Raw genomic sequence first — 127,117 nt, 5'->3', positions numbered from 1 at the left:
AATATCATTTTACTTATCAATAAGCTGTTGAGAATTCCTCATCCGGGCATAAAAACTGGCTTATATTTTAATTGCTCTTTGATATGCCTTTGAACAATCTATTACTCTACTGATTGACGTTTAGATTATTTCTAATTTTTGAAATATAAGCAATGCTGCAATGCACAGCTACCTTATTACCTATTTAGTTGAGAAAATTATATTCTAATGTTGTTTTACTAATTTAAACTCACATCAACATACATTCTGTATTCCTAAATACTCAAAACACAATAATTATTGTTATTTTTGGCAATCATGAATATAAAATGCTATCTCATTATTACTTGCTTTGAGGCTTCCTTTTCCCCAATAAGTAGGGAAATGTTATCTGCAATTTGGATTTTTCTATATATACAAACAATTCTCTTTGCCCATTATTAAAAATTTCTTATATTTATCTTTTACTTATTGACTTTTTTTTTGTTTGTTTTTGTTTTTCGGGCCACACCCGTTTGATGCTCAAGGGTTACTCCTGGCCAAGCGCTCAGAAATTGCCCCTGGCTTGGTGGGGACCATATGGGACGCCGGGGGATCGAACCGCGGTCCTTTCCTTGGCTAGCGCTTGCAAGGCAGACACCTTACCTCTAGTGCCACCTCGCCGGCCCCTTCTTATTGACTTTTTATTCTATATATTGTATATGTTCTAAATGTGAATAAAAGATGTTTTATTCTATATATTATGTATCTATTCTGAATACTTTTACTTATTGAGTTGTTTTTGTTCTATATATGTTCTAGTATTCAAAACACTGGATATGAACAAATTCATAGAATAAAATTGTTCTATTATCACATTTACCAGCCTCTTCCTTTTCTTCTATTAATTAGGATTTTTCCCATGAGAGAAGCTCTTACAAAACCCACAAACCAGTAACACCCAGCATAATTTTGGAACATATTTCAAATAGAATTCTATGACTCTCCCTAGATCTGCTGAATTGGAATGTAATTGGTGGGGGGCATGTGGTGGCAAGGTTAGGGACACACCCATCATGCTCATGGCTTATTTCTGGCTCTTTGCTCAGGGATCACTTCTTGCAGAGCTTGGTGGATCATATGCCATGCTATGGATTGAACTGGGGTCAGTCGTATGCAATGCAAGTGCTTTAACTCCTACCCTATCTCTCTGGCCATATCAATTAGAATCTAAAAGTTTAACAAAACCATTGAATTATTTCTGTGCAAGTTAAAGATGTTTTTAAAAAAAACTTGATAAATAAGTGCAAATTTTGTTTCCTGAAATAATAACTCAGTAATGCCCATCTGCTGTCTGTCTCTTCTTTCTAAATAAAATCTATTGGCCTTGGATGGACCTGTGCATTTTTTCAAAGTTCTAAAAATCAAGGAATCCATTAGAATCTGGTTTTGAAATGATGGTATTTGGGAATTTTATATGGAGTTTTGAAAGTGGAAAAAGTACCAGTTTATCTGATTCTAAATAGAAACAAATAGTCATTGAAGTGCAACTCAAAATGCAAACCTTGGAAGTTTTGCTGTTAAGAAAGAAACTGCTTCAGTTATGAAGCACACTACATCGAATGTCTTCCTTGTTCATACATGACTCTATTTTCAGTTGATATAAAATGTTCCAAAATAACAGAATAACAATTAAAATTAATGAGGGGATTGTCAAGAGCTGTACATGTTGTCAGATATGTGCTGACTAATCAGAATGATTTCCTGGGAAGTGTATGAGTGTTTGGCAATGTATGAGGCAGGCACTGAAAAAAAATACATGATTACAACTGAGAGTCATAAAATGATACCCGAGAGGGAACAGAGTGAGTAATATTATGGAGGGCAATGAAAGCACTTGTCTTGTATGTGGCCAATCTGAGATGAATCTACAACATTCCAATATAGTCCCTCAAATTTTCCAGAAGTGATCTCTGATTGCAGAGCCAGGAGCAAGCCCTGAGCACTGCTGGGTGTGAGCTAAATCCTAATCCCCCAAAAATGATACTTCAAAGCTCTCTCTGCCTCCCCACATATGAAGCTGGTGACTCCATAGTCTAAAACTATTTAACTATGGGTATCAGGCAAATGTATTTACTATCGTTTGAATGTCCCTTGGAACTCCTAGATATTCAACCTCCCTACGCTACACACAGAACATTGGATCTGGCCAGTGGTTTGCAGGTAGGATAACTGAAACCTCCCACCTGAAACATTTAATGTCCTGCCCTTCTTTCTTTGGCCCTGCAAAAGAGGTCAATAGTAGCATAACATGTAGCTTCAAGATAGAGGAACCTTTCTTAGTAGCCTGGACACCTAAGGGACCAGGTGGACTAGATTCCCCCTAATAACCTCCGTTGAACATGTAGGATGAATGGAAGGGACTTTGAGTAAAGCCACAGTGTTGTTTGTATTGCAACATAGCCTGCACTGTGCTATCACTGTGAGCATAACCAAGTCTACCATATCTACCAGTGACTAAAGCCATTGAATGTTACTCTATTCCAGGCACCAGGTAGTAAGTTTGACATTCTTAATTATATCTCACAAAATGTTTTGATAGACATCAATTATGTTACATATTTAATATATGATATATTAATGCAATATAACATTACAGTATAATAAATTAGGATGCAACAAACAATATACTATAATTAATATATTATATCAACATATTATATTAATATTTTATATAGTATAAATATTGATATAGATATTTTAATTAAAATATAATACTATTTTGTAAAATAATATATGCATGCATCAGATGCATATATACATATACTAATAGCATATTGATATTATTTATACATGACTATATCTAGTATATGTAATATATATGTTTCTTATAGTTTATTATAAAGGTGGGTTTCTTCCTTTCTTCATATATTAGAAGCATTATCTCTCTTTAGGTAAGTCCTTCTAAGTGATGGGGGTCCTCATCTCTTCCTTCCTTACATTATTATTATTTCTTCATTCTCTTAAATATGGTTTCCCCACCTTTTCTTCAGCTTGCTTCATCTCCTCAATTCTATCCAAGTTTTGCCAAAGTGTTCCATCTACATCTTACTACTCCAATGATCTCTCCTCCCCTACTGTCTCTAAAGTGTTTGATTCTTTCTACTAGTTTTCCCTATTGACTAACCATTCAAATGTTGCTTTATCCACCATCACTCTAACAGATCTTTGCTGCACCACTAAGGATTCCTGCATTATTAAGTGAATTTTGAAGTTTTTGCTTTATCTCATTGCTCAACATCATGTGACACAATTGAGCACATCCTCCCATTGAAACACTTTTGTAGACTCTCCCTGTCTGGTCACTTTCTCCTTTGCAGGTTTATCATATGTGTGGGACTATTAAATGTTGGATTTAGTCATAGTTCCCAACATCAAAATGTGCATTTAAAGAAATGTACTTTTTAAGTTTTTAATATTTTGAGTTTTGAGTCACACTGTGAAGTTCTCAGGGCATGCTTCTTACTCTGTGCTCAGAGATCATTCCTGGCAGTGCTCTGGGGACCATATGTGGTGTTGAGGATAAAATCTTGGTAAACCACTACGGTCAAAATAAAAATTATATTAAAATAAATAAATAAATAAATCTTGGGCAAATTCATGCAAGCAAGCACACTACCCACTGTACTATTACCCTGGTTCTAATTTTATTGGGTTTTTTTTTTTGGGGGGGGTGGTAAACCCAGTGATGCTCAGAGGCTACTCCTGGCTCTGCACTAAAGAATTTCTTCTGGTGTTACTTAGGGGACCATATTGGATGCCAGGGATTGAACTGGGCTGGCCACATGTAAGACAAGTTCACTAACTAATGTATTATTTCCCCAGCCTTTAAATATACTAAATAAAACCAATAATAACATTGTATAACTAAAATCTTTACAATTCAGATTTACTCTTACAACTGTTATGTTATTAAGAAGACTGAAATCTTTTGCTTTAGGTTCCCTTATTTGCTGCTTCTAAAGTTATTTCATAGTGCTACACTCCATAGGAGTCAGTTGATTCTGATAACATACTTTTACATGCTGACTCTTTTCTAGAGTTATTGTACTGTATTCCAAGCCAGTGGGACTGTCTCAATTGCTGCAAAGGTTTCTGAAACCTTCTCTTTGCTCTAATTAATGCTCCACAAAGCAATAAGGCAGAATTAATTCAAGAAACACATAGCTGTTCCTAATACTCTTGTCTAAAACCTTCCATTGCTCTGGGGTTTTGTAAAATCACAAATCCTGAATCTTTCTATTTTGCTAGGATCACAGAGTAACCTCTTTAAACTCTTGAAGAAGAGTCAAGCTACCAGGGAGCTTGTGCATATTTGCTTCTGAGTTAGGCTCTCCTGCCATACACTTCCAGCTTCTTCAGTTCTTAGATTGAATGTTCTCAAATAAGTGTTTCTTAACCTCTTACATCAGTCATTGCTCCTTGACCTTATTCAGAACCCCCACATTACTAAGTAAATGATTATTAGTATATTAACTAATCTCTCCTTTGTACAAAATTAGTAATATGCTCTAGTGCACACAGGAATTCAGGGATCCTGGAATTCAGTTTTGTCTGATTCTAGAGCCCATGATCACAGCAACAATATGCTCCTAAATCTACTATTCTTAGAAAGTGACATTTTGCCTTTGTTTTATATTAGTCCATTTATGAGCATAAGAAATAAGGTTGGACTGTAGGAAAAACATTTCTGAGAGAATTCAGGAGCAGTTATGTTCTTACGTTAGTAAAAAAAAAATCTTCTGTGATGTTTCTATCAGTATCGAATCTTTCACCCGAGTCTTCATCCTCTATGAAATGACACAGCTGGGCAGGGGCATTGAGAGTATTGACTGGACTAGCTAAACTAGACCTCAGCTATCCCATTGTGTACCCTCTACACCCATAAATGGGATTGTAAGCCACTACAGAGTGCTATAATGGGATTCTATCTCCACATAATATGTCTATAATATATAGTATGAATATTATATCTATACAAATATCTCTATATTATAGATATGTTTACCAAGATATCAAACCATATCATTTTATTATAATAGCAATCATGCAATTATACATTAGTTTCATAATTAATCATTGTATTAATACCATAATTAATATTGTGCTGTCACATTTATTATAATTAATAACATATTATAATCAATGTTAGTGTTATTAAGAATACTATTAGTTATTAGCTATATAATTAACATTATATAAATTACATACATTTATGTGTGAGATAATTAAAATATTATTATATAATTTAATCATACAATATTATTTTAATTAATTATATTAGTGGTATTTTAATATAGAAACAGATAGTTATATGTTAATATATTATATATAAGAATTCATATTGTGGGGCCAGAACCGTGGCACAAATGGTAGGGCGTTTGCCTTGCATGCACCAACCTAGGACAGAATGCAATTCATTCCCTCAGCATTCTATATGGTCCCCCAAGCCAGGAACGATTTCTGAGCGCATGGCCAGGAGTAACCCTTGAGCGTCACAGGGTATGGCCCAAGAAGAAAATAAAAAGTGGAGGTAGGGAAATAAATTATTGTGGAGGGGCTGGAGCGATAGCTCAGCGGTATTGCATTTGACTTGCATGCAGCTGACCCAGGATGAACCTCGATTCGATCCCCGGCATCCCGTATGGTCCCCCAAGCCAGGAGCCATTTCTGAGTGCATAGCCAGGAGTAACCCCTGAGCGTCACCTGGTGTAGCCCAAAACAAACAAAAAAGAAGTCATATTGTTTTAAAATACTAGTATTATTTTCTATATACTCGATTGTGATATGCCCTGGAATGCCCTATGTTATAAATAGATGGCCACCATGACTAGTTTTATAGTTGTGTCGACGTTTGCTTGCGTCACACTCATTTGACTGAAAGCATGTGACTTTTGTGCTGCGATCAGGGTCGCCAACGGTCCAATACTTTGAACTTTGTGCAGTGCCTGCCCCTTCCCTCCTGAACGCCAGAGGGCACGCGCTCCCAGAGCGCCGCATTTGGCTCTGCGCCTGCGCCACGTCACTCACACAAAATGCCCGCCTCCCCCCTCCGTCTGCGCACGTGCCGCCCCGCCCCCCACCGAACGCCCCGCCTCCGTTGCCCTTAGCGTCTATTTGTTGACTTCCGGAACGCCGTGTTCGTGCGTTCCAGGAGGGTCGCTCATGGGGGTCCTTTGGGTTTGCGCTACCGGCTTCCGGGCCAAGGCTCTGCCTTAGGCCCTCGGCAGCCACCAAAGGGTCAGCCCTGGCGCAGGCCCAGATTACCAGTATGCCCCTCGGCATGGGGGACCACGATGAATTGGTGCCCGGTGAGTCGCGGCTGCAAGCGGCGGCGGGCCGGGGGAGGTTCCAGGGCGCGCGGCTGGCCAGGCCCCGCCTCCGGGCCGCCTAGTCTGGGGGACCGCTGGGGCCTCGGCGGCTTTCTTGGGGCCTTGACTTTCGCCGTGGTCCTGCGAATGGTTTCAGGGAAAGGGAAGGTGGCGCTTTAGGACGAGAGGGGACACCCTAGACCTTTTCAAATAAACTTTCTCTGGGTTTCTCGAAAACTGTCTGTTAACCTTTTTGCAAACTTCTTGAGATTGACGGGCTAGAATTGGGGTAAAAAAGGAAAGAAGGCAACTCGTATGAAAGGGCTGAGGAAGGGACCCCTTGATTACAATTTTAAGGACGTTTTCCCGCCGGACTCCAGTAACACGTGGCATTGTGACCCGGTTCCTTGTTCGGACTCTTCAAAAATAATAAACTTGTCGCGGGGCAGCACTTGAATCACGTGGGACCCCTCCACATTTGTTCAGGGATATATAAAATGGTGATTATTCCCTCAATTGACTTTTCTGACTGCTGCAGGAGTGAGGACATCCAACCCATATGGCCCACAAAATAATTTTGTGTAAGCCTGCCTAGACTGCAGCATAAGAATTAAGGTTTGAGCAAGTATAGCAGGGTAATTGTTTAAGTTGATAGTTTAACTGAGCCCCAGCTTAATGTGCAAGTGTTCAAATATCCCTTGGCAGCAAACAAAGGTAAAGTTGCCCACCCCAACATCTTCACCGAAATTTATTTTGTGCCTTCTACCTTGTATGATTTTAAATCAAGGTGATTAGAGTCCTGCCCAGATTGATTTCACAGCTTATAGAGGAGGCAGGAAATGGCAATACCACTTTACTATATAGGCAGACGTCAGAGTTGGGCCTGTATATGACTGTTGTGCTAAAGTATAAAGTAAATATTCATGGAAAACCAGAGCAGCACAGAAAGTCATAATTCTACAAGAAGACAGACAGTCCTCAAACCTGTCCCTATCCAGTGTCAATTATCACTTTGAGCTGTGATGCCTTACAGTTGTTCTCTAAAGGATTATCATAAATACAAGGGTTTTTCCACATTAGTAGTGACATGACCATGTGTTTTGGTACCCATTAGTTTTTTGTGCTATTTCCTTTTAGAATCTGCAGCCTGCAATCAGTTTAATTGTGTGTTTTCCGGCACACATGTGAGTGTTTCTGTGTTTAAAATGGTTCTTAAAATTCAGGAAATTTTAGTGTTACTACAAAATGGTACTTTATATCTATGCATCCTCAAGATACTTGTCACTTGCATGGTATAATTGGTTATTGAGAACTTGTTGGTGCCTTGGTTTCTGTAAAAATGGTACTGTACCAAACTTTTTGTGACTGCTACTGAGAATCAATAAGGATTTTAGTCTTTATTCCAAATGATACTTTATTGTGTGATTATCCACCAGATTTCTTTAAAAAGCTAGGTTCAGCCTGTGTTTATGTGTATGTATGTGTATTTATTGGATTTTAACAAGCAGTATGGAATTTTTGGTGTATTAAAAATTATATTAGACCAAAAGTTTTGTGAATGTATCTGGGGCTTTTTTAAAAATGTTGCTTTAGGATGGATTATCCTCAAGATTTTTGGAAAGGGTTAATCTGACCTTTGTGTGTATGTGTGTGTTTGAGTTTTTAAAATTGTTATCAACATTCATTAGCACTTTTGGTTTTCTCAAAATGATAACCTCATGTGTAAGCACCCTTGAGATACCAGCTATGTGTGTGCAAAAGATTTTAAAAACAAGAAGGGGAATTATTGCTTGTGTCTTTAAAATGGTTCTGTATCCATAAGTTTGTGACTAATGTTAAGGATTTTTTTTCAGTGTCAGGATTTTTTTAAATGGTACTTTATGTGTCTGTGTGTTTAAATGCTTATTGAAAACAGTAAGGGTTTTTTATCTCTTCAACATGATAACTGGATCCAGAGTTTTGTGAATGCTACTCAGAGTTCTTTCCAAGTGGTGCTTTATGTATGGTTATTCTCAAGATTTCCTTAAAAGCTTTACCTCTCCTGTATGTGGATTAGTCTATGTGTGTGAATGTTGGTATGTTTAAAGTGATTAATAAAAATCAGTAGGGGTTATGGGTCTGTTTATTCCAAATGATACTTTATTGTGTGATTATCCAACAGATTTCTTTACAAGCTAGGTTCAGCATGTATGTGGGTGTATGTATGTATGTGTTTTTAATGGTTTTTAACAAGCAGTAGGAATTTTGGTGTCTTCCAAATGATCTTGAATCCAAAAGTTTTGTGAATGCTTCCTGGGGCTTTTTTCAAAATGTTGCTTTAGGATGGATTATTCTCAAGACTTTTGGAAAGAGTAAATCTGACCTTTGTGTGTGTAAGTGTGTGTTTAGAAATGGTTCTCAACGATCTTTAGCGCTTTTGGTTTTCTCAAAATGATAACCGCATATAAGCATCCTTGAGATACCAGCTAAGTTTGTATAAACGATTTTGAAATCAAGAGAGGAATTATTGCTTGTCTCTTTAAAATGGTTCTGTACCCAAAAGTTTGTGTCAAATGTTCAGGATATTTTTCAGTGTCAGGATTTATTTAAATGGTACTTTACATGCTTGTGTGTTTAAATGCTTATTGAACACAGTAAGGATTTTTATCTCTTCAAAATAACTGGATCCAGAGATTTGTGAATGCTACTCAGAGTTCTTTCAAAGTGATGCTTTATGTATGGTTATTCTCAAGATTTTCTTAAAAGCTTACGTCACCTGTCTGTGGATTAGTCTTTATGTGAATGTTGGTGTGTTTAAAATGATTAATAAAAATCAGTAGGGGTTATGGGTCCTTTAATTTCAAATAATACTTTATTGTGTGATTATCCACCAGATTTCTTTAAAAACTAGGTCCAAACTTTGTGTATGTGTATGTATGTGTATTTCATTGTTTTTAACAAGTAGTAGGAATTTTGGTGTCTACAAAAGGATATTGCATCCAAAAGTTTTGTGAATGCTTCCTGGTGCTTTTTTTTTTAAATGTTGCTTTAGGATGGATTATCCTCAGTATTTTTGGAAAGGGTTAATCTGACCTGTGTGTCTGTATGTGTGTGTGTGTGTTTAGAAACGATTTTCAAAAATCTTTAATGCTTTTGGTTTTCTCAAAATGATAACCTCATACATATAAACGATATGGAAAACAAGAGGTGGAATTGATTATCTCTTTAAAATAATTCTGTACCCAAAATTTTGTGTCAAATTTTCAGGATATTTTTCAGTATCAGGATTTTTTAAATGGTACTTTATATGTTGATATGTTTAAATGCTTATTGAACACAGTAAGGGTTTTTATCGCTTCAAAATGATAACTAGACCCAGAATTTGTGAATGCTACTCAGGGTTCTTTCAGAGTGGTGCTTTATGTATGATTACTCATAACATTTCCTTAACAGCTATACCTCGCCTGTATGTGGATTAATTAGTCTGTGTGTCAATGTTAGTGTTTAAAATGATTAATAAAAATAAGTAGGGTTTATGAGTCCTTTTATTCCAAAAAAATACTTTATTGTGTGATTATCCATCAGATTTCTTTAAAAACTAGGTCCAACCTGTGTGTATGTGTATTTAATGGTTTTTAAGAAGCAGTAGGGAATTTTGGTGTCTTCAGAGGATATTGGATCCAAAAGCTTTGTGAATGCTTCCTGGGGCTTTTTTTAAAATGTTGCTTTAGGATGGATTATCCTCAAGATTTTTGGAAAGGATTAATATGATGTGTGTGTGTGTGCATGCGTGTGTGTGTGTGTTTTTTTTTTAAAAAAAACAGTTTTCAACAATCTCTAGCACTTTTGGTTTTTCAAAATGATAACCTCATTTGTAAGCATCCTTGAGATACCAGTTAGGTGTGTATAAATGATTTTGAAAACAAGAGGGGGAATAATTGCTTGTCTCTTTAAAATCGTTCTATACCCAAATGTTTGTGTCAAATGTTCGGGATATTTTTCAGTGTCAGGATTTTTTAAATGGTACTTTGTGTGCTGGTGTGGTTCAATGCTTATTGAACACAGTAAGGGTTGTTATCTCTTCAACATGATAACTGGATCCAGAAGTTTGTGAATGCTACTCAGGTTCTTTCAGTGTGGTGCTTTATATGGTTATCCTCAAGATTTCCTTAAAAGCTTTACCTCTCCTGTATGTGGATTAGCCTATGTGTGTGAATGTTGGTGTGTTTAAAATGATAAATAAAAATCAGTAGGGGTTATGGGTCTCTTTATTCCAAGTGATACTTTATTGTGTGATTATCCAACAGATTTCTTTACAAGCTAGGTTCAGTGTGTGTGTGTGTGTGTGTGTGTGTGTATGTGTGTGTGTATGTGTGTGTGTATGTGTGTGTGTATTTAATGGTTTTTAACAAGCAGTAGGAATTTTGGTGTCTTCAAAATGATATTGAATCCAAAAGTTTTGTGAATGCTTCCTGGGGCTTTTTTCAAAACGTTGCTTTAGGATGGATTATTCTTAAGATTTTTGGAAAGAGTAAATCTGACCTGTGTGTGTGTGTGTGTATGTGTGTGTGTGTGTATTTAATGGTTTTTAACAAGCAGTAGGAATTTTGGTGTCTTCAAAATGATATTGAATCCAAAAGTTTTGTGAATGCTTCCTGGGGCTTTTTTCAAAACGTTGCTTTAGGATGGATTATTCTCAAGATTTTTGGAAAGAGTAAATCTGACCTGTGTGTGTGTGTGTGTGTGTGTATGTATGTGTGTGTGTATTTAATGGTTTTTAACAAGCAGTAGGAATTTTGGTGTCTTCAAAATGATATTGAATCCAAAAGTTTTGTGAATGCTTCCTGGGGCTTTTTTCAAAACGTTGCTTTAGGATGGATTATTCTCAAGATTTTTGGAAAGAGTAAATCTGACCTTTGTGTGTGTATGTGTGTGTGTTTAGAAATGGTTTTCAACGATCTTTAGCGCTTTCGGTTTTCTCAAAATGATAACTTCATATGTAAACATCCTTGAGATACCAGCTACGTGTGTTTTGAAAACAAGAGGGGGAATTATTGCTTGTCTCTTTAAATTGGTTTTGTACCCTAAAATTTGTGACTAATGCTCAGCATTTTTTTTCAGTGTCAGGATTTATTTAAATGGTACTTTACATGTTTGTGCATTTAAATGCTTATTGAAAGCAGTAAGGTTTTTATCTTTTCAAAATGATCAATGGATCCAGAAATTTGTGAATGCTAATCGAGGTTCTTTCAAGGTGGTGCTTTATGTATGATTATTCGTAAAATTTCCTTAAAAGTTATGCCCCGTCTGTCTGTGGATTAGTCTATGTGTTTAAAATGATTAATAAAAATCAGTAGGGCTTATGGGTGTCTTTATTCCACGTGGTACTTTATTGTATGATTATCCAGCAGAGATCTTTAAAAGCTAGATCCAACCTGTGTGTATGTGTATTTATGTGTATTTAATGGTTATGAACAAGCAGTAGGGAATTTGGTGTCTTCAAAATAATATTGTATCCAAAAGTTTTGTGAATGCTTAGGGGGCACAGCTGGAGATGCTCAGGGGTTACTCCTGGCTATGTGTTCAGAAATCGCTCCTGGCTCTGGGGACCATATGGGATGCCAGGGAATCGAACCATGGTCTGTCCTAGGCTAGCACTTGCAAAGCAGATACCTTACCTCTAGTGCCACTGCTCTGGCCCCTACCTGAGCTTTTTAAAAAATGTTACTTTATGATGGGTTATCCTCAAGATTTTTGGAAAGGGTTAATCTGACCTCTGTGTTTGTGTGTGTTTGTGTATGTGTGTGTGTTTTAAAACGGTTATCAACGATCATTAGCACTAACCTCATGTGTAAGCATCCTTGAGATACCAGCTATGTGTGTAAAAGATTTTAAAAACAAGAGGGGGAATTATTGCTTGTCTCTTTAAAATGGTTCTGTAATCAGAAGTTTGTGACTAATGTTCAAGATTTTTATTCAGTGTCAGGATTTTTTTAAATGGTACTTTATGTGTTGATTTGTTTAAATGCTTATTGAAAACAGTAAGGGTTTTTTATTTCTTCAACATGATAACTGGATCCAGAAGTTTGTGAATGCTACTCAGGGTTCTTTCAAGGTGGTGCTTTATGTATGATTATTCATAAAATTTCCTTAAAAGCTATACCTCACCTGTATGTGGATTAGTCTGTGTGACTGTTGGTGTGTTTAAAATGATTAGTAAAAATCAGTAGGGGTTATGGGTCTCTTTATTCCAAATGATACTTTATTGTGTGATTATCCAGCAGAGATCTTTAAAAGTTAGATTCAACCTGTGTGTATATGTATTTATGTGTATTTAATTGTTATTAATATGCAGTAGGGAATTTTGATCACTTCAAAATGATAAAGGATCTAAAAGTTTTGTGAATGCTATGTGGACATTTTTAAAAATGTTGCTTTAGGATGGTTTATTCTCAAGATTTTTTTGAAAGGGTAAATCTGACCTCTATATGTGTATGTGCGTGTTTTTTTTAAAATGGTCATCAACACTCATTGGTGCTTTAGGTTTTCTCAAAATGATAACCTCATGTGTAGGCATACTTGAGATACCAGCTATATGTGTGTAAACGATTTAAAAAACAAGATGGGGAATTGTCTCTTTAAAATGGTTCTGTAATCAGGAGCTTGTCACTAATGTTCAGGATTTTTATTTAGTGTCAGGATTTTTTAAATGGTACTTTATGTGTTTATGTGTTTAAATGTTTATTGAAAAAAGTGTTCTTGTCTCTTCAAAATGATAACTGCATCCAGAAGTCTGTGAATGCTACTCAGTGTTCTTTCAAAGTGGTGCTTGATGTGTGATTATTCTCAATATTTCCTTAACAACTCTACCTTGTATGTATGTGGATTAGTCTATATGTATGAATGTTGTTGTGTTTAAAATGATTAATAAAAATCAGGGGTTCTGGGTCTCTTCAAAATGGTACATTATAAGTGAGCATCCTTGAGTATCTGGCATGTGTGTCTATGGCTATTGAAAACCGGTGGAGTGGGGAGGATTTTAATATCTTCAAAATGGTACTTTTACTAATAAGTTTTGAGTACTACTCAGGTCTCTCTTCCAAAATTTACTTAATACATGTTTATCCTCCAGATTTACTCAAATGCTACATTGGACTTCCCCCCCCCCCAATATGTGTGTGTAAATATTTATTGGGAACAAAGGGGTTTTGGTTCTCTTCAAAATGTTGCTAGATCTAAAATTTTGTGAATAGTATAAGTGATAGTTAATGTACTATACTTAATTAAACATATGCAATGATTTGAGAATTAAATGTTGGGGCCAGAATGATAGTACCTTGAGTAGGGCATTTATTTTGCAAGTGGCTGACCAGGGTTTGATACTTGGCATTCCATATGGTCTCCTAAGCCTACCAGGAGTAATTTCTGAGCACAAAGCCAGGAGTAACCCCTGAGTGTCACTGGATGTGGACCAGAAAACTAAAACAAACAAAAAACAAGCTTTGGGAGAAAATAATTAAATCATGAAGATGCTCTGCATTTTTATGATATGAATGCTGAAATAATACTTTTTTTTTCTACATGTGGAAATGAGCCTTCAGTAAGGACTCAAAATCATTAACTTAGTGTTAATCAACCTCAATAAATCGCCAATTGTATTAGCTTGTCCAAGGCAATAGATATCTACCTGATACTGTTGTGGAGTTTTTATTTTGTAGTGTGACTCTATGCACCAATAAGTAAATAATATATTATTCATTAATATATTACCTAATAAAACTATAATGAACTCTCAGGAGTAGAATTGAGTGAAGTTGGTAGAAGAAAAGTATAAAAATAGTATTGAAGTGGAGTGAATCTATGGAGATAAATTAATGGAAACTATTTTACTAACTGGCAGCATAGTAAAAGTTGTAAAATAAGTACTTTCCTATTTGCAGATTCGGGTGCAATTTTCACATTTGGAAAGACTAGATTTGCAGAAAATATTCCAAGCAAATTTTGGTTTAAAAATGACATACCTGTATTTATTTCATGTGGAGATGAACATACTGCGATTATTACAGGTTAGTATTGAAGTTCTAAATGAAGCTTGCACTATTTAGAGGATATTAAATATTATGGAATGTGCAATCTTAACAACATGTTGGAAGTTTGTAGAAAGTGTTATTTTTGTTCTGTTTGCTTTACCAGAGAATTCTTGATATTGACTCATCAAGAGAATCTTTGTCTTAAGTTCCCTTATTTAAATAGGATTTCCTTTAGAAACGTTCATATATAGTCTAGAAATTCTATATCTAACAGAATCTACTATACAAAGATGGACAGGATAACATATTTCAGATAAATAATGATGACTCCTTTCAAATATAGCTTTTTTAAGCATTGTTTTGAGATGTATTTATCTTACATTACATTATGATGAAATGTTCTTATTTATTTCTTTTTCCTTCCTACCAGGAAATAATAAACTTTACGTGTTTGGCAGTAACAACTGGGGCCAATTAGGATTAGGATCCAAGTCAACCATAACCAAGCCAACATGTGTCAAAGGTTTGGGGTCTTGTCCTTCTACTCGTTTTAAGTACAAACAAGTTATCTGAAGTACTTTTATATTGATGTGTGGTTCTTTAATTTCATATGACAAACGATTAAGCCTTTATTCCCTTATTTTACAATATTTACTTGAATGTTTTGGCATTTTATTTTGTATTTGTTATTCATAAGCATCTTACAATTTAGGATCTTCAAATACATTGATACAAACTCAGTGCTCACTAAGGAATTAATTATTCTACAGGGTTTTATTTTTTTGTTTGTTTGCTTGCTTGTTTGGGGGCTATATCCAGCGATACTCACAGGTGACTCCTGGCTCTTCATTCAGGAATCATTCCTGGTGGTGCTCACGGGACATGTGGGCTGCCAGAAATCAAACCCGAATTGGCCTTCTGCAAGACTATCACCTTATCAGCCTTTGGTCCCTTAAGCAATTTTTGTTTGCTTTCTGTACACATCCAGAAATCTTCAGGGCTTGTTTCTTCCTGGCTCTGTGTTCAAGGATCAATCCTAGTAGATTTATAGAACATATGTGGTGCTAGATTTTGAATCTGAGTTGACCATGTACAAGACAGGAGCCTCACCTGCTGTACTATCACTCTCGCCCAAAGCCTATTTTTTTCTGGTGTTTTGGTTTTGGTGCCATACCCAGCTATGGTTAGGGATTATTCCTGGCTATGTATTCAGGAATCACTCCTGGTGGTGCTCAGGAAACCGTATGGAGTGCCAAAGATCTAACCAGGGTTGGACAAGTGCAAGGTAAGTGCCCTACCTGATTGTACCTTCTAATTCTACAATCTTTAACCTTCTACAATTCTTAACCTTCAATACTACAATTTTACACTGATCACCTTTTTTGTTTTTTTAACCTGCTTATACACCTGCTTAAAATATCACTGCTATTATTTATATAGATAGTGTAATATGGCATAATTTTGAGTTTTGTCTTGTTAAGGCTGTGAACTTCATAGTGGTGTTATATAGTTGTTAGTTTTCTAAAACACTTTGCTCTATTTATGGATAGATACTTAAAACTTTGGGATTGACAGGCTTGATTAGCTCTTATGTTCTTATAAAAACAATGGAACAACATTTTTAAATCAATCCCATAAAATATGGCCTATATCTTTATAAAGCTTGCTCATTATTATGTATATAATACTTCTTTTTTATTATAATTCATGAGCATCAGTTAAAGTCAAAGGGAGATTGAGATATGATTAGCAATATTCTTTATCATCTTTGTTAGAATTATTTAGCTCAAAATTTTATTGTGATTTATCAAATCCATACTATTTATAGGTATTGTAGAACTTTTAAAATTACTTTACTTAGTTTAAAAGTCTTTATTGGACATTCTGTGAAATACTTATATATGATATGTTTCTGGTTATTTTGCTGCTTACGCTCACATGCCTCATAAACTAACTAGTTTGCCTAGATAATTGTTTTCCAAAGTGGGAGATAATGCCTCCTGGAGACAGGGGGCTGAGTAGTATCTTGGGTGCAATTGGGGATACTTTCTATTTATTTAAAGAAAGTTTATTTCCAGGGATCATAACTAATTTTTCCTGAGAGGGACCAAATACATTTGGGAAATAAGTAGGCCAAATCAATTTGAAGGGACACTCTGTTCTAGAGTGTGAGAACTTTGAGACTGAGTACTTTGATTTAGTTATCTTTGTACTCTCTATAATTATACGGGGTTTTCTCTTTAAATGTTTTAGCAGGCATAGATTTTGCCTATGAGTATTAGTCTTTGTTTTAATGAATGAGGTAGAAGGCAGGCTTGCTAGTGATGACCATTTAGGTAATAGGTCAAGTTGGTGAGAAGACAGCAGAACTAAGTTCAATGTATCACAACACAGTAAATATTTGTGAAGTTTTTAAAAAAAATATAGAGGTTCTGTGTTTTACATTAGAATTCAGCTTCTCCAGGGGTAGGGCTGATTGATATACAATTCTGAAGGAAGTCCATTGGTTTTATAGTTGAAAATATCAACTATAGTCAGGCAGAACTGGGTTATTTAACATTTTTGTAACCATAAACTATTTTGTCATATTTTTATATTTTAGCTTTAAAATCTGAAAAAGTGATATTTGTTGCCTGTGGAAGGAACCACACTCTAATTTCAACAGGTACAGTGTTCAAAATGTATGTCTTCCTATCCTATTTGAGGACCAAGCTTTCATTTTAGTAAAGTGAATCAAAACAGCACTTTGATAATAGAGGATTAGATTTTTCTTTTTGGTTTTTGGGCCACACCTGGCAGCGTTCAGAGGTTACTCCTGGTCTGCACTCAGAAATCGCTCCTGGAAGACTTGGGGCAACTATGGGATGCTTGGAATCAAACCCGAGTTTGTCCTGGATCGGCCACATGCAAGGCAAATGCCCTACCACTGTGCTATAGCCTTAAGAATTAGATTTTTAATGTAAATATTTAGTATACTTGCTTTTATTTTGACATGTGCTAAGTCTTAAATGTTTGAAGAAAAGTGTTTTTCCTTGGATTATATTAAAGTATAGAATCTCTGTATCTATGTTCACATCTCTGGGGCTAGTTTTTTAAACCTTGGTTTTCCTTCTTTCCTGAGGGTAAGTGAAAAACTCCCCCCAAAGACTATGTAATTCCAATCAAAATCATAACATTAAGATAAGGCAAAGAACCCAGACTTGCCTAAAGAATTTCAGAAAGAGCAGATGAGTACTATTTGATTTCAAGACCTTCTGAAAATCCCAGCAATCAGGACAATGTGCTAAAAGATAGACAAAGAATAATGGGGTATAATGGAGTGCAGAATATACCAAGACCATTCACTGGAGAAAAGGTAGACTTTTCAACAGCTACAGGCCCTGCCATCCTATTATGCTTTTTTTTTTATACTTTTCCCATACTAGAAAAAGTCCTTTCTCATATTCAGATTCTTGTCTTTTAAAATTCAGTATGCCCTTGATTTTTATGACCTTTCAACTGTTTTACTTGCCTAGTTATTCTTTTAAGTATTGCACCAAATATGCTTGTACTACATATACTGATTATGCATTTCAATACTATGTTGTCTTGCATCACCCATTGAAGCTATTTTTTCCTTAGCTGTGCTTCACATTTCTATAATAATATCTTATTTAAAACTTTTTATGATTTCTTCCTTTAATTCACCATTTAATTTAGTGAGAATAACTTCATGTGCATTTTTAATGTTTTAAAACTATTAAGATCTTATTGGTCTATATTATCTAGTGCTTATGTGAGCCAGCTGCTGTCCTAATAATTTTCTGAATGTTACCTAATTTAATCTTCATTATAGCTCTATGAAGTAGGCCCTATTGTTATCCCTGCTTTATAGATAAGGAAAATGAGAACTGGAGAGGTTTTATTCAGCTTATCCATTCAGCTATTAGGTTTCAAGGCAGAATCTGAACCCAGGAAATCTGTTTCTAGAGTTCTGTCTCTTAAACAGAATGCCATACTTCATTCCTGTTTAACTAACTTTTAAAAAAAAATTTACAGAATCTTCATTGCTTCTAATGCTACGTTTTTTTAGTTTTTCTTTGATATTTTATTTTTATAATTTTTAATTAAATTACTATCAGATACATATTTACAAAGTTGTTGTTGATTGAGTTTCAGTCATACAATATACAGTACCAGTGCACATTTCCTGCTACCAATGTCCTTAGTTTTCCTCCCACCCTACTCTGTGCCCTCTCCTCTGCCTGCCTTGTGGCAGGCCTCCTCTTCTTGATCCTACTACTCCTCTTCTTCCTCTTTCCTTCTTCTTCCTTCTTCATTCTTCTTCCACCCAATCATTGTCCAGAGTAATCAGTTCCAACTATTGTTGTCACAGTTGTACCTCCTCTGCCCTAATTGCACTCCCCTGCAATTTGTGGCAAACTTTCTACCATGGACTGGCCCTTCCTGACCCTCATCTCTATTGTCTCTGGATATCAATACCACACTATTTTTTATCCCACAAATGAGTGATCATTCTGTCCTTCCCTCACCCTCAAACTCATTTTGCTTAGCAAAGTACTTTCCATATCTATTAAGTATAAGCAAATTTCTACCAATATTTTTGGATTTGTTTAAATTTATTTGTTAACTGTTATATCTTCATTTTAACGAATATCTAAATTAAAATTAATGAATCATATATCTTTAAAATATTATGATTTGGAATATAAATTAATTTGGATATTAGTTTCATCTCCTTTTTGCTCGGAATTCATGAATTTCTGCATTAGCAAGAAAATACATTGCACACATTCTATGCATTTCAATTGCTACTTAAATTCCATAATGATTTCTAGAATGAAATTTCACACATAATTGTATAATCTTGTTTGGATTTTTTGAAACAAATGGAAATTTATCATCAATTTATAGGACCATCCTGCTTTTCAATTTTCTTCACTGTTAATAGAGAAAATTTCTGGTACGTATACTAGCCTGTCTCATAAGGATAGTAACTATAGCTTACTGATGTTTCCTTTTCCATGTCTAGAAAATGGCCATGTATATTCAGCTGGAGGAAATAATGAAGGGCAATTAGGTCTTGGTGACACTGAAGACAGGAACTCTTTCCAACTAATTAGCTTTTTCACATCCCGGTCTAAGATCAAACAACTTGCTGCTGGATCTAACACTTCTGCCGCACTAACAGGTAAGACTTTAACACTGGAGACATCATTTTATAGAGAGGCTTTACCTAATCAGTAATTGAAGGCAGCTTGATTTAATTTTCTTTTATTCACTGTGTTTTTAGAAGACATTTAAAATAGAACTCTATATCATGACGTGTTTTTAAATGTTTCATTTAGAATTAAGTCTGAAAATATACTCAGAAGGTGACATTCTAAACTTTACTCTCATTTCTCTTTGGAAGTTCTCAAATGTCATTTTCACTGTGAGTTGTGAAAGTTACTTGGAACTTTGATGAAGTTGCTTTCAGAAATACCTTAGAAATCTGCTGGACATGTGGAGGTGATAAGATGGTACGAAAATGACATTACACTTCTCTGTCCTCCCTAAAAAGACCATGTGCAAAATTTCTTTAAAATTTATAACCAAGGACTGGAGAGACAGTACAGTGAGCAGGGTTCTTGCCTTGCATATTGGCAGTTATTATCCCCAGAGCACATCGTAGTTATCTTTGAACACAAAGCCAGGAGAAGACCTAAGCACCATCCCAAATGAAAACATAAATTTTAAAATATCTAGTGCCAAAATAAACATGGGTTCACTAAAGAAGAGGTATGTTTGCTGCTTTGTTCCGGTCAGAGGACTATATAACTGGAGTTTCTGTGGCCTCAGAAGAGACAGGGTCAGACTTTTAACCCCACTCCTATTCTGTTTGTCCTAAAGCTAGTATTTTGAAACCCTCCTGTGGGTTCTTCCTAAAAGCTTTTCATTTTCTTGCAGCATTATTAAATATTTCAGTGGCAAAAAGTTAGATAAGATAAGAAATAAAAGTAAATCATTTCTTTTTAACATATTTTTTCTAGTTCAACTTTTTCTTACATAGAAAGTCTTATCAGAATGAACACAAGTTAACATGTTTCTGAGATGTTATTTATGTATATATATATATTGTATTACTACAGCAAGAGTATGTTTTCAGGAGTACACTGCCAAAAATAAAAGTTGGTGAAGTTTGCATCATCATGTCTATATGCTCTCAAGAATAGGCCTTTATTGGGGTCTAAAATGTGCCCAGAACTTGTTGAGTATGACTTGTGCAGTCAGTCAATGACAGGTAGACTGTAAGGAGGAAAACATTGTCTAGACATTAGAATAAGAATATATTTTAGGGGCCGGGTAGGTGGCGCTGGAGGTAAGGTGTCTGCCTTGCAAGCGCTAGCCAAGGAAGGACCGCGGTTCGATCCCCTGGCGTCCCATATGGTCCCCCCAAGCCGGGCGATTTCTGAGCGCATAGCCAGGAGTAACCCCTGAGCGTCAAATGGGTGTGGCCCAAAAACCAAAAAAAAAAAAAAAAAAAAAAAAAGAATATATTTTAGAAAAGGACATTCTGTTTTTGCTGCTGAGATAATGCATCAAGGGATTTGCATCAAGCTATTCACTGTTCTTTATTACATAAGCATTTTGTAAAAGAAATTGAACTCCCAAGTATCTAACTGGTATATATGCCAGTAATAATTTTTCTTTCAAAACAATGTTTTGAAATAAATGGTTTTATTTATTGGTTTTAATGGTTTTAAATAAATGGTTTTATTTAAATAATCTGTTAGCCCTGCTACTTCTAAAATTTTTTTTCCTAATTTTCACTTTATAGAGGATGGAAAACTTTTTATGTGGGGTGACAATGCTGAAGGACAAATTGGTTTAGAAGATTTGACTAATGTGTGTGTTCCTCATCAAGTGACCGTTGGGAAACCCATCTCATGGATCTCCTGTGGCTATTATCATTCTGCTTTTGTAACAAGTAAGACAGAACATTTTGGTTTAATTGTGTTAACTCCTATTGCTAAGTTATTATTGAATTGACAAAAGGATGTAATTACTCATTGCCATAGAATAATATCATAGTGGTCCATGTAATGAAGTAATTTTAATCCTAGGTCATGGTATTTCTCCATTTAATAGATAACAATTTCAAACTTTCTGAGAAGTTAACTTATTAATTGAATATTAGATCTATCTAAAAGTAAAATGTATATATTAGAAACTTTTTTGAATTTGGTTCTTTTACTTCTTGGATTCTGGATTCAGAATTTTTATTCTGTACTTGAACCAACTTTTTTATCCTAAGAATTTGAATTTATTGTTTCAGTAAATGAGTTCTAGGCTTTCTTTACATGAACAAGGATGAAGATTAGATAGAAAAGGAAGACATCAAGTATGGTATATGATTTCCTTTGGATAGACTTTTCTCAGCATTCACGGCATCCTCCTTTCCCAGACCCACTGTCAACTTCTTTTAACTTAGTTCTAATATTTGAAATGATATTCTGTATTATAGTCTGCTGGATCTACAGTAGCAAATTTAGAAGTATGGTTATGAATTTCTTATCGATTTTTTTCTTCTACTTATTATCTGGAGAATTTGCTTTTATTGTTTCAATAAATGAGTTCTAGACTTTCATTGTAGGAGCATGGATGAAGACTAGATGGGAAAAGAAGATAGTAAGTATGGTATATGATTTCCTTTGGTTGGTCTATACTCAGCATTCACAGCATCTCCATTTTCAGGGCTTATTGGCAACCTCTTCCTTATTTGTTAAAACATGTGAAATATTAACCTGTATTGTAGTCTGCATCTATACTATCAAAAATCGAAGTATGCTTATGAATTTATGTCTTAATGATTTTTCTGATTTTTTTTTACTATCTTACTGAATTTTCTTCTAAGACAGTGCATAGAGGAAATAACTGTAGAAATTTTTTATGTATTTATTCCTTATTTAATGTACTAGCGAGTCAGGTTTAGAAAGTACCAATTGTATGCTGTTACTTAAAGAAAAACATTTCAGCTCAATTAATACTGTTCACTACTATACCCCTGATGTCTTGAACAAATTTATAATAAAGAATATACATCAAGGCCAGAGAGATAGCACAGCGGTAGGACATTTGCCTTGCACGCAGCTGATCCAGAATGGATGGTGGTTCGAATCCCGGAATCCCATATGGTCCCTCGTGCCTGGCAGGAAAAATTTCTAGCTCAGAGCCAGGAGTAACCCCTGAGCACCACCGGGTGCGACCCAAAAACCAAAAACAATTGACATATAAGTAGTGAATGAAAGAGTTAGTGACAATTGATTCTATTCATTGGTACAATACCTCCTACCAACTTATTGGGCACTTAGGGATCTAGAATTGTTGTAGTCTATGCTCACTTGTTATAGAGTAAAAACACATTGCAGAAAACACACCCAAAATTGAGAACAAAATTGAGAGCTTTATATTTGTTTTTTTTTTTTTTTAAAAAAAAAACAAATATAACTAGCTGTTTCCAAAGCTAGTTTTATGGCTTAAACTAGCTAAATATAAAGTATGGAAACACATAGGATTGCTCATCTTAAGCAGAAGATATTGCACTGAGATTTTCTTCTTTTGTTTTAACACCTTTAAAAACAGCTTCATTGAGCCATATCTCATATATTATATAATTCACCCATGATATGGTATGAGGAACACAGACATGTTATAGCCAGAAGTGGAAAGACACGCTTCTGGACTTAGTAGCTCATATCATGTGGGACACAAAAGGTTTAAAGGAAAGGAAGATACTGACTTACTGAACAGCTTTTCTGTGTCCATCAGAATTTGGTAAATGTTCTATGGAAAACTGATTCAGAAAACTTCATTTTCTACACAGATCAATACAGAAAAATAGATACTTGCACTTACAGCATTGGCCTAGTTTTAAGCACTGTATACCATATGTGCTATCTTACATGACTTCTCATACATTTGATTTGCTAGGGCTCATGAGCATCAAATAAATAGCAGACTGTACTTAATGGTTGAGATTTATTACAGCAAAGATTCAAGGAAAAGAGCAACAGGAAAATGTGTCTTCTCCTGAGGTTCAGCATTGGCTTCCTGATCCTGTCTTATTTGAGGTCCCAAAGGACACCCTTCTTGGTGACAGTGAGCTGCAGGGATGTGTGTATAATATCTGCCTAGCGAAGATCGTTATTGTCTCAGGGCCCGCTTGAAGCTTTTGTGTGTATAGAGTGTTGGGGTTTGAATGTAGGTACATCTGCAGCCAGCTAGACACAGCAATTGAAAAGTGGATCCCTCAGCAATGATTCTCCACTGCTGTCTCTCATTCTCTCAACTGTATATCATCAATGTTGATCATTTCTTCCAAAAAAAATCTAATAGATCCAGCATGTGTAATTCATCTTTCCAGGTGTATATAAAATCAGTCACCAACATAAGGTAAAACACTGAGACCCATAATCCCAGGGATTGGTCAGTAGTCAGTATCAGTTCTCTTTTTTTTTATAATAATTGTTATTTTAACCAAAGTGGTTTACATATCTTTCACAGTAATATTTTAAGTACATATTGATATTGAATCAGGGGAATTCCCACCACCAAAGTTGTCCTCCCACCACCTCCAATTTTTGCATGTAAAGCAAGCTCTTGTTGACAATAATATTTTAGGTACATGTTAACTTAATATCAGGGGGATTCCCATCACCGAATTGTTCTCCCTACACCTCCGTTCCCATCCTACCTCCCGTATCTTCCTCCCTCACCCCCGGGACTGCAAGAATACATGGTCTCCTCTGTACCTAACTTGCTACTTAGTGGTCTTCCACCTTTTTGGTCTTGGTAGCTCCCTTATTTCCTCTTGTAACTGGGGGGCAGGACTAGATAGATGAAGTTACATGGTTTTATTTGAAGAAGAGAAAAGTAATAAACTGGGGTAAAAATCAAATACGCCAGAAATGGGTGGAGTCCAGGCTCTCATCATCGGTTTGAGAGATGAAGGGGAAAAAGGTGAATCACCCCAACAGTTCTCTAAGAGAAGAATTCTGTGTTAATTCTTTACTCAAATAATGTTGATAAATGTTTTGTGTTAATTGTCAGTCATACTGTAATATTTAAAATGTTAAAAAACATTCTCGTTCGATAGGACTCACTTCAATTCTTGAAACTGTGTTTTTTTTTGTGTGTGTGGTTTTTGGGTCACACCCGGCAGTGCTCAGGGGTTATTCCTGGCTCCATGCTCAGAAATTGCTCCTGGCAGGCACGGGGGACCATATGGGATGCCAGGATTCGAACCGCTGACCTTCTGCATGAAAGGCAAACACCTTACCTCCATGCTATCTCTCCGGCCCCGAAACTGTGTTTTTTAATTCTTGCTTTAAAGTTACACTTAGTCATAATATAGTGCAATAAATATGCTAAATGTAGTAACAGGTCAATAGTTAATATGAACAAGGTAGTGATTAAATGTCAGTTTCTTAACAGTTCTCTGAAAGAAGTATCATGTAATTGAGTATAATATGCTATCTTAAGACTGATTCAGCATGTTTATAGAGAAATAGTTTTCTGAAATAAGTTTTGTGAAAAACATTCAACAGCTATTAGAAGCTTGATATACTACACAAACTATAGGCTGTAGTGAGCAAAACTAAATTCATGTCCTTATTAATAGTCTGTGAAAAAGCTAAAATAATTTTCTAGTTAATTAGTCATGAAGTCTTGCTCAAGTAGATTTATGGGTTAGAATACTCAAGGGGAGGAGATAGAGACACAGGAGATGTTGTGCTTGCCTTGATATCAGCCACCCCAAGTTTGATCTCCAGCACCACATGTGGTTTCATAAGCCTCACTAGGATTGATACTTGAGCTTGAATCCAGGAGTAAACCCTAAGTTCAGCTGGTTGTGGCCCCAAAACAAAATCATCATCAAGGGGAAAGGAATACCAACTTTATTTCCAGGGAAAACACAGCCTGTGAAAGGCAAAGTTAGTTGACATTTTTAATATTTTTATTGAATGTCTACCCAAAAGATAGTATTTTGTTAATCTTTTGTCATTGATCCCTCTTCTTCCCCTTCAAAAGCTGAAGGAGAGTTATTCACATTTGGAGAAACCGACTCAGGAAAGTTAGGTCTTCCTAAGGAACTGCTGGACAATCACAAAATACCCCAGAAAGTCTTTGGAATTTCTGAGAAGGTGATTCAAGTAGCCTGTGGTGGAGCACACACGGTGGTTCTCACAGGTATGTGTGAAGCAGAATGCTGCTTCTTCCTTATACTCTATTGTGATGATAAAAAAACTACTTTATTATGTATGTGTTAAGAAAACTTAACAACTACCCTCTTAAGAGATTTTAAGGGTATATGCAGAATTGTTAATGTGAGGTACAGTGTATCTTTAGATAGTAGCATGCTTTTATTTATACTTGTTTATTAGTAGCTTCAATATACCATGCTCTCAGCCCCTATAACCATCATTCTAGTCCTTCTCTAGGAGCTTAACCATTTCATATACATCAACTAAGTTGACATGGCATCATTTCCATTAAAATTTTACCCTTGAGAGGAGGAGTAGGAAAATGAGAACATTGGTGGCAGGAAAGTTGCAGTGGTGAAAGGGGTTGTGTATTTTATGGCTGAAAACCAATTACAAACATGTTTGTAACCATGGTGCTTAAATAAATTTTACATAAAAATAAAAAGCGTAGACAATTGTTTTGAATAAATTTAGCCTTTTATAAAAAATTACCTTTTATTCTTTTTAAGTTACGCACATTTTGATCTATTAAGTAAAAAATTTTGCTAAAATAATCACTATTTTTATGATCTACTTTTCAAATTTTATTTTCCAATACTTATTTTGGCACCATGATTTTAAATACTGTTAATAATAGAGATTTAGCAAACAAGTGTTCCAACTTAAAACCCACTACACGACCAGCATCACCATCCCTCCACCAATGTTTAAGGTTTCTTTCTGTCCCCACCCTGCTTCCTTAGCAAATTTGTTTTTTGGAATGTAGTATAGTTTGGGTGATATGTTTTCATTAGTGTTGATTTTTACAGTTGTGCTGTACAGAGTTGTCTATCTCTACAGCATCAAAATGTCCAAACATTTCTTATGGTGCCTCCAGTTACCTCATCATTCCTGCCTCTCATTGCTTTGCATTCTCATTTCTGTAATTCAAGGCTATGAATAGTCTCTGATAAATAGAATACAAAATACCTTGTAGAGCCAAATCCGTTTTGAGAAATAGAAAAATGGAAAGTATTGCATTTCCTTACTTAGAACTATATTTTAATACTTTAGTAATAAAAACAGCCTGGTACTTATAGTAAGGATAGACTGTCAAAGAAATGGATTATAACTGAATGCGCAATAGTAAACCCCTAGATATATGGTCATTTAATTTATGGCAAAGAAGCAAGGTCCAATGAAGTGCAGTACGGATAGCCTCTTCAACAAATTGGTATTGGGAAAACTGAACAGCTATAGATCCCTAACAGTTGTTTAAAATCTGTTTGTGTATAAATCATTAAGAACTCTAAATGATGAGAACCTCTAGAAGGACTCTGCCCACTTTTGGAGTATTAGACTTTTACCCCAGTTTACTACTTTTCTCTTCTTCAGACCAAACCACGCAAACTTAATTAGCTAGGCCTACCTCCCAGTTAGAGGGGGAAATTAGGGAGACACCTAGACCAATCAGATGCAAGACTACTAGGTGGTAGGATAGGTACATAGGGGACCACATATTCTAGCAGCCCTGGGGGTGAAGGAAGTGGATATGGGAGATACAACATAAACAGAGGTGAAGGGAAGACAATATGGTGATGGGAATCCCCCCTGATGTCATGTAAATATTTAACTAAAATATTATTGTCAACATATGAGGATTTTTGAAAAAATTCTCTGATCTATGACAAAAATTTTTATTAGAAGAATAGAACACTCAGACTTGTGGGCAGATAGGAAGATGCAGACTCCTTTGTTCAAGTTTATAGATCCATATTTGTATGTGATACTGATACAGTGAGAGAGCAAGGGTGGCTGATGATGGAAGATAATAGCAGTAGAGATGGTAGAGAATAGCTTGGTATAGTAGAAGCCTATCTCAATGGACTCTATTAAATACACAGTTTTATGAAGAGAAAACTGCTTTATATTAAAATTGTGAAAATGTGAAAAAAAAAGAACTCTAAATGAGTACACTGCTAGTGAATTTAAAGCATAGTAGATACCTGTGAGTGTGATAGTTTACCAAATGCAGTTATTGGTTGCAGTAATACTATGATTAGTTTCTCCTTTGAATTGAGGAGCCAGTAGAAAGCTCTTTGTAAACTATTAGACTAGAACTTGGGACACCCTCAGTGAGACAGTGATTATTGTAATCTTGTATGTCATTCATAGCAGTTACTGAAAGACAAGAAAGGCCAGGTTCTAATATTTTGTATACAAAGCAATCTGGATGGATCTTAGGAATTAAGAGATTTTTCTAAACATTCCCAGTTTGTGTTTGAACAAACAATATTTTTACAGGCCTACAAGTTTCTAGTCATGAAATTAAAAGTATTCAGTGAAGTTAGTGTAAAATTAACTGAAGCTAATGAAATCTGTTTTCCTACTACTGTATTATTTATTAACATTGGTTTATACTGTTAAAGGTTACAAAGATGATATGTAATATTCTTAGAGAAAAGAAAAGCTATTTGTCTTTTCTAATAAATCCTAAAACTAAAATTAATGCAATAAGGAGCAGAACTTTATAAAATGATTCAGACTGCTTTTATGCATAATTTCCTAGTCCAAGAAACGTCAAATTTTTATTGGCTGGTAGAGATAGATAACTTGGTTTAATTTTTTCAGCATTCAACATCAGGTAAACATTCAGCACTGGAACTATATTATATGATTATTAAACAGGATGGTATTTTTTTGCTAAAATAAAGGTCTCTTTCATCATTATCTCAGTGTAGTTTCATATCCTTGACTCAATATTTTCTTCAAGTATGTCTATATATTTTATTAGTAAAATAATATTTCTATAAAATAAAACAAGCTATAAAGTGATATGGTAATAAATAGTTAATATAGTATCTGTCTTTATTTTCAGAATAGGATAGTTTATTATAAATTACTTTTGAGAAAATATTTATTGCTTTTTAAAAAAACTATTATTTTTTAAGTTCTAAATGATTGATCTTAACATTTTATCTTAATGGCAGTTCCATCAGTCAGATAGGAACAAACTAAATAATGGACTTAACATAAACACCATGCTTCCTAATAGCCAGAAAGTTATATTTCAAATAATACAATTTCTGTAGCATTTTCTGCTTTTTCATTTCTTGAAAGTATGAGTTAATGTTTGCTATGTTTTAGAAGAGCCTTTGAAAGCATTTAAAATATTAAGATAAGCTTTTCCCTCTCTAATTAGCATTTGCTAGTAAATGAACTTTATCTGTAATGAAATCTAGCTAGCACTTTTAATACAAATTTTTCTCCGAAGTTATTTTATAATGTAAGTTATTCTATTAAACTTAATGTTTTAAGGTGTTTTTTTCTGTAGGAAACTTCATTTTTTAAAACTTATTTAAGGCAATGATAAGAATTAATGAGAAACTCAGTCATGAATAACTTTGTAATTGTATCTCATGGCGATTCAATTAAAGAATTTATTTAAAAATTAACAATGACAAATGATGCTTTATAAAGATATGAGTGGGATATTTTAGGTAGTTCACCAACTTACATTTCTAAAACAATACTTTATTTTATTTGGTTTTGGGGCCACATTCAGTGACGCTCAGGGGTTACTCCTGGCTATGGACTCAGAATCTCCCCTGGCTTGGAGGACCATATGGGACACCGGGAGATCAAACTGTGGTTCGTCCTAGGTTAGCATGTGCAAGGCAGACGCCTTACCACTTGAGCCACCACTCTGACCCCTAAAACAATACTTTAATGGGATGAAGTCAGGACCATACCATAATTTTTACAATTGTATGCTTTGTTTTTTGTTTCTTTTCATTGAGAAATGTCCGCTTAGCTATACATGTTATATGTTATCTGCCAGAGGCACTTCATTACAAAAATTTGATTATCTTTAAATATGTAATGGTGGATAGTAGCTTCTGAAATTCTTTTCTTGTATTTGTTCCCTCCCTTTTAGAGCAAGCCGTGTATACCTTTGGGCTAGGACAGTTTGGTCAGCTGGGTCTTGGCACTTTTATATTTGAAACTTCAGAACCCAAAGCCATTGGGCATATTCACAATCAGAAAATACATTCTATTTCCTGTGGAGAAAATCACACAGCTTTGATAACAGGTATACATCAGAGTTTCGATTGTGCATTTATAGAATTGTGTATTTTTATTAGAAAAATATTTTGTGGAATTAATGCAAACATGGTAAAATTAATGACTGAGAAAATATGCCAGACTACAAAGTCTTTAGTTCTACATTCTAATATTTTCATTTCATTTAAGATTAAAGATTTGGAACCTCAAACTATATCAGTGATTAGTGCTGGCAGTGGTTTTATATCTTACATGGTAATAGACCTTAGTAGAAATCTAGGATAGTTTTTGTAATTATATCATTTTAAAGGCTTTAACTCTGCTCTTTCAGGCTAGAGGGAAAAATTTTATCAAGAATGATTTACTTTCTTGTTTTAGCTGACAGATTCAGACTGAGGAAATTCTTAGACTTTGCCCACTAGGAGGCGTTTTACATAAACACTGTTCCTCCACAGTGAAGGGAAAAGGAAAAAATGCATTCCCCAAATCACTAAGTAAATACTTGGGTTCTCCACATCCTCCACTCTCTAGTTTCTGCTTCATCTGGGCAGATGTTACTTTAGGCCTGCTTTTCAACGTCAGTAGCTAGGTACTTCTAATGTAAGGCTCAGTAAAGTTCTCCCCTCAAATCACAGTTTCACTTGCATATAGGTCATTGCTTTACCCCACTGTTTTAATTGCTTTGGAAACAAAGGTTCTATAATTTTATTGTTTCAAGTGGACATTCATATTATAATACTAAATAAAGTATTAAAATTCAAATCATACAGTATTTAAGATTTTATATACTGATATTTCTACATTCCCCCCTTTAAAAACAATCTACTACCATGGTAAATAATGATTAGGAATTAGTGAATATCAGGTATACTATCCTTTCTTTGACCCCCCCCCAACACTTGTTCATTTTTAAATATTAGTGTCCTTGTTAAATATAGTGTAAAGTAGAACTACATAGAACTTAAAGAGTTGGGGCCGGCACGGTGGTGCTAGAGGTAAGGTGTCTGCTTTGCCAGCGCTAGCCTAGGATGGACCACAGTTTGATCCCCCGGCATCCCATATGGCCCCCCAAGCCAGGAGTGACTCCTGAGTGCATAGCCAGGAGTAACCCCTGAGTGTCACTGGGTGTGGTCCAAAAACCAAAAAAAAAAAAAAAAGAATTTAAAGAGTTATTCCTTCATAGGTACAGAAGAATTATCAATCCTTTTACTGCAGGGCCTTAATCTGACTCTCACACCCTTTTGCTGCCATTTCCAAGTCTGAATTGCTATTGATGGTAATTGATTAAACATTTATAATACTTCACCTCCTGATGAAAGAAGTTCTAGCATATATTTGAATTTATTTTTGTTTGCCTTTTGGGGCCAAGAATCATCTTCAGGATATTATCATTTTGTTCTTGAACTAACGAGATAGAATTTAGTGAGTTATTAAACTTCTTCATAGTTCATTATTATTAATAGTAGATCATTATTAAAAGTTTTCTGGGGGCTGGAGTGGTGATGTTAGAGGTAAGGCATCTGCCTTGCAAGCCCTACCTTAGGACGGACCACAGTTCGATCCCCCAGCGTCCCATATGGTCTCCCCAAGCCAGGAGTGATTTCTGACTGCATGGCCAGGAGTAACCACTAAGTGTCAGCGGGTGTGCCCCCCCCAAAAAAAAAAAGTTTCCGGATACTGAAAATAAAACTAGGTGCTTAGAAAATTTTAATTTTTTTCGGCTAAAGGTAATTTAAAAAAGAAATCCTCAAAAATCTTTTTTTGGGAGTAGAGAGATGGCTCAAAAGGCACATGTTTTATTTACTTCAATGCCACTACTGTGTATATACCCTCACACACCACCAGGAGTAACCCTGGAGTACCATCAAGTTTGGCCCCCAAACATTTAAACAAGAAATCAAGGTCAGAAGCAGGAACATGTAGAAATTAGGGTAAGTGTACAGAGAGTTTAGATCTCATCTCAATCTATTCTCCCTTTTGTGTTTCAGACCTGTTGGTTGCCTTGTAGCATTTTTTATTGGGTTATATTTTCTCTTGATTCAGAGCCTTTGCATGAACTGCTGACTCTGCCTGGAAGATTCTTTCCGCCCTTGCACTAATCTCTTAATTGTCCTTTATGCCTTAGTTTAAAAACATTTCCTAATTCAGATACTAGAAGGACCTCTCTACTCTGCACCTATACTGTGCCATTTTCTTTCTTTCTGTTTGATACCTATTTATTTCCCTTGAGATGGATCTATGAAGGATGGGGGGACTTGAGAGAGGTTGAAGGTTTAGAATAGCTGCTGTGACAGCAGGTCAGACAAAGGTTAACTGGAGAGCAGTGACAAAATTACTTGTCACTAAGGGCCAAAAGTGGAGTACAATCCAGTATAGGTTTCTTCAGCAGCATTCCACAGGCTAAGCAGATTCCGTAAATGATACAACTGAATTGTAGCTCTCCACCAGCAGAGATTTATCTACAGTAGGGGACACATGATGTTTGCAGAGAGTTTTAATTATCACACTGATAGAGTTTTGGTGTTCAGTGGGCGTTTATTATAATGAGTCTCAACGATGGTGATAAACATCCTTTAATAAAAGGATAAAAATCACATTATCTGGACCTAAATGTTAATATTTACAAGATTGAGAACTCCTGTCTAATGAATTACCTAAGGAAAAAAGAAAATAGATTGTATTGGGATAGAGGAGGTGAGACTTCATCAACTCCTTCCCCTTAAGAAGACGATTTGTATCAGTACAGCTACTGTTCGAATTGCTGCTGTCCCACACAGTAACACATCTAACTTGGCTTCAGCTTCGCACACTACCAAGGACTTAGTTATTGATTCTTAGACTTTGTCTAATGTTTTATGTGATGGTGCAATGGATCCGGGTAAATTCAATGCAAAATTTTGTGACGGGAATAACAATTGTAAACAAATATATCTGCCTGTTTACAATCTGACCAGTATAATTTTCTTTTGTAATTTACTTTCTCTTCATTTTAGAACTTGGTCTTATGTATACTTTTGGAGATGGTCGACATGGAAAATTGGGACTTGGAATGGAGAATTTTACCAATCAGTTCAATCCTACTCTGTGCTCAAACTTTTTTAGATTTGTAGTTAAATTGGTAAGAGCTTCATACTTGGCCTTTTAAATTTTTCATTTCCTGTATTTGAGTCATTAATAATTTTATACAAAACAAGTACTTGTGTAATTTTATGAAAAACTATCATGGATATGTCTAATAAATGTAGTCATTTACTCAAAGTCAAATGCCAGGCACCATGCCTCTGTAAATCTACCACTTTCCTGATGTTCTTCCTTTAAAATCTTACTTCTTACCCTAATCTTAATCTTCAGCCTCATTCTCATGTTTCTCATAAAATCCAGAACTGTGCCATGCCTGGGAACTTTGTGTTGCTAGTAGTACCCAGTAGAGAGTCTTGCTCACAGTAATGTGAATATTTGCTGCGTTAGCTATTGCCAAGCCTCCCAAATCAGGCACAAGAGAAAATATACTAATAAATACAGTTTTAAAATGTTTTATTGAATAAATGCACAAGAGAAAATATACTAATAAATACAGTTTTAAAATGTTTTATTGAAAAAATGTTATTTGATTGTAAGGTATTGTTTCAGTGCCAGCCCTACCATGATCATATTGCCATTATTTCTAACATTTTCCAGTTAACATTTTCAAATTTCTGTTTATGTGGTGGTGAGAATATCACTTGAAATTTGTTCTCTGAAGACTCAGTACCTTATGCAGTAGAAGACTTTCAGTTTTTGATTTGACATTTTAGTTAATACCTCACTCTCTATAAAATAAGTATCAAAATAAAAATATCCAGTGATAAGTAAACTGCCAAATCCTCATTTGTAAAAGTTAATAGTCTCATAAAGAAAATGATTTTAAAAATTATAAACAAAGGGTCATAGTTATAGAACAGGGGGTGGTGCTTGCCTTGTTCCTAGCCAGCCCTGGTTCAATCCTCAGCAACACATATGGTGTTTCTCTGAGTCCACTACGATTGATTCCTGAGTGCAAAGTCAGTAATAACTCCTGAGCACTGCTTGCTTGTTATAGCCTTATAGAAAGTGATACACTGCTATTCATTGAAACACTCAGTATAATAGCTAAGAATTAGAATCAACAGAGATATCCAACAACAGACAAGTGGGTCATGAAGATTTGGTAACATACATACATACAGATATATACATATATATACCTATATATAGACACACACAATGGAATACTACATAGCTTTAAGGAATGATGTGATTATGCAATTTGAAGCAATATGGATAAACTGGAAGACATTATTATGTTAAATGAAGTAAGCCAGAAGAAGAGGGATAAATACAGAATGATATCACTTATATGTGGTATTTAAAATAACTGCATGAAGAAATACAATGGTCCAAGTGGGAGTTGTCTCGAACACCCTTGGCCCCAGAGTATAACAAGGTGAAGGAAATAAACTTAGTGGAAGAGGAGAAACACCAATATGAAAAGATGGGGTCCAGGGACCAAGCAGTCTCAGGTAAATTGGTAGAGATTAAAAAAAGACAGAACTACGTATTCAAGCCAAAGTCAACAGTAGAATCAAGAGACCCAAATTCTAATCTAAGGGGTCTAATCTTAGGGTTTTTTTTGTTTGTTGTTTGTTTGTTTGTTTTGGTTACACCTGGTGACACTCAGGGATCACTCGTGGCTATGCACTCAGAAATTGCTCTGGCTTGGGGGACTGTATGGGATGCCAGGGGATCGAACCACAGTCCATCCTAGGTCAGCTGTGTGCAAGGCAAATGCCCTACCACTGTGCTACTGCTCCAGCTCTAACGATCTAAACTTTATATGTGCTTGTTATACTGGCATACTGGAGGGCAAAGGGTGGTGGTTGGGATACACTCTGGAAACATGGTGGAGTGAGGATGACACTGGTGGTGGGATTGTTCCTGATTCACTGCATATTGAAAACCAACTATGAAGGACGTTGTAAATCACAGTGGTTTTAATGAAACAAAAATATTTAAGTGATAAACAAAAACTTGTACATTTTTAACTTTGAAATACTAGGAAGGAAAGGTTCAATGTATGATATTCCTATACCAAATGTAGAACTTGGAACAAGTTGTTAAAATTCTGTATTGTGAATATTTTTAGCATTTTATTAAAATATATTTCAAATTTTACAAATATTGATTTTATTTTCCCATCATTATGTTTTTATTTTGCTGTAATAATTATTTACATTAAACTTAAAAATATATTGATGTAGAGAAAAAGGCCTAGTTATTTTGGAGACTGATTTACTCATGAGTCACTATTTTTCCAAGTAGATTTTTAAGTTTTTTATACTGTACCCAGATTCAAATAATACTTTCTAAATTGCAAGAAATATAATGTGCTATTTTTTCTGTATATAGTATTAACTTGAAAAGCAGAATGACAAGATAGACAGTTTGAGAGTGTTTAGGCAGTTAGAAAGTCTATAAGTAGCTGAAAATCATTATAACAAAGTGTTTGAAGCCAATATTGATTGATTAATTTATCTTTGAATTTATATTGCAGGTTGCTTGTGGCGGATGTCACATGCTAGTCTTTGCCTCTCCACGACTTAACATGTCAAGAGAAATGTCTTGTAAACTTAAGGATTCTTTCATATTTTTAGCAAATTCTCAACCTAGTGATGATCTGATTTCAACAAATTCTCTCTCGCTGAACAGAACTTGTTCAGCACGTTTACGTCGAAGAGAAAGGGTATGTGTGACTTTTCTCTCTTTAATGTTATTGTCAGGCACTGCAGAGAAAATTAGAATTTAAAAATCCTATGTACACTGTGCACTGTTCAAAATACCATGTACACTGTACTTGCACATGGCCAACCCAGATTCCATCCCCAGCTTCCCATATAGTTCCCTGGGCACCAGGGAACACAGAGCCAGAAAAGGCCCCTGAGTAGTGTGACCCACCTAAATAAACCAAAAAATAAATAAATAAAACAACTAAAAACAAATAATACCATTTAAATTTTTCATGTTTTTATTGGTTCACCATTAGTTATCATTGTTAACAGAATTTCAAAGGTTTAACTATGCACCCTTATTTATGTATAAAAATACCTCCCCTGCTACCAAAGTTTCAGTGCCATCCCACCACCAAAGGACTTCTCTATTCATTTCTTCTCTCCCTTCCCTTCATAATCACCATAATTTTCATAGTATCCAGGAGTTAGTTTTGTTTTGTTGGCATTTCTTTTCTTTTAATAAAATTTTAATTGAATCACTGTGAAATAGTTCCAAAGTTGTTTATAATTGAGTGTCATTTATACAATGTCTAGCATCCAGCCCTTCACCAGTGCACATTCCTGCCACCAATGTCCCCAGTTTCCCTCCCACGCTCTCTTCTGCCTGCCTCTGTGGCAGGCATTTCTCTCTCTCTCTCTCTCTCTCTCTCTCTCTCTCTCTCTCTCTCTCTCTCTCTCTCTCTCTGTCTCTTTTTTTTTAGACACTGTGGTTTGCAATATGACTATTTGAATGGTTATCATATATATCTCTTGCCTTCTTTTTATCACTCAAATCATTTCCATCTCTCATTGTCATAGTAGATCCATTTTTGCCCTGACTGCAATCCTTTGTCTTTGTGGTCCTCCTGGCCCTCATCTGGGTTGTCTTGGGCGTTATTACTATACTATCCTTAAAAAAGATTTTTTAAGCCGAGTTAAGCTGTTAGACACAAATATTAGGAAATTCAAATTATTGTGTATAATCTTTGCTTATGTGCAGTGGTACTTCTCTATCATCTCAGATTGAGGATTAAATTATTTTATCAGCTGTATGTAGATTGACTTCTACTTTTTACCTTTTAGTTATAAATTATGAGGTTATGAATTAGAAATTGACATAGAAAACAAAAAAAGAGATTAAAATTTCTGTTTTGGAGAGAAAAAAATTTCTGTTAAATTTATATATTCTTGCCCTGTACTTTAAAATTGTCTTTTAAAAACATTATTATTTTTTATTTAGGCACCATGATTTACAACGTTTTTCATAGTTGAGTTTCAGGTATACAATTTTTCAACACTTATATTTTTACCAGTGTTCGTTTCCCTCCATAAATCTCTCCCATTTCCTTCTACTCCCCAACCTACCTCCTTGTTATCGCATTTTCAAGTTTTGTGGGGTTTTTTTTTGTGGTTTGGATCTCCAGTTTTGATTTTCCTTGGTTCTAAGGTTCAGATATATTGGTACACAACACCTCATTACCATCATTGTGCCTGGAACCTCTGGTCCTGCCACTGTTGCTTTCCAGGGAAAGTGAAAGCAAAGCATTAAAGGGAGGCGGTCCCTAGATTACCTTAGAACCCAGACTAGAGAATTAAGGATAGAGAAGAAAGAGAGAAAGCAAGAAATGGGTGGAGAGTCAAATTTTTGTTTCAAGATTCTTTTATTTATTTTTAATAGGCACTATTTCTGACAGTGCTTGGAGGCCACCAGAGTTAAACCAGTGGTACTGTGGGAAGAAGTAGGGTGGAGGGGGTGTTGTACTGTGTTTCAAACCCATTGTCTCACACATACAAGGCATGCTCATTTTGAGCCATACTGAAACCCAACTACAGTCATTTTTATAATCACAGTGTTTAAATAAAGATATTATTTAAAAAATAAACTACTTTTTAAAAATATAGATGGGAGCTGATAGCAGAGATATAGAGCTAACACTAGAAGACTGAAATAATACAGAGCACCAGTAAACTCTTTGCTACTCCAGCTGTTATCTTTTGTAATAGGGCTCTGACCAGGCCCATGTTTGCCTCCTTCCTGAATAGTCCTGAAATCCCATTTAAACATAAACAGCCACAGTCTTCCTACAGCTTCTCCCTACTTCATGTGGCTACACCATTCTTGAGTGGTCTCCTGAGACATTGACACAGCAGCCAACTTTATTTGTGTTGGGACCACCAGGGTGGATGTGGCTGACTTGGTCTGGCATTGGAACCTTGTTTAGCATCTCGATCATTGGTTATGCCAGGTACCCATCCCATAAGCAGCAGCTCTTCTATGCCATTCTTGACTTTGCACTGTCTGAGGCCATAGGGCTTTTCTGTTTCATGGTTGCTTTTCTCATCCTCTTTAACCTCTGAGGCTTCCTGGGGGTCACTTTACCGCCCTGCTGCTTTGACTACAGGCCACATCTTATGCAGAAGTGTGCTGAACTTTAATTATTAAACATGACATTTCTCTAAACAATAACTTTTTGAAATAATAATAAAATGATAGGTTTTAAAGAAATTACTTTTTTAAAAAATAATGCTTTTCAAGAATGTTTTATTTAAACTATTGAGATTTACAAATTTATTCATAGTTGGGTTTTAGACATAAAATTTCAGGACCAATCCCATAACTGGTGTCAACCTCTTTTTAGCAATTTCAAAGAGTGCATTCCATGCCACAACCCCTTTCCCCAGCCTGCCAGCATAACAGACCCATTTTAATTTTGGTTGTTAAAGTTTGTGTCTCATGATTTGATTTAAAATTTTACTTTAAGGTTCAAACTTTATTCCTCCTGATATAAAGATAGTAAGTTTGGCTTTTTATTACAGAAAATTATGGAATCATTAAGAAATAATTTATGTATTTAAAGAAAAGTGAGAATACATACACATACGCACATATACTTTTCTCTGTCATGTAAAAGAGGCTTCCAAATTGACAGCTGATAACAACTTAGCATAAAGACAACAGAAAAAAACATTTTTTTCAGTGGGGGCCCTCCCAAATAATGCTTAGGGTACTTTGGGGCCATTCCCAGTGACACTTAGTCAACTAGACATAATGTCATGACCAAGCAGTGCAGCTTTATTTGATCCAGGCAGTGCTGGGTACATTCATTTGTGCTTCAGGGACCATGTGGTAGGCACTAGGGATTGAACCCAGTGCTTTGCACAAGCAAGTCATGCCCCCATTGGCCCCTGAGCTATTTCCCCAGCCCCAAACACAAAAATTTTGAGTCAGTGGGAATTATTTAAAAACTAGTATTATAGAGTATTAGAAGAATTTGAAGGTTTTTTGTCAAATATGTTAACCAACCATGGGATAGTCTATGACAATATTAAATACATAATGTCATCTAACCTTTTATCTTGCTTACTTTTGAAGGAAAGATCCCCAGAATCTCCAGATCCTATGACACAAGTGCTCCCTCTGAGTGAAGACACTGTCTCAACACTCATGTCTTTGTCACGTGGTGAAAATCCTTTCAATCTGCCTCCAAGTACTTCGCAAGATAAAATCATATCAGACAAACAGGATTCCATGCCACCAGAGGAACTAGGTAATATTCTATATTCTTCCTGCTCTCAGGAAACATAATACTTCCTATATTTTACACTTATCTATCTCCTTAAAATCCAGAGGCAATTTGATTAAATAAGTAGGAGTTTTCTATTTTATTTTTTATAAATAACAAGAAGCAAGGTATAGTTGTGAATGAGGTTTTTAAATTTCTCTTCTATTCCATTTGCATATAGAAAAGCCATGGAAGGAGCCATACCTATAGTACAATGGATAGAATATTGGCCTTGCACATGGCTGACCTAGGTTGGATTCTTGGCATCTCATATGGTCCCTGAGCCTGCCAGGAGTAATTCCTACATGCAGAAATAGGAATAACCCATGAGCAGCACTGGTTGTGACCCCAAAACAAACGTTAAACAGAAAAGCCATGAATTTATGTACATTGAATTTATAGCCTGCCACTTTACTGTACAAGTCTATTGTTTTTAGAAACTTTTTGTAAATTAGTTAAGATTTCTAGGCATAGTATCATGTCTTCTATTTATAGTGAGAGTTTGATTTATTTCTTGGTCTGGATGCCCTAAATATTACTTGCTTGCCTGATTCCTTATCACCAGGACTTTCAATGCTATATTGAAAAGCAGTGGTGACAGTAGATGACCTCACCTCCTTTCTCTTGTTCTTGATTTAGAGGGAAAGCTCTTAGTTTTTCACCATTCAGAATAATGTTTCCAGTGGGCTTATGGCAGTGTTTTTTTTAACTATGTTGAAAAAAGTTCCTTCAAACCTCATTTTATAGAGTACTTTTTATCATAACGGAGTGTTAGGAGCTAGAACGTTACTACAGTAGGTAGGGCATTTACCTTGTACACGGTCGACCTGGATTCGATCCACTTCATCTTATATGGTCCCCCTGAGCCCACCAGGAGTGATCCCTGGGTGCAGAGCCAGGAGCCAGATGATTTGCATATGATGTGAATTTTATTCATTATTTTTATTTTTCCTTGTGTTGATATGGTATATTAAATTGACTTCATCCTTGGGATGAATCCTACTTGGTTATTGTGCATGAATCTGGAGAATATCATGTTGATTGAAGTTAGGAGAGGGGCCTATACAATCTCTCTCATATGTGGGATATAAAGAAATCTGGTAGGGGAATAATGCATAAAGGAATTCATAAAGGAGAGTAAATAAAGTAAAAAGATTACCATAGGGGAGAATAATGGAGGTGAAGGGTGGGGTGGGCACTGCAGTGATGGTGAGGAAAGTGACACTCTGGTGGAAGGTACTGGAAGTTTTATATATGAAACCATATCAAACAGTTCTGTAAACCAGGGTGTGTAAAATGAAATTAAAAAAATATATATGGGGCCGGAAAGATAACATGGAGGTAAGGTGTTTGCCTTTAATGCAGAAGGTCATTGGTTTGAATCCCAGCATCCCATATGGTCCCCCAAGCCTGCAAGGAGCAATTTCTGAGCGTGGAGCCAGGAGTGACCCCTGAGCGCTGCCGGGTGTGACTCAAAACCCAAAACCCCACAAAAATAATAAAAATAAATAAATAAATAAAATAAGGAAAAATACCAAGAGATTGAATGACTTGCCTATTGCTAATCAGCTTATAAATGAAATGTACAAGATTTGAATGCCAGTCTTCTTGGGTACATGTGAAGTTTTGCATTTATGTGATAAAACATAATAACTTAGAGTATGGAGTATGGAATTAACTGATTTGAGGCCAGATTTCAGTTCTGACATTTATTGAACAGGCTTCAGGAAAACTGTCATTTCTTTAAACAAAGGTTTTTTTAAATTTAATAGTAAGTTTTATTTAGTAATACTTTAGAGAGTGTTTGGGACAATTAAATGAGATCAGTTATATATAAAATAATTAACACTGGACCTAGCTTTTCTAGAAACCTCATAGTATAATTATTGTTATTAATTCTACTGCTAAATATGTTTTAAAATATAATCTCAACTCTTATTAAAGTCTTTTCTAAACAGCATTTATATCTTGGTATCTTAGATATGCATGTGTGTATATGTATATGTGTATATATACACACACAAATACATATGTATGTTACTGCAGGGTGTGTACTTGATGGGTCAAGATAAGAAGCAAGGACTGGGAGAAAAGAGTAGTAGGTTTAGAATTAAAAATATAACCTTAGCATCAGATTAAAAATTATGGTGTGGATATTTTTAGTATCATTAGGATCAGGAACCTAGTCTAAAAGTTGAAGTAAGAGTGGCCAGGGAAATAACTTAAAGAGCTGAGAGCATGCTTGCTGTTCAGGGCTCAGACATGGCTAAAGAAGAGATGGATGGTAAACTACCCCCAGTATATGCACATCTGGAGGATGTGGTTCATGAGGGGCCCTTGGCGATTGACTGTAGCAGAGTTATATGCCTGGGCAGCACTTATCTCAAAGAATAGTGTTGACCTTTTCTTAAGAACAGAATAGCTCTTAATATCATCAGTGTAAAGATAAACTTCCAAAAACTATGCTTTCCAAAAATAAGCTCTCTGTAAATTCTCAGTATGAATGAATTCTGTTCAAGTTGTCTTTTGCTTTTAATTGAAATCTGGTTTTCTGTTTTCTTTGAATCTTTCAGATTATGTACCTGCAGAGAAAGAGCCAGATAGTTGTTCCACAGCTGATTTAGAAAGCCTTGGAGAAACTACTGATATCTTAAACATGGTAATGGTTTTCTTTGACTTTTATCTCATCATGTACTTGTGTGTATACTTCCAGTATTTTATGTGTATAAAATTTATTTATTTGTTTGTTGGATTGTTTTTGGTCACACTGGCAGAAATCAGAACTTACTCCTGGCTTTGTCCTCAAGGATCACTCCTAACAAGGCTGGCTTGGGAGAATATATGGGATGCTGGGGTTTGAACCTGGGTTGTCTGGATACAATCTCTATGGCCCTTGTTTTTTTTAAAATCCATTTTATTTGTAAAATAGATTACATAGTAAAATTTAATTTGATTCTCACATCTTTACACCTGAATTAATCATATTTCTCTCTGAACTATTTTTATATTAATTCTAATTATAATTAGAGTATATAGTCTTTATTCTTCCTAGAATATATATTTTTAATTTATTTCAGACACATGTGATGAGCACAAATGCTGATGACAAGTCATACAAGTTATCACCAATTCAAAAGCAAAAGGTAAGTTATGAGTAGTTCTTTTTATTATAGTGGGTGAGAACAGTTTAAACTAATTTTTCCCCTGAAAGTTTTCCGGAAAGAACACAAAAAAGGTAAGAATTCACATACTTTAGATTTAAAATTAGAATATAATGTGAGTAACCTCCATTTGGGTTTATCCATTTGATATATATTTTCTGTGGTGTGAGAATGACAAAATTTCGCTGGCACTTTTTTCTCTTTGGAGCAGCTAACAAGCCATAATAGCAATATAGTTTCTTAGCCTGAAGGCAAAGATGATTATTGTAATTCTTAATATGGGAAAGGCTACTGCTTATTAGAATAAATTTTAAATTTTGATTAAATCATATTTTTGATGAATTATTTACACTAGTTAATAATGATTTTTCAATGAGTTATTTTGGTCTTAATGAGTGATACTTTTCCTAGCTCTAAACACTTGTGATTTGATAAAAAATAATTGATAATTGCCTTTCCGGTGTTTCAGATGACCTTTTGTACATCAAAGAATTGATAGCACCAAACCAATATTAAATATTTGGAAATGAGTCTGAGATTAACATAGGTTATAAAGAATGAAAATAAATGACAAAAAGAAGGAATAGTCCATAGTTTTCACAGCCCTGAATAGCAAGTCCCTTGATTTTCCTGTCTTTAAGAACCACTGGTGTGGTCAAAAGATGGAGTATTTGGGAATTAGAAAAATTAATTTAATAAATGTAAATTGAGTAAAATGGCTAGAGAAAATATTTCATTTATATTTCTTGTCTTTACAATCTTAATAAGCCAGAAATTCTTTTTTAAAATATGGAACGCTGGGGGCCGGGCGGTGGCGCTCGAGGTAAGGTGCCTGCCTTACCTGCGCTAGCCTAGGAGACGGACCGCGGGTTCGATCCCCCGGCGTCCCATATGGTCCCCCAAGCCAGGAGCGACTTCTGAGCGCATAGCCAGGAGTAACCCCTGAGCGTCACCGGGTGTGGCCCAAAAACCAAAAAAAAAAAAAAAAAAAAATATGGAACGCTTCACGAATTTGTGTATCATTCTTGTGCAGGGGCCATGCTAATCTTCTCTGTATCGTTCCAATTTTAGTATATGTGCTGCTGAAGCGAGCACCAGAAATTATTTTTTTAATTCATTTTATTACTGTACCTTTCCCTTTTTTCTCACTGATTTCTAGTGAGACATGAATGGAATAAATAAAGGAAGCTTATTATTTAATTACAATCATTAGTATAGTTAGTTAAGGTTATAAAATTTTCTGATGGGGCATATATGTTTATATCAGTTTTTGTTTATTAATATATTTAAGCATCATGGATACAAACATGTTTGTAGTTGGGTTTCAGTCATAAAAAAGTACACCCCCTTGGGGCCAGAATATAGCATGAAGGTAAGGCGTTTGCCTTTCATGCAGAAGGTCAGTGGTTCGAATCCCGGCATCCCATATGGTCCCCCGAGCCTGCCAGCAGCGATTTCTGAGTGTGGAGCCAGGAGTAACCCCTAAGCGCTGCCGGTGTGACCCAAAAACAAAACAAAACAAAACGAAAAGTACACCCCCCTTCACAAGTACAACCTTCCCACCACCAATGCTCCCAGTCTCCTTCCTTCCCCACTCCCTGCTGTATTTGAGGCATTCTATTTCTCCCACACACTACCATTGTCATGATAGTTGTTAGTGTAGTTATTTTTCTGACTGCACTCACCATTCTTTGTGATAAGCTTCATATCATGGCTGGTCCCTCCTGCCCTCATCTCTATTATCATACATATTATCTCTATATCATCTCTGTTATCATGGGTATTATCATACTGTCTTTTATTTTTCTTAAATTCCATAGATGAGTGAGACTTTTTGTCTCTCTCTCCCTCTGATTCATTTCACTCAGCATAATAATTTCCATGTCCATCCATCTATAAGGAAAATTTTGACTCAATGTTCCTGAAAGCTGCATAGTATTCCAGATGCACCACAGTTTTTTTAACCACTAATCTGTTGAAGGACATCTGGGTTGTTTCCAGATTCTGGCTATTGTAAATAGAGCTGTGATGAACAGAGGGCATTTTGTACTGTGTTTTTATGTTCCTAGGTTATATCCCTAGGAATGGTATAGCTGGATCCTATGGGAGCTCAATTTCCAGGTTTTTTTGAGAAATCTGCATATTGTTTTTCATAAAGGCTGGACTGTGACATTCTCACCAGCAGTGAATGAGAGTGCCTTTCTCCCAACATCCCCGCCAGCACTGATTGTTCTTGTAAGTTAGAGCCATTAAAGTACAAGAGAATCTAAAGTATAAAAATGTATTCTAGTCCTCATTAATTTAACCTCTCTTATAATGTGAGTCACAGTTAGTAACAGCATTTGTTTTGAATGTGGGGAATGCTGTCCTAATGCAGTTGTGGAAACTCAGTGAATGTTGACTACTTAATGATTGATTATATTTTCAAGCAAAATCCTTCCTGTTTTTCCTTCATTTTACTCTTAGATTCTGGGCTTTCCCCCATCTAAGAAGCTTATACTTTTCAAGGGGAATTAAGGCACATGATTTTAAAAATCACTAATGATAGTAGGCCTCTGTTTCTCTTAGGATTCTTGAAATAATCGTGACTTTTTAAGGAATATGTCCTAGAAAAAAAAAACAGAAAAAGAAAGCACTCCTTTTAAAATAATACATGTTTTTTTAATTTTATATAGTCCTAAGTAGATGTCGTATATGACCAAATCCAATGAATAAAAAAGATACAATATTTCAGTTAATTTTTAACCTCTCTTAATTCCTGTAGTGGAAAATGACATCATTCTAGGCTATCACAATAATTTCTTCACAATAAAATTTATTTTTCAGGTTTTACTAGAGACCAAAGTTGTCAAATAGTTTAAGTCATTATCTTATATAATGTAATCAGACAATAATTTTGTTTTGTCTGATTTTATCCAGCCATAAATTTAGGTTTTTATTGTTGTATACTGCTTAATTTTAATGTTAAATTTCATTGTTTTTATAAAAAATATTTTCCTGAAGTATTTTTATATGGTTCTTTCTTCATTGCAAATTATAATTACATCATAAATAGATAAAAAGAAGAGGTCAGAAATTTAAAGATTTTGTTCTGAATAAAATGCATTTTTAGTTTATATATAAAATGTAGTTTTCATTTAAAATTTTTTCTTTGAGAAATAAGCTACTTGTTTTATTTTTTAAAGATTTTAGTTTTCTTTTGGGAACTTTTTAGAATCAAAAACTCTTTATAATCAAATATCAATGAAAGTTTAACAAAATGATAGAGAAAATACAAAAATACTGAATTAATTGTATGCAAGAAAACTGTATGTTTTTAACAATTTTGATAAATTGATATGGAACTGTTTAAGAATTAACATTAAGAATAAGGACAGCCCAAATATTGGTGTACTATCTGCGATGACATATTTATGGAAGGCAGTAAAAATTTGGAAGCTAAACACAGAGGTACATTATTACTAAATGCTACACATATATACTTACACGGTAGCATTAATTATCTCCAAATAAACCAATTGTGAGTAAATGTCTTTTAAAATTGAACATTTTCATCCTCTAATAAAATAGATTAGTATTTTTGAAGTAGAGAAGTTACTATTTTAAGCTAATACTAGTATGATAATTACTTCAACAAATTTACAGAAAGAAGGAACAGATGAGATTCAGCAAAGCAGTGATACTGAAAATGATGATAGTACTGAATATGAAAGTCAAGAGATGACCCCAAGTAAAGGGAGCTTGTTTAAACAACTTCTGGCAGCAGGAGCATTCAAGATGTCAATATCTGCATCTGTGGAAGAATTTTCAGATGAGGAAGTAGGTGATGATCACCTAGACCAATCTGGGGTGCATTCTGACACTGATGCACAGATTTTGGATAAAGATCCATTTACACCAGCAATTGGGAGTCACTTTACTCCATTTGATAGAAAGGAAGGATCAGAGAAAGGTGGTGAAGAAAACAGTGATACTAGTTCAGATACCAAAGAAACAGTCTCTGAGCAAGAAAGTGAGCAGACTGAATTGCTAAGTTTTATGAAGAAAGACAGTTTGAGTTTTGAAAATATCAATACACTTATTGGTGGTTTACTAAAGATAGACTTAAATACCAAAGACGAAGAAAATATAGACTTTCCCTCAGAAGGTCAATTGAGCAAGCAAGATGTGATTGTTGGCAGTGAAGGGAAATCTGTAGAGGAGCCAGAATGTCACTTGAAAGGTGAAGCTGAAATCCAGATGGGCATACTTGATGTCTTCAAGCAGCCTGAGTCAATAGGATTTAGAAGTGAAGAGAAAAATGATGAAGTGGAAACTGATGCAAGCATGTGGGCTATCAGTAACTCCCCTGAACACACCCTTGAAGAGTCTGAACTTAAACTGTGCACATACATGGCAAGATATCATTTTAAGTTTGAATGTTTATCAAATATTCCAGAAGAGCAGGAGCTATCACACGATTCTGAGGAAGCTGGAATAGATGAGCAAAAGATAGACAATGTCAAAACATTGGAGGACTCTGAAGAAAAAGATGAGGAGACAGATATCTTGTCAAATGACATTTCAGAGAGAGCTGAGGTGAGTGAAGGTGGAGAAAAGTCGAAGGGAGAAATAGAGAATGTGCCCAAGGGAATCTGTAAGGGGGGTTATTCAGGAGTAGAACAGAAGCAAACTAAGAAGGGAGGGGAGGAGAAAGACAGGGCGAGAAAAATAGAGAGTTTAGATAAGATAGAGAAAAACCTAGAAGAGGAGAAAGATTCAGAGCACATTGAAAAAATGCAAAATCATCAAGAGGAAGGAAACAAAGGGGTGGAGGAAGAAGAGGAGGATGGAGAAGAGGGAGAGGTGCAGAGGGAGAAAGAGGGGGAAGAAGAGAAAGGGAAGGGACATGAGCAAATTGAAGAGGTAGAAAGGTGGGAGGAGGAGGTAGAAGAGGAAGATGGAGAGGAGGAAGGAGAGAGGGATGAGGAAATTGAAGAGGAAGAGGGAGAAGGGTGGGATGAAGAGGAAGGGGAGGGGGTTGAAGAAAATGAAGAGGAAGGAGAAAGGTGGAAGGAAGATATAGAAGAGGAAGGAGAGGAGGAAGAGGAGGATAAGAAACAAATAAAAGAGGAAGAGGGAAAAGAGAAAGAGGAAGAAGAGGCAGTCAAAGGAAAAAGGGGAGATAAAGGAAAGAGGGGTGAGGAGGAAGGAAAGGGAAAGAAAGAGAAAGAAGAAGAGGGGAAAGATGAGGATGAGAGAGAGTGGGAAGAGGATGGAGAATGGGAAGAGGAAGAGATAGAAGGGGAGGAGGAGGAAGGAGAAGAGGATTTAGAAGCAATGGAGGAAGAAGCAGAGGAAGAGGAATGGGAGGAGACAGAAGAGGAGGAGGGAGAGGAAAGAGAAGGGGAGGAACAAGATGGGGAAGAGGGTAAGGAGGAAGAAGGAGGCAAGAAAAAAGGAAGGGAGAAGGATGGAGAGGGAAAGGAAGAGGGAGAAGAGAGGAGAGAAGAAGCATGCAGTGAGGAAGAGGAAAGAAGATACCAAGAGACAGGTGGTAAGGTGAGTGAAAGACAGGGAAGACAGAATGAAGGAAAAGAGTCCCACAAAGTGAGCAAAATCAAAGTATCTGTAAAATATGTCACAGATAAAGCATATGCAAAAAAATGTATTACTAAGACTAGGGGAAAGGGGAAAGACCATCAAGTACAGAGGTTCAAAATGCCAGTGCAGTCAGAAGTTTTAGAAAGTAAGCCGCCAGGTGCAAAAAAATTTTGGAATGATATATTACCCCATTATTTGGAACTGAAGTAGCAAACTTGAAATACGTGATTGACCGAATTGTTTGGTCACCTTACATATTAGAGGTGCTCAGTATTTTTTACCAAAATGATTTTATGTCACTATTACTTACCTACAGTATAATAATGATGATAAAGACAAAACAATATGCTGGCAATTTTGGATCCTCTTAAACTTTTATGTTGGTATATTTCCCTCCCCTCAAATTATAAATCTCTAACAAAATACATCAGAGACTTAAAGCATATAGTCAGTAGACATATTCCTCACTGAAGACTAATTTAGAAAAGAGGATCACTACTCTTAGTATTTGTATATAGAAAACAATCCATTTAAAAGTGGCACAGATCCTGGGATGGGGCGATAGTACAATGGGTAGGGCAGTTGCCTTACTTACAGTTGACCCTGGTTTTATTCCTAGTACCCCATATGCTCTTCTGAGCCCTGCTGGAGTAATTCCTGTGTGTAGAACCAAAAGTAATAGTAACCCCTGAGCATCACTGGATGTGGCCAAAAAATATATCAGGAGGCACAGATCTTTATGGGCTGTTAAGGCATCTAATTTTATAAATATCTTAGTGTTATTTTTCATGTTGTGAAAATAATAACTGTGTGCAAGGGAGAGTTGGGTTCAGAGCTTAGATCTCAATAAGATGTTTTCTTTGAATTGCTATCTAGGTTATGAGAATATAGCAAAGGTAATAGAGATTATAACTTAAACATACATTTTAGAAGTATATAAAACTGTAAACATTTATTGGCTAGGGAGAAGCACCTCACTGAATCTCAATCTCTCACCTTTAAAGGGAATTAGGTCACAAGCTTCTTAAGAACTTCTTTAATTTGGACAACAGAATTACTCAATTGTATTTTTATTCTAAATTTTTTAAGAAAGAAAAGTTTTACTTTAAAATTAACCAGGTTTTATAAAAATATTCTTATTTACTTTGAAAGATAGTTTTAAAGTCTTTTGTCTTCTGTATTTCTAAGCTATCATTTTCAACCTTTATCTGCTCTGTGAGAAATTTTCTTCCCATATCTGTAATGTACCTTCTATATTCATCATTAACTGTTCTATAATTCTTTGCTCTTGTCAAAATATTTCAAATAAAATAAAAAATAAGTAGATATAGTAATAGTTTGTGAAAAGAGATACTATAAGATATTGAATTTTAAAAGAGGTTAGATTTTTAATGTTATAATACAATGAATTTATTTTACTGTTGCTTAATTACAGCTTTTCAACTGATTTCCTTCTCTAGTCTTTTCCACAACACGGGGGTGAGAAATTTCTTAGACTTTCTTTCATAAATGAGGGTTTTCATGGTAAATATGTACAGTCTCTTAGTGAGAATGAATATGAAGTAGGATATAAAATGAAGAAATTCCTAGAAGTAATTGTAAATTTTGATTTAGATGTAAGATATCTGGTAGTTTCCCCAGATTATCTAGATATGCCAATTTAGTATTGTGGGGATTTACCATATTCTACAACATTTACCAAGTTCGAGAATACTGAGATAAAAATGTCAGTACAGGGGGCCAGAGCGATAGCATAGTGGGTACAGCACTTACTTGGCATGCAGCAACCCAGGTTCAATCCCTGGCATCCCATATGGTCCCCTGAGCACACCAGAAGTGATTCCTGAGTTCCGAGCCAGGAGTAACCCCTGAGCACCACCTGGTATAATCCAAAAACCAAAAGAAAAATATTAAAAACATTGGTGCAGGGTTAGACATTGTATAGCGAGTATTATCATACAGTCTCCTCAGTTTGATCAATGGCACCATATATTGTTCCCCAGTCCCCACCAGGAGCAACCTCTGAGCACAGAGCCAGGTGTAAGCTTGAGCACAGCTAGGTATAGAAAAAGATCGATATATACACATCTAAATATATATATTTTAGGTTTTTAAGGCCACACCCATTTGATGCTCAGGGGTTACTCTTGGCCAAGCACTCAGAAATTGCCCCTGACTTGGGGGGAATATATGGGACGCCGGGGGGATCGAACTGTGGTCCTTCCTTGGCTAGTGCTTGCAAGGCAGACACCTAACCTCTAGCGCCACCTCACCGGCCCCCACATATATATTTTTATATATAATTTTCAGTGGTAGAGCTAAAATTGTGGTTATTTAAAAAGTAAACTTAGGAATGATTAAGATTTAAATGAAGTTTAAAAAAAGAGGTGGGGCCAGAGTGGTGGCAAGCGCTAGCCTAGGATGGACTGCATTTTGATTCCCCGGCGTCCCATATGGTCCCCCCAAGCCAGGAGTGATTTCTGAGTGCATAGCCAGGAGTAGCTCCTGAACGTCAAAAAGAAAAAAAAAGGTTAAAAACTCTTAAATTGAAGTTATTAATGGTAGCAGTATGGGTATTTGTTTTTTGAATTTATAATCAGCCCACAATGCTCAAATTTTGAAATATGCTCATCATAGTATTTGAATGGGTATATATAAACCTACTATTTATTTCCCTGGCTTATGAAAAACATTTTTACCATTTTTAAAAGTGGTAATCCATGCAGGCACAGTATCCTGGTCAAAAGAGCAATAGCTTAGTTATTTTGAGACCTTAATTAATACTTGAATAACTAGATTGGGATAACTGGTTACTTCACTGTCCTCATCTATTGGAAGTCCAAGCTTTTATTGTAGCTTATCAGTGATCATTTCTTAGGAAGTATGAGTTGGATATAGAATTTATAGAGTTAGTTTCAAATGAGAACTCTGGGTGAAAAATACTTTTAAGATAAGCCACAATTAAGCATCACAGAAGCATCTACTGCTGCTGAACAGCCACATTCAAGGTGAGTGCAATTGAAATATTAGCTGTTATTTCACTTGAGAGATACCATTTGCTGTATACACATTTCTAAAATACACTGCTACAATGGTGGAAGGGGCTGTATTTTTTAATTTATGTCCATCTCTCATTCTATTCATTAAATGTGATATTATCATCTCAGCACCTGACACATAATTTTATATGTGTATATATACATATATATGTATATATAATATGTGATAAATATTATCACTTCAACAAATTGATATACCAAGCACTAAAAATAGCAGAAATAACCCCAAAAGTGAGGGCTGCTTATACAGTAATCATCTGCCTCTGTTTCTTACCTCTCAGAGATTTTAGAATAGGAATAGATTTCTTAAAAGAATGCCAGCTAGCTAAAAGAGTTTTGTGACTCTGCCAGAATTATTTGCTTCCCAATATTCTTGGTTATGACTTCCCAAATATGAAAATGGGAGCTATAACAATTTTCACGATCTATAAACAAATCTATGTCTTGTTTTCATTAAAGTCCTTAATTAAAAAGAAGAAAAATGATTTTTTTGCCTTGGCTACTCAGATGATAAGATATAGTCTGATCTCAAATAACTCTTGGTTATTTCTATGAACTACCTAAAGTTTACCATTACAATAGAGTCCTTAAGGAGAGGCACTTCAGCTGTCCTGGAGAAAGGCTAGGACAGGCTGCCAAGCAGTCATGGTGAAAGGAGAACTGACTCACAAGAAGTAAAACCTAAAAGGGAGGGTTGGCTGGGAGATGGCACAGCAGGTAAAGAACTTGCCTTGCAAGTGGCCAGCCTGAGTTTGATCCTCAACACACTATGTGGTACCCCAAATCCCACCGGAATTGATCCCTGATCACAGAGCTAGAAGTAATCCCTGTGCACTGCTGTTTCTGTGCCCCTCTCACACATAAGTGAATGGTGAGGGATGTAGATTTTCCATGCTGATAGATCCACAGGAAAGTTTTGGTATGACTGCAGCTTATTTGGAATAGCATTTGGTTCTGGGTAGAAAAGCAAATGGCTTTTATGTTCTAAAAGATGTGAAACAAATGGTGAAAAGGCAGGTCTGTAGCATAGTAATAGGGCACAGGCTATGATTTATGAGACCCCAGAAAAAAGAAGTGAGATTATCATGTTTGGTTTTGTAACTCCCTTCTTGTAGCATTAGAGATTGTGGATGCAGACTTAGTACATCAAAGACTGAAGAGGGCCAGGACTAGGGTAGTTATGATGGAGAAGTAAGGACAGAATTGGACGATTTAGTAGAGGTGTAACTTGGAGGGAGAGAAAAAGCCAAGCTTTTTTGATTCTGGCCTGGTGGACTAGGTGGAAAGAGATCTGAGAACACGAATAGGAACAGGTTTGGGAGACTAAAGTTTGTTGGTTTATCAGGATGTTCAGTAGGCAGGCACATGTCTGGGTCAGGAGCTCAGGGAGATTGCTAAGTATCACCAGCTTATTTATGTAGTAAAGTACAAAGAGTTGAATGTGAGTTAGCACTCTGTGAAGAGAAGTGAAACAAAAATTCAGGGAAACATCAGTAGGTAAGAGAGGTAAGAGAGGTTGAAAAGGTCAGAAGGCATTCTTAGAAAAGAGGCTACCCCACCAAGAAAGAAGAGTGGGCAGTGGAGAGCTGCAGTGGATAGCTGCAGTGAGGGCCTGGAAGAGGCCTAGCTGAAGGCTGGGGTTGAGTGAATTCCATGAATTTTGCTTTGTAGAGAAATACAAACATTGAACTTAGAAAAAAGAGTAATATATAGTACAAATTTATTGAATTTTTCTAGAATGGGACATTCTGGTATAAAGGTCTCAAGATTCTTGAATTTTGATAGTCTTCAAACTAACACATTGAGAATGAAATCACTTCTGTGTAAATATATACTGTTTGCCCATGTTCTTTTTTTTTCTTTTTTTTTAAATTTTGATCTACACCTAGCTGTGCACAGCAGAATTATTTTTTGGGGGTGCTGTGCAGGGGATTGTTTGGGGTGCCAGGGATCGAACCTGGTCATCTGTTTGAAAGGCAAAGGCCCTACTTGCTTTACTGTCTTTCCAGATCTGCCTGTGTTTCCTCTGTAAATGCTTAAAATTTGCTACAATTTGAAGTAGTTCTTGCTAATATTTTATGGACAGACTGTAAAGTACAATAGCATCTTGTTCAGATCATGAGTGGAAAAGTACTTGAGTCTTTGCACATAGTGCTGTTACCATGCTACTCATGCCTCAGTGATTTCTGGTATAGTTAAAACATGAATTTACATGTTAACTAGTCTTGCCCTAAAATATTAAAATTTAAAATGAATTTAAAATGCACATACACTTTTGCACATGATGTGACTTCTAGTTTTATGCTCTATTAATCCATTTGGAAAACATTTTCTGCCCACTGTGACATTGAAGCATGTCATACATCCAGATTGGTAACCTAAATTTACACTTCATAGTCTTTATATCGTCTTAGAAAATTCTTTTGACAGTTGATACATGCACAGTAAAGTATATATTTCACACATGAATTGCTGGAAACTTTCCAAAATGCTATGGCTATAATCAACATTTAGATTTAGGAAATACCCAGTGTTGACATCCCAGAAGTTAGTTCCCTTTTCTCCACTTCCAATCATTTCCCATCATACCAGTGTGACTACTAAGTCCTAGGCCGAATTCAGATCAAATGCACTAGTTTCGACTGCAGTGTAATTATATTCTGAAGCAAATAAACCTCTGGGAAAATATTTAGTTAATGTTCCTTATTAGAAATATGGGCTAGTGAGACAGTACAGCAGTTAGGCACCTGTTTTGCATGTGGTCAAACATATTGTCCCTGGCATTACATATGCTCCTCTGAGCTCCACCAAAAGTTATCCCCGAGTACAATCAAGTTTGACATAAAAAAAAAGGCAAGCAGACTGGCAAGAAAGACAGATCACATTTCCCTGAATCAGACCAAAGCCTGCAGCTCCCTCTGCTATGTCTGCCAGTGAAATAAAGGTCCTTTTATGGGTGTCAGGCTCATTAACTACTTTTCTTTTTCTGGATTACTTAACAATCTATATGGTTCTGCTGACAAGAATATATTTAAACTTTACAGTTTTTTTTTTATAAAATGACTATACTGCCAGTCTCCTAAATTGTTTCAGCTTGAAGGTAAGTGCTTTCTGTGATTTGAAGTAGATGTTTAGATGTAGGTATATCTCTATATATATTCATTTTAAATGTACTTACTGCAGTGTTATAATTGGGGTGTGATTTCTAGGGGGAAAGATCATTTTCTAAGCACCTTCTCAAGCTTAGAAAATGACAATTCCGATAGTTCTTTGTTGTTATAAATTTTCTTAAATTTACTGAGTAAAATTGTACTTCATTATAGATATGTGTTTTGCTTATTTCTAAAATAAGACCAAACTCCATGTTCTCATTCTCTTTGGGAGAACATGAGCTGATACCCTGTGGTTACTTTAATATCCTAATTAATTAGCAAAATTGTTGTTAGTTTAGTTATTTTTCATTGATTAATATATATGCTTATCATCTTAAGTCTTAAATTTTAATTTGTTTTATTTTTGCTTTTTTTCCAAACCATGGGGTTACTCCTGACTCTGCACTCAGAAATTACTCCTGATACTGTTTGAGGGACCACATGGTATTTTGGGGATCAGAATACAGGTTGTTTGCATGCAAGGCAAATGCCCAGTTATACTACCTTTTTAGCCTCAAGGCTTAATTTTTTAAGTCTTTTTCCCTATCACCCTATCTCCATCCCAAAATATTTGGCTTGATTGTTTTATATACTCATAATATGCATTTAACCAGGCATATAGATGATATTTGTTGCTTAGAGAAAAATCACTCAGCAGACAAACACTTTAGAAATTTTCTTAGTAAGTGGGAGCTAGAAAGATAGTATAGTGGATAGGCTATATGCCTTGCATGTATCCAACCTATATTCTATTCCGGTCACCCTATATTTTGCCCTGTACTTACCAAGCATGATTCCTGAGCATGGATCCAGGTGTGTCCCAAAAGCAAAACATCCAAAAAAGGAAATAAAAGAATCATTTTTTGTTTTTTTTGGGGGGGGGCATACTCAGCAGTGCTCAGAACTTGTACCTGGCTCTACACTCAGGGATCACTCCTGGTGGTGCTCAGGGAATGACATGGGTTGCTGGGGATTGAACCTAGGTTGGCTGAATGCAACCTTATCCACTGAACTATCACTTCAACCTCCCCTCACAAAAATAAATTCTTGGTAATTGGTAAGTACCTTGTGTTAAATCCTTTCCATCTTAATCCTGCACACATTTTTTTGTATAAGCTATCTGCTCTAGCACCTGCTTTCAAGCACTTGTGTTTTCCTCTCACATGCATTGTCTCCCAATGATTAACCTATGTCAAACCTTCCCAGAGTAACTTCTGAAATTCTTTTTGAATATCAAGCATGTACTTCTGGATTCCCTGTCCTCAATGAGAATGCTATAGGGACATAACTTTAATGACACCATCCTGAGGATGCCACTAGTACTTGTTATGCAGTGTTAAATATAAACATACCTTATCTCTAGTGGTGGATGTTTACATTTTGTCTTGTTGCAAAGAAAGTGAGATATTCATTAGAAATATTGTTTACAAATTACCCACTGATGATTCTACTGGATATCAGCCTTATTCCTAGCTAGTCAACAGGAAAGGGGTCAGTAGATGCTACTGTTTTGTAGGACTGTTTATCCACTATGGTTCCTGTTCCCCCTGTGTCTCCCCAGAATATTCCATGGTATGGAACAGGAGAAAATCATATCAATGGGATGTCAGGGCATTAAAGTAAGGGGCCAACCAGCAGAAGAGGCAGGCCACAGAAAGGAAATAAGGCTAGAAGGGACTATAGCAAGAAACAGGTTCAGAACTATTATTTTAAGGGATATAATGACCTCAAACAAATACAGCCAAGGTCAACTTTGTATAAGTGTTATTCTGTGGAGTAAATGGAACTGATTGCTGCCTTAAATTTTCAGGGCTATTAAACTTTAGTAGAGCTCATAAATGAGAGACTTCTTTAATAATCACCACATTAATTCACTGTCAATATCAAATTATGGACAATGTGCTATATAATTTGGATTGGTTAGCCAGTTACCAGGCAGACCAAGGTTTTGTATGGTTTTGTCTGATTTAGGTAAATAAGAGCAAACCCTTTAAACTGTGTCTCTATATTTTTCTTAGAATGTATGTAATGATACTTACCTCTTACAAATACCAGTAAATTGGACTTCTAAAGTGATTCTAAGTTCCAGTGCTTTGAGAAAAAATAATATACACATAGGAAATGTTACAATGATACAGTAGATAGAAGCTTTTAAATTTTTTCTCTAACTTTAAAAGCATTTTTTACAGGAGGCATATTTTCCATTGTAATCTTGCAATAGATCCTAATAGAGTTTTACAATCCTGGTCAATTGGAAATGTTGAAATAGAGTAAAATGTAAAAAAAATCTTTAGTAATATAATAATAACCCAATATTAGCAGGGATTGTATTATTTTATTTCATTGACTTCAATTTTGAATCAATATACCATGTATTCTTGGAGGTATTGTAAATTATGTCCACAATAGCAAATTTATGTTTTTAAAAAAGAAAAACAACTCTTTTCTGTCAATTTTGTCTCAGGCTCAAGATAAACTTACAGAAACTGATAAATCAGAAAAAGACAAGGAAGAGGATGAGAAATCTGTGAAAGATAAAGAGAATCTCGCTGCTGATGAGACTAAACTAGAAGAAGGAACAAAAAGTGCCAGTGGCAGCCGAGTTGGCAGTCAGATACTCCATCAGGTACACCACCATTGAACAACTATTGTAAATTATGTCCACAATAGCAAATTTATGTTTTTTAAAAAAGAAAAACAACTCTTTCTGTCAATTTTGTCTCAGGCTCAAGATGTTTCAGAAAATGATGAATCAGAAGACAAGGAAGAGGATATTGACAATTTGGAAGAGGATGAGAAATCTGTGAAAGATGAAGAAAATCTCGCTGCTGATGAGACTAAACTAGAAAAAGGAACAAAAAGTATCAGTGGCAGCCGAGTTGGCAGTCAGATACTCCACCAGGTACACCACCATTGAACAACTATAGTGCTGTGAATCCTACCCAAGAAAATGTATGTGGATTTCCAGGAAGTTATAGTAGGCAGATACGAACTTCTTTGTGGGGGGCAGTAATACTTCCATTAATAAGTTTATTCAAGGGCAGTAAGAAAAATGGACAATGTCCACTGGTAAAGGGACATTATATGACAATCTCAATCAAGAACAAGCTTGTAACTATTTCACAGTGATTCAGTTAAAGAATTTATCTTTAAAAATCTGTGTTACAGTGTAATAGTTCTCAGCAATAAGGAAGGGTAGAATAATGAAAATGCTGGAGGGTATCAAGCTGATTGAAGGAGAGGGACAGACACAGAAGATCTATTTTCTATTTGGATTATAAAGAAACAATAGTGGGGACCAGAGCGATAGCACGGCGGTAGGCCATGTGCCTTTCACACAGCTGACCTGGGACAGACCTGGGATCAATCTCCAGCATTCCATATGAACCCCCAAGCCAAGAGTGATTTCTGAGCATATAGCCAAGAGTAACCCCTGAGCATCAATGGATGTGGCCCAAAAAACAAAACAAAAAAATATATATACCCAAAGACAAAAAACCTGAGAGCTATCTTCCACAGAGGAGGAGTGGGGGAGGGGATAAAAGTGAGAGGGGTGACTCTGGGACAAAAGAACACACTTTTGGAGAAGGTGTGGTGAGAGATTGTTTATGCATGAAATCCTGTTGTTAGGTATTGTAAACCACGGTACCTAAAATAAAATATTTATGTATATTTTAAAAATCAGTGCAAATGAGGTAAATCATACATATTACTTTAATAAAAACCATACAAATGTATGCATCATGCATACTTTGTCCCTTACACTATTTCTGCACTATTGATGTTAATGTCTGGTTACATATGGGTGAAACTAGCTGTTACAGACGTTTCCAATACATTGTTGAGAGAATTACTAAGTTGAAATGATTTATATATTTTTAAATCATTCATATATAAATCATTTTCTTCTTTCTCATTAATTATATGGACAAATTGAAGTTGTTCGCAACAGCTAGAGACAGTGCTCAGTTCTATACAAATTCAGTCTGGAAGAAAGTTTAGATAGGAAGAAAAGGAAAAAGTATTATTGAAGAGGAGATCTTATTACAGAAGAGGAAAAAGTCATTTTGGAAGTAGCTTTAGGCCTGCCAAAAACCTCTCTTTCATTTGGCATTTTAATCTAAGTTTGACCCTATTTAGAAAGTTGGTAGGCAATCATTTGTTAACATTATTTTAGATTCAGTTCAGATTGATGGAATTCAGAAGCCAAACTTAATAACACTGTACTGATTCATTTTCATTTTTATGTATTTTTGTGTGATGCCAGGGATAAAATCTAGTGCTCACACATACAAGATGCATGCTCTACCACTAAACTATAAACTTGTTCCTTCATGTTCATTTTTGAGAGCCTCTCACAGGAAAGTCTGTGTTAAAAATATGTCTCTTGGGTCCATAGAGATAGTATAGTAAGCAAGGTTCTTGATTTGCATGGGTTTCAGCTCACATAAGGTTTCCCAAACACTATCAGAAGTGATCCTGAGCCTAGAGCCAGGAGTAAGCCCCATTTATGAATGTTGAATTAAGTCATATACTAGCTAACATTCATGGAATCTTGAGGAGAGTTCTTGAGTCATACAATTTTTAATGATAGAGTTGTAAGATAGAGGAGGTATCAGTAATGTTTCAGCATCTAATGACTCTCATTTTACAAGGCATATGGAAGTAAAGTAATTGTTACAAAATGTTTTATTTTGTTAACTATAAGGCAGCTCTGAAACCTTGCTTAACACTGACTGACACTGAAGCTTCAGTCACCAATATTTTATTTTATTTTGGTCTTTTTTTGAGGGTCGGCACAAGTGGCTTACTTCTGCCTTTCTGCTCAGTTATTACACCTGTCAGTGTTGAGGGGACAATCTGGTGTGATGGGGATCAAACCAAATCCAACCCTATACAAAACAAGTACCTTACCTACTGTTAGACCTACAAATGTTTTTGTATTTATTGTACCTTTATTGTATATAGGATGAAAAAACCAGCCAAGAAGAACCTGCCATTCCTGAATGCAATGAAAATCAAGAAGGTGCGACCATATATAATTTCAAATATCATACTTTAAAAAGAGCTACACACAAATGTGTATATGTATGTATAATGTGACTGACTATAGCTTATACACATACATTCTGTTTACACTCTCTACTAACATTTTTCTACATGAACCTCTTAATAAGGTATCACATATGTGACATAGGTTTATTCTCAGTGATAACCACTAAGACTTTTTTGCATAGAAATTTTGTTTACTTATAGCTTATGTGTCAGTATTAGGTGGTTTAGGACAGCCTTCTACTATTTTTTTTTCATTTAAACAGTATTAAGTGAGCTTTTGTCCTAGATCTCAATTTATATGTCTGGTAAGCACTGTCAGACCCCATTGCCTAGGGTCAGAGCAGACCATCACATTAGTTTCCTTAAGGCCAAGAGCTGAGTCTTTAGCCTGACTGGCACATTTAAGAGAAGTGCTTTCCTGAACTTACTTATTAGTTTTAGAGAGTAAATGTGGCAGAACAGAGGAGCCTGATCTTCCATGAAATGATCTCCATTTTCTACACCCAAATAATCTCATTCATGCTGAATAAATCCTAGATTATTTCCACACCATCACATTGCAGTGTACTTCTTACTGTGCTTTCATTAAAAATATGTCTTTAATGGAATATATCTAATCTGAACTTAAGCAGAAGAAGGAACTGTTCCATTAATAATTTTCCTTCTAACTTCTACAGAAAGCCTAGTATACTTTTGGAATATCTAAAGCAAAATTTTAAAATGTTATGTTTGGGTAGTCATAACAGAAACCCTAAAAAAGACTAAAATAAATAAAATACAATATTTAAGTCAATAAAATCAGTATGTATCCTTTATGATTTTATTGTAAAATTGATCTTTGTCAGCTACCATAGCATACATATTCTTGGTGGCCTCCAAGCCTGGCAGTGCTAGGCATTGAACCATAGGATCTAGTGTGCTTAATGAGATACCCCATATCTATAAACCATAAAGAGTTGAAATGCAAATAGTTGGTTCTCTGCCTTTTGACTAAGATCAAGTCAACTTAAAATGCAAAGATAACATGTCCCTTTCAGTACAGAGGATTTAATTAGAATATGTTAATTAAAATGGTCTGTAGTAAAATTTGATTAGTTGGTCATCTAAATATTTACACTTTTTTAGCTTTTTAATCTTTTTTACACTTTTTTAGCTTTTTAATCTTAACTCAATATTTCAAAAAATACCAAAAGTGGAACTTGCCCCTTACTCTAGTGGAGTAAGTTTTTCAGAATTGCCTCATAATTGAGGGATAACCAAGTTTAACTAAGACTTTTCAGACTTTTTTTTTTCTCATACAAAAATATTTTTTTATTTTTGGGCAACACCCAGAAGCACTCAAGGGTTACTCCTGGCTCTATGCTCAGAAATCACTCCTGGCAGGCTCAGAGGACCATATAGGATATGGGATGCCTGGGATCAACCCCAGGTTGACTGCATGCCTGGCAAACACCTTACCTGCTGTGCTATCACTCTGGCCCAGAATTTTTTAAATATTTCTTATTTGCTCTTATAGGCAATATACTTGATGATCCAAAGAGTTCAGATACTGTAGAACATAAAAAGGAAATTAAAACCTTGAAGAGGGTAAGTAATTATGTTTTTAACTTATGTTAAGGCTTAAATATTGAATTGTTCCTTTTATTTTTCATAGGATAATTGACATGATTTAACTCCTATAACTTGAGTTTTATGGACCTAAAATGTAATGAATTTCACACTTTTAACATGCTTATTTATTTACTTATTTTTTATTAGACATTAAGTTGAGTTTGTTGTTCCCAAGTTTTTTGTTTTTTGGTTTTTTTTTTTTTTTTGGTTTTTGGGCCACACCCGGTAACGCTCAGGGGTTACTCCTGGCTATGTGCTCAGAAGTTGCTCCTGGCTTGGGGGACCATATTGGACACCGGGAGATCGAACCGCAGTCCGTCCAAGGCTAGCGCAGGCAAGGCAGGCACCTTACCTTTAGCGCCACCGCCCGGCCCCATGTTCCCAAGTTTTAAGTGTTCTTTTCAACCATTTTACCTACCTATGCTTACTCATTCTGTGGTGATACACAAAAGAACTTTATTGTTAAACTTTGAATAATTGACTGTATAGAAGAGAGAGGATGTTCTGTCAGTACCTTCTATATGTTAGATATTAGCCCTTTATCTGATGGGTATTGGGTGAATAGCTTCTCCCATTCTGTGGGTGACTTTTGTATCCTAGTCATTATTTCCTTTGATGTGCAGAAGCTTCTGAGCTTAATATAGTCCCATTTGTGTATCTCTGCTTCAACTTCTTTGGAGAGTGCTGTTTCTTCCTTGAAGATGGATTTAGTTTCAATGTCCTAGAGTGTTTTACCTATATACCTTGTTTTATTTATATACCTTGTTCTATATACCTTATGGTTTCAGATCTGATATCAAGGTCTTTAATCCATTTGCATTTGACCTTGGTGCATGGTGTTAGCTGGAGGTCTGAGTTAGTTTTTTTGCAAGTGTCTGACCAGTTGTCTCAACACCACTTGTTGAAGAGGCTTTCCTTGCTCCATTTTGCATTTCTTGCTCCTTTATCAAAGATTAATTGATTGTATATCTGGGGAGCAGTCTGTGAATACTCTAGTCTTCCTCTGATCCGAGGGTCTGTCTTTATTCCAATACCATGCTGTTTTAATAACTATTTCTTTGTAATATAACTTAAAGTTGGGAAAAGTGTTGCCTCCCATATTCCTTTTCCCAAGGGTTGATCTAGCTATTCTTGGGTATTTATTGTTCCAGATGAATTTCAGAAGTGTTTGATCCACTTCTTTGAAGAATGTCATTGGTATCCTTAGAGGGATTACATTAAATCTGTACAATGACTTGGGGATTGTTGCCATTTTAATTATGTTAATCCTCCCAATCCATGAGCAGGGTACATGCCTCCATTTCTGTGTGTCCTCTTTTATTTCTTGAAGCAAGGTTTTGTAGTTTTCTTTGTATAAATCCTTCATATCTTTAGTTGATTGCAAGATATTTGAGTTTGTGTGGCACTAATGTAAATGATATTTTTATATCTATTTCTTCTCTCTCATTATTGTTGTATAAGAAGGCCATTGATTTTTTGCATGTTAATTTTGTAGCCTGCCATGTTGCTATATGAATCTATTGTTCCTGAAAGTTTTTTGGTAGAGTCTTTAGGGTTTTCTAAATATAGTATCATGTCATCTGCAAACAGTGAGAGCTTGACTTCTTCCTTTACAATCTGGATGCCCTTGATATTTTTCTTGCCTAATTGCTAATAAATGGGAGGACTTAGGATGAGAGAAGGCTAAGCTGAGGGAAGAAAAGCAAAGTAGGGAGCATACTGGCACATACCCACAGTAGCAGGTCTACCAAACAGGGAATCTATGTGCCTATGTGCCAGGGCCAGTTTTCAGTTGATGGAACACATTGTAGTCAGAACTGGACCAAGCCATAGGGCTACAAGTATTCATCCTTGCACTTTTATTATGCTTATATTTCAACAAATTTGCACTTAATGAAACAAACAGTCGAGAAAATTGTACTGTATTGTATTAAATTGTTTATTTGGTGTGGGGTCATACCCAGCAATGCTCAGGATTTACTCTTGACTCTGCTTAGGGATTATCCCTCATAGTGCTCAGGGGACCATATACAGTGCTCAGGGTCAAGCTGGGGTCAGCCGTGTACCTTAAACCCCTGTACTATTTCTCCAGCTCCCAAAATTATATTTTAAAAATCAGGGAGTGATGATTTTATATCTTCTGTTTAAAAGTATTGCTGTTACCAGTACTTTTCAAATAATATAAATTACTTCAATAAGATTCTTTTTTGTCATGTCCACAAGAATTTTTTTTCATTTTGTTTCTGTTTGTTTTTTCTTGGTCATGGTGGTACTCAGGGCTTACTTCTGCCTCTGGGCTCAGGGACCATTCTTTGCTGAGCTCAAAGAACTGTGTATGATGCTGGTATTGCACCTGGGCTAGCAGAGTGTGTCAAGCACTTTACCCACTCTCTAGCAAGCCCAGTTTTTATATATTTAGTAGTTCTGGCCTATTTATATCTGTAAGCCAAGCCAAATATCTTTTAAAACTTGAAAAGTAGAGGGAGAGAGATAGACACAGAATAGTCTCACTCATCTATGGGTTTTAAGAAAAAATAAAAGACATTTTTGCAATATTCCTCAGAGGCAAAGAGAGGAGGGCTGGAAGGTCCAGCTCACGACATGAAGCTCACCACAAAGAGTGGTGAGTGCAGTTAGAGAAATAACTACAATGAGAACTATCACAACAATGTAAATGAATGAGGGAAGTGGAAAGCCTGTCTAGAGTACAGGTGGGAGTGGGGTGGGGAGGAGGGAGATTTGGGACATTGATAGTGGGAATGTTGCACCAGTGAAAGGGGTATTCTTTACATGACTGAAACCCAACTACAATCATACTTGTAATCAAGGAGTTTAAATAAAGATATTATTAAAAAAATTTTGAAGCCAAGGAGTTTGAGCCCCACCCTTGGCTGTGTTTAAAAAAATAAAACTTGGGGCCGGGCGGTGGCGCTAGAGGTAAGGTGCCTGCCTTGCCTGCGCTAGCCTAGGACGGACCGTGGTTCGATCCCCCGGTGTCCCATATGGTCCCCCAAGCCAGGAGCGACTTCTGAGTGCATAGCCAGGAGTAACCCCTGAGCGTCACCGGGTGTGGCCCAAAAACCAAAAAAAATAAAAAAATAAAAAAATAAAACTTTAAAAATAGATAATGCATTATTTTGTCACAGTAAATTTGTTTGAAATTTCTATTTGTCCCCTTAATTAAATTTTTAATCCAAAACTAATCTAAAAGAAAAGAAACATTTGCACTTTTGGTGTCTAACAAGATAAAAGACATTCAAATTTACTTTGATGATTTTAAATGTTTTAGATAGCCAGGTTAGGATTTTTTTCCTATGGTGATGGGAAAGTTGGACCTCACCAGGAGTTGCTCTGGGCTTACTCCTGGGTAAGGGATCATTCCTGGGGTTAGAGATTATATATAGTGCCTGGGATCAAATATGATTGACTGCTAAGGGCAAGTGTGTTAATCCTTGCACTGATTTTGAGGCCCAGGACCTATTATTTAATTGGCAACCAAGATCAATTGGTATGTTGTGCTCATGTGCTCTCTAGAAGGTCTCTAGTGATTATTTGGATTCAATAGTCTCTAGGGGAAATGTATCATTAATTTGATGTCTTCCTAAGTAAGCTACATGGAAAAAAAGCCAGAAATAATTTATAGAGCACCTGCCCTTGCAACGTTGCAAGCATGTGGTTGTGGTTCAAAGCCTTGGTGTCCCATGTACAAAGACCACACAGCCTGGCAACTCTGCTATTTGAACCTGGCAACCCTGATATCTGTGAAGCCAGGCAACACACAAATAATAATTTATCCCCATCATGGAATTAGTTTATTCTTGTCTTTACTCAACATATACTTACTGTGTTTTTTTTAGTTTCCAGATGTAAGGGTTGGGCTTAATCAGAGGCTAAATATCTGTATCTTTCCTTAGTAACTAGCTGGAACAGAGCTAGTTCCCCATACCTGTTTAAAGTCAGCAGATTTCATACTCAGATTTGCTACCATAAATAAGAGGCTTAGATGAGAATTTTTCCATTACGTATTATGGCTATGGATTTTTGCAACTGCCTTTGTTTTCATAGTAACTAAAACTCAGTGCATATGTCTCACATACACATTACTGTATATTGTGGAATGATGACATTCCACAATAAATTATAGATATAGTCTCCCGATTATTTTGAGTTTTCCCAGGCTTAAACAAGTAAGATTTGGGGGCCAGATAGTACAGCAAATAGGGCTAACCTGGGTTCTATCTCGGTATCTCTTATGGTCTCTTGAGCACTGCCACAAGTAATTTCTGAGTGCAGTGCCAGAAGTAACACCTATGTATTATCAGGTATGACCAAAAAACCAACAAATAAATAAATTAAGTGGAAACATAAGATGTTTTTGTCTTTGAAGTCTATGCAAGTTGTTTCTCATTTAAAAAAAGCTTCATTGAAGTACAACTGGCATATATAATAAGATTTCTATAGTCATGGTGTACAATTTGGTTCATTTTGACATGTATGCAACAATAAAATCATAATCACAATCAAAAGACTGAACATTGCCACTAAAGGCAAAGGTTATTCCTGCCTTTTTGTGATCCTTGTCTATACCACCCATCTCCTGCCTTCTTTAAAAACTACTCATCTGTTTTTTGTTCTCATATGTTATTTTCATGTTCTAATTTTATATAAATGAAATTGCACACAATGTACTTTATGTTATCAGCATTTCATTTCTTTAATATTGCTGAGTAGTATTATGTTTTTATATGACAAAGGTATGTATTAAAATTTTTGTATAGGTATGTCTAATTGTTTGATACCATTTACTGTAAAATTTCTTTCACTGCTAAATTGTCTTTCTACTTTTTGAAAAATAACTTTCTGTTTTGTGGGAGCCCATTTTTAATTTGACCTTTTTATCTCGTATCAGTGTCACACTTTTTGATACCCATAACTTCTTGAAATCAAGAAATAATGTTTGCCTAGTTTAGAACCTCTGCATTCCTATAAGAATTTTTAGAATAAGTTTATCAATTGCTCAAAAGGAAACCTGGTAATAGTTTCTTGCTATTAATAAGATTCTTTGCTTTGTGTACTGCTAAGAAATGTTATAATGTACTACAATCTGGGGACTTGTGGACAAAGTAATTGTACATGGGTTCTGCCTTATTTTTCTTAATGTTTTTTTGACTGTAAGTTCAATATTTAGGCGTCAGCAAGGGGATTTCTTCTGAGAACTCTGTTTATGGGTGATTGTTCTTTCACTGTAACTTTACCTTGTCCTCTTTGCATCATTGTTCTCATAATTAAAATTAAAAAATTAAAAAAAAGATTCTTAACCCAGAATTATGATATTTCTCTCCACTTATTGAGGTCTTTCTAAATTTCTCTTACTATTTTCAGGTTTTATACATAATTTGTAAGATTCTGTATATCTTCTGTTTTGCATTCTCTGATACATCTTATTAGTTTTTTAATTAGTTTTGTTGGTAATTTCTAAAAAGCAGTTTTTTTCTCATTGGTTTTTCCTGTTTTACATCATATTGATACCTACTTTGATTTTTTTTTGATGTCTTGGTGTCTATGTGCACTTGAGGAGGTTGAGAAGAATGCTGTTGTTGAGTAGAGTGTTCTATCATAGTCAAGTAAGTCAGGCTAGTTGATAGTGTTATTTTAGTATTATTATCCTTTCTGATAAAGTTTCTGTACTGTTATTATTTGTTAGATCTTTTAATTAATCTTTTTGTTATTTTTAAATGACCATCTTTATTTCCAATAACAATTCTTTACTCTGAAACCTACTTTATCTGATATTATATAGTAATCCTACCTCTTTCATTTTAATTTGTTTTTTTTAACCCAAGGGTCTCAAACTCAATTTACCCGGGGGCCGCAGGAGGCAAAGTCGGGTGATCCTTGAGTGCAAAGTCAGTAGTAAGCCTTGAACATTGGGGGGTGTGACCCAAACAACTAAAACAAAACAAAACAAAAAAGATTCCTCTAGGGCAGGGCCACAAAATGTACGGAGGGCCACAAACGGCCCGCGGGCCATGAGTTTGAGACCCCTGTATTTAACCTATCTTGTTTTATTTCCTATGGGGAGGTAGGGCTTGAGCCACACCTAGCTGGACTCAGGGTCCTTGTTGGTACTCAGGGAACCATCCAATGCCAGGGATAAAATTAGAATCAGCCACATGCCAGGAAAGTACCTTATCCCTATACAATCTCTCCAGCTCCTCTAGCTGTTTAAAAATTAGTAATGGTATTGATTTTATCCTTTTATTTTTAACCTATTTATGTGAGGTTTGAAGGAAGTTAAATTTATGTGTGGATTTTTACTGTAGGGGGTCAGTGCCCCTAACTTTCTACATTGTTCACATGGAAACTGTATTTTATTTTATTCTGTTTTTGGAAGAGGTCAGTTTATTCCTCTATAGTGACTTGAGCATGAGATCCTATTCTTTAGTCATTTCCAAACTCTAAACAATTTTACATTTTAATCTAATCTATTATCTTCATTCCTTAAGGTTAAAGATTTGCTATTTTAATAAGCACCATTTTGCTTTCTGATGAAATTAAGTTATCAACCTTTATATATGGCATCTCATCATGCTTTTATTTGCTTTTTCACTCTTTAAGAATCCTATTTTCTCTTTGTCTAAATCCTCAAAGGATTTTCTGTTCTTATCATCTTTGAACCTCTTGGTCACTCTTCTGATAAAATTTATTCCCATGATTTCTGACTTTCCTGTGCATTCTTTCAGAGCACAGACCTTGGTGCTGGCTGCCTCTTCCTCTTCTCTCTCTTCTCTTACTTTTCTTCTGTCTCTCACTCTACTCTTCTTAGTGTTTCTTCCATGTGCCTGGAATCCTTAGGTTATGAGAATATCTACTTTCATCTCTTCAGCCATTGTCTGTATTTGGCTAAAATGCAGTTTTGGCCTTCCCTGGCCAGCAGATCTATGTGTACACTGCCTTCTTAGACCCCTGAAGCTTCAAAGCCATCTAATGTTTTGCCAGAGTTATGGTTTACACGAGTAGCAAATGACCTTGTCTAACTCCAGGATGTCCTAGTTTGCATATTTTTGTCTTGTAACACAAGTAAAATAGTGAATTTGTTCTATTAAGGAAAGTGATTAAGGATGAGCCCTGAAAGTTAAAATATTAGTAGGTGTTATTTGGGGGAAGGAATCGTGACTGCTAATGATAAAAAGTAAAAGAAGGATGAATATTAAGAATGTGCCATTGCACTTGTGGTGCCCTGTAAAGATATGAGAAAGAAATGCCAAGACTTGTTGAAAATGATACCTCCAAGTACTAAGTGATTGTTTCACTTACCAAAATGAATTCTTTGTGTTTTTTCCCCTAGATTTTCCTCTTTAAAAGGATGTCATTGACCAGTCAGAAAAGCCTGCTGAGTACTTCTGATCCACCCCCAGACTTAAAATCAGCAGGAAAACAAATAGCTATTAAGAGCAGTAAGAAAAATGACATTCCGAGCCACACTGAGGAAAGTGATCCAAGTTCTTCTCCCACAAACATAGAGAAAGGCTCAAAATCTTGCACACTGCTCTGAATATTTATGCTTTTATGGTCATAAAGCACATTGAAATTTATACTTGAATGAATACACAGTTTCTAAAGGAAAGTTTCTAATACAAATGTTTAAAATTTTAAGTTAATATCTTTTACTTGGTTTGAATAGAACGACCAGTTTTAATATTTATTTATACTAAAATTTCTCACAAGCAAACTTAAACTCATTCAAGTGTTGCAGTCTTAACTGTTCAGTGTTGCAGTAATAAAAATATATTTTTATAAGTTAAAGTTAATATAATATATTGTTTACACTGAAATATGTTACTTCTTTGTAACTTCATAAAGCAATATTTGCCATCTCTCAACACTGTAACAATTTTCTTGTACTTGGAATTTAAAAAAAACACTAAGCAACTTTGTATGATGAAAGTATTTTAATAAAATATATCTGGTCGTTTCTATTACTTACACTCGTAAATATCAATTAAATTTGGAGTTACTGGGAGTTATTGGTTGACTAAATGGAGGCAAAGATCTAATTTTATTTGGGGGCCTTCTTAGTCAATGTTCAAGGGGACTGTAGGCCACTACTGGCAATACTTTGCCAACTATACTAGGCACAATGCTGTTCGGGTCTGGTGGTTATGTGGGACATCAAAGCCAGCCCTAAATGTTCTCAGAGGCTACCAGAGCCACATCCAGTCCTGCTGGAGGGTACAGTGCAGTGTCAGAGGTCAAATTTAGATTCTTTTGCATGGTTCCTGTTCTATCTCTCTTGGTCCCTTCAAAGTTTAATTTGATCTTATTAAAGTACAGGGTCCCAAGAGTTAGTGCTTGATAAGGCATTTGCCTTGCATACAATTAAACCAGGTTAGTTTCCTGAACCCCATATGGTCCTCCACGCCCTTTCAGAAGTGAATAGTGAACATAGAGCCTGGAGTAAGCTCTGAGCAAAAATAGGCGTAGCCCAAAAACCAAAATCAAAATGTTTAAATACATACACTTTTTTTTGCCTCTAAGTATAGATGGTACCAGCATAACTGTCTAAACATTACTTGTTTATGGGGAAACCGCTGAAATTTCTTTGTTTCCCATTACTGACTTTAGGGAAGTAGTTTGGTATGGAAGATGAGGTTTAATCTGGGGTAAAATCTTGAACATGCCACAGGTGGCTGGCTTCCAAAGGAGAAGCAAGTACAGCTAGCATTGTTCACTTCAACTGCTTCTTACCTCTAGTTGACTGTGGTAACTAGGGTTAGCATCATCACATAAAACTCTGTCGCCAAGGAATGCGAAGAATATAGCTATTAAAGTCTACTTTGGTAGAAACTTTGCTTTCCTGTGCTCACAGACATGAAATGGACTACATTCATTTTCACCATGATAAATTCTGAATAAGACATTGTTTTCTTTAATCATTGTGAGGACTCCCTGTTTCAGAAAAATAAACCTTCCATCTTCGTGTTTAATGCACAAGGTTTGTAAAGATGTTAGTCGCAGGGGTCCTCAAATTTTTTAAACGGGGCCAGTTCACTGTCCCTCAGACCATTGGAGGGTCTGACTATAGTAAAAACAAAAGTTATGAACAAATTCTTATGCACACTGCATATATCTTATTTTGCAATGAAGAAACAAAACAGATACAAATACAATATGTGGCCTGTGGGCCATAGTTTGAGGACCACTGGTAGAGTATGTCTGAATCTGAAATCTTATAAAAATAATCAGTGTAAAATCCCACTCAGAAATTATTTTTAAATGATTAATCATAAAATGTTTGTTATGCTGCTATTGTACTGGTATAGTATTGGCACTGGCACACAAGCTATATACTAGAGTGGCCAAGAGAAAGTAAACAATGAAGCTCATAAATGGTATTAAACTATGCCTGTTGTAGTAGGCAGAAAGATGTGGCCCCAAAATTCCCACCTGCTGATGTACCTTACCTAAATAGCCCAGTCCCCTTGAGTGTGGGTGAACCCAATGCATGCTGTAAGATACCACTCCATTGGTAAGGAAAAGGAGGAAAACTTTCTAACATAAAATTTCTTATCATTTAACTGCAAGGGGCATAATTCTATCAATAATCCATGGGCCTGGGAAAAAGAACCCAATCTTTGGATTAGATGGCAGCCCTAGGTGACACCTTGATTGTGATGTTGTGAGACACAAAACAATGAATCTAATTAAACAGTTCCCATGTTCCTGACCCATAAAATCTGTAAAATAATGCATGTGATATTTTTAAGTATTTTATTTTTTAATAATTTTTATTGAGACCTATGTGAATTACAAGTCTTTCACAGTTATACTTAAGGTACATTGTGACTATGAAGTAGGGCAATTCCACCACCAGTGTTGACCTCCCTTCACCCCTGTTCCCAGCATGCATCCCATACTTACCCCCCCTTTGCTCCATGTACTGCTAGTATAACTGGCTCCCTTTGTATATAACTTGTAGATCTTAATTCTGTTGTCCTTGACTTTGAGTTTGGTATTTAGGCCAGATAGTTATTTTTTTCCACTCAATGTTCATGTGACTGCTCCTGGTATATCCAATTTATTTTCCCCTTAATCAGGCAAAACAAGATGATTTGAGTTCTATGGTTCTGTTGTGGGGAAAAAAGCTGGAAGGAATCCATCTAGGAGCTATCAATATCAATTTAGAAGAAAAAAGGGGGGATGAAGGAGAAGCAAGTACAAGATACACAATGCCACAATAAACAACTACTAAACAACAATACAAAAAAGGAGAAAAAAAGGAAGGAGGGCTGGTGTGAGGTTTTGGGTTTTTTTGTTTTTGTTTTTTTGCATATAAGCATAGTAAGTAATGGGGAAATTCGAAAGGGAATTCTCTTGGCCTAAGATATACAGGTTTTCTCTACCCTTGAAGCATACTGTCAACAATTGCAGGCTCCAGATATTATTATCAAACCTTAATGTCTTTTTTATGGTACGTCTCAGTTGTGGCTGATAAAATCAGTTCTCTGGAATTAGAGATCTTGGTATTTGTATAGATCATAAGACCAAATCTAGGATAGAGTCTTTATGGTTCTAGAAGTTCTGTTCTGTCATGGTTGTTGTAGTCAGTTTTCTGTAATTAGTGATCTTGGTTTCTGCACATATTTTAGGATGAAGCTTAGGATATATCCTTTCCTTATGATTCCAAAAGTTCTGCTGAGTCATAGTTGTCAAAGTCAGATATCTGGAATTAGAAATCTTGGTTTTTGTTCAAATCCTAGGGTCATTCTTATTGGACCCTGGAAAAGCTCTGCCCAGTTGCAGTTGTCAAAGTCTTCTGTGATTAGTGATCTTGATTTTTGCGCATATCAAGGACTTAGTGTCTTCTGATTTCACTTTACCATTAGGTGATGAGGTAGGGCAACCTGCTCTTAGATCGAGTTGTTGCTGTTTCCTCATCGTCAGGATGTTGTATCAACCTGGCAAGTTGGTGCCAGCATGGTATTAGGCACTCCCCGGAGGGTATTTGATTCTTGGTGCTGTTGCAAGGTGCTGTTGGTTCCACAGTTGGGATCTGGGATTTGGGGTTGGAGGGTCGCTGTCCAATCACATGAGTTTAAGTTTAGTCCCCATGACAAATGTTCAGGGTGGGAGGCACTCCTGTATTATAAAATTTATGGGTTCTTATCCCTAGTAGATAAGAGCTTGTTACTATACATAAGATTTCCCCCCTTTTTTAGTATTCCTATGCAAAAGGGAACAGCGTCATATTATATTGCTGGTGCATGTGGAGGTAAGAATGGCAGGCTATGCAATCTCTGTGCCCTGATTTTGACCTGAGCATTTATCCCAAGTAAGTTTTTCTTCTAGAATTTCATACCAAACAGAAATCAAACAAGTGAAATTAAAAAATATATATATAATAAAATTTATATAGAGAGCAATTAAAAATGAAAAATAAGAAAATTTAAAAATTTTTAAGAAAAGGATAAAAGTGGATGGAGGAGGCTACTTTTACATTTGGAAGTAAGAGATAACTATTGATGTATTCAACATATAAAAAATATACATATCCCCATTAAGTCTTTTGAGATATTTTGGGGGGTAGGAATAAGATTCAGGGTCCATTTCCATCCCGCACTGTGGTCTTGTTGGGTTTGAGAAATGGTTTGCAACAATAAAGGATCTAGTAGTGTCCTTGAGCTGGGGCTCCTTCTGGGACTGAATTTTGTAGCATGCAACAGTCCACATTTAGGGGGAGTGTGTGAGAAGAAGTGCCACAGAGAATGATTCTACAGGAGTGGTGATTGCAGCTTTTGCTGGAGCCTGAGATGTGGGACTGAGAGTGTCCTTTTGCTCAAGGATCTGGATGGTAGCTTATTGAGGCTGGCAGTAGGTCTCAGTACCTAATGAGTTAAGAACTGGGGGTAAAGAAGATTAAATGGGAAGGGATAACAAATCAGGATCAAGATACCAAAGGATATAAAAAGTTCTGAATGGGAAGAGGGGAAATAATATGAGAGACTATATATGTATAGGAATGAATTGTTTACAATATAGGTTTGCCAGACAAAGAGGAGTCCACTGTATACAAACTCACGCCCACAGACATTAGATATCTTTGTATAAGTTGTTGGAGGCCTGACCCTCATAGGATGGGTCTGGGTGCTTAAGAAATAATTGCATTAGAAAAAATAGATATATAGCTAAAATATAGGTTAAGAGGGAAAGAAGAGAAAAAAGAGGAGTGAAAAGAAAGAAAAAATAGGAAATTAAAAAATAAGGAAAAGAAAAAATTTGGGCTGGAGACTCAGAGTGGGATGATTTTCCAATTTCTAGGCACTTCATCATTGAACTTTGCTAAATGAAGCTTTCAGGGTTAAACTGTGGCTGGAGCATTTTAAGATAAACAGAATTTTCACATCTAGTTTACTAAGCAGTATGATAGTGAGCACTATAAGAGGTGTCTATCCTCTGTAGTGTGTCTTGTGCTGTGTCTTGTGCATTGAGGTTCCTCCTAAAAAGAATCTGACAGCATGGGATTTATGATATCATAGTAACATAGTTTGAAGTGAAAAAGGAGAAAGAAGAGGATGGGAAAAGAATAAAAAAGAAAAATGAGAAGAAAATAGAAAAAAAAGAAAGGAATAATACTAATTTGCAAAAATGTACTCGGTGAGTTGGACCTGTATCATAAATCTGTGCTGCATAGTTGTCTCTTTCAGTGGTCTCAATGGTCATTTGCTTTAGGTCCTAAAAGATGACTTAATCAAAAGGAAATGTGTATGGTTGAGAGCCAATTTACAAAATTAGGGCATCCACCCTATATCACCCAAAAACTCTGTGAGCAAAGCTGAAGTTATTTTATACCTAGTAAATTTAAGGCATTAGCACATATTGATAATAAGTACTGCAGCAGGAGTCCCTGGTTTCCAATCATATTCTGCACCTAGTCTGTGGATAAATACATCAGAACATTAAAATAGTCCATTGTAGTGGGAGGTTTATTGAACACCTGTTCATTCTAAACAGCTGTCTCCCTCTTTGCTGATTTCCTTATAGTATAAAAGATCTTAGTGGCATTGTGGTTCCCATTTTTTGTTTGATATAATTGCTTCTCACTGTATCCCAGCACCAACAGTGTTCAGAACTTCTACCTTTTAGACCATGGTGTTCCTTTATGGAGTATTATATGTATATATGGTTTATAATGTAAATACCTCAGATAAGTGCTAGCATTCTGTATTTATCTTTCTTCCTCTGGCTTACTTCATTTAACATAATATTTTCTAGTTACATCCATGTTACTGCAGAATTCATGATTGTATCATTTCAAATTGCTATGTAGTATTCCTTTGTATAAGTACCACATCTTCATGATCCACTCATTTGTTGTTGGACATCGAGATTGATTCCATATATTGACTATTGTGCTGAGTGCTGTGATAAATAGTGGAGTGCACACGTACTTCAGGATGAATGTTCTTCTGTCTTGGGGATAGATACCCAGGGGTGCGATTGCTGGGTCATATGGCAGGTCAATTCTGAGTTCACCCTTCATATTGTTTTCAATAGGAGTGGATGAGAGTTCCTTTCTTACCACATTCCCCCCAACAGAAATTGGTCCCATTATTTTTAATGTGTGCCATCCTCACTGGTGTAAGGTGGCACCTCATTGTTGTCTTGATTTGGATTTCCCTAGTGATGTTGAACATGTTTTCATATGTGTATTAGCCACCTGTCAGTCTTCCTTGGAGAAGTGTCTATTCCTTTCTTCTCCCCATTTTTCTATGGCTTTATTAAGTTTTGTGGAACTAACTTTTCTGAAGGCTTTGTATATCCTTGATATCAACCCTTTATCCGATGAGTTGAGTGTGAAAAAATTTTCCCTTTCCATTAGCTGTCTTCAAGTTTTAAACAGGGTTTCTTTCACCATACAGAAACTTTTTAATTTGATGTAGTCCCATTTATTGAGGTTTGATGCTATAACTCTTGTCATTGACATTCCATCATCAAAGACTTTTGTCTTGATTTGTACTGCCTATTTTTTACTGAATGAACTTAATAGATTCGTGTCTGATTTCAAGGTCTTTAATCCATTTTGAGTTGAGTTTTGTGTAAGGTGTGAGGTATGGATCAATCTTTAGTTTATTACAGGTGGTTATCTAGTTGTTCCAATGCCATTTGTCAAAGAGACTGTTCCATTTCAAGTTCTTGGCTCCGTTGTCAAATATTAGTTGACTGTATATTTGAGGTGTGTCACTGGATATCTATTCTGACCCATTGGTCTGAGACTCTTTATTCCAGGACCATGCTGTTTTGATCACTATAGCTTTATAGTAAAGTTTCAGGTTAGGTAAAGAAATGCCACCTAATTTCTTGTTTTTCAGTATTGATTTGGCTAACATAGGTCTTTTGTGGTTCCATATGCACTTTATAATTGATTCTTCTAAGTCCATAAAAATGATGTCTGAATTTGGATGAGGATTGCATTGAATCTATATAGTAATTTAGATAAGATAGTCATTTTGATGATGTTGATTCTTCCTACCCATGAGCATGGGTTGTTCTTCTATTTTCTTAGGTCCTCTTCATTTTTTCTGAAACGTTTTGAAGTTTTCATGGTATAGGTCCTTCATATCTGCTGTCAGGTTGATTCCTAGGTGTGTGTGTGTGTGTAAGGTTTTTTGGGGGGCCACACCTGGTGATACTCAGGGGTACGACTGGCTATGCATTCAGAAATTGTTCCTGGCTTGGAGGACCTTATGGGACGCCGAGGGATCAAACCATGGTTCGTGTTAGGCTAGCGCCGGCAAGGCAGATGCCTTACCACTCTGCACCACCACTCCAGCCCCACTTAATATTTTTGATACTATTTCATATGGGATCGATCGACTCTTTAATCTCTCCTCTGCTTTATTATTTGTATAAAGGAATGCTGCTGTCTTTTGTGTATTGACTTTGTAGCTAGCCACTTTGCTGTATTGGTTCATTATTTCTAGGGGTTTTGCTGTGCACTCTTTATGGTTTTCTATGTATATCATCCGATCATCTGCATAAAGAGAAAATTCGACTTCCTCTCTCCCTATTTGAATTTGATTTCTGTCTCTTTTCTAATTACTATTTCTAGACTTTTAGAACTATGTTGAATAAGAGTGGAGAGAATGGACACCCTTGCCTAGTTACTGAATTTAATGGAAATGCTTTCAGTTTTTTGCCACTAAGGAAATGTTGGCTCTGGGCTTTATATAGGTAGCTCTATCTTGAGGAAGCTTCCTTCCAACCCTATTTTGCTGAGTGTTTTCATCATGAATGGGTGTTGGATTTTGTCAAATGCCTTCTCTGCATCAATTGATATGATCATGTGATTTTTGTCTTTCTTGTTGTTGATGTGGTGTATGATGTTTATTGATTTCTGTATGTTGAACTATCCTTAAATCCCTAGGATGAAACCCACTTGATCATGTTGTATAATCTTTTGGATGTATTTTTGGATTCGGTTTGCTAAGATTTTGTTGAGGATTTTTGCATCCATGTTCATAGTAATATTGGTCTGTAGTTTTCTTTCTTGGTGTTGTCTTTGTCAGCTTTGGGAATGAGTGCGATATCAGCCTCAGAAAAAGAGTTAGGGAGGATTCCTTTCTTTTCAGTATTTTTGAAGAGTTTGAGAATCAATGATATTAATTTTTCTCAGAATATTTGATAGAATTCACCTGTAATACATCTGGTCCTGGACTTTTGTTCTTGGGGAGTTTCTTAATTACTGTTTCAATTTCCTTAGATGTGATTGGCCTGTTTAGGCTTTCTATGTCCTCCTTATTAAGTCTTGGAAGATGATATTTTCCCAGAAACTTATCAGTATTTTCTGGGTTCTCTAACTTAACTGAGCACAGTTGTTTATAATAAGTTCTCATGATGTCTTTGATTTCTTGAAGTTCTGTTTTAATCTCTCCCCTTTTGTTTGTGATATGATTTATTTGGTTGTTTTCCTTTTTTGTTTTTGTGAGTCTTGCCAGTGGTGTGTCTATCCTGTTTATTCTGTCTAAGAACCAGCTCCTGGTCTTATTGATTTTTTGTATTGTTTTCTTTGTTTCTATGTTGCTGTTTTTTCTGCTCTGGTTTTTATTATTTCTTGTCTTCTGCCTGTGCTTTAGTTTCTTTGCTGTTGTTTTTCCAGGTCCTTAAGGTGTCTCTTTAAGCTGTTGATTTTGTCAATTTTCTCTTTCCTAACATAGGCCTGTATTGCTATGAATTTATCCCTAATAACTGCTTTTGCTGTGTCCCACAGTTTTGACCATTTGTCTCTTAATTATCATTCATCTCAAAGAATCTTTTTATTTTTTTCTTGATTTTCTTTTTGATCCAGCTGTTGTTGAGCAGCATGTAGTTTAATATCCAGGTGTTGGATTTTCTCCACAAATTCTTTTTAAGTCAGTCTTGATCTTATGCATTGTGATCTGATAGTGTACTTGTTATGATCCTTATATTTGCAATTTTGTGCAAATTAGATTTATATCCTAAGGAGTGGTCTATACTAAAGAAAGTACCATGTGCACTTGAGAAGAATGTGTATTCCACTTTCTGGGTATGGAGGGTTCAATTTAGTTCCATTAGTCCTAGTTTTTCTAGTGTCTCATTTAGGGATCTATTTGGTTTTGTTTGAAGGAAAGAAAAGCAATACAATGGGGTAAAAAATCAAATAAGCTGAAAATGGGCAAAGTCCTTCTAGAGACTTTCAACCTCAGTTTGAGAGAGGACAAGAAAAAGGTAATTGAAACACCGGAAAAATTATAGAAAGAAATATCAAGTAAAATATCCCGTGGGCAATACAGAAAGAAATATCAAGTAAAATATCCAGTGGACAATACAGCAATAAAAACAAGCACCACACAATAGTCTCACTCCTGAAATCAAACCATGCCAGAGTGCAAAAAGAAAGATAAAGATAAAATAAAATAATATTGGAGACATCAACTTCAATATCTACACCAAAACTAAGAAGTCAAAAATATCAATCAATCAATAAATATATAAGTGGATAAAAGGATTCTTTTGTGCTTTTTCCCCCTGCATAGGCACAGTAACTATTGGGGGCATTATAGAGTGAATTCCTTGGCCTAGGAGATGCAGGGTTTCTCCTTGAAGTATACTGTCATGGGATTAAATGTAGACTCATTGTATGATCATTTACTCTCCCCTCGGTGCTTTTTTGGTGTATGGAAGACTTCTGCTTCATCATGGATGGTAGAATCAGACCTCTGTCTCTAGAGATCTTGGTGTCTGTACAGCTCAAGGAATAGAGCTTATGATGAAGTCTGTCTTTGTGGTTCTAGCAGTTCTGTTTCTTGAATGTTGTTTTAATCATCTTCTGTAGTTGGTAACACTTGTTAGTTTTTAAGTTAATCTTTGTAGATCATATTTTCTTCATCTGTAAAACACCTGTTGCAATAAATAGAGATTTCAATGGTGGAAAATATATTTTCCTTTTTGGGCCACACCTGGTGATGCGCAGGGGTTATTCCTGCCTGTGCACTCAGGAATCACTTCTGACTTGGGGGACCATATGGGACTCTAGAGGATTGAACCGCAGTTCATTTTAGGTTAACTTGTGCAAGGCAAACTCCCTACCGCTTGCGCCACCGCTCTGGCCCAGGGTGGAGACTATATTTAACATATAAACTGTAATGGAATTTGAAATGTGTTAATTCAGTTTTACAGAATATTCCTCTGGAATGTTGACTGCTAGTATCTAACTCCTGATAACATTTATAGGATAGTTAAAAAAGATTATAGTTCCTGCAAAGATATTTTTAAGGAAGTTATATATGGTTTTCAGGAAAGTGTTAAGATGCTGAAGGAAGTTAGGCAAATATCCTAAATGATACAAAAGCACTGTATTTTTTGCTCTATAAGATGCACCTGTCCATAGATGCACATAGTTTTTAGATAGTCTCCTCCCCTACACTTAGGCTTCAGCTTCAGGCAGGATTTGCTTCATAAGATACACTTTTGGGGGAGAAAAGTGTATCTTATGGTATGTAAAATATGGTAACTTATCATAATCAAGCAGTGGTGTCCTCTCCTGAGAGTCTCTTAGAGACCATCAAGTTAAAATTCTTTTTAGAGAATAGTACTACTCATCACTAAGTAGGATTGAAGTAGAGGTAGCTTTCTGTTGCTGAGTTATGCAGGAGCCTTGCTCTGTCACCATCTCTGGACACAAAAGAGTCAATTCTTTTTGTTCATCCTTAAAAGGCAGTGATCCAACCACAGTACTTACTTTTCTGATTGTCATGCACCTTGAAAAGTTTATGCATTGACTAATTGTTGATTTTTGTCTTATGAATATTTTTATTTATTCAATGGAATCTATTTCAGCAATGACTGACCCACTGAAAAATCAGCCACATTGTCTTCAAGCATATCCAAATAGAAATTATTTGTATTGTCTTCTTTCACTTATTGATTTGTGTTTTTTTAGCAATGCTAAGGGCTTACTCCTTATTCTGCATTCAGGAATCATTCTTTGAAGGCTTGGGATGCCAGAGATCAAATCCAGGTCAGCCACATGCAAGACAAGTCCCCTAACAACTGTACTATCTCTCCAGCACCATAACATTTTTTAAATCTGTGAAAGTCATAATTTGTACACTACATAATCAGAAGTGTGTCATGAATCTGTCAAGACATTTTATTTCCTTTTTCTCTAAATTCTTTTCAGGGAAGGGTTAATTCTTACTTTGACTCTTAGGCAAAAACATGGGCAGCTCCCATGCCCTTCTGTTCAACAAATGTAAAATATAAGGTCCTATGATTATCTGATGATATTGAACTAGAATTGTCATTACAATACACAAATACATATAAAAAGATTTCTCCTCCAACTAAGAGAGTTTGCAGGGAACCAGGTCTTACCCTGTTCACCCTAAAAGCAGGTATTGTGAGCCTCCTCTTTCCTAATTCCTTTTCCTCCACTAAACTGGAACAAGTTTGATGGAAGTAAAGTGAGGAAAGGAAAGAGGAGCAGTGAGTGAGTTTTCCTTTAACTTTCTTTATGTGGCTGCTATTAAATATCACCAGAGTAATTTGTAAAATCCTTTTGAGAATTTATCTGCTGCTCTTTCTTTTGCCAACATTAGTCCACATCATACATTCTTACAAATTTCACAGCATCATTCACCCACATCTCAGAAATGGAATCTAAAGGTCCACATCCCCAGGTATCCCTAATGAATCTTCCTCTTATAAATAAAATGGGAAGGTCAAATTTTGTTTCTAATGGGAGACCATAGAAAAAATGGAGGAGTATAAATGGCATCATAATATTCGCAAGAACCCACTAATTCTTTCCATGTCTTTGTTTCATTGATCTCTATGGATTTCAAAATGTGTAACTTGGTAGTCTAGTTCACTAGTTCACTTTACCATCTGCTATCTGTAGTACCTTATTTATTCAGAGATTCTTCAATGTAATAACTTGTTTTAAAGGAGTACATATAAGTAGATCAAAGTTCCCCAATATTTAAACTAAAAATTGAGGGAAATATAGTTACTTAGGTCTCTTCCAGTTCTAAAATTCTATAATCCTTTCTAACATTTCATCCATTTGAAGGGTATAAATATTAGCTTTCAGGCCCAGTTTCAGTTTGACTTTTTTCCCATGATATGTTCTCCTATGAATTCAGTAGCTAGTCAATATACCATCTGAATCTACCCTATATGAAACACTGATTTAGAAGAAAGTAGAAGGAAGATGAAGGAAGAAAAATGAAGAAGAAAAAGAAGATAAAGAAAGAATCTAAGGAAATAAAGATAAGACGGTCCCTGACTTCATGTAGCCCAGAATCTTCCCTTGGTATTTTCATTTGATGCTTCTTTTATTCCACATTAATGTTTGTTTTTGTACTAAAATTATTGTCTGCATATACATCAGCTCCTTTGTAAGATTCATATTTTATTTGCATTTATAAGTCATTGCCACTGACCACAAAATAATTAATTAATAGATAAATAATTATTAATATAATTAATACTGAATAAAACAAATAAATGGATAGAGGTATAAATGATTAAATTATATACATACATACATATAATATATATATTTGGCTTTTGGGTCACACCTGGCAGCACTTAGGGTTACTCCAGGCTTTGTGCTCAGAACTTACTCCTGGCAGGCTTGGAGGACCACATGGGATGCCGAGGATCAAACCTAGATCTGTTCCAGGTCATATGAATGCAAGGTTCTGGCCCAAAAATTTTATATGTTATTTATAAAAATGTTGTCTATAACGTTGATGAAGGTTTCCTAAGTGGTACTCAGGAAGCCTGGGGACACTCACCAGCAATTCTCAGACAACCTATTGGGCTAACTGGATACAGCAAGTTCCCAAGGATGCTATACTGCGCAGGCCCTGTAACAGTTGGCATTCCTGAGTCACCCAAGCTGCGCAGATTTCTCCAGGACTATGCCTAACAGTGCTCCAAGGATTATGTGGTTCAAGAAACTGAACTGAAGTCAGATCGATGTCTAATTTCTGGGAAATCTCCTATATGTTTTCTTAAGGCATATATATTCTACTACATAGCACTCAAACTCTATTAATAAAAACACCTTCAGAGAGATTAGATAATTGGTTTCAAGTATTATCATTCATTACTAATCTGATATATTGCACACAGTTCATAATAAACATACAATAAAAAGTGAATTAAAAATTTAAACTTGCGACACAGATCTCCTGGGCTGAACACTTGGTCCAGGAGACTGGGATCCCCCACACCAGGTGGATCTTCATGGCTGGCCCTGGCTACTCGGGCCCTGGGGGATGGGTGGAGGAGGGAAACTCCTCCTTTTCAATTTTCAAACTGGAGAGGGAGCTCGCAATTGGACCCAGCAGAGCGCACATGCCAGGAAAGCCGTCCCTCTGTTTTCCTGGTATGTTAGGGTCGCTGGTCGGACAGCGGGCCACAGATCTCCTGGGCTGAACACTTGGTCCAGGAGACTGGGACCCCCAACGCCAGGCGGGTCTTCATGGTTGGCCCTGGCAACTCGGGCCCTGGGGGGCGGCCGGAGGAGGGAAACCCCTCCCCTATGTATATTGGACCCCCTGTTTTGCTTGCTAGTAATATTATTTTTCAAAGCCGTGCGGGCTTTTTAATCATTATCCAAAAACATTCCTGATCCTAGATTGCTCCTAGGAATAGAATCAGGATGCTCAAGATACTGACAAAACACTCAAATTGGCCTTTATTGTTTAGTCTTTTATGTATTGCCTCTTCCCTCACCCCTTTGTCTCTCCTACCTCCTCATACCCAAACCCTGAACCATTATCTTCCCCTTATTCAACCCTCCTTATCCTCAGTTCCTAATTTGGTAGACACCAAGACTGACCTTCTGCCCCAACACCACCATCCAGCTCCTCATTGAATGACACCCTCTCGGTCCCCAGCTCATGCCTACGCAAACAACTACAACCAACACGCCTGTTGACCCATGCTTGGTGGCCCCTTATGTCACCATCAAACTATGGACTGTTGCATGATACTGGAATCAGCTTCAGCATAACCCCTAGTTCAAGGACAATATAGGGTTCCATAATGCCACAAAACATGTCGCAAACTCAACTATCACCTGTTGTCTTCAAATACCCTTGTTTTCTTTTTTTTTCTTTTTAAAACATAAAAGGGTCACATGTATCTCTTTTTTATATCTCAGATGTATTCCCTTAACATCTATAACTCTTTTAAAATATCCTCATTTGTGACAATTTTGCCCACTAGATTAGTTATTTGATTGCTTGATTTTTCCCCTATGAGATCTGTTTTATAAGCAATACTGGTAGAAGAGTAACTCTGTGTAGATTTCACATTTATACCAAGTTACAGGAAATGTTGGAATTTATTTGTTGGCCCCCAGATGCACCAACAATATCTTGTGGCATTGCTTCTCTTTGCATAGGCACATTAAAATGGGAAAATAATACATATACAAACAAGTTCTTATCTAATAGAGATGGGAACACAAATTTGGTAATGTAATTAGGCCTTTTACCCTGAACATTGGCATAATGATTTGGCTCAGGCCTCAGAAGAATGGGCATCACCCACACACACCTGAACTATGGAAACAACCACAATTGTCTTTAACATTCCCAGGATCCAAGATTCTACCAGAGATGACCTACCACTACTTTGGCATTGACTGACTCCAAAGAGTACTCCCAACACCCAGGTGACTCAGCAACAGTCTGCATGCAGAGCAGATCGCTCTGCATTTAATGATATGCTGAAACTAGAGGATGCTCCACATCAGCCTGACATCAACGAAAGAAATGCACAGAATCCAGAGTCTTTAAATATAAAAGTCTGATACCAACTATAGCTAAAGTGTGAAAAAGTTTCACTGGAACCTTGAGAATGACTGGAGTTGGATAGACTGGTATGCCTGGAACCCAGAGTCTGTCTTATGCCAATAAACTTCTGGGGTGAGGCCTTTTTGTAATCAGGTCAAGGATTTTTTCTCCCATTTTCCTCATTTTTCTGAACCTATGCAAACAACAGCGATTGCCACTATCACACCTTTACTATATTTTTTTACTCTTATCCTTTAAGGAAAAAAATACAACTTACTGAACTTAAAAACAAACTACTGTAGTAAATGCCTGTCTCGAAAACAGGCAGGGGATGGGAAGGGGGGAGCAGGTAATGTTGCACTGGTGAAGGGGGGTGTTCTGGTTATGACTGTAACCCAAATATGATCATGTTATTTAAATAAAAATATATTTAATAAATAAAAAAATTTAAACTTGCACTTGTCCTTCATAATAATTTAAATATTAATGTGAATTTATTAGGAAAAGATTAAGTTTAAAAATAATTCAGCTATAGCTTTTGGGGCTGGGCCTCATCCAAAATGCTTAGGGTTTATTCCTGCCTCTGTTATCTGTGACCTCTCCTGACAGATCAGAATCTAGGTCAGCCATATGCAAGGCAACTGCTTTACCAGCTGTACTTGCTCTAGCCCCTAAAGAATCTAACTTTTAAGGGGAATAATGGATTTATTTTCCAGAGCATAACAAATCTGAAAAGTAACTACAATTGTCATTCAAAAGTATCCAATTTTTATATAATTTTTAAAATTTTTTGTTTTATTTTTGGAACAGATGACAGTATTTGGGGCTTACTCCTGGATTTGTGCTTAGGGATCCCTCCTGGCTCAAAAGACCACATGTAGTACCAGGTAATCAAACTGGGGTCTGCTGGACCTTTTGATAAGACATATTTTTCACTGAATTCAGTAAAAGATGCTATTTAGGGAAATAGACTTGCAGGGCCTACAAGGCAGGGAAGAGTACAGATTATGGGAGGGGTTTTCTAAAGCAGAATTTCTATTTAAAAAGTTTAAGAATACCAATTTAACTTTTAAAAAATGACTTGATATTCTAGTCAATAATTTTTATGTCAACTACACAGTTTTCTATGACAGTTATTTTAGAGGATGGCATTTTCAAGGAAAGACCTGGCTCCTGTTCTCATCATAATCTCTAGGTTAAAATACATTTAAAGTGAGCTGCAGGAGCTGTTTAGCGAATGCATTGGCAAAGAGATACAAATCCAAACACTGAGCTTCAATATGAGCTGCCCAGAGAGGCAGGGAGGTGGCATTAGAAGTGCGGCAGCAGCAGCAGTGATAGCAAAAGCTTCCCGGGAGCTCGCAGCAAGGCAAGTGGAATGGTGCACCCGGGACTGGCCCACTTGGCCAGTCTGCTTGCCCTGGGAGTCATCCACAGCATATCTGCGTCTGGACAATTTGGTGATGGGAAAAAAGAAGAAAAGTAGATGGAGAACAGAAGCCAGCAAAGCCCAAGAAAAGCTAATTTTTAAAGCCTCCTGCATTTGAACTGTTAAAGTTTATCTTTTATTCTGTTGCACCATTGTCTTGCTGGTTTAAATGTTTTTTTTTAAGTTTTCCTTAATTAATATTTTCCCTCATTGATATAATATTTTATGGTGTGTTTTAATGTTGTAAGCTGTTTTCAAGCTGTACTTTTTGTATAAACGTCCTTGTAATTTTGTTTAGGGAAGTTTAATGAGATGAACTAAAGATGTTCCAGTATAAAAGTGCTTGTTTAAATAGCATTAAGAAAGTTAAACAACAGGTGTGTTTGGCAGAAAAGTTCTGTTTATGGAAAAGGCTTAAATTTTAATTTTACACTTTGGACTTTATGCTTTGGGGAATATTAGGTTCTGCCTTTGGCCAAAGGCGAATGTCAGGACAACAAAAGCTAACCTTTCCTCTTTTGTTTTTTAATCAAGAAAGGAGATATTTTACCCTTCCTCCCAACTTCCTGGCTGTCTCACCTGGATAGGGAGATCCATCCATAGCTGGGAGGGGTCTGTGGTTGGTAACAAAGTCGTTATCTCGGGGGAAGGAGAGGAGAGAAGAAGCAGGAAGAGGATGCAGCATGGAGAGATGAGAGTCAAGGTAGATGCTTAGAAGCCACACATGGTGGATAGGCCTTATGATAAAACTGCATGTCTTCTGACTTCTTCTGACTGGCTGTGGGTCATTTGCTCACCATTATGCTGATACCTACAGGTGCTGGGCTAGCCGAGAAAGGCCGCACCATCCATCCATCCACTCAATGAACCATCAAGGACTCATTAATCTAATTAATACAACACAGTGAGCCATACAACTCGATCATGCATTTAGGATGTGATTATAGAAATAATACCATTTAATCAAAACATAAACTAATTATTAGTAATACTGTTAAAGCAACTCCCAAGTGCTTACCCCAGATTTTGGTATTTATTAATGCAAACTATCAAATTCTGGTTGCTTTAACTCTTAAAATAGTAACAACTCATTACTTACCTAAGGAAGTGTAAAACCAGTAAAAGTAATATTTTTCATGAACATAGCACATCATACTAGCTGCCCCACGTTGATATTTATTCTACTTTGCTTTGGTACATCAAGATACTTAATGATAAAATATTTTTCGTAAACAAATTCTTAGTCTGTATTTAGTTATGACACCAGGATTTGAGTTCTTGGAATCTTTCCAATAGTCATCATAATAAAAGAAAGAAAAAGATGGATTCCATTTAAATAAAAGAAATAGTGCTGAGAGATAATACAGAGGATAGGCACTAGCCTGGTATGTGGCTGACCTGGGTTTACCTGAGTTTTACTTAGGTTTAAGCCCTTACGGTTTCCCTGAGCACTGTCAGGATTAAGCCCTGCACATAGCCAAGTATATCCCAAACCAAAACAAACAAAAAAGAATAATGAGAATCCTATTTCAGATTTTTGCTTTTAAGAATAAAGGTGGAAAAAAAAAGAAAATTAAAAAAAAGAATAAAGGTGGGTATTAAGCTTCTAAAGAGTAAGTGCTCTAGATATAAACTTCATTTATATTTGATCAGCAGAGCCTCCAGGAAATGCACCAAAGAACATTTCAAAAGTCTAGTATGTTTTGAGTAAAGATGAACTAAAATAACAGGAATTAAATCACTTTCTAAGAGATGAAATAAAAAAATTCCCATTCTCTTTTGCTTTTGCTCTTGGGGCAGGGGCAAGCCTGGCAGTATTCTGGGACACACCTGGCTCTGTGCTCAGGGGAGACTTTCCACAGTGCTCAGTGAACCAATATGTAGTGCTGGGATTTGATATGGGGTCACCACCACAGGCTGACAAATATTCATGATTGAAAAAATGTCACTTACCACTAGAAAGTCTGCATGTTTTGCCTATATTTTGTTTATTTGTTCCCTATGTAAGTGCCTGCAATCCCCAATTATTTGTACTTCTCATTCACTGGCTATATTCTAAAGGAATTATTTTCCCTATAAGAAAGGTCTAGAGAGATAATACAGTGGTAAGCACATTGGCCTTGCACATGGCCGACCTCTGTGTGCACTAAATATGAGCCCCTAGTACTGCCAGAAGTGCTCTCTGAGAAGAGATCCAGAAGCACCTGATGATCTGAGTATAGCTCAAACTGCCCACCCCAAAAATAAAAGAAAGAGGAAAAGATAAAATTTTATTATTTCCATCATGTGAGGACAAAATGAAATGGTTGCTGTCTATAAGCCAAGAAGGAGACTTTTACCCAAAAATGGTGTGCTGATACCTTGATTTTGGACGTCCTATTGTCCAGAACTATGATAATAAACATCTTTCGTTAAGCCACCTAGACTTACATTACTATGACGCTGATATTTGTATAGAATGTGCCATTAGAAAAGGTCTTTACCATATGTCATTTCACTTAATCTTAACAGTAATGTGGGGTCGAGGGTGTCAGGAGCCACATTTACAGATGAAAAAAACAAAAGGTCAGAGAGATTAAATAATTTGTCCAAGGTCACACTGTCCCTAAGGGCCATAAGAAGAATGTAAACCAAGTAATTTTAAAGTATTTGCTCTTAGCAGAATTCCAGTACACTAGAATAAAATTAAGGCAAGACATTTACCCATGCCTTAGTAACAAAATCCATAACCATCATGGTTTTATCATCACTGTTGTTAACACCATTAATATCATCATCATCTAGGTAACAAATAGCTGTCTAGATATTTTTGTAAGTCTTTTGAAACTTAACAGTTTTTTCCCAAACTCATAATCTCCAGATGCTGCCAGGTGGGTGTACCTGCTAAAATTACAAAGAAGCCAAGCAGCTATAGAAATCATGGGGAACTACGTCCTTTCACTGTGTACATCAAGGTAAAAGTCACAGGCTCGTGGTCTGCTACTTTTAAGGATAGAATAATGATGAAATTTGTAGGTTGTCTAATGAGTCCCAAGCAACACAGTGACAAATTTTGGAAAAATTCCATTTGCAGGCTTATGATAGTCAAGTCCTATTATATTCACCTTCAGAGTGGTGCCCAAATAAGTCACTTTCAAATAATGAGAGCCTTTGGGTATCCTTCCTCGCCTTATCTAAGAAACCACAAACCAAGTCACAAACCACAGAAGTGATGTGACATATGAGTGAATCGTCCAGCTATGAGGAAATTTTCTATAACTGCAGCTCCAGCTGATATTTGAATACAATTCTATGAGAAAGCCCCAAATACATGATTTTCTGACCTATAAAACCTGTGAAGATGAATAAAGGATCATTGCTGTTTTAAGGTACTAAGTTTTGAAAATATTTGTTCTTCAGCCATAGTTAACTATTAACTTTTTTCCAATATAAAGCCCAATGAGCACAGCTCTCTCCCTTTTGCACTCAGAAAGGCTGCAATCTAGTAATCTCTCTTTATTTTTTAAATATATTTTTAAGTAACACGATCATAGTTGGGTTACAGTCATAAGCAGAACACCCTCCCTTCACCAGTGTAACATTACTCCCTCCCCCCTGCCCATCCCCTGTCTGTATTCGAGACAGGCATTCTACTACAGTTATTTGTTTTTAAGTTCAGTAAGTTGTATTTTTTTTCCTTAAAGGATAAGAGCAAAAAAATATAGTAAAGGTGTGATAGTGGCAATCGCTGTTGTTTGCATAGGTTCAGAAAAATGGGAAAATGGAAAAAAATCCTTGACCTGATTAAAAAAAAGGCCTCACCCCAGAAGTTTATTGGCATAAGACCAACTCTGGGTTCCAGGCATACCAGTCCATCTAACTAGAGTCATTCTCAAGGTCCCGGTGAAACTTTTTTACACTTTAGCTATTGTTGGTTTCAGATTCTTATATTTAAAGACTTTGGATTCTGTGCATTTCTTTCATCGATGTCAGGCTGATGTGGAGCATCCTCTAGTTTCAGCATACCATTTAATGCGGAGCGATCTGCCCTGCATGCAGACTGTTGCTGAGTCGTCTGGGTGTTGGGAGCACTCTTTGGAGTAAGTCAATGCCAAAGCAGTGGCAGGTCTTTCCTGGTAGAAGCTTGGATCCTGGTAATGTTATAGGCAATTGTGGTTGTTTCCATAGATGGTATCCATTGTTCAGGTGTGTGGGGGCAATGCCCCTTCTTCTGAGGCCTAAGCCAAATCATTATTCCAATGTTCAGGGTAAAAGGCCTAATTACATTACCAAATTTATGTTCCCATCTCTATTAGATAAGAACTTGTTTGCATATGTATTATTTTCCCATTTTAATGTGCCTATGCAAAAGAGAAGCTATGCCACAAGATATTGTTGGTGCATCTGGGGGCCAATGAATAAAGTCCAACATTCCCTATAACTTGGTTCAGACATGAAATCTATACAGAGATTCTCTTCTACCAGTATTGCTTATAAAACAGGTCTCAAAGGGGGAAAATCAAACAATCCAATAACAAATCCAGTGGGCAAAATTGTTTACTATATGAGGATGTTTGAAAAGAGTTATAGATGTTAAGGGAATACATTGAGATATAAAAAGGAAATACACGTGTCCCTTTTATGTTTTAGAAAAAACCACTTTGGTCTGTGATTTGGACAAGTGAAGAGCACATGGAGCCATGTCCTCCCCTTGTTGCCTACTGAAGCTTCCGACTCCCCAAGAGGCGTTTGCTTCCTAATTGCTGGAAGTTGAAAGTTCACCAGTTCCCTCCCAGCCCCTTGCAGGGACAAGGAAGCCTGGGGTCTCTTTTAAATTGCACCTCATCGGAACCCACTTGCTGGGACCCTGAGCAGATGTCCAGGAATAACTCTGGGGATGGGGAGGAAGGAGAAAGAAGGCTGTGGGGGATGGGGAGAAAGGAGAGAGAAGGCTGTGGGGGACAGCCGAGGCTGCATCTCACCTTATCTTGGCCAAAAAGCCTACAGCATGGAACCTTGCCATGACGAGTTGCCTGCTGAAGCTTCAGACTCCACCCAAAAAATTACTGTGAAAGATATGTAATCCACCTTGGGCAAAACAAAAATCATTAGTAGAGAAAAATGGTTAAATGTGGGGTAACAAGAGATGGGAGTGAGTGAGTAAAGGAATAAAACGAGCTCCTGGACGGCTTTCAGATTATGACAAACAGATGAAACACAATGATATCCCAATACTTGTCATTATGTTCTGCAAGGGGGTTTCACAATGGACAGGTTTAATAAGCCCTCTGCCATGCCAAAGGCCTCTTTAACCAGGCCTAAGAAGGGGTGTGGGACATGGGTCACTCCAGCACCCCTCTACCTCCTTCCTCCGGACCTCCAGGGCTTTTCCTGGCCACATGGCAGGGCAAGCCCAATGAGGTTGCTTATTAATCTCTCTTTCTTATTCGAGAAACACTTGCTTTAAAGCAAGTGCAAGTAAGCGGGTATATATAGAAAAAAAAAAACTAGTGGCAAGAAACAAGTTACAGTGCTTTAAATTGTGAGCAGGGGAACTGGAGTAAAAAAGGACAAATAATCCCTACATTTTTCTAATACTATAGGAGAGAAGAAACTGCTCTCTGTAGTAGTTCTTAGCCTTTATCTACCCTTCATCACTATCACCTAAATTGCATGTTGTCAACAAAGTCTTACATGTACCTTTATGCCTAGAGGTACCAATATAAAACTGAAATTAAAATATTTGGTTTTAATGTCTCATTAGACCATAAGACTTAAGTCTCAGAAGTTCTAGAATACTAATGTGGGCACATCTCTTTTTTCTTTTGACTTATAAGTTCAATTTCTTTAAGTGTAATAATCCTCATATTATTTCATCACTATATCTGATTATACAAAAAATAAAAAACAAACTTACTAATAAAAATGATTTAAGTTATGTTTAGTATGGTTGCTTTTTTAAGGCAGGTGAGTAACAACACTTGCTAATCCAGACATTTCCACTTGAAAAGAAGCATAATGACATACACAATAAGTAGAAAACATTGTTTCTTATTGTAAGCTACATCATAAATGTCTTCTTTTCTTATTATATATTTAGGAAAAATTAATAATTGAAGAAATTAATGGATTACTTGTATTTTCAATCCAGCAAATTAATTTTACTAGGGGCCGGGAAGGTGGCGCTAGAGATAAGGTGTCTGCCTTGTAAGCGCTACCAAGGAACGGACCGCGGTTCGATCCCCCGGCGTCCCATATGGTCCCCCCAAGCCAGGGGCGATTTCTGAGCACATAGCCAGGAGTAACCCCTGAGCATCAAACGGGTGTGGCCCAAAAACCAAAAAAAAAAAAAAAAAAAAAAAAAAAAAAAAATTAATTTTACTATAAATCCTCTTAAGGAAATGAATTAGATGCATTAAAGCAGGCATATTTAATAAAAGTGTTTAAATTTAATCTAATACACCATGAGTAAAATTGTATTCAAAATAAACATGCACTATTTTCCTTAGCCATGAGACTGCCAAACATGGGTCAAATCCATGGAGGAATACAGGCAACGTTATTTAAATTTTTTACTTGAATTAAATTTAGATACACAGTTGAAAAGTCGTTAGTGTTTGAGTTTCAGTTATGCAATGTTCCTACAGCGACCCCTTCATCAGTGCACATTTTCCACCACCTGAAGACTCTACCAAAAGCTTCTAGAAATAATACATTTTATACTAACGTGGCAGGATACAAAATAAATCCTAAAAAGTCTATGACTTATACAAATAATGAAAGAGAAGAGATATTACAAAAACTATCCCATTTATAATTATGCCTCAAAATACCAAGTACATTGGAATCAACTGAAGAGGAGAAAGACATATATGAAAAAACTACAAAACACTACTTCAAGAAATAAAAGGTGACACAAGGAAATGGAAAAATATTACCTTCATGTATTGGGAGAATTATCACCATTAAAATGGTAATAATCCCCAAAGCATTGGACAGATTTGATGCATTTCCTATACCCATGGTATTTTTTAAAGAAATAATTCAAATAATTCTGAAGTTTCTATGAAACAATTATTCATCACTGAATATATAAAATAATTTTTGGGGGGGAAATATGGGAGGAATCACTTTCTCCAATTTCAAAATTAACTACAAGTGGTAATAATTAAAACAGCATGGAATTGGAATAAAAAACACTTTCAGATCAGAATAATATAGCTGAATATCCTGAGACAGATCCGCAACTATATATAAGTTAGTTTTTATATAGGAGCAAAAATTAATGTGTGTTAGGAAAATTGATCAACTATGTATAAGGAAAAATAAGACAGACCTCTTTCTCACAAACTGCAAAAAGATCAAATAAAATGACTTAAAGACTTTAATATAATCCAGGTATAGGATTTGGGGAGGCCCCATACCAGAGCTTTACTCCCTAGCCTGGGGAGTGCTGGGAGGCTTGGCAGGCCCCCAGCCTTCCTTGTCTTTTTCCCCTGACTCCAGGCCTTCCCTGAGTGCCAGCTCAGATGGCCAGATGTGAGTTCAGGTGGACCCTTAGTGGTCCTCAGTCTTGCCCCCTCCCTCCGTACTCAAGGGGGGAGGTGCATGGGGAGGAGGGCAGGCAGACATCTGGCTTCTGGTTTCCTCCTTGATTCTGGAGACCAGCTCTTGCCAGGTATAGGGTTTTTCTCCCCTGGACTTCAGTCTTTCCCTGGGCGCCAGTCTAGGTGGACTCTATAGGGGTCAACAGGCTTTCTCCCTATCTCTCCCTACACTAATGGCATGTGCTCTGGGAAGAGGGCGGGCTGTTCTAGCATTGATTTATATTGGGACAGTCAGTGGAAAATTTTTCTCCTTGTTTTCATATTGATAGTATTGTATGCATATATTCTATATATCCATAATATCCATCTTGTATTGTGACCTTGATACTGCCCTACAAAACTCATTTCTAATATTTTACTGCCTCAGTCCCAACTCTTACTTCCCGCCCATCTTCCCATGTAGGTGCAGCTAATGACACGAAGCTCACCACATAGAGTGATAAGTGCAGTTAGAGAAATAACTACACTGAAAACTATCATAGCAATGTGAATGAATGAGGGAAAAAGAAAGCCTGTCTCGAGTGCAGGTGTGGGTGGGGTGGGGAGTAGGTAGATCTGGGAAATTGGTGGTGGGAATCCTGCACTGGTGAATGGGGGGTGTTCTTTACATGATTGTAATCATACAACTACAATTATATTTGTAATCATGGTGTTTAAATAAAGATAATTAAAAATAAAATAAATCACAATCTACCTATAAAAAAGACTTTAATATAATACTTGAAATGATAAGGAAGAACTCTCCATGACACTACAGCTAATGGCATCTTCAAGGATAGAACACCATTGACCAAGCAAGAAGTGCAAATATAAGCAAGTGGGATTACAATAAATTAATAAACTTTAAGTAAGCAGTGAGCAGGATACAAAGACCACCTATAGATTGAAAGAATGTATTTACTGTATACTCCTGTGATATGAAGTTAATATAAAACAGTTTGAGCCTTATAAGAAAAAACATCCTATTCCAAAAAATAAGGAGAATACATGAACAGGAGCTTTGTCAAAGAATAAATACCAATGGTCAAAAGGCACATGAAAAATGTTCAATATTATAGTCTTCAGGGAGATGCAAATTAAAATGACAATGAGATATTTACATCAAAAAGAACAAGACTAGTGAGTTCTGTTGTGAATGCAAGGAAAAGGAATTCTCATTCACTGCTAGTAGGACTGTGAATTGATCCAGCCTTTTTGGAAAACATTGATATTCTTCAAAAACCTAAAAATTGAGCTTCCATATGAACCATCAATACTATATCTGGGATATACCCTAGGGACCAAAGAACACAATGTGAAAAGGTTTGTGCACTCCTATTGTATTCCTCTGTACATTACAGCACTGTTTACAGTGGCCAGAATCTGGAAACTACTCAAATGCTTGAGAACAGATGAATTTATACAGAAATGGTGGTACATCTACAATATGGAATACTACATAGCTGAAAGGAAAAATGAAGTCATGGAATGTGCTTATATATGGATATGGAGAATATTAAGTTGAAGTGAAATGAGACAAAGGTAGAGGGATGAGCATAGAAGGTTCACACTCAATTTGGGATATAAAATAGTATGGTAATCATAACCAAACACAATAGAGTTGTGAGCCAGGTCCACAATGTGTATTGGTGAAGGAGTAGGTATTGAAACATTGTACGACTGAAAATCAATCATGAGCAATTTATAGCTATCTTAGAGTGATCAGTGATTCTATTAGAGATATTATTTAAAAACATGTAGACCAAAGTGAAAGTAACTATGAACATCATTCAACATCTAAGATAATGGAAATTTTGATGGGCTTTCGAGACTCAGCAAAAAGTTTAACTGTTGGATTAAGGGAGAAAATAAGAAGGTGATTTTAAAGCAGAATTTGCTTGCGTTTGGTTTATGTAGTATCATGTTTGCTATACTTAATTCTTTGTTTTTGCTGGTTGGGAGATACACCGTGGTGTATTTAGGACTTTCTCCTGTCTCTGTCCTCAGAAATTATTTTTCCTGTTGCTCAGGAAATTATATAAATTATAGGGGATTGAACTCAGGCTAGCCTATTGCAAGACAAGTGGCCTACCCACTGTACAATCAATTATATCTGCCCGACAGCTCTGATTTCTGAGATCCCTATTTTGCATGAGCATCCTGTGGAAAAATACTCAGAAAGCTAAGCAAATATATTCAGCACTGGGTTTGGGAATGTGACTCCCCACAGAGCATGAATGTGAGTACTACAGTAATCTCCAGAAAGTACCGCAGCTAGATCATGTTTGAACACCAACAAATATAGAATACAACTACTGTTAAAAACATAGAGAAGAATCGCAACTAAGGGAGCCAGAGTCTTGGCGAGTCCCACAGCCAAATAAAAAAAAAATACTCTACCCATTTGGGTGAGGGTTAACTAGAACAATTTGAAAAAAAAAAAAAAAGGTAACGGTCACAACCAAAGATGTGTGTCTCCCCCTCATCTGGACATCACAACCAAAAAGGAGGGAAGAATGTGGGCAAAAAGAAAATATATAACAATTTAGTAGAGTGGTACTCATACTAGAGATTGCAAAACTTGACTTCATTGTAAAAAAAAAAAACACGAGTTATAATGTTCTACTATTTTTTTTTTTTTTTGGTTTTTCTGGTCACACTCGTTTGATGCTCATCGGTTACTCCTGGCTAAGTGCTCAGAAATTGCCCCTGGCTTGACATGACATATTTGCTGGGGAAAGTTTCAGCGGGAACCATGGCAACCGGCTGAGCCCCAGGCTCTGACACGCACCCAGAGATGTCACAAAGGCACATTGTGGGGCGACGACGGCCATCAGGGCAGCCACCGCAGGCCGCAGGTCAGTCCCAGCACCGCGCTCAACACCGCGACAGGACACCCAGGGTCATGGCGGTAAGAAAAGGGTCCCCGGGCAGGCGCCAAGCCCAGCCTCGGTGCCAGGGACGCCGGCGAAGCCGACGGTCCAACCTGCGTCCTAAGAGGAAGATAAACAACTACGCCTGCTTCGCCCGCGAGACGAGGAGCTACGACCCTTCAATGGAAGGCCGGAAGAACATCAAGGCTCCGAAAAGACCGATGTCGGCCTTCCTGCTGTTTTGCCAGGAATACCGCCCCCAGCTCCGGGCCGACCACCCCAACCTGTCCCTGGTGCAAGAGTCCCGCCGCCTCGGAGCCATCTGGCGCGGGCTCGGCAAGAAGGAATACGAGCGGTTCGCCAACTTGGCTGCTCAGCTGCGGAAAAAATACCGCAAGGACATGAAGAAATACAAGAAGGCGGCTAAGAAGATGTCTCTGCGCCGGGAGAGAGTGGCCGGGAAGCGGCGCCGGGAGGAGGTGGAAGAAGAAGACTCCGACGACTCGGAGGAAAGCATGGATGACTAGGGGTGCCCAGTCGTTTCCTGACCCCCTTTCCCTAACACCCCTTTCCCTGACACCTCCTTCCCCTTGGGAAACACCCGTTTCCCAACACCCAATGTCAATAAAGACAGCTCAAGATCTGCTTGGCTCAGTGTCAGATGTTTGTGCGCCATGGCAGGGCAGCCTCCTTAGGTTCCTCGCACAGCTTGGTCTTGGAGTTGCCTCTTCTGCTGGGGTCTGGCAGACTCTAGTCTTGCCCAAGGGCTGTGGGAGAGGGCAGTGGTTTCCTTGGAGGGGCCACGGCAGTCGAGTGGAGCACCTGAATCTAAATCCAAGTCAGAGTTCACATTTCTGAACACTTTCCAAGCCAAAGGTCCCTGTGTTCTCACTGTGCAGGCAGTGTGGGAAGATATTGCAAGACTTTATCCCAGGGGTGGCAAACACGTGGCTCCCAGCCAAAATGAATGCGGCTCTTTGCCTCTTATCATGATTTTGTATACTGTGTCTCTTTGTCAAGTTTGGATTTTGTTCTGCTGCTTCTGAGGAGGACCTCTGAGGAGAGATCTCCGAGGGCTAGTCCCGCCCCCAGGCTGCGTCATCCTGTCTCCCATCCCTCGGAAACTACTGCACGGGCCAACGAGGAGGGGGGTGTGTCACATGTTGTGTCACATCTTGCTGTTAGTTCTTAGTATGGAGGACGCAGCACACCCTCACCATCACTGCAGGATTTTTACCCTCATTCAAAATGGCAAAATGCAATATGTGTTTAATATATTATTGTTAAAATTAGAAGCTTTTATGTGGGTGTTTGTCTGTTTTGGCAGGTCACTGTGTGGTGTGGCTCTCTGACTCTCACAGTTTAAAATGTTGGCTCTTTGTGTTGTACTTGTTCTCCACCTCTGCTTTATCTGGTCATGTTCATTCTTGAGGGTGGGGGATTAGATGTGTCTTAGAAAAGACCTATCTGGAACAACTGAGGAGACTCAAGATACTTGTTTTAATCGTTAGAGAATTTAGAAACAGGGTTTTCTGCTGTCATTAAGAGCTACGAAAAACTTGAGTGATTCAGCTAGAATGATGAGTTAACATGGAATCGTTTGAAATTATTTAAAAACCCAGAGCTGAAATCATGCAATTTACTGCCACATGGAAGGATGGGGAAAACATTTAGCAGAGTAAGGTGACTCAGAAGGAACGGGGCAGACACAGAATGATCTTTCATTTTGGATGTAAAGAAACATAGGCAGGGAGTAACAGATGGCCACAGAAACTGAACCCGAGACTTGGTTCACAGACCAGAGCTTACAATGATGGAGGATGTCACTGGGCCCCACCCAATCACTCATTGGTTTGAGGTTGGACCACACCCAGTGATGCAGGAGGGGCCCCTCTCCTTGGTGTCCTTGGGGGAATACTCTTATCTCATAAAAGAAGCACACTGGTTCACCCTTTGAATCAGTTCCTCACACTTCAAATAATATTGTTTTTCAGATTTGGGGGTCCCACCTAACTATGCTCAATGTTTTCCTTCTGTTTCTGAGGAGCCAGAGATCCGATCCAGGGCTTACCCATGTAAATTCACTTTTCTACTTCTGATCTACTTGTCAGATCTCCCCGTGCAATGATTTGAAGCCCTTAAAACACTGGGGTCCTAGCATAAGAAGTTCTGGCCCCAGACTGCCTTTGGATTCAGGACCAAAGTTCTAATTCTTTCTTGAATATCCTGCTGATCAGCCTCAAAGCTTTATAAGCTAGTTCCTTCAAATCTCAATGTCCTTTTCTCTTTGCTCATTCATATGTACAATATTCAAATGCAAGCATCAACCCCACTTGTTCTTTTTCATTTTTAAGGTGGGGGTTGATTAGAAAATAGGTATCTATCTCTATTAAGGTGGGGGGAATAATATGGAGCATAGAAGGGGTTGGAAAAATTGGATTAAAAATTTGAAACATATGGGAATCCCAAGTTCAATCCTCAATCTCTTGAGAGTGGTTGCTACAGGAACCCTTACAACACACTAGGATGTGATATCCCCATAAAGAACACAATAGAGACATTCTTATTAATCCTGCCTGGAGTTTAGGAAATTGCCTATGGCTGCGGCTCAGATCTGCCCTGTGAGGCTGGGTGTTGGGCACTACAGCAGGAATCCATGGAACCCCAATTGTTCATGAACTGTGGAAAGAGGAGGTCATCTGGCATTAGGAGTGTTTGTAATGTTTTAGATTAAGTGTGATAGTTTTAAGCTTTTTAAAGCTGTAGACCTCATTTTTAGTCAAGCAAGGATTAGTGACTTAATGAAAAATAAACAAATGTCTGTACTAAACTATTTATTCCCTTGGTTTTTGGGCCACATCCGGCTGCACTCAGGGGTTACTCCTTGTTCTAAGCTCAGAAATCACTCCTGGCAGGCTCGGAGGACCATATGGGATGCCAGGGTTCGAACCACCATCATTCTGAATACAAGGCAAACGCCTTACCTCCAAGATGTCTCTATAGCCCATTATATTTTAATGTCTTTATTTTTTTTATTGTGACCAAAGTGCATTACAAATCTTTCACTGCATCATTTATGGTACATAGTGACAATGAATGAGGGGTATTCCCACCAACAGTGCTGTCCTGCCTCCACCCCTGTTCCCAGCATGTATCCCATATCTCCCTCCTTTACCCCCCAGAATGCTAGTGCAACTGGTCTCCACTTTATAGCTTGTTGTAGATTGAGCATCCATTCCACCATCATTGGAGATAAAAAGGATAAGAAAAAAGGGAGAAAAATTTGGTAACAACTACCTAAAAAGGAAGAGGAGAGAAAAAAAGAAAGAAAAATGGAAGAAAAAAAAGAAAAATGCACCTGGAAAATAAAAATAAAAATAAATCACCAAATAATAACCACAAGAGTGAAAAAGAGAGAAAATTGGAAGAAAAAAGAAGGAAAATAAAGTCAAAACTGACAAATCAAACCAAAACAAGAAAAAGTAGGGATGCTGGAGTGCCAGGGTTTGGCATTCACCCCACTTCTGTTTTTGCATAGGCATAGTAAGCATTGGGGAAGAAAGGGAATTCCCGTGGCCTAAGAGATTCAGGGTTTCTTCATCCTTGAAGCATGCCATCATGGGATCAACCCCTGGCTCCCTATGTACTCATTACCCCATCACAAAGGCTTTTTTGTGGTGCCAGGAAACTTTCCTCTAAGTTGTGTGTGAGAAAATCAAGCCACTGTAGGTAGCGATCTTGGTATTTGCGCAGGTCATAGGTCAGGGTCTAGGATAGAGTCTTTACTGTTCTAGAGGTTCCTATCCATCATTGTTGTTGTGTTCAGTCTTCTGTAACACTTGCTCCCTGTTTTCGTTCAGTCCCTAAGCCGGAGACTAGAATATTATGGATCCAAAGGTTCTGCTCAGTCTCTGTTCCCCAAGTTGGGCCTCTGCAATAAGACATCTTCTTGTTGTTGTTGTTGTTGTTGTTTTATTTTTTATGAGTCCTGGACTACAGCCTAGGGTGGGGTTTTCCTTATTGGTCCCAAGGTAGGTTCTGTTCAGTCACAGTTGTCAAAGTCTGTTTTCTGTTGTTGCTGCTCTTATTTTTCACAGTTCAAACGACGATACCTCTTCTGATTTCCATTTAGTGCTAGGTGATGTGATAAGACAACCTGGTCTTAGATCAAGTTGTCCTTTCCTTGTTCTCATATCAAAACTGGCACAAGTTGGTGCTAGAAAAGTGTTATAAATCTCCCAATGGAAATTAGTTCCTGGTGGTGTTGCCCAAAGCTGTATCAGTTCTACGTCTGGGATCTGGGGTTTGGAATTAGACTAACACTGTCCAATCTCCTGGAGACTATGTTGTATCCACATGACACATGTTCAGGATGGGAGGCACCCTTCTGTTATAAAAATGTGAGTTCTTATCCCTAGGAGATAAGATCTTGTTTCTGTGTCTATGGTTTCCCCCCTTTTTACTGTGCCCATCAAAAACGTATGGTGTCATACTGTGTTGCTGGTGCTATTCTGGATAAGGATGACAGGCTGCACCCACAGTCTCTGTGGTTTGTACCAAGCAACACCAAAAATGGTAAGGATAGAGAAAATGTATATATTAAAATACAAGATATAAATAAAACTGAGTTAAAAAGAAAAGATATTTGAATAAAATAAGTGGTGGAGGAGGCTACCAGTATATTTAGGAATACACATCTTAAGATGTATTATTATACAGGTATTGAGCTTCCATAGGCAATATAAGACTCCCAATTAGGTCTTTTGATATATTCTTGTGGGGAGTAAAAGCCAAGTTACTTTTCGTATCACAGGCCTTGGAGTTGAGTTTGAGAATGTTTTGCGGCATTATGGAACCCATAGTGTCCTTGAGCTGGGGGTTTTGCTGAAGCTGATTCCTGTATCATACAACAGTCCACAATTTGGTGGGGTGAGAGGGGCCATTATGCATGAATCAGCAGGCAAGCTGGTTGTAGTTCTTTGTCGAGGCATGAGAATGAAGACCCAGAGGGTGTCTTTCACTGAGGAGCTGGAAGGTGGTCTGTTAGGGGCAGGAGGTCAGTCTTGGTGCCTACTGAGTTAGGAACTAAGGGTAAAGAGAGTTAAATTAGGGGAAAATAATGGATCAGGATTGGGAGATGAGGGGGTAGAAGAGACACAGGAGTAGGGGAGAGGCAATACATGATAGGGGCTATATACAGTATATATATGAATTGTTTATGGTTTCAGCTCGGAGTCAGTATGGAAAGTCACATCCACATAAAGACTGACTTTAAAGATCTATTTGAGTGTTATCATCCAAATCTTCGGCATTCCCTTTCCTTTCATAGGAACCGTCTAGAATAAAGAACATTTTTAGATAATCTTTAAAAGTATATTTGTCGCTCTAGCGCAAATGAGCCCGCGCATTTTTAAAAATTAGTATTAGTAAGAAAAGACACTGGCCAGTCTGGCATGGGGGGATCTCGGTCTCCTGGACTAAGTGGTCAGCCAGGAGGCCTTTGGCCAGCTGTCTGCCCAGATTCCCAGCCATACCAGTAGAAGAGGAGCAGGAATTCTGGCATGCGGGGTCTTCTGGGTCCAGCTGCAAACTCCCTCTCCAGTTTGAAAATGCACAGGGGAGGAGTTTCCCTCCTCCCCATGCCCCCAGAGCTCAGTTTCCAGCCCTGGCCATGAAGGCCAGTCTGGCTGGGGGGGATCTCGGTCTACAGGACTAAGTGGTCAGTCCAGGAGGCCTTTGGCCAGATGTCTGCCCAGATTCCCAGACATGCCAGTAGAAGAGGAGCATAAATCCTGGCATGTGGGGTCTTCTGGGTCCAGCTGCAGTCTCCCTCTCCAGTTTGAAAATGCATAGGGGAGGAGTTTCCCTCCTCCCCCTCCCCTGAGAGCCCAGTTGCCAGACCTGGTCCTGAAGACCAGTCTGGCATGGGAGGATCTCGGCCTCCTGGGCTAACTGGTCAGCCAAGGAGAAAATCCTGGCATGTGGGGTCTTCCTAATGTCTTTATTTTTAATGCTTAGAATTATGAAAGCTTTGAAGCTAAATATTTTTTGTGGTTTATGGGTCACACCCGGCAGTGCTCAGGGGTTATTCCTGGCTCCAGGCTCAGAAATTGCCCTTGGCAGGCACGGGGGACCATATGGGGCACTGGGATTCGAACCGATGACTTCCTGCATGAAACGCCTTACCTTCATGCTATCTCTTGCCCCAGAAGCTAAATATTTTTAATTGGAACCCCTCAGATATGGAATGGCAACAAAACCATTATGATAAATTTTAGGATCAGGGACAAGGGAGTCTGAGGTTTGATTCCTAACACCATAACAAAAATTGGAACTCCTTAGTGTTCTTAACTTTTAACCATAGGTAATTTTAATTTGAGAATACCTTGAAACAACTAGGAAGTGGGTTGTATAAATATTGCTATAGCTCTTAATTTTTTCCCTGAGATGTTGATTAAATTTATTTATATTGTCAACCATTATTCATATTTTAAGGGGGACCTATATAGTTATTGGTGGGGATATATATATATATATATATATATATATATATATATATATATATATATATATATATATATATATATATATATATATATATATTCAAGAAACGGGTTGGGGAAATGGAGTTAAAGGGCTGAATCATGTATAGCTGTCCCAGGTTCAATCCTCAGTACCACATGGTTTCTTGAGAGTGGTTGCTAGGAGGAACCCCAATACAACACTAAAGGGTGTTACAAACCCCCTAAAAGAACACATCTGAGACATTCTTATACAATTCTCTTGGAGTTCAGGCTGTGGGAAATTGGTTTTTGGCTGTGGCTCAGGCCTGTCCTGTGAGGCTGGGCAGTGGTCACTACAATGGACATCCACAGAACCTAAAGTTGTCTTTTTCCAACTTAGAAACAATACATTCTACTGCTATTTTGAGCTGTGGGAAAAGGAAGGCTTGGGGTAGCTGGCATGAGGATTGAATTTTTTGTGTGCAAAGTGCAATAGTTCTAATCTATTTTTAAGAACCTTATAGGCAAAATCATCTAAGTGCCACTATATGGATGCATCTTAAGAGGCTCACCCTGAGTGAAAACAGGAGAGAAACAGATACAATTTAATTTGTGGAATATACAGAAACAAAGCATGAAAATAATAAATGGTCAACATTAATAGAATTAAAGATATGCTCTCCAGTACTCTGGATATTCAATAATATGAGTTTGTCCTGGACCTCACCACTTCTTTGTTTGGGGGTAGATCATACTGGGTGATGATGGGGGAGAAGGTTAATGCCTGATATGGTTTGTCAGAGCATACTATATTTGCTTTGAGGTCATATTTGGATACCATACACTGCTGACCTTTAAACAACTTATAGAAAAACTATTTTTATTTTATTTCAGAGTCAAGTCGCTTCTCGGCCTTTTGGCTAAGATCAAGTGTAGTATTTGTTCTTATCAGTTTAATTTTCCAGAGTCAAGTATAGCATATCACATATCATCCTACTATTTCTTTTAGTCTAAGACACTAAGCATGTATACTTCCTGAATAGTACTACATGAAAAGAAATTTATAATTATTTTCATAGTTGAGTAATAAACCTCAGCAATATTTTTCAGTAAAGTGGAAAAATAATGTATTTCAAATAATCTTTGGTGTATCATCCTGAACACTGTATTCAAATATAATTTGAATGTTAATTTTTCTCAGCGAACATAACCAGTAGTATTTTCCTTTCTTCTTCTGGCTTACTTCATGATATCTTCCTGTTCCATCCATATGAGGTAATTGTATGATTCCATCAACCCTTAGATGCCAAGGCATACATAAACTTAGGGGAACTCAGGAGACACACCAGATATATCCCCTGATTATCCTGGTATGGATAACTGAAATAACCCACACGGGGTTCCTCAAAAGGCCCGCTGTGGATGCCTTTTCCCCTGTGTGGATAGTTGAGAAATTCCCGAAGAGATAAATCCATGCTTGGTATGACATTTTCTGTCATTATTTGGCTATCTGTCCTTTGTAAAATCTCAGGCAAAATTATGGCCTCAATCAAGTAATTTGGCTCAGAAATGCCAGCACCAAAGATTACTAAGAGAACTCCTTTTGGGATAATATTTAGCACCAAAAGAAAAGACAATATTTTTCCCTTTTTCAAATATGTCCTTGCAGGTATAGTTTCTGGTAATCAAGGGCATAGCCAGAACACAGATTGACTATTGGCTATTGACTCTTCTCAGAAAATGAGAACCACACCGTAGGGGATTTGGCTCCTTCCTTTACTTGACCCCTAAAACAATAGAGCCCAGCTCAGTGAAGATTAAGTTCCTAGATTTTTCTACTTTTTAATATTTCTTATTTTGCATTTGAAGTTAGCTTGCAAAAAGCAACCTTGAGTTGTAACCTTCTTTGAAACTCAGAATTCTTACTGGTCTTATGGCTCACACCCATAGCTTAATTATTATTTACTGTTCAACTTTGCTATGTGATTGTAAACATTCCCAGCCCCGGTAATGGCAGAGAACCGTCTGTGCGACCAGAGGCCTGATTTTATCATTCATAACTGAGCAGAAAATTTCCTGGCACCATAAAAAGTACCTGGGTGTGAAAATGAGCTTGCCTAGAACGTGTAATTGCTCCCATGACACTAGGCCTAATGGAAGAGAACCCTGTTTCTCCAGGCCCTTTGTAATTTCCCCAAAACTTACTGTGCTTATCAAAATAAAAAAAAAGCACAAAACCGGGGTGGAGAGGTGGCGCTAGCCAAGCAAGGCTAGCCAAAGAAGGACCACGGTTCAATCACCTGGCATCTGATATGGTCTCTCCAAGCCAGGGGCAATTTCCGAGCGCTTATCCAGGAGTAAACCCTGAGCATCAAACGGGTGTGGCCCAAAATAACAAAACAAAAAAAGGCACAAAACCTTTCCATACCAGCCATCCTCCCCCCGCCTTTGTTCTTGTGGTTATTATTTGGTTGTTGCTTTTAGTTGTTTTTGTAATTTTTTGTAGTTACTGGTTTTGGTTTTTGATTTTCTGTGCTTTATGTTTTTTTTATGTTTTTCTTCTTTTTTCCCCATTCTTCTTTTAAGTTCATATTTATATCCTCTAGATGGACTCCTCTGAGTTTATTTTTTCTTTTATCTTTCATTTGTCTTTTTTCAAACACAACCACATAACTTGTTTTGCCTCATGAATACCAGTACCAGTCGTATGAACATTGAGTAGAAATAAAAAATGATCAGACTGAAGCAACAACCCCAACCTCAACGACAACAGAATCGATACCCAATCTACAGCAAGGTCCACACAACCTGCTCTGCCTGCTTGCACCTGAGACTTGATTTGGTGTGGCTAAATTGCCAGAGTGCTCCCTTTACTTGGAGGTGAGTTGCTCACCCACAAAGGCTAGAGCCAGCTGAACTGTGCTGGGTTCTTAATGCTGAAGAAACCTCTTTCAAATTTCCTCTCTGCGTGGACCTGAGACTTATTCTGATGTGGCTCCATCACAGAAGGGCTGAAGTGTGTTGGGTCTCTGAAGCTCAGGAGATCTCTTTTAACTGTCCTCTCTCTCTGCTCTGCCTGGTTGCATCTGAGACCTAATTTGTTGGGGCTCCATCAGCAATGTGTCCGCTTCCTCTGAGGTGAGTCGACCTGCCCACAATGGCTTAGCCAGCTGAATTGTACTTGGTCCTTGAAAGAGACCTCTTTCAACTGTCCTCTGATTGCTATGCCTGCTTGAATCTTAGACTTAATCGGGTGTGGCTCCATTGCCGAGGGGCTCCCTTTCCTTGGAGGTGATTCTACCAGCCCACAAAGGCTGGAGCCAGCTCAACATTGCTGGGTCTTTGAAGCTCAGGAGATTTCTTTCTACTGTCCTCTCTGCCTGCTCTACTAGATTGCACCTGAGACTTGATCTGGTGTGGCTCCATCGCTGGAGGGATTCCCATCCTTGGAGGTGAGTCAACCTGCCCACAACATGTGTAGCCACATGTTCTGTTCTCTCTGCCTGCTTGCATCTGAGTCTTGATTATTTTGGCTCCATCGTCTGGGGCTCCCCTTAAATGGAAGTGAGTCGACCCGCCCACAAAGGGTGGAGCTAGCTAAACTGTCCTGGGTCCTTGGAGCTCAGGAGATCTCTTTCAACTCTCCTCTCTGCCTGCCCTGCCTGCTTGCTCCGGAGAATTGATCTTGTGTTGCTCCATCGTCGGGGTCTCCCCTTACTTGGATGTGAGTCAACCCGCCCACAAAGGGTGGAGCCACCTGAACTGTGCTGGGTCCTTGAAGCTCAGGAGAATTGTTTCCAATATTTTCTCCCTGCTCTGCCTGTTTGCGCCTGAGACTTTATCTGGTGCGTCTCCATCGCCCGAGTGTTCTTTTGTGGAGGTCAGGCTATCCGCACACAAAAGTTGGCGCCAGCTGGACTGTGCTGGGTCTCTGAAGCTCAACAGTCCTCTTTCCACTTTTTTCTGCCTCCTCTGCCTATTACCACCTGAGACTTAATATGCTGTGGCTCCATCACTGAAAGGCTCCCGATTCTTGGAGGTGAGTCCACCCGACCAAAAACGGTGGAATCTACTGAACTTTAGTGGGTCCTTGAAGCTCAAAAGACCACTTGCAATTGTCCCCCATGTCTGCTCTGCCTGCTTGCACCTGAGACTTGATCTAGTGTGGCTCCATAGAAGGAGGGCTTCCCTTTCGTGGAGGTGGGTCGACCGGCCAACTAATGGTGGAGCCAGATCAACTGTTCTGGGAGCTTCATGCTCAAAAGACTTCTTTCAATTGTCCTCTCTGCCTGCTTGCGCCTGAGACTTGTTCTGGTGTGGCTCCATCGCTGGTGTGCTCCCCTCCCTGGGAGGTGAGTCGACCCACCCACAAAGGTGTAGTCAGCTGAACTGGGATGGGTCTCTGAAGCTCAGGAGACTACTTTCAACTCTCCTCTCTTCCTGCTCTTCCTGCTCGCGTCTGAGATCAGATCTGGTGTGGCTCCAACGCTGGAGATATTCCTTTTATTGGAGGTGAATAGATCCGCCCACAAAGGATTGAGCCAGCTGAACTGTGCTGGATCCTTGAATCTCATGATTCCTCTTTCAACTGCCCTCTCTACCTGCTCTGACAATTTGCGCTTAAACATTGATCTGGTGTGGCTCCATCACAGAGTGCTCCCCTTCCTAGAAGGTGAGTTACCCAGCCACAAAGGGTGGAGCCAGCTGAACTGTGTTGGGTCCTTGAAGCTCAAGAGACCTCTTTCAACTGTCCACTCTGCCTGCTGGCGTCCGAGACTCTATTTGGTGTGGCTCCATCGCCTAGGCAGGGGCTCCCCTTACTTGGAGGTGAGTCGACCAGCCCAGAAAGGGTGGAGCCAGTTGAACTGTGCTGGTTCCTTGATGCTCAGGAGACCTCTTTCAAGTATCCTTTCTGCTACTCTTCCTGCTTGCAACTGAGATTAGATCTGCTGTGGCCCCATCCTCAGAGTACTCCCCTTCCTTGGAGGTGAGTTGAACCACCACAAAGACTGGAGCCAGCTGAAATGTGCTGGGTACTTGAAGCTCAGGATATCACTTTCAACTGTCTTCTCTGCCTGCTCTGTCTGCTTGCAACTGAGACTTGATCTAGTGTGGCTCCATTGCTGGAGGGCTTCTGATATTTGGAGGTGAGTCGATCTGCCCACAAAGGGTGGAGCCAGCTGAACTCTGCTGGGTGCTTGAAACACAGGTGACCTCTTTCAAGTCTCCTCATTGACTGCTCTTCCTGCTTGCACCTGAGACTTGATCTTGTGTGGCTCCATCACAGGAGTGCTCCCCTTCCTTGGAGGTGAGTCTACCCCCCTACAAATGTTGAAACTGGCTGAAGTGTGCTGGGTCCTTGAATCTCAGAAGACCTCTTTCATCTGTCCTCTCTGCCTACTCTGACTGCTTGCATCTGAGACTTGATCTGGTGCGGCTGCAATGCTGGTGGGCTCCCCTTCCTTGGAGGTGAGTCAACCTTCGCACAAATGGTGGAGCCAGCTGAACTATGCTGAGTCTCTGAAGCTCAGGAGACCTCTTTGAACTGTCCTATCTGCCTGCTCTGCCTACTCTGCCTGATTGTGTCTGAGACTTTATCTGTTGTGGCTCCATCACCGAAAGGCTCCCACTTTTTGGATGTGTGTTGACCCGCCCACAGAGGGTGGAGCCAGCTGAACTGTGCTGGGTCCTTGAAGCTCAGGATATCTCTTTGAACTGTCCTCTCTATCTGCTCTTCTTGTCTGAGTTTGAGACTTGATCTGTTGTGGCTCCATCACCGAGAGGCTCCCCTTCCTTGGAGGTGAGTCAACCCGCCCACTAATGCTGGAGCCAGTTGAACTTGCTGAGTCCTAGAAGCTTAGGATTGCTATTTCATCTGTCCTCTCTGCCTGCTCTGCCTGCTTCCGTCTGAGACTTGATCTGGTGTTGCTCCATCACCAGTTGTCACCACTTCCTTGGAGGTAAGTAGACCCGCCCACAAAGACTAGAGCCAGCTGAGCTGTGCTTGACCTTTGAAGCTCAGGAGACTTCTTTTGCTTGTCCTCTCTGCCTTCTCTGCCTGCTTCTGCCTGAGACTTGATCTCATGTGGCTGTATCGGTGGAGGGCTTCCCTTCCCTCACCATGAGTCGACAATCCCACAAAGGGTATAGCCTGCTGAACTGTGCTGGGTTCTTGAAGCTCAGGCGACCTCTTTCAACTCTCCTCTCTGTCGCTCTCCCTCCTTGCATCTGAGACTTGATCTGGTGTGGCTCCTGCCAGAGGGCTCCCCTTCCTTGGAGGTGAGTTGAACCACAAAAAAAGAGTGGAGGCAACTAACTGTGCTGAGTCCTTGAAACTCAGGAGACCTCTTTCAACTGTCCTCTCTGCCTGCTCTGCCTGCTTGCGCCTAGGCCTTGATCTGGTGTGGCTCCATGGCTGGAGGGCTTCCCTTCCTTGGAGGTGAGTTGACAGGCTCACAAAGGGTGGAGCCAACTGAACTGTGATGCTTCCTTGAAGCGCAGAAGAATTCTTTAAACTCTCCCCTTTGACTTCTCTGCTCAAAGATCTGGTGTGGCTATATCACCGGAGAGCTTCCCTTCCTTTCATGTGAGTTAAGCTGCCCACAACATATGTAGCCTCTGAACTGTGCAGGACCTTGATGCTCAGGATACATCTTTCAACTGTCCTGTCTGCCTGCTAGGTCTGCTTGCATCAGAGTCTTTTTCTTTTGTGGCTCCAACACCTGGGGCTCTCCTTATACGGAGGTGAGTCGACCTGCTCACAATGGGTGGAGCAAACTAAACTGTGTTGGGTCCTTGAAGCTCAGTAGACCTCTTTCAAGTTTCCTTTCTGCTGCTCTGCCTGCTTGCATCTGAGACTAGATCTGGTGTGGCTCCATCTGCAGAGTCCTCCCCTTCCTTTGAAGTGAGTCGAACCACCCACAAAAGCTGAGCCAGCTGAAATGTGATGGTTCCTTGAAGCTCAGGAGACCTCTTTCAACTGTCCTCTCTGCCTGCTCTGACTGCTTGCGCCTGAGATTTGATCTGCTGCGGCCCCAATGCTGGTGGACTCTCCTTCCTTGGAGGTGATTCCACCTGCGCACAAATGGTGGAGCCAGATGAATTGTGCTGGGACTCTGAAGCTCAGGAGACCTCTTTCAACTGTCCTCTCTGTCTGCTTGCATCTGCGACTTCATCTGGTTTTGCTTCATCACAGAAAGGCTCCTCTTTTTTGGATGTTTCGTCCAGCCCACAGAGGGTGGAACCAGCTGAACTGTGCAGGGTCCTTGAAGCTCAGGTTATCTCTTTGAACTGTCCTCTCTGTCTGCTCTTCTTTCTTGAGTTTGAGACTTGATCTGTTGTGGCTCCATCGACAAGTGGCTCCCTTTCCTTGGAGGTGAGTCTACCGGCCAACAAAGGGTGGAGCCAACTGAACTGTGATGTGTCCTTGAAGCTCAGAATTCTTTAAACTCTCCCCTTTGACTTCACTGCTTGATTGCACCTGAGACTTGGTCTGGTGTGGATCAATTGCCTGAGGCTCCCCTTATACGGAGGTGAGTCGACCTGCCCACAAAGGGTGGAGTCAGCTGAACTGTGCTGGGTCCTTGAAGCTCAGGAGAAATCTTTTAAATTTCCTGTCTGCCTGTTCTGCCTGCTTGCATCTGAGATTGAATCAAGTGGCTCCATCGCCAGAGAGCTCTCGTTAATTGTAGGTGAGTCGACATGCCCAAAAAGGTTGGAGACAGTTGAACTGTGCCAGGTCCGTGAAGCTTGGAGACCTCTTTCTACTGTCCTCTCTCACTATTCTGCCTGATTGCATCTTAGACTTTTTCTGGTAAGGCTCCATCGCCAGTGTGTTCTGCTTCATTTGAGGTGAGTCTACCTGCCCAAAATGGCTGAAGCCAGCTGAAATGTGCTGGGTCCCTGAAGCTCAGGAGACCTCTTTCAACTGTCCTCTCTGCCTGCTCTGCCTACTTGCACCTGAGACTTGGTCAGGTGTGGCTGCATCACCGATGGAATCCTTTCCATTGAGGTAGTTTACCCGCCAAGAAATTGTGGAGTCATTTAAACTGTGCTGGGTCTTTGAAGCTCAGGAGACCTCTTTCAACTGTCCTCTCTCCCTGCTCTGCCTGCTTACTTCTGAGATTAGATCTGGTGTGACTCCATCTCCGAGGGGGCCCCTTTCCTTGGAATTTAGTCAATGTGCCATAGTGGGTCAAGCCAGATGAACTATGCTGGATCCTTGATGCTCAAGAGACATTTTTCAACTGTCCTTTTAGCCTGCTCTGCCTCCTTGCATCTAAAACTTGATCTGGTGTGGTACCATTGCCTGAGTAATCTCCGTTCTTGAGCTGGAGCCAGCTGAAGTCTGCTCAGTTCTTGAAGCTCAGGAGACCTCTTTCCACTCTTCTCTCTTCCCCCTCTACTTGAATGCACCTGAGACTTGACCTGGTGTGGCTCCATCACCAGCGGGCTTCCCTTCCTTGGAAGTGAGTTGACCCGCCCACAAAAAGTGAAGTCAGCTAAACTGTGCTGGTTCTTTGAAGCTCAGGAGACCTCTTTCAACTGTCCTCTCTATCTGCTCGGCCTGCTTGCGTCTGAGACTTGATCTGGTGTGGCCCCATTGATGGAGGGCTTTGATTCAATGGAGATGAATTGACCCGCCCACACAGGTGGAGCCGCTGAACTCTTCTGTGTCCTTGATGCTCAGGAGACCTTTTTCAACTATTCTTTCAGCTGCTCTGCCTGCTTGCGTCTGAGACTAGATCTGGTGTGGCTCTATCTGCAGAGTCCTCCCCTTCCTTGGAGTTGAGTCAATCTGCCCATAAAGGATGGAGCCACCTGAAATGTGCTGGGTCCTTGAAGCTCAAGATATGACTTTCAACTCTCCCCTTTGCCTGCTCTACCTGATTGCGCCTGGACTTGATCTGGTGTGACTCCATTGCTGGAGGGCTTCCCTTCTTGAAGGTGAGTCGACCCACCCAAAACATGTGTAGCCAGCTGAACTGTGCTGGGTCCTTGATGCTCAGGAGACCTCTATAATCTCTTCTCTCTGCCTGCTCTGCCTGCATGTGTCTGAGTCTTCATCTCTTGTGGCTCCATCTCCTGGGGTTCCCCTTAAATGTAAGTGAGAAGACCCTCCCACAATGGGTAGAGTTAGCTGAACTATGGTGGATCCTTGAAGCTCAGGAGTGCTTCTTCAACTGTCCTTTCTGCCTGTTCTGCCTACTTACACCTGAAAGTTGATCTCCTGTGGTTCCATCGCTGGAAGGCTTCCCTTCCTTGGCGATGAGTTAACCCGCCCACAAAGGGTGGAGCCCACAGAAATGTGCTGGGTCCTTGAAGCCCATGAGACCTCTTTCAATAGTCCTCTCTGCTTGCTCTGCCTGCTTGAGCCTGAGACTTAATAAATTGTGACTGAATCGCTGGATTGCTCTCCATCATTGGAGGTGATTCGATCCACCCATAGATGGTGGAGCCAGCTGAACTGTGCTGGGTCCTTGAAGCTCAGGAGTCCTCTTTCAACTGTCCCTTCTGCCTGATCTGCCTGCTTGCACCTCAAAACTTATCTGGTGTGGTTCCAGTGCCTGAGTAATCCTTGTCCTTTTAGGTAAGTCGACCTGCTCACAAAGGGTAGAGCCAGCTAAACTCTGCTGGATCCTTGATGCACAGGAAACCTCTTTCAAATTTCCTCTCTGCCTGCGTGCACCTGAGACTTGTTCTGGGGTGGCTCTATTTCCGGAGTGCTCCTCTTCCTTGGAGGTGAGTTGACCTGCCCACAAAGGGTGGAGCTAGCAGAACTATGCTGGGTTTTTGAAGCTCAGTAGACATCTTTAAACTGTCCTCTCTGCCTGCTCTGCCTGCTTGAGCCTGAAACTTGATATGGTGTGCCTCTATTGAAAGAGTGTTCCCCTAAGTTGGAGGTGAGTTCACCTGCCCACAATGGCTGGAGCCACCTAAACTGTTCTGGGTCATTGAAGCTCAGGAGCCCTCTTTTTACTGTCCTCTTTGCCTGCTCTGCCTGCTTTCCCTGAGACTTTATCTGGTGTGGGTCCATCGCTGGAGGGCTCCCTTTCCTTGGAGGTGAGTCGACCGACACAAACGTGTGGAGCTACCTGAATTGTGCTGGATCCTTAAATCTCAGGAGACCTCTTTCAAATGTCCTCTCTGCCTGCTCTATCTGCTTGAGACTGAGACTTTATCTGGTGTGCCTCCATCCCCGGATGGAGTATCTGCAGTATCTGTAGTGATCTCACCCTTTTCATTCCTAATGTGGCTTATTAAATTTGTCTCTGTCTGTTTCTTTGTGTGTTTTGCTAATTGTTTATAAATCTTGTTTATTCAAAGAACCAACTTGTGTTTTCATTGATTTCTCAAAATTTTTTTATTCTATTTCATTGATTCCTACTCTAAGCTCTATTATTTTCTTCTGCTAATTTTGGCTACTTACTACTTTTGGCTACTTTTGTTGATCATTTTCTACTTTTAAAAGCTGTGTCATTAGGGGCCGGGTAGGTGGCGCTGGAGGTAAGGTGTCTGCCTTGCAAGTGCTAGCCAAGGAAGGACCGCGGTTCAATCCCCCGGCGTCCCATATGGTCCCCCCAAGCCAGGGGCGATTTCTGAGCACATAGCCAGGAGTAACCCCTGAGCGTCAAACGGGTGTGGCCCAAAAACCAAAAAAAAAAAAAAGCTGTGTCATTAAACAATTTATGTAGTCCTCTTCTAGCTTTATTATTTGTTCCTACAAAGGTATAGATTTTCCTTTAAGTACCGCTTTTGCTGTTTCCCATAAATTCTGATAGTTTGTGTTTTCATTGTCATTTGTTTACAGAAATGTTTGATTTCCTCCTTGATTTCATCTTTGACCCACCAGTTGTTCATCAGTGTGCTGTTTAATTTCCAGGGCTTAAAGTTTTTCTTCTGTGACCCTTTGTATTTCACTTCTAATTTTAGTGTTTTGTGATCTGAGAAGGTAGTCTGTACAATTTCTATTCTCTTGATTTTATGGACATATTTTTATATCCAGTAGGTGGTCTATCCTGAAAAATGACCCATGTGCATTGGAGAAGAATGTATATCCAATTTTCTGGGGATAAAGTACCATATATATGCCATATATATAATCCTCTATTTCATTTTTACTTTTAAAGTTAGTATCCTATTTGGTTTCAGTCTGGTTAACCTATCAATGGGTGACAGGGCAGTGCTGAGGTCTCTCATTATTATTATGTCACTATTGATGTCTTCTTTCAAGTTTGTCAACAATTGTATTAAATATTTTGCTTGTCCTTCATTGGATGCTTATATGTTTAGGAGAATAATTTCTTCATACTATACATATTCTTTGATTAGTACGAAATGACCATCTTTGTCCCTTACAACTTTTCTGAGTCTAAAGTTTGTGTCATCTAATTCTAATATGGCCACTTCAGCTTTTTTAAGGAAGTTGATTGATTGGATGATTTTCCTCCAGCCTTTTATGTTGAGTCTATGTTTGTTCTGAGTACTTAGATGTGTTTCTTGTAGGCAACAGAATGTTGGCTTCAGCTTTTTGATCCATTTTGCCACTCTGTTTCTCTTAACTGGTGCATTTAGTTCATTGACATTAAGAGAGAGAATTTCATGGAATTTAGTGTCATCTTTGTGTAGAAGTTTGTTGTGTCTGTTGCTTGGTCTTGTCTTAAAGTAGACCTTTCAGTTTTTCTTTTAAAGATGCTTTTGAGTCTGTAAAGTTTCTGAACTGCTGTTTATCCTTGAAGCTATGTATACTTCCTTCAAACCTGAAAGTGAGTCTGGCAGGGTGCAGTTCTAGGCAAAGCATTCATTTCATTGAGTTTTGTCACTATATCTCACCACTGCCTTTTGGCTTTGAGGGTTTTTTGTGACAAGTCTGCTGTAAATTTTTAGGATGCTCATTTGAATGCAATTTCCCTTTTTGATCTTGCTGCTTTCAGTATTCTATCCCTACCTGTGCGATTTGTAATTGTGACTGGGATGTGTCTTAGGATGCTTTTTTTGGGTCTCTTTTAGCTGGTACTCTATAGCATACAGAATTTTATTGCATGACATCTTTATCCCTGGGAGTTTCTCTGTAATGATGTTCTTGACTAGTGATTCTTCCTGGGGATTGATTTTCTTCCTGGGCCTCTGGGACTCCAATGATTCTTGTGTTGTTTCTGTTTAATTTGTCAAGTAATTTTATTTTCATCTGCTCAAATTCTTTGAGCATTTTTTTCCATTGTCTGATCATTTTTAAGGTTCTTTTCCAGTCTCTTCTGCTATATGGAGTTGTTCTGCATCTTATCTTTCAGCTTGATGATTCTCTCATCTGCTGCTGTTACTCTTTTATAGAGGCTTTCCATTGAGTTTTAATTTCATCTACTCAGTTTTTCTGTCCTGTCTTTTTCAGTTTGGACTTTTTTGATTACTATCTTGTGTTATCTTCAGCTTGATCTATTATTTCTTTGAGTTCTATGAGCATCCTCCATATTACTATTCTAAACTCCTTGTCTGAGAGGTTAACTATGTGGTTGGTAATATCTAGGTCATAGCTATCTTCTTCATTCTCTATGGATGCTGTTGTCCTGCATTCTCTACCCATTGACACACTTGTAGCATAGCTTTTACTGTGTGTCGTTGTGGGGCACAGGGGCTAGGAGATGCATGTGGCTACATAGCAAAACAGTTCAGCAGTGCTCCTCCCTGCTTCTCTGTTTCCTAGCCTGTGAACTTTGATGGGGTTAAGTTTGCTGGGATCTTCCTCAGTAGTCTCCCGCAAGGCTCAGGAAGCCAAAAATTGAGGGACGCAAAGGCCTTATAAAGGCACCAGGCAGGTGATGGTACCACATTGTGGGGTACGACTCCTAACTTGCCAGGGAACCTTGATAGGTTTAAGTTGATTAAGTTCGCTGGGGTTTTTCTAGGCAGTCTCCTGCAGAGATTAGGAAGCCAAAACTGGAGGGATTCAGAGGCTTTATAAAGGCCCCAGGCAGGAGATGTTACCTCCTTGTGGGCTAGACTGCCTACTTGGCCTGTGAACCTTGATGGAATTAAGTTGATTAAGTATGCAGGGGTCTTCCTCAGCAATCTCCTGCACTGATCAGGAAACCTATATATTTTTTAAAAAACTGAATTTGCCGAAGAGATAATCTAGGAAAAAGCCATGTACTAATTTACATTTATTCCTGGCATAGCATATGACCCCTGAACACTGCTAGTAATGATCTTTGGACAAAAACCGAGTAAGTAGTGAGTACTTTTGAATGGGGCCTGCAAATAGACAAGAAAACAAAAAGAATAATCTAAGGGGACAGCTGAATATTTTAGTGGTTAAGGTGTTTGATTTTTTTTCTGATTGCTAGAACTATATGTAGTCCCCCAAGCAGTGCTAACAGCAATTTCTGGAACATAGGATTAAGCTGTGAAAACTTCATGGTGTTTTCCCCCCTTTCCTTAATCTGGGGGAGGGCCTTGGGGAGGAGGGCGGGCAGATATCTGGCTTCTGGATTCTTCCCTGATTCTGGAGGCCAGCTATTGCCAGGTATGGTGTTTGGGGAGGACCCAGGCTAGAGGCCTTCTCCTGAGCTTGGCGGGTGCTGGGAAGCTTGGCAGGCCCCAAGCCATCACCCTCTATATTCCCTGGCTTCCTGGCCTTCTCTGAGAGCCGGCCAAGGGGGACCGAAGTGGGTGCCGGGTGGACAATATAGGAGTCCTCAGGCTTCCCCCTTCCCTAGTCTTGGGGAGGGGTTGGGGAGGGGGGCGGTCAGATAACTGTCTTCCAGATTTTTCCTTGATCCCGGAGGCCAGCTCTTGCCAGGTATAGGTTTTGGGGAGGCCCCATGCTAGAGGCATTCTCCCTAGCTTGGGGGTTGCTGGGAGTATTGGCAGGCCCCAAGCCATCCCCCGGCTTCTTCCCTGATGTCCAGGCCTTCCCTGGGTGCCAGCCTAGGGGGCCTGATGTGGGTGCCAAGTGAAATCTATAGGAGTCCTCATGCTTCCCTCCTAATCTGGGGAAGAAGCGTGGGGAGGAGGGCGGGCAGGTATCCGGGTTCTGGATCCCTCAATGATTATGGAGGCCAGTTCTTGCCAGGTATGGGGTTTGGGGGGGCCTCATGCTGGAGGCCTTCTCCCTAGCTTTGGGGGAGCTAGGAGATTTCACACCCCCCCACCGTCCCCAACTTCCTCCCCTGGCTTCCAGACTTTCCCTGGATGCCGGCCTAGGGGCCCCAAAGTGGGTATTAGGTGGATATAATAGGGGTCCTCAGGCTTACCCCCTCTCTAATCTGGGGGAGAGCTTTGGGGAGGTGGGTGGGCAGATATCTGGCTTCCGGATCCCTCAATGATTCTGGAGGCCAGCTCTTCCCAGGTATGGGGTTTCGGGAGGTCCCATTCTGAAGGTATTCTCCCTAGCTTGGGGGGTGATGGGAGGCTTGGCAGGCCCCCATACGTCCCACTCTTTCTTCCCTGGCCTCCAGGCCATCCCTGAGTGCCGGTCTAGGGTGCCTGACATGGGTGCCTGATGGACACTATAGTAGTCCTCAGGCTTCACCCCTCTCTACACTGGGGAGGGGCTTGGGGAGAAGTCTGTCATATATGGCTTCCAGATCCCTCCCTGATTCTGGAGGCCAGCTCTTGCAAGGTATAAGGTTTGGGGAGGCCCCATACTGGAGACCTTCTCCCTGGCTTGGGGGGTGCTCACAGTCTTGGCAGGCCCCCAGCCGTCCTGCTGTTTCTAGCCTGGTTTCCAGGCCTTCCTCAGTTGCCGGACTAGGGGGCCTGAAGTGGGTGCCAGGTGGACTATATGGATCCTCAGGCTTCCATCCCCTAATCTGGGGAAGGAGGTTGGGGAGGAGGGCAGGCTGATATATGGCTTCTGGATTTCTCCCTGATTCTGGAGGACAGCTCTTGCCATGTATGAGGTTTGGGGAGGCCCGATGCTGGAAGTCTTCTCCCTAGCTTTGAGGGTACTGGAAGGCTTGGCAGGCCCCCAGCCATCCCCCTGTTTCTCACCCGGCCACAAGGCCATCCCTGGGTGCCGGCCTAGGCGGCCCAAAATGGGTGCAGGTGGAATCTATAAGCGTCCTCAGGCTTCCCCCTTCTCCGTACTCTGGGGGAGGGCCTTGTGGATGTGGTAGGGCAGATATCTGGCTTCCAGAACCTTTTCTGATTCCGGAGGCCAGCTCTTGCCAGGTATGTTGTTTGGGGAGGCTCAATGCTAGAGGTCTTCTCCCTAGCTTAGGGTTTGCTGGAAGCCTTGGCAGGCCCCAAGCTGTCCCCCTCTTTCTCCCATGGCATCCAGGACTTCCCTGGGTGCCTTCCTAGGGGAACAAAATGGGTGCCAAGTGGACTTTATGGAGGTCCAGAGGCTTCCCCACTCTCCCTAGTATGGAAGAGGGGCTTGGGGAGGGGTGTTGGCATATATCTGATTCCAGAACCCTCCCTGGTTCTGGAGGCCAGCTCTTGCCAGGTATGGGGTTTGAAGAGGCCCTATGCTGGAGGCCTTCTCCCTATCTTGGGGGGTTCTTGGAGGCTTGGCAGGCCCCCAGTTGTCACCTCTATCTCTGCTGGACTCCGGGTCTAACCTGGATGCTAGCCTAGTGGGCACGAATTGGGTGCCAGGTGGACTCTATAGGGGTCCTGAGGCTTCCCCACTCTCCCTAGTATGGGGGAGGGTCTTGAGGAGGAGGGCGATCATATATCTGTCTTCCAGATCTCACCCTGATTCTGGAGACCAGGTCTTGCCAGGTATAGGTTTTTGGGAGGTCCCATGCTGGAGGCCTTCTTCCTCACTTGGGGGGTGCTGGAAGTCTTGGCAGGCCCGCAGCCTTCCCCCTACTTTGAGGCCTTCTTCGGGAGCCAGCCTAGGGAGCCAGAAGTGGGGGCCAGGTGGACTTTATAAGGGTTCACAGGCTTCCAACCCCTAATCTGAGGGAGGAGATTGGGGAGGAAGGCGGGTTGATATATGGCTTCCGAATCCCAACCTCGTTCTGGAGGCCAGGTCTTGCCAGGTAAGGGGTTTGTGGAGCCTCCATGCTGGAGGCTTTTTCCACAGGATGGGGGGTGCTGGGATGCTTGGTAGGCCCCCTGTCGTTCCTCTCTTTCTCCCCTGTCCTTTAGGCCTTCCCAAGGTGCCGCCCTAGGTGGACTGATGTGGGTGCCAGGAGAACTCTATATGGGTCCATAAATTTCCCCCCCTTCTCCGGACACTGGGGAAGGGATATGGGGAGGAGCATGTCCAGATATCTTGTTCCCGGATTCCTCCCTAATTCTGGAGGCTAGTCTTCCCATGTATGGGGTTTGAGGAGGCCAGATGCTGGAGGAAAACTCCCTAGCTTGGGGGGTTCTGGGACACTTGGGAGGCCCCCAGCCATCCCTCTCGTTCACATCTGTCCTCCATACCATCATATGGTGCCGGACTAGGGTGCCCAAATTGGTTGCCAGGTAAACTCTATAGGGGTCCTCAGGCTTCCCTCCCTATTCTGAGGGAGGGGCTTGGGGATGAGGGTCAGCAGATATCTGGCTTCCAGTTCCCACCCTGATTCTGAAGGCCAGCTCTTGGGAGTTATGGGGTTTGGGGAGGCCACATACTGAAGGACTTCTCCTGAGCTTAGGGGGTGCTGGGATGCTTAGCAAGGCCTAGCCGTCGACCTATTTCTCCACTGGCCTCCAGGCCTCCAATAGGTGCCAGTCTATGGGGCCCGAAGTGGGTGCCAGGTGGACTCTATAGGAGTCCTCAGGCTTTCCCGCCTTCCTACTCTTGGGGAGGAATTGGGGTGGAGGGCAGGCAGATATCTGGCTTCCGTATCCCTCCCTAATTCTGGCCATCTCTTGCCAATAGAGGGTTTGGAGAGGCAACATGCTGGAGGCCTTCTCCCTAACTTGAGGAGTGCTGTGAGGCATGGCAGGAACCCAGACGTCCCCCTATTTCACTCTGGCTTCAGGCCTTCCCTGGGTTCCGGCCTAGGGGGCCTGACGTGGGTACCAGGTTGACTCTATAGGGCTCCCCAGGCTTGTCCCCTCCCTAATCTGGGAGAGGGTCTTGGGGAGGAGGGCAGGCACATTTTTGGCTTCCGGATCCCTCCCTGATTCTGGAGGCCAATTCTTGCCAATTATACGGTTTGGAGAGTCCCCATGCTGGAGGCATTTTCCCTAGCTTTTTGGGGTGCTGGGAGTCTTGGTAGGCTGCAAGCTTTCCCCCACATTCTCTGGTGGGTTCCAGGCTTTCCCTGGGTGCTGGCCTAGGGGGCCAGGTGTTTGTGCCAGGTGGACACTATAAAGGTCCTCAGGCTTCCACCACCTACTCTTGGAGAGGAGTTTGTGGAGGAGAGCAGGCTGATATATGGCTTCAAGATCCCTTCCTTATTCTGGAGGACAGCACTTTCCAGGTATGGGGTTGGTGGAGGCCCCATACTGGAAGACTTCTCCATAGGCTGGGAGGTGCTGGGAATTTTGGCAGGCAGCCAACCGTCCCCCTGTTTCTCACTCAGCCACAAGGCCATCCCTGAGTGCTGGCCTAGGCGGCCCGAAGTGGGTGCCATGTGGACTCTTTGGGGTCCTCACGCTTCACCCCCTAATATGGGGGAGGAGATTGGGGAGGAGGGCAGGCTGAATTATGGCTTCCAGATCCCTCCCTGATTCTGGAGGACAGCTCTTGCCTTGTTTGGTGTTTGGGAAGGCCCGGTGCTGGAAGACATCTCCCTAGCTTGGAGGGTACGGGGAGGCTTGGCTTGCCACCAGCCATCCCCCTGTTTCTCACCCGGACACAAGGGCATCCCTGTGTGCAGACCTAGGCGGCCCAAAATGGGTGCCAGGTGGACTCTAGAGGGGTCCTCAGACTTCCCACCCTGTCTCTACTCTGGGGGAGGGCCTTGTGGAGGTAGTCGGGCAGATATCTGCCTTCCGGAATCTTTCTTGATTCTGGAGGCCAGCTCTCGCCAGGTATGGGGTTTGGGGAGGCTGAATGCTAGAGGTTTTCTCTCTAGCTTAGGGTGTGAAGGAAGGCTTGGCAGGCCCCAAGCTGTCCCCCTCTTTCTCCCATGGCATCCATGACTTCCCTGGATGCCATCCTTGGGAAACCAAAATGGGTGCCAGGTGGTTCCTATGGGGTCCAGAGGCTTCCCCTTTCCCCTAGTATGGGGCAGTGGCTTGGAGAGGAGGATGGGCATATATTTGGCTTCCAGAACCCTCCCTGATTTTGGAGGCCATGTCTTGCCAATAGAGGGTTTGGGAGGAAGCATGCTGGAGGCCTTCTCCCTAACTTGGGCGGTGCTTGGAGGCTTGGCAGCACCCCAGACTTCCCCCTCTTTCACCCTGACTTCAGTCCTTCCCTGGGTTCTGGCCTAGGGGGCCCGACGTGGGTGCCAGGTGGACTCTTTAGGGCTCCTCAAAATTGTCTCCTCCCTAACCTGGGTGAGGGTCATGGGGAGGAGGGCAGGCAGATATCTGGCTTCTGGATCCCTCCCTAATTCTGGAGGCCAGTTCTTGTCAGGTATAGGGTTTGGAGAGGCCCCATGCTGGAGGCCGTTTCCCTAGTTTGGGGGATGCTGGGAGTCTTGGTAGGCCCCCAGCCACCCCCCACATTTACCACTGGGTTCCAGGCCTTCCCTGGGTGCCAGACTAGTGGGCCCGATGTGGGTGTCAGGTGGATTCTATAGGGGTCCTCAGGCTTCCACCCCCTTCTCTGGGGAAGAAGTTTGGGGAGGAGGGCGGGCTGATTTATGACTTCCAGATCCCTTCCTTATTCTGGATGCCAGCTCGTGCCAGGTATGCGGTTTGTGAAGGTCCCATGCTGGAGGCCTTCTCCATAGTTTGGGGGGTGCTGTAAGTTTTGGCAGGCTGCTAGTAATCCCCCTCTTTCTTCCCTGGCCTCAAGGCCTTCCTTGAGTACTGGCATAGGGGATGCGAATTGGGTGCATGGTGTACTATATAGGGGTCTGCAAACTCCCCCCTTCCCTACTCTGGGAGAGAGGCTTGGGGTGGAGGGTGGGCAGATATCTTGCTTCCCGATACCTCCCTGATTATGGAGGCCAACTCTTGCCGTGTATGGAGTTTGGAAAGGCCCGATGCTGGAGGACTTCTCCCTTAGCTTGGGCAGGGGGACTGGGAGGAATGGTAGGCCCCCAGCTGTCCCACTTTCTCCCCTGGCTTCCATGTCATCCCTGGGTGCCGGCCTAGGGGGCCCAAAGTGGGTGCAAGGTGGACTCTATACCGGTCCTCAGGCTTTGACCCCCTCTCCCTTCTATGGGGGCAGGGCTTGGAGAGAATGGCGGGCAGATATCTACCTTCCAGTTCCCACCCTGATTCTGGCGGCCAGCTCTTGCGAGGTATGGGAATTGGGGAGGCCTCATGCTGGAGGCCTTCTCTCTAGCATGGAGGGTTCTGGGAGGCTTGGCAGGCCCCAGCAGCTGCCCTCTTTCTCCCCTGGCCTTCAGGCTTTCCCTGGGTGACGGCCTAGGGGGACTGAAGTAGTTGCCAGTGAACTCTATAAAAGGTCCTCAGGTACCCCCTCCATATGCTTGACGAGAGGCTTGGGGAAAAGGGCAGGCAGATATCTGGCTTTCTGATCCCTCCCTGATTCTGTAGGACATCTTTTGCCAGGTATGGAGATTGTGGAGGCCCCATGCTGGAGGCTGTCACCCTAGCTTGTCGGGTGCTGGGAGGCTTGGCCCGTCCTAGCCTTATTCCTCTACTCCCCAGCCTTCAAACCTTCATTGGGTGCCAGCGTAGGGGGCCCGAAGTGGGAACCAGGTGGATTCTATAGGGGTTCACAGGCTTCCAACTCCTAATCTGGGGGAGGAATTTGGGAAGGGAGGTGTTCTGATAAATGGCTTCTGGGTCCCATCTTTGTTCTGCAGGCGAGCTCTTGCTAGGTATGGGGTTTGTGGAGGAACCATGCTGGAGGCCTTCTTCATAAGTTGTGGGTGCTGGGATGCTTGGCAAGCACCCTGCTGACCCTCTCTTTCTTTCCTGTCCTTTAGGCCTTTCCAAGGTGCTGCCTTAAGGGGACCGAAGTGGTTGCCATGTGTACTCTATATAGGTCTGCAAGCTTCCCCCCTCTTCCTACTCTGGAGGAAAGGCTTGGGAATTAGGGTGGGCAGATATCTGGCTCCCGGATCCCTCCCTGTTTCTGGAGGCCAGCTCTTGCCATGTGTGGGGTTTGGGGAGACCCGATGCTGAGAAAAACTCTCTAGCTTGAAGGTTTCTGGTAGGTTTGGGAGGCCCCCAACCATCCCCCTCTTTCTCGCCTGTCCTCCAGGCTATCCGTGGGTGCCGGCCTAGGGGGCCTGAAGTGGACTCTATAGGGGTATTTAGGCTTCCCTCCCTATTCTGAGAGAGGGGGCTTGGGGAGGAGTGTCTGCAGATATCTGGCTTCCAGATCCCACCCTGATTCTGGAGGCAAGTTATTGGGAGGTATGGGGTTTGGGGAGGCCAAATACTGGAGGCCTTCTCCCTAGCCTGGGGGTGGGGGAGCTGGGAGGCTTGGCAAGACCTAGCCGTCGCCCTATTTCTCTGCTGGCCTCCAGGCCTTCAGGGGTCCTCAGGCTTCCCTGCCTCCCTACTCTTGGTGAGGAATTGGGGTGGAGGGCAGCAGATATCTGGCTTCCATATCCCTCCCTGATTCTCGAGGCCATCTCTTGCCAATAGAGGGTTTAGGGAGGCAACATGCTGGATGCCTTTTTCCTAACTTCGGGGGTGCTGGGAGGCTTGGCAGGACACCCCCAGACGTCCCCGTCTTTCACCCTGGCTTCAGGCCTTCCCTGGGTTCCGGCATTGTGTGTCCGACGTGGGTGCCAGGTGGACTCTATAGGGCTCCTCAGGCTTATCTCCTCCCTAATCTGGAGGAGGGTTTGGGGAGGAGGGCAGGCAGACATTTGGTTCCAGATCCCTCCATGATTCTGGAGGTCAGCTCTCTCCAGGTATAGGTTTCGGAGAAGCCAAATATTGGCGGCCTTATCCCTAGCTTGGGGGTTGCTCGGAATCTTGGCAGACCTCAAGCCATCCCCCACTTTTTCCCCTGGGTTCCAGGCCTTCCCCGGGTGCTGCCCCATGCTGGAGGACTTTTCCCTACCTTTGGAAGTGCTGGGAGTCTTGTTAGGCCCCCAGCTGTCCCCTACATTCTCCGCTGGGTTCCAGGTTTCCCCGGGTGCCAGAATAGTGGGACCAATTTGGGTGCCAGGTGGACTCTATAGGGGTCCTCAGGCTTCTACCCTCTACTTTGGAGGAGGAATTTTGGGAGGAGGGCGGGCTGATAGATGACTTCCAGATGCTCCTCATTCTGGAAGCCAGCTCGTGCCAGGTATTTGGTTTGTAGAGGCCCCATTGTGCAGTCCTTCTCCCTACTTTTGGGGTTTGTGGGAGGCTTGGGAGGCTGCTAGCCATCGCCCTCTTTCCTCTCTGGACTCCAGGACTTCCTTGGATGCCAGCTTAGGGGGCCCAAAGTGGGTGCCATGGGGACTTTATAGGGTCTGCAAGCTTACCCCACTTCCCGGGGGAGAGGCTTGGGGAGGAGGGCAGGCAGATATCTGGCTTCTGGATCCCTCCCTGATTCTGGAACCTAGCAATTGCCATGTATGGGTTTTGGAGAGGCCCGTTGTTGAGGAATTCTTTCTAGCTTGTGGGGTACTGTGAGGAATGGCTGTCCCACTCTTTCTCCCCTGGTGTCGAGGCCATCCCAGCGTGCTGGCCTAGGGGCCCCAAAGGGGTGCAGTGTGGACTCTATAGCGTTCCTCAGGCTTCAACCTACTTTTCCTACTATGGGGGGGGGGGCTTGGGGAGAATGGCGGACAGATATTGGGCTTCCAGATCCCACCCTGATTCTGGAGACCAGCTCTTGCAAGGTATATGATTTGGGGAAGCCCAATGCGGAGGCCTTTTTCGAGCTGAAGGGTGCTAGGAGGCTTGGCAGGACCCCAACCATCCCCCTCTTTTTCCCCTGTCCTCCAGGCCTTCCCTGGGTGCCGGCCTAGGGCACCAAACGTGTATGCCAGGTGGACTCTATAGGGGTCCTCGGCTTCACCCCTCCCTAATCTGGGGGAGTAGGGCATGCAGATATCTTGCTTCCGGATCCCTCCCTGATTCTGGAGGCCAGCACTTGCCAGATATAGGGTTTGGAGAGGCCCCATGCTGGAGGCCTTATCCCTAGCTTGGGGTGCTGGGCGTCTTGGCAGGCCTCCAGCTGTCCCCCACTTTCTCCCTTGGGTTCCAGGCCTTCCCCGGTGCCAGCCTAGGAGTCCCGATGTGGGTGCCAGGTGGACTCTATAGGGGTCCTCAGGTTTCAACCCCCTACTCTGGAGGAGGAGTTTTGGGTGGAGTGCAGGCTGATATATGTCTTCTGGATCCCTTTCTCATTGGAGGCTTGCTCATGCACGGTATGTGGGGGCCCCATGCTGCAGCCCTTCTTTCTAGATTGGGGCTTGCTGGGAGGCTTGGTAGGCCGCTAGCCTTCCTCCTCTTTCTTCCCTGGCCTCCAGGCCTTCCTTAGATGCGGGCATAGGGGGCCCGAAATGGGTGCCAGGTGTACTCTATGGGGGTCCACAAGCTTCCCCACATTTTCTACACTGTGGGAGATGCTTGGGGAGGAGCCCAGGCAGATGTCTGGCTTCCGGATCCCTCCCTGATTCTGGAGGCCAGCTGTTGCCATGTGTGTGGTTTGTGGAGGCTTGTTGCTGGAGGACTTCTCGCTAGCTTGGGGAGTACTGGGAGGACTGGCAGGCCCCCAGCCTTCCCACTCTTTCTCCCTTTGCCTCCAGGCCATCCCTGCGTGCTGGCCTAGGAGGCCTAAAGTGGGTGCAAGGTGGACTCTATAACGGTCTTCAGGCTTCGACCCCCTCTCCCTAATATGGTGGAGGTTCTTGGGGAGAATGGCAGGGAGATATCCAGCTTCCAGATCTCACACTGATTCTGGAGGCCAGCTCTTGCTAGCTATTGGGTTTTGGGGAGGCCCCAAGCTTGAGGCATTCTCTCTAGCATGGAGGGTGCTGGGAGGCTTGGCAGGCCCCAGCCGTCCCCCTCTTTTTCCCCTGGCCTCCAGGCCTTCCCTGGGTGCTGGCCTAGGTGGACTGAAGTGGGTGCCAGTGGACTCTATGGGGGTCCTCAGGCTTCCCCCCTCCATACACTTGAGGAACGGCTTGGTGATGTGGACGGGCAGATATCTGGCTTTCGGATCTCTCCCTGAATCTGTAGGCCAGCTCTTGCCAGTTATGGGGTTTGTGGAGGCCCCATGCTGGAGGCCTTCTCCCTAGCTTAGGGGGTGCGGGGAGGCTTGGCAGGCCCAAGTGGTCACCTTCAACTCTTCTGGCCTCCAGACCTTCACTGGGTGCCGGCCTATGGGGCCTGAAGTGGGAGCCATGTGGACTCTATAGGTGTCTTCATGATTCCCCCCATTCCCAAATCTCAGAGAGGGGCTTGGGGGAGGAGGACGGGCAGATATCTGGCTTCCGGATTCTTCCCTGATTATGAGGCTAGCTATTGCCTGGTATGGGGTTTAGGGAGGCCCCATTTGGAGGCCTTCTCCCTAGCTTGGTGGGTGCTGGGGGGCTTTGCATGCCCCTAGACATCCACCCTGTTTCTTCCCTGGCCTCCAGGCATTCACTGAGTGCCAGGCTAATGGGCACGACATGGGTGCTAGGTGAACTCTATAGGGGTCCTTAGGCTTCCCCCTCCTTACTTTGGGGGAGGGTCTTGGGGAGGTGGGCGGACAGATATCTGGCTTCCAGATCCCACCCTGATTCTGGAGGCCAGGTCTTGCCAGGTATGGGGTTTGGAGTGGCCACATACTGAGGCCTTATCCCTAGTTTAGGGGTGCTGGAAGTCTTCGAAGGCCCCCTGCCATCCCCCTCTTTCTTCCCTGGGTTCCAGACATTCCCCAGGTGCCGGCCCAGGGATCCCGATGTGGGAGCCATGTGGACTCTGTAAGGGTCCTCAGGCTTCCACCACCTAATCTGGGGGATGATATTGGGGAGGAAGGTGGGCTGATATATGACTTCTGGATCCCTTCCTCATTCTGAGGTCAGCTCGTGCCAGGTATGTGGTTTGTGGGGGCCCCGTGCTAGAGGTTTTCTCCCTAGGTTAGGGGGAGCTGGGAGGCCAGATGTGCAGGCCATGTGGACTCTATAGGGGTTCACAGTCTTCCAACCCTTAATCTGGGGGAGGAATTTGGGGAGGAAGGTGGGTTGATATATGGCTTCTGGATCCCAAGCTTGTTCTGAAGGCCAGCTCTTGCCAGGTAAGGGGTTTGTGGAGGCCCAGTGCTGGAAGTCTTCTCCACAACTTGGGGGGTGCTGGGATGCTTGGCAGGCGCACTGCCATCCCTTTCTCCTGTCCTTGAAGCCTTCCAATGGTCCCGCCCTAGGGGGACCGAAGATGTTGCCAGGTGTACTCTATATGGGTCCTCAGGGTTCCCCGCCTCTCTACTTTTGGGGAGGAATTGGGTAGAGGGCAGGCAGATATTTGGCTTCCATATCTGTCCCTGAAGGACATATCTTGCAAATAGAGGGTTTGTGGAGGCAAAATACTGGAGTCCTCCCTCACTTGGGGGGTGCTGGGAGGCCTGGAAGGACAACACACAGCCCCCTCTGTCACACTGGCTTCAGGCCTTCCCTGTGTGCTGGCCTAGGCGGCCTGAGGTTGGTGCCAGGAGGACTCTATAGGGGTCCTCAGGCTTATGCCCTCAATCTGGAAAGGGTCCTGCGGAGGAGTACAGGCAGATATCTGGCTTCCGGATCCTTCCCTGATTCTGAAAGCCAGCTCTTGCCAGGTTTAGGGTTTGGAGAGGCCCCATGCTGGAGGCCTTATCCCTAGCTTGGGGTGCTGGGCGTCTTGGCAGGCCCTCAGCTGTCCCCCACTTTCTCCCCTGGGTTCCAGGCCTTCCCCGGTGCCGGCCTAGGGGGCCCGATCTGGGTGCCAGGTGGACTCTATAGGGTTCTTCAGGTTTCAACCCCTTACTCTGGGGGAGGAGTTTTGGGTGGAGTGCAGGCTGATATGTCTTCTGGATCCCTTCCTCATTGGAGGCTTGCTCGTGCCCAGTATTTGGAGGCCCCATGCTGCAGCCCTTCTTTCTAGATTGGGGCTTGCTGGGAGGCTTGGTAGGCCACTAGCCTTCCCCCTCTTTCTTCCCTGGCCTCCAGGCCTTCCTTAGATGTGGGCATAGGGGGCCCGAAATGGGTGCCAGGTGTACTCTATGGGGGTCCACAAGCTTCCCCACATTCCTACTCTGTGGGAGATGCTTGGAGAGGAGCCCGGGCTGATATCTGGTTTCCGGATCCCTCCCTGATTCTGGAGGCCAGCTGTTGCCATGTGTGTGGTTTGTGGAGGCTCGTTGCTGGAGGACTTCTCGCAAGCTTGGGGAGTACTGGGAGGAATGGCAGGACCCCAGCCTTCCGACTCTTTCTCCCTTTGACTCCAGGCCATCCCTGCGTGCCGGCCTAGGCGGTCCAAAGTGGGTGCCAGGTGGACTTGATAGCGGTCCTCAGGCTTCGACTCCCTCTCCCTACTCTGTGGGAGGGGTTTAGGGAGCAGGGCAGACAGATATCTTGCTTCAGGATTCTTTCCTGATTCTGGAGGTCAGTTCTTGCCAGGTAGGGGGTTTGGGAAGGCCCCATGTGGAGGCCTTGTCCCTACCTTGGGGGTGATGGGAGGCTTGGCAGACCCCAAGCTGTCCCCCTTTTTCTCCCTTTCTCCCATGGCCTCCAGGCCTTCCCTGGTTGCCGCCCTAGGGGGCCCGAAATGGGTGCCAGGTGGACTATATGGTGTCCTGAGGCTTCCCCACAATCCCTAGCATGGGGGAGTGGCTTGGGGAGGATGGCGGGCATAAATCTGGCTTCCAGATCCCTCTATGATTCT

General features: G+C 39.7%; 1 protein-coding gene, 2 non-coding genes and 1 pseudogene across 3 annotated transcripts; 3 read left to right on the top strand and 1 right to left on the bottom strand.

The window, feature by feature from the left end:
* The first annotated feature begins 6,160 nt into the window (after positions 1 to 6,160).
* RPGR (retinitis pigmentosa GTPase regulator) lies at positions 6,161 to 68,328 on the top strand. Its single transcript, XM_049767113.1, has 18 exons — positions 6,161 to 6,329; positions 14,249 to 14,374; positions 14,769 to 14,861; positions 16,941 to 17,003; positions 19,371 to 19,529; positions 21,159 to 21,308; positions 25,412 to 25,570; positions 29,501 to 29,656; positions 32,622 to 32,746; positions 35,198 to 35,386; positions 38,785 to 38,959; positions 41,548 to 41,633; positions 42,052 to 42,117; positions 56,394 to 56,555; positions 56,655 to 56,831; positions 58,898 to 58,955; positions 60,501 to 60,571; positions 67,944 to 68,328. Exons 1-18 carry the CDS (start codon positions 6,290 to 6,292, stop codon positions 68,148 to 68,150), a joined length of 2,262 nt encoding a protein of 753 aa, XP_049623070.1. The 5' UTR covers positions 6,161 to 6,289; the 3' UTR covers positions 68,151 to 68,328.
* LOC125999361 (ATP synthase F(0) complex subunit C1, mitochondrial-like) lies at positions 35,485 to 37,769 on the top strand (annotated as a pseudogene).
* On the bottom strand, positions 43,124 to 43,230 carry LOC126000137 (U6 spliceosomal RNA). Its single transcript, XR_007492501.1, has one exon. It is a non-coding gene; the product is annotated as a U6 spliceosomal RNA (small nuclear RNA).
* A 33,871-nt stretch (positions 68,329 to 102,199) lies between the features above and the next one.
* On the top strand, positions 102,200 to 102,391 carry LOC126000032 (U2 spliceosomal RNA). Its single transcript, XR_007492427.1, has one exon. It is a non-coding gene; the product is annotated as a U2 spliceosomal RNA (small nuclear RNA).
* The last annotated feature ends 24,726 nt before the right edge of the window (positions 102,392 to 127,117 follow it).

The sequence above is a fragment of the Suncus etruscus genome, chromosome X, assembly GCF_024139225.1.
Source record: "Suncus etruscus isolate mSunEtr1 chromosome X, mSunEtr1.pri.cur, whole genome shotgun sequence".
Lineage (NCBI taxonomy): Eukaryota > Metazoa > Chordata > Mammalia > Eulipotyphla > Soricidae > Suncus > Suncus etruscus.
The sequence above is the reverse complement of the archived record's forward strand: the minus strand, read 5'-3'. Positions and strand labels throughout refer to the sequence as shown.

Coding starts and splice junctions, on each gene's coding strand:
- RPGR (XM_049767113.1), top strand. CDS start 6,290: ATGCCCCTCGGCATGGGGGACCACGATGAATTGGTGCCCG. Junction 14,862..16,940: donor CAAGCCAACATGTGTCAAAG/GTTTGGGGTCTT, acceptor TTTATATTTTAG/CTTTAAAATCTGAAAAAGTG. Junction 56,832..58,897: donor GCAGTCAGATACTCCACCAG/GTACACCACCAT, acceptor TATTGTATATAG/GATGAAAAAACCAGCCAAGA.